The sequence below is a fragment of the Equus przewalskii genome, chromosome 27 (genome assembly GCF_037783145.1).
Source record: "Equus przewalskii isolate Varuska chromosome 27, EquPr2, whole genome shotgun sequence".
NCBI classification, from domain to species: Eukaryota; Metazoa; Chordata; class Mammalia; order Perissodactyla; family Equidae; genus Equus; species Equus przewalskii.
The window spans coordinates 37,499,267-37,641,270 of record NC_091857.1 but is presented as its reverse complement, the minus strand read 5'-3'; the positions used below and the strand labels follow the sequence as shown (position 1 = coordinate 37,641,270).

Here is a 142,004-nt window from a genome sequence, read left to right as displayed (position 1 = left end):
CGTTGTGAGCTGGTTTTAACTCCTCCTGAGCCGCCCAACCGCTTTAGCTAGCGCTCAGTACTTCACTTCAAGGCTGGGGGCAGATATCTCCACAGCCCAGACGATGATGCCACCTGCATTGCTAAGCAGTCAGTGCTCCAGTTCAGTTACAGAGAATTCTTTGCATTTGATGCTGCTGCTTAGCTGCCTCTGTTTCCCCAGTGAGATCCGGAGCAGTCAGGTCCACAAAGACTCTAGCAGCAGGCCCAGGGCTCTAGACCGCTTTCCAGGCTCTAGAGCACAATCCAGAAGTGATCCACACTTCACTCGCAGACTCCACCCACAGTCGCATTTGTTCCCAACACAAACACATCTGCAGCCTCCAGAAACCGTGACGTACCCAGTGGGGCACGCCCAGCAGCTCCTGGATGGTAGCCAAAGTCAGATTCCACCCTGAGTCCTGATCTGTCACCTTTTAAGGTCGCGCATCTTTGAAGGGAGCTTTGGAAGTCCATGTTTTCCTCTTCCTGCCTGTCAAATTTGAATGGGAGGTTGACGGCAAGAGTGAGGACCGAGCGGAGAAGGTACGTATAAAAGGGATCAGGAGGCCGTGTGCACCTCCGGTCGGCCTCCTCGAGCGCATTCCATGTGTGTTCAGTGTTTGCATTTTCAGCCGTCAGTGGGTCAGTCAGTGCGTTGGGTAGTCAGGAAACGAGTGAGTGGCCCAACATATGAACTCCTCTGAGCCCCAGGCACAGTGCTGAGGTTACAGGATGAATAGATATTGTTTCAGCTTTCAAGGACTTTATTGTCTAATGCGAGAGAAAGACAAATAAATAATAACAGCATAAAAAACGCTATAATCACAGGACAAATGATCCACTCTGGAAGCAAGAGGAAGAAGCAGTGCCCTTGTGTGTTATTCTGGCATTTTATGTTCACGATATTTTTATTGGAAAGTTATTTTTCCTTTAAATTGTGATTTTAAAAGACCTGCTTTAAAAAAATGAGGACCACGTGTTGTGGGATTCCTAGCATGTGTACAAGTGAAATGTAGGAAAACAGTATTACAAAGGAAGGGATGGGGAAAACGAAAGTATGCAGTGGCAGCTGCAATGAATGTCTCACTCTCTTAGGTGAGGAGGCGTGAGGTGATGAAGGTAGATTGTGAGGAGTTAGAGATACAACAGTGCATAACACTAAACAACAATGCAGCGACCACAACGCAACAATGAAGTGCGACCGACAAGCCAAAGTGGAGATAAAATGCAATACCAAAAAGTACTCAATTTAAAATGTATCTTATGTAGATTTTACCACAATAAAAAAAATACTCACTGCTCAATTGATTGACATATGGGAGGAAAAAAAGAACAAGATGATAGATTTAAACCCAACTATATCCCAAATTATCTCAAACATAAATGGGCTACGCACTCCAATTAAAAGGCAGAGATTGTCAAAGGGGGCCAGAAAGCAGAATCTGAACAGAGATTGTCTACAAGAAACCTGTTTTAAATACAATGACACAGGTAGATTCAATGGAGAGGGATGGAAAAAGATGTACTGTGCACGTACTAGGCATGAGAATAGCTGGACCAGCCATATTAATGTCAGACAAAGTCGACTTCAGAACAAGGACTATCACCAGGATGGAGAGGAAAATTTCAGAATGATAAAGGAATAAGTTCATCATGAGGCTGTCACAATTCTTAACATAAACGCACCTAATTACAGAGTTTCAAAAATACGTAAAGGAAAAGCTGACAGACTTAAAAGGAGTAATAGACAAATCGAGAATTTTAGTCAGAGATTTAAGTGTTCCTCCCTCAATCATTGCTAGAACAAGTAGATAGAAAACTAGTAACAATATTGCCTTTACTCAGGAGCACAGTATTAACCAACTTGCCTCGTGTACAGTTGCAGACACTCCACCCAACAGCTACAAAGTACATTCTCTTCAAGTCTACATGGAACGCTCACCCAGAGAGGCCATATCCTGGGCCATAAACCAAATCATAATAAGTGCAAGCGGTTCAAATGATGTAATGTCTGTTTTTTGACCATAAAAGAATTAAACTGGAAATCAATAACAGAAAAGTATGTGGAAAATCTCCTAAAGTTTGGAAATTAAATAACATACTTCTAAATAACCCATGGGGCAAAGAAGAAATCACAAAAGAAATTAGAGAATATTTTGGACTGAATGAAAATGAAATCACAAAATATCAAAATTTATGGAATGCAGCTAAAGTAGTGCTTAAAAGGAAATTTGTAGCTTTCAATGCTATAGAAGAAAAGAAAAAGACCTCAAATCAATGATTTAAGTTTACAAGTCAAGAAGCTAGAAAGAGTGAATTAACTCCAAATTAAGAAGGAAGGAAATAACAGGTGGAAATCAATGAAACAGAAAATAGAAAAAGGGTAGAAAATTCAATGAAAGCAAAACCAAGTTCTCTGAAGAGATCAGTACAACTGATAAATCTCTAGCCAGAAAAATCAGAAATTCAAAAATGAAAAAAGACGTAAATCACCAATTTTAGGAATTACAAGGACATCAATATAGATACTATAAACACTAAAAGAATAATAAAGGAATATTATGAACAACTTACACAAATACATTTGACAAGAAATTACCTGAACAAATTTCTTGGAAAACATAAATGACCCAAGCTCACTCAAAAAAATAAATAACCTGAATATCTCTATATCTATTAATGAAATTGAATTTGTAGTTAAAAACATTTTTTAAAGAAAACTCTAATCCCAGATGGCTTCTTTGGTGAATTCTACTGGGAAGAAATAATATTAATTCTGTGTAAATTCTTCCAAAAAATCCTAGCAGTCTTTTTTTGTAGAAATTGACAAGCTGATTATAAAATTTCATAAGGAAATGCAAAGGACCTAGAACAGCCAGAAGTTTTTAGGAAAATGAATAAAATTAGAGGACTTATACTACTTGATTTGAAGACTTACTAAAAAGCTACTGTGATCAAGACATTGTGGTATTGATGTAAAAACAGGCATATAGATTCGTGGCACAGAATGGAGAATCCAGCAATATACCCTCAGATATATGATCAATTAATTTTCAACAAAGATGCCAAGGTAAGTCAATGGGGGAGGGGATAGTCTTTCTAGCGAATGGTGCTGGAACAACAGGATGTCCCTATGAGAAAAAAAATGAGCCTTAAACTTACCTCATGTCGTATTTATTGGGTGTACACTTAAAATGGCTGTATTGTTGGCTAGGGAAATCATACCTCAATAAAGGTAAATTTTTAAACAGCTGTTTATTTTTAACTGATTACATCAGCATCAAAAAACATCCACAATACTGAATCCTCAGTCTTATAATATTCACCCATGAACAAGTAACTATCGTTACACAAATATTTACCTGGCAAAAATTCATCTAATTTTTTACTTGACAAACGAAGATGTATGAAGGTCAAAACGGCACATGAAAAAATGCCCAACATCGTTAGTAGTTGGGAAAATCCAAATAAGTCACAAGATGTCATTGCACACCCACCGGAATGGCTAAAATTAAAAGGAATGACCACACCAATTGTTAGTAAAGACTTGGAACAGCTGGACTGTCAAACATCGGGAGGTAAAATGGTACAACCACTCTGGAAGCATGTCTGACAGTGTCCTACAGAGCTAAACATACATCCACCCATGAGCCAACCTTCCCCTGTTAGCTTTTTACCAAAGAGAAGAGAAAGCATCAGAGGGATTGTTCCAGAAGCTTTATCCATAAAGCCCACATATTGGCATCAGCTTGGGCAGCCATCATCAGGAGACTAAATAAACAAACGGCGGCAGGTTCATACAACGGAATGACGCTCTTCAGTAAGGCGATCTGCACGACCGTTACATCCAGCAGGCGGCTTCTCCAAATATTACGCCAAGCGAAAGCACCCCGACGCACAAGTGCACATGCTGTGCGATTCCATTTATATGAAGGTCCAGACCTGGCAACACTAGTCTATGGTGGGAAAACATCAGAACTCTGGCTGCTTCCGTGGGTGATGGGGCCTGGGAAAGGCCATGGAGGAATTTTATCTTGAAAAATGTTTGGATTAGACTTAAATTTTATGCATTTTGCTGGTAGTAAATTTTACCTTTAAAAAACCCCGTAAACTAAGAATGAACTCTAATTAACGATATGCGTGCTGAAGTATTTAAAGAGTGAAGTGTACTGATGTCTACAACTTTAAAATGCATCCCCAAAAACATGTGGATTAATGGGTGGATGGAGGGATGGACAAACGTGTGACAGAGCAATTGTGGAAAACTGTTAACTTTAGAATCTAGGCAGGGGTCGGTAAACTTTTTCTGTAAAGGGCCAGATAGTAAATAGTTCAGACTTTATGGGCCACAGCGTCTCTGTCCCTTCCGCTCAGCTTGTCCATTCGTGCAAGAAACCAGCCATGGACAATATGTAAATGAATGTGTGAGCCCACATAGCTTTATCTGTGGACGCTGAAATGTGAATGTCACATAATTTTCATGTGCCACAAAATATTTTTGTTCTCTTGATCTTCAACCGTTTAAAAGCATAAAGCCACGATCAGCTTGCAGGCCATGCAGAAACAGGTAATGAGTGAGGGTCAGCTGACCCCTGATCTAGAGGGTGGGTATAGGAATGTTTCATTGTAGAATTCTTTCAACTTCTCTGGGTATTTGAAACTTTTTCATAGTAAAATATTAGGGAAAATACAAAAAACAGTTAACAAATAAACCACGACCATGATTTTCTGAAAAGTCTCCTATTAGTACTGTGATCCCACACATCCTTCATTGTCTCTCCTGTAATTTTCACTCTGCTCGTGTTGAAACAGATCTGGTATGTAAGTATTCATGACTGGGATGTGTTTGTTGTGAATTTCATTCTTTGTTATTCTAAAGAGCCCTTCTTGGTCTTGCTTAGTGCTTTTCTACCTAAAAGTCAGCCTCGCCTGACATTAACCACTGGACCTTTGCGCATCCTTTGGATTTTTAACCTTCCACAGTCCCACCAGTGTAGGATTACCTCCTGGATAGGGTATACAACTGGGCTTCTAACTGTTAAGTTTACAGCGTTTACATTCAATGACCTGACATGCGTTTGATCTTAGCTCTCTCGTATTTGAGTAGATTATGCTTTCTCTGTTTATAAGAAGATGTGGCATGCACACAGCTTCCTAGAGTGTGATTTGCCAGGTAATTCCTCATTTAGTCCCACATGCTCTGCTTCTCAGACCCAGGTCAGGTTTGGGAAAGCTCCCTGTGGCTGCACGTGGACCTCTCCTCCCCTGTCCACTCAAGAGATCGCGCCTTGGCCATGAGTGATCTAACAGCCTTTTCGAACATTTGCAGCTGCACGATCTCTTGCCACTGCTTTGCTATCCCTTCCACCTGTGTTATGGCTTGAAGTCTCACGTGCAGCCTCTTTTCCTTGCAGAGTTCATACTTCTGTCCTCATCCCTCTTGTTCTGTGCAGGTCTTCCTCGGGGAGAAGGAGAATGCTGACTTAGACCACCATTTTGAAACCGGAAGTCTTGCCGTGCATTTTAACAGTGTGTCAGTTCTAATCACTGTTTACATTCTTACCGCATTTTTTTCTACGTAATAAGAAAAACAGGTGTTTTCCTTATTGAAAGAAAATCTAAAACCATTCTTTTATAATGCTGCTTGGGTTGTTAAAACAAGGTCGTTTGTAGGTTAAATATAATAAGGTTGGTGAGTAAATCCAATTTGCTATAATGAACAAAATGTGAGTAAATATAATTTCTCAGCACAAATAAGTAAAACAAACATCACAGTCTCCAGGTTGTGTTACATAAAATGAACTCTCATAGTTTAAATAGAATGTCACCAGAAGCTTCTTGCTAATAGTGACTCCGTTTTATGACAGCAAGACACGGACTCAACGTAGACGCGATTTTAACTATGATCTCCGGGAGCTAGGATTCCTTTTGTTTTTGGATTTGTACATGTTTCCAGCACTCTCTGCTTATCAGTACAACATCAGACAATGTCCATCGTGGGACAGTCTCAAAAACATGTGTGTCCACCCCCTCTTCACCCCAAGGTTCTCATTTGAGCATTGTGGGAGGCTCTGGCCTCTGGTTTCACCTGTAATTCTCCCCGACGCTAAACCGAGGCCTGGGGAGCCAAACTAATCAGTTTCTTTCCCCTTCTTCTGGTCACAGCTCTCTGACTCTGGAGGCCTGCCCTTGACCACTGACCATTTTGTGCAGGATTAGGGGCCTGTCCACTGAGGAGCTCCATCTCCTGGCCAATGGTGGGGACCAGACACAGCTGGGCCAGTGGAACTCTCTGACCCGTGGCCTTGATCAGGGTGATGGAGGGTGGGGGGCAATTCCTCCCTGGACCCCTAAAGCTGCCTGGAAACCGCCCTTTCTGAAGCTTGTTCTTTGGCTGTTCCACCAGGTCTGTGAGTTCCTGTATCCTATCCTCTTGGCTTTGCAGCCACATCCAAACCAAAGACACCTGACCGGCTTGGCTGATTGCTAGCTGCAGCCTAGTACCTGGAGGCCACAGCAAACTAGCATAGGCTGTTAGGGGTCCTCCCAGGGGGTGTGCAGGTAGTAGGCCGGGTTTTCTAGTTGGATGAAAGATGGTGTAGAAGCCAGGAGGGGCCATGTTGGGGAGGTGCTGAGGGAGCCCAAGTACCAATGAGTCTTGGAGTCACGCGAGATGCTAGCACTGGGGGAAAGGGTGGGGTATGTCAGATCTCTCTGAATTATTTCTCAGAATTGCAAGTGCATCCACACTTATTTCAAAATATGAAGTGTTTTTAAATGGTCATCGGCCCCAATCACTAACTGCCCATCATACTGCCAGCCCCCCGCTCTGAGCTCATGGCCTCCCCTCCTACTGCCGTGGGAAGCGAGCCACCAGCACAGGCTCCATACCCAGTCTCCACCCTCCACCTGGCCCCACACTGTCCGCACTGAATCCACATCTTCCCACTCCTTTCTCTTCCTTCTCCTACTTCCTCTCCATTCCAAGGCTGGCAGTGCCCCCTGCTCATGCCGTCCGCCCTGGAATTGCCCACCCTGCCCCATTACTCCAGCAGCCACTCCCTCGGTGCCTCTTGCACCCTCCCCGCCTTCTCACGGGCCTGCAAACCTGCTCCTGCTCCTGCTGAGCAAATCTGCCTTTAAACCAGGAGCATCTTTGGCGACTGGCTTGGCTTTGCCTGTCACTGCCAGGCTCCCTAAGAAGCAGCCCCTCCACCTGGCCCGGTCAGTCCTACCCACCAGCTCGCCTCGTCCAACACCACGTGCAGAAGCCCAGCTGCTCCTCCACTCCCACCTTCCCTGGCGTCTCTGCAGCCTCCCAGTGCCACATCCTGCCCCTGCTCCTCTCCCCTCTGCCCCTGCTCCTCTCCCCTCTCCTCTACCCCTGCTCCTCTCCCCTCCGCCCCTGCTCCTCTTCCCTGCCCTCTCCCCACCCCCCCAGCTCCGCCCCTCCCTCCATCTCTTCTTCTTACCCGTTGCCTCTCAGGGGGTTCCTCCAGCCTATTTCTTCATCTGAAAAATAAACCGGGAATATCAGAGTCTCCCTCAAGAGACTGCTGAAGTGAGGAGATTATAACCGTGAGTACTTTGAAAACTCGCTTGGGTTTGGCAGTCTTAATACAAACAGGAGCCACCTGCACCAGGAGGGCGGCCGCTAAACCACAGCGCCTGCCATGGCCACTGGGGGTGTTTGTGTGCTTGTGTGTGTGTCCACATACCTGTGTGTCTATGTGTCTGTGTGCCTGTGTGAGTGTGCAGGGGTGTCTGTCTGCTTGTGTGTGAGTGTCTCTGTGTGTCTGGGCGTGTGAGAGTCTACGTGTTTGTGCGTCTACGTGTGCCTGCACGTGTGTGTGTTGGTGTGTAACGCTGAGGTAAGATAAACAACCACCCGGGTGACCCTTGCCCGGGAGTCGTTCCCACCTCGAGCCTGTCACTTCTCCGACTGAAGCAATTCTAGGTATGTTTGCAAAGTCACTGCCAGCTCTGGCGATGTTCCCGGCCCAGCTACTCCGAGAACTCTTCTGGCCTTCAGCTGACTGTCCTGAATTCCTTCAGATTCTAAGAGAACGTGGCTCCTTGGGCCACAGTAACCCCACCACACCCAGGAGACGGGTGAAGGAGTGCGGGGGGCTCCTGCAGGCACTCGAGCGGTGGCGCTGGGCCGGCCGAGCCCCCGCTGGCTGTGGCCTGTGACTGGCCTCCAGTCCTTCTGAGCTTGGTCCGTCCCTCTCTATCTCTCCTTCCCATGTCCTAGGCCAGCGAGTTTTCCTGGGTGCTCCTGGCGGTTTCCGCTGACTCTCGACTCCATGTAGAGGCACCAGGATGGGTGGCTGCCCCCGGGGGTCAGAGAGGGCCAGGGGTGGAGCCCCCGGCGAGCGGGGACAGAGGGCACAGGCGCCCCTGTGGGAGCTCCACAGCCTCAAGGAGGGCGAGTGACCTGAAAACAGCACTAAGTGTTTAAGAGCACAGTTGGGGAGAATTCGGTGGTGGTCTCAGAGCCTGGTCTAAGAGGCTGTCCTGGTGTTGACATCCAGAGGTGCCAACCTCAGTCCCCCACCCGTAAAGTGGGGCAATTCTGAGTGGTGCCCACGTGGGCTTGTGTGTAAGGAAAGGGCCCAGCCCAGGCCTCACACTGCAAGGTGCCGGCCAGCGCTGCCACCATCACTGCTGCCCGTCTTGGCACCTCTCCTGGCATCCCATCTCATCTCCCCATCGTCCCACCCACCAGGAGCTGCTCCACAGCGTGAAGCCAGGGAGGCCCGCCTCGCCCCCCATCAGTGCCTCCTGCCTTTGCCGCTGAGCCCTGGTAAGGGTGGAGAAGGGGGGCCCACACGGACAGCAGCCTCCACATCTGTGCCAAGGGCTCCCCCCAGGGCCTTCTCCCTGTTAACCGCATTACCCTCGCTCCTATTTCTCCTCCGAGCACATGTGGTGCAGGATCTCAGCTACTGGGATCCCTCTGGGGGGGACCCTAATCTACCTGGGCTCCCATCCCCAGGGTATCCACAGAAACAAACTCTTTGTCAGGGACGCCAGGTGTTGAGGCAAAAGGCCCCCCCTCCAGACACAGGGGCTGATATGTGACACTCCCCAATCCCCCCACCATGGGGGCCTGGAAGAGCCCACCTGCTGGGAGGCGGCTCTCCTCAGGACTGTGTCGACCCCAGCGCTCTCTTCTCTCCTCTCCTCCTTTGCGTCCCAGGAAAGACAGGTGGAAGGGCCGGACCCAGCCAAGAACAACACCAACTCCCTACGTGAGTATTCTACCCATTCCACCACGTGGAGGTTTGCTGAGCACCGACTTTGGGGGAATTGCACCAGACTCCGTGCACAGCCGGGGCCAGTGGTAAAGCCAGGGAGGCGAGCCTGATTCTGTGCGGTGCACTGTGAGCCGAGATGGCGAGAATGAGGGAGCAATGAGAACCCAACCTGGGCCCAGGCCAGCCTCCCGGGAAGATGGCTCCCGGGCTGTGCCTGAAGGACAGGCAGGATCCGCTGGGTGATGGGACAGGGGTGGAGTGGGGTGGGGTCACGCCATACTGAGCAAACAGCATGTGTACCAGCAGGGAGGATTCTGGAAGATGTGAGTGGTTCAGAGGACGGGAGCACAGAGCACAAGGTGCTGGGAGGTGAGGCTGGGGGAGGGGCAGGCAGTGGTGTGCTGGAGAGCCTTTAACAAGCAGCTTTCTACAAAAAGACGGATGTGTGCACGTCAGTACATCAGCTTATTCTCCATTTTATTGACAGAAAGGGAGGATAGCATGCAGTTTACAAATAACAATAGATGGTACTTTTTATTGTAAATCCCATATAGCCAATCGACTCACCCTGAATGGTTTCATTGCGTTTTGCCAAACTCTTATATTTGTAGCCAACCTACAGTTGCAGTTCAATTATGATCTGACAATTTTCTGTGCTGTTCGGCGATACGAACATGACACACTTTTAGGTTAAGTTGCATTACTAGTGTTTTCCCCGCCACTGAATCTTAAGTCTAAACGACCAATAACAAAAGAAAGCAAGCCCTGATTTGTAGGCACCTGCTGATTCCTGTGATGTAAGCACTCCGCCAAGGACAATTTCAGCCGCCACCAGGACGTTGCTGAACCCAGAGTTGGAAAGACACTTGCTGTGGGCCGTGTTAGGATTTCTGCCATTCGGATTCAAAAGAGGTAAGAAACCACAAGAGTGTAGATGATGGTAACGTGGAGTAAAATAGGTAGAAAGTGGTGAGTTTTGAGCACTTGTTACCTCTGTTTTAATATAATTCATTTAATTGTATGTTTATACAATTTATTACTAACAGCTGTTTAACACTTGGCTCTCAAAAGCCAGTATGAGCTGGCCCCAGCACACCCCTGCAGGTAAAGACTGGACCTCGGAGGGGTGGCCAGTCTGAGTTACGGAGTGAAAACCCGCCACGGGGGGCACAGCTGTGAACGTGCCCCACCGAGCTGAAACCCCGTCCCGGCCCTAATCCTGGAAGCTGTGAATGTATTATCTTACACGGCAAAGGGATTAAGGAAGCAGATGGAATTAAAGTTGTTAACCAGCTGGCCTTAAAATAGGGAGATTATTCTGGATTATCCGGGTGGGCCCAAAGTAATCACCAGATCCTTAAATGTAGCAGAGGGAAGCAGAAGAGAAGCTCAGAGTGATGCAAAGTGAGAAAGACTCGACCCCCACCCCCCGCCTTCTGCCTTTGAAGATGGAGGAAGGACCACGAGCCAAGAAAGGAGGGCGGCCTCTGGAAGCTGGGAAAGGCGAGGAACGGAGTCGGCCCCTGACCCTCCAGGAGGGACAGCCCTGCCCACACCTTGATTTGAGCCCAGTGAGACTCCCGTCAGACTTCCGGCCTCCAGAGGTGTAAGGTGATAAATCTGTGTTGTTTTCAATGATGAAGTTTGTGGTAATTGGTTACAGCAGCCACAGGAAGCCAGCACACGACTTCCATGTCTCCATTTTCTGTTCTGCCACCACTGGGAATGGCCACGTGGGTGCCAGCTGGGTGCCTGGGCTGAGCCAGCCAGGGCCTCAGGCAGTCACTTAGCGTCACTAAAGAGAACTGAGGATGGCAGGATTGATCTCAGCACGTTGTGGTGAGGTTTCAATAGGGTCATGAATGCCAAGGGCTTAATGCAGGTGATGTTCTGCACACGAGAGCCACGATTATCTTTACCACTGCAGAAGACGAGAGGCAGGACAGGGTGCGTCCTTGTGAAACCAGCTTCTCTGGGAAGACTGGGTTCTCTTTTTCCAGAAACGGCAGTTAGTTGAGAGCTTGCCCACGTCCTCAGGACAAGGGCTGCTGTGCATTGTTCCCCAACAGATGCTGCTGCCTAATTCCTGCCCACAGCATGGCCCGGGGCCAGCCAGGCCAGTGGTGTGCTTGTCCATCTTTGTCCTTCAGTGACTTGGGAGAAAGCCATCTCTGGATGGTACGTCCGTCCTTCAAACAGATTAGCAAAGCAGCAAATGCCCCTTTTCTCGGCCACAGCTGGACTGGAAGTGTCAGGCCCCCACCCCCCGCCTTCGGAGTCCACCTCCGGGGCTTCCAGTTGACCGCTCATGGGGAGGCACCTGCTGCCAGCCTGGCGAGGGTTCTCACCTGAGAGAGGGTGGAGGGAGGCAGGCAGGTGTAAGAGCTAAGAGCCGTCAGAGGCTGGCACACCGACAACGACCAGCAATCGCATTCTCACAAACACATCTGCTGAGAGAATCGGGCATACAGATCAGAAAGCAGGACGACCCTTCCCATCTCAGAGGTTCCCCCCGTGCACCCTCAGCAGACATCATCCTTCACCATCCAGCCAAGCTGGACATCGGAAGTCCTTCCAGGTTCATAGGTGTGGGCCTCGGAGTCCGGAAAAATCCACAGAATGGACTTGCTGCCTCAAGGCAGACTGAGGGCAGAGTCGGGAGCTGGGTACCGGGCTCCCCTTCCTGCCTCCTGCCCGCCTCCCCCCTCTGCAGTCTAATCAGCACCCCCCAGAGCCCGGCCGGGAGAGGGGGCGGAGGACAAGCCCACTATCCGAGTATGAGGAGCTGGGAGCTGGGGCTGCCCCGCACCGGCCAGGCTGGGGAACGGTCCTCCCCAGGGAAGTTTAGGCCTCAGGGGAAGATGAGGCGCTATTTGGAGAGGCCAAGGACCGGCCAGCTGCTGGACTGTCTGACGTTTGGACAGGGTTTGAGGTGTGTTCATGGGACCCCATGTACAGTGTCCGTGTCATCGAGAACCACAGGGACCCCGCAGCCTCTCATTTCTTCAGCCTTGTGGAGGGTGCAGGGGCTCGCTGCGGAAGACAAGAGAAGCATCTCCTGGCAGCTCGGCCTCGGGGAAGGTAGCTTTACTGTGTTGTGGGATCCTAATTACAAGGCGGCCAGGAGAGAAACCTCAAACTGCCGTTTCTCAAATTGTCCTGAGAGTGCGTGGGATGTCAGGGGAGAGAGAAAGTTCCGGCTTGAAGAGTCTTGGGTCAGAATTGGGCAGGGAGGGTCTGCCAAGCCGAGGGTCCCCAGCAGGGCCAGGCCCCAGGACACGCGGCCCCTACCTGCTTATGCTGGAGACAGGCTCCAGGGCTCGGCCCCCAGCAGCCCCTGTCCTTGGCAGTTTCCTGTTCTGACCTGAGCTCTGGCTTCTGCTTGCCCATCCTCCCTACTCAGTAATTAATCCTCAGAGGCAAGGCTGTGTCTTATTCCTCGTTCTCTCCCCAGAATGTCTACCTTTGCTTTGCACAGAGCAGGTGCTCAAGTATTTACTTCATCTGCAGCTCCACGATTTGCTCCACGGCGCCCCACAAAGACCAGTCCAAGGATCAGGGCCTCAGGGTGGGACCTCCGATTCCAGTCCTCACCAGCATCTACAACGCATGCCAGCCTGAGCTGCCTGGAGTCATGAGGGTCCGGCTCGCATTTCGAAATCTGCCAAGAAGATTCCAGCCATGCTTGGAGCCCTGTGGGAGGGTCATCTGAAGCTTGGAAAAAATGTGGATTAAAAAATGAGGCTAGGGGCCGGCCTGGTGGCATAGTGGTTAAGTTCACATGGTCTACTTCAGCAGCCCAGGGTTTGCAGATTCAGATCCCGGGCACAGACCTACCACTGCTGTTCTAGCCATGCTATGGCAGTATCCCACATAAAATAGAGGAAGATTGGCACAGATGTTCAGATGTAAGCTCAAGGCCAATCTTCCTCACCAAAAAAAAAAAAAGAGGCTACCTCCAGTTTATTGACTCAGAGTCCTGCAGGTCGGGCCCTGGAATCTGCAATACCCTGTACACGCCGCCCCCCCCCCCCCCGACACACACACACACACACTGGTTCTAATGCTTGTGACAGTTTGCAAAGACCCTTCTTGGATCAAGTCATGCTCCTGCATCATTGCACATTCCAGCCATCTTACAGATGAGGAGGCTTGGCCAGACTCTTGCCCCAGGAGCCCCAGCCCCTCCCCCCAATGCCAGACTCAGACCCACGAAAGACTTCATCCCACCGCGCCTCCAGCAAAGCCAAGCTCCCAGCCCTGCGCCCAGCCTCAAGTTCTCAGGCGGGGAGGGGTACTCAGAGGGGTCCTCAGGACCCCCACACACACTCACCCCTTTCTGGACCACAGTCCTCGTGCAGCAAAGGGTTAACTCAGTGGGGTCGGGGTGTCCAAACCCTGCACCTTCCAAAAAAGGGCGAGTTCTTGCTGCGTCCTGGGAATATCCAATGTGACAAGGTGTCTCCCCACACCTGGGGCTGTGGGCCCCGCCTGACAGTTCATGCTAACGAAGGGATTTCTGGGGAGGCCGTGGGGGGAGCTGGGATCTGGGTAGTTCAGCCTGGTCTGTGTGTGTGTTTTGAAGTGTTTGCAACGTTTAAGAGAAAGAGGCTCCCACAGCATAGCTTTTTCAGCTGGTCCTTCTGAACAGCTGATTCTAGTTTAAAATGTGCCGCTCCTTCTGGGCTGGTGAATCTAAGCTGAAGGCATAAGAGAAACGCACCCGCCAGGGAAACAGAATCGGAACCTCCACGAGGCCCCGAGAGCACCGTGTTTCTGAGTTCAGACATATCAGCTTCACTAGCGTTCTCTAAAGTGCGGGTGACGAGGTTGAAGCCCTTAGGAAGGAATCAAGTAGATTAAATCTGTAAATATTGTTTAACTGCCTGACAGAGCTTAATTAACAGGATTGATCAATTACGAGGGTTTTTGTGACTTGAGTTCACCAAACTTAAAAGGGTCCCTTGAAAGTGACTGTTAGAAGTTCCCAGATGGATGCAAAATAAATACGATTCATAAGTTGAAGTTACTTAAGGAAAATAAATTGTCTTAAAAATAATTAACCTAGGGGCCGGCCTGCTGGTGCGGTGGTTAAGTTTACACGCTCCGCTTCAGCGGCCCAGGGTTCATCGGTTTGCATCCTGGGTGTGGACCTATGCACGACTTGTCAAGCCATGCTGTGACAGTGACCCACATATAAAGTAGAGGAAGATGGGCACGGATGTTAGCTCAGGGCTAGTCTTCCTGCCTCAGCAAAACGAGAGGAGGATTGGTGGCAGGTGTTAGCTCAGGGCTGATTTTCCTCAAAAAAAATTAACCTCTGTAAATTTTATGTTAAATTTCAGGCAGCTGTGAAGGTGTTCTGTGCACAGTAGGCTCCTGGACATCAAAGCCTGATGAGCATGGGTCAGCCCCACGACGGTGCAGGGCCAGCAAACTCCAGGAGCCAGAGCGCAGGGTGGGCAAGCCCAGGGCAGCGACCTCAAGCCTGGGGCTGAGCTGCCTCCTCCCTCAGTCTCCATCTCATCCCCTTCCCACGGGCCTGGCTGTGGTCAGCAGGTAAGGGAGGCACCTGTGGAGAGCGCCCTGCAGGCTCAGAGGCATTGTTGTCTTTTCCCTGCCTCCTTCCAGGTGTGCGGTGGGAAGTGGGTGAGAGCAATTTGTGGACCTGAAAAGCTGGGTCATCTGCCCAGTCATCCGGGCACCTGGGGCTATCCAGAGAGAGTCCCTGGTCCTGCCACCTCGAGGAGGAAACAAGAGGGTCAGCTTCTGTAATGAGCAAGCTGCCAGGAAGGCTCCTGCAGGATGCAGGGGGGTGCTCCCGGAGGATGCAGAGGGCTCCTGCATGTGCGCAGGGAGCATGTGCCAGCCCCTGTGAATCTAAAGGATTCCACAAGCCTTCCTCGGAAAGAGAAGGGGGCTCCTGGTGATCTGATCTCTTGCCATGAGCTGGCCAGGCCCCCAAGAGGATGGAGGGGCCTATGTCAGAGACTGGATTCAGACACAGAGAGGGCTGCTGCAGTCGGGGAGACCGACTGGAGGCCATCGGATGGTCGTGGCTCCAATCAAGCGAGAGGAGGAAAGAAGCAGGAGCGAGGCCTGCCCACGGCAAAGAGCTGACCTGCTCTGAGTAAGGCCGATTGGCTCGTGGGTGCTTGGTGAGCTGAGGGAGGGCCGGCTGGCCAGCCCAGGGGACTGAGGCAGCTCCAGAGCACAGTGGGGGACAGTGGGAGCCAAGGCCACGCCAGCCACCACGGTGATGCAGCTTCATGGACAGTGTGAGCAGCGAGGTGCCCCTCCGTCTTCAGCCAGGGCTCCAGGGCTGGCTTCCTCCCTGGGCGGGCCATCTCCCCAACCAGGGCTCCCCACTGGGGCCAAGTGACTGGGGTCCCAGGAGATGAAGCCCCAGCAGGGGTGGCCCTGACGGTCATCTCAGAGAGATTCCCGGGCATTGTTGTTGGGAGGGTTCCATCCTGCTGTCCCAGGCCCTGTAGGGTGGTAACCCCCTGACACCCCCAGGCCCACCCTGTGGAGGCTGACCTGTATCCAGCCCCTCCTGAGGGACCAGACATCGCACTTGCCCCTGCATTTTGCGTCTTTAATATTCCCCACTGCTGTCCTGCATCAGTGAAACTTCCTTCCAGAGGCAGAGAGTGACGGTCAAGGTTACCACACGGCCAGGCCTGGGCTGGAGGCCGGGTCCACCACGGAGTCAAGCAGCTGAGATGCCACAGCACACCCGGGTAGCCTTGGGTAGTCAGGCTTTCTCACATTTGTTCCAACATAATAAACCCTTTTCTCCCCGAGCAGCCAATAATGCCCATGCGACTCACACTTTGCCCTCCAGGCTTTAGGAAACGGTGCCATGGCCATGGCTGTGGACAGCCCTGGGCTGAGGTCCAGCTCCGGCACTTACTGTTTAAGTGGAGGAAGTTATTAAGGTCTTGGGGGGTCTCTCTTTTTCTCCCGCAGTCTGGGGACACTGACACTTGCCTCCCAAGACGACCACACGGAGAAGTGGGCGTGTGCATCCAGCCCTCGGGGCTCACAGTGAGCCTTCTGCAAGCATCGTCATGGCCCACCTCTGATGAGAGTGCCGGGGCCCCGACCCCAAAGGGTACCCGACTTCCTCTGCGTCTCTCTCAGCCGCCAAAGGCAGAGCTCAAAAGAGAACTCGAGCAGACCGGCCCAGCTCCCCCAGAGCCCCTCGGCACATGCCCCTTAGCCACTGTCAGGACCCCCGCCTTCATCCCTGGGGAGGGCTTCTAAGCGGGAATCAGAGCCCTTCCTGAAGGAACAATCCCATAAGCAGGCACCGCTTGCCCTCTAAGAGCATTCTCGAAGAATTATTTGACAAGCCTGGGTTATTTCTCCCCGGCTCCCAGAAAATGTCCTGGGAGATGGAGCCCATGGACCTGGAGCCGGGCCATCCCCAGAGTGAGGCAGAAAGGCAGACATCAATACACTCTCATTCGGATCATCTCGAGGTCTCTCGTCTCTGCCCAGGACCAGGCCTGGGCAGTGTGAAACAGAAACACAGAGCCGACCCTTTCCTGGGGGCATTGGAGTCCTGTGGCTCCAGCTGCCTGACACCCACCACCATGACGCCATCCCCCTGGATGGAGGAGGCTCCAGGGCAGGCCTCAGCGGTCAGCTCAGGACATCCTCCTAGCCAGAGTGATTGGCTCAGGGCTGGGGACATGACCTAGGACGTTTCAATCAAGAGATGATCCCAGCCCCTTTGATCAATAATTGGGGAAGTCACCTTCTTTCTTCTGCTAGACATGTGTGAAGGAGCACTGAGTCCTGACTACTGCTCACAGTTATTTGGGGACCAAGAGGGGACTTGTGGTTGCAGCTGAGACCATGGAAGGAGAGCAAAAAGATGGACAAAACTTGGGTCCTTGAGAGCTGCAGGAGCGGGCCTTACCTGCAGTCCTCCCTGCCCTGGACTTTTCATTTGCAAGAGGCCATAAATCGTCTTCATCATTAAAGCCTGCTGAAGTCGATGTTTCCATTACTTGTAGCCCAAAGCTCCCCAACCAATGCTACTTGGTCCCCACTTCACAAGTGAGGAAACTGAGGCTCCGAGAATAGAGAATAGACGACATGCCCTGCATAGCAGAGCCGGGCCTTTAACCTCCACACCACCCTGACTCCCGCAATCACACACTACCTTGTGGGTGGGGTGCAAACTCTAGATGTTTCCTGGGTTAAGGAACCCCCAAGCAGAACCCTGACTGTCACTTTCTTTCCATCAGAATCACTTTGGCGTCTGGGGTCTCCCGAATCAAGAATCTGCAATCCCTCGTGATGGGAGTGACCCTTCTCCACCCAACCAAGGCTCCACGTCCGGAGTCCCGGGGCCACCCTGCGGGGCTACGGTTCCCCTTCACGCTCCGCACGCCCCCCTCCCTGCCTGATCATAAAGCTGCCCGAGCACTTAGCCCCGAGAAGACGCGGAAGGATGCACGGGCCGGAAGCACTCCGCTCTGCGCGGTGAACGCTGCCCTCTAGCCGGCCAGCCCTCGAGCTCTGCTCGCGCGGACCACCTGGCTCAGGGAAGCCCGCCCCACTGGCCCGTTCCAGGGGGTCCCACTGCACATGGACGCTGTTTCCTGCTGTGGCTGCCCTTTTCCTCCCAGGAACGGAGGGGGAGGGGAAAGAAGGCGTCTCTTTTCTGGTGGTGGTGGTGAGGGGCGGGGGGACAGCAGACCCCCACCCCAGGGCTTTGCCCACAAGCCTCGCTGGCCAGCACACTAGTAACTCCTTGCTCTGAAGGTGCCGGCCTGTCCACCTTGAAAGCCTGGGGAAGTTTGCCGAGCTGTTTCTAGGGTCCCCAGGTGCCACCCCAGCAGACACCCCCTGAGACCCCAAGCCCCGCGGAAGGATTTCAGATTCCCCCTTTGTCTGCAAGCAAGAGGCTCAGACCCCTCGAAAGAAGCCGGAGAAGCAGGGCCCTGGTTCCGGTGGAAAAAGAGGGACCTCCCGCCGTGGTCTGCGGCGCCATCTAGTGGTGAATTTGGGGAGGTGCAGCCTTGTCCAGAGAGCACAGGTGATGACTCGCCTCCATCAGACCCTGGACCACAGAGAGGACCAGAGCCTGGGATGCCGGGCCAGGAAGACTCGGGGCCCCGGTGGCGTCTGAACGTGAGGACTTCCACTGACCCGGGACCTCAGCTGACCAAGGCCCCCCAGCCTTGGAGAGCGCCCCGGGTGGTCTCGCCCGGTCTCAGAGGTACCCTGAGTTCTGAGGTCCTCAAAGGCCCTCCGTCCCGTTTCCCACCAGGAAACCAACCAGGTCGTCCCCGGAGCAGCAGGAAGAGCCTGAACTGGGAAGGAGGAGATCTGGGTTTCCACTCTGCACCGTTTGGTCCAGTAACTTAAACTTTTGGCCTCAGTTCGTTTATCTGCAAAATGGGATCAGCGATTTCTAACTCCTAGGGTTGTTGCGACAGTGAGGGTTCACGGTCGTGTTCGTTGCCCCACCACAGCCTGCTGCGGGAGGCAGAGCGCGAGCATGGACTTCACCAACAGACAGGCTTGGGTTTAAATTTCCAGCTCCTCCACTTACTGGCTGTTTGACTTTGGGACAGTTACCCAACATCTCCATTTCCTCAGCTGGAAACTGAGAGCGAGCATATGCAGGAGGCTTGGTGTGAGGATTGAGTAAGATAATATCTGCAGGGTGTGTGCATAGCTCGTACACAGTCCCCTCCCCTCCACTCTCAGGGGCACTGAGAGCCCACTGAGTCTGCAAAGGGATCTTCCGGAGGGTTGCCAAGGCCATGGAGTCTGGCCTCACAAGTTGTGCACTGCACACCTCTACTGGTGACATCTGCCTCGGAGAGCAGTGAACAACCTCTACAGATGTCCAGGGCCACCTTGGGTCCCTCTCTTCCTCCTTTTGTTTCAATGTGCTTTGGATTTAATTCCTTGAGCCATGCCAGCAGAAAGAGTCCAGGGTTAGAGAATTTAAACTACAAGCAATGCCCAGACTGAGTATATTCCTACACAGCAGCCTGACACAGCAGCATCCAGAACCCTCCAGGAGCAGTGGTGTGTACATACATGCACATGCAAGCCCACTTGCCCACGTGTGCACTCTTCTGTCTCTCTCCCTCCCCCCTCCCTCCTTAGCCCTCTGACTTCACTGCATGTAGTATGCACAAGGGCTTTTGTCCAGGTGGATTTTTAAATCTTGAGGACAAGAACTCTACTTCATTCTTTCTGTCTTCCTAACACCGCGTAAGAAGTGGACCTCCGTATACATTCCTTGGTTAGATGGATGGATGGTGAATGAATGATTGGGTGGATGGAGAGATGCTTGGGTGGATGGATGGATGGATGGGTGGATGGATGGTTGAGTGGATGGATGGCTGGATGAGTGGATGGATGGATGGATGACTGGCTGGCTGGATGAATGGGTGAGCAGATGGATGGATGGATGGTCGAGTAGATGGGTGGGTGTGTGGAGAGGAGAATGGGTGGATGGTTAGATGAGTGGATGGATGGAACAGGTCAGGAGTACCTCAGAGCACATAGCGCTTGTCCCTCTCAGCACTCATCATGGCCCCCATCATCTATTGATCTGAGTGTCTCTCTGCCCACAAGACCACGTGCTCTACAAGGGCAGGGCTCAGGCTACCTTGCTCCCCATTTCATCAGTGGCACTGAACCCAGGGCCAGGTACATGCTGTGTGCTCAGGAAATATTTGTCACAGAAGAGACAGGGTAGGGGAGGAAGAAGAGGGGAGACCAAATTTTCATTATTACAGAAAACACAAATGAATGGACGCAGTATTCATGGAGGTTACATGAAAACCGTAGATGAGGTTTTAGAGATGACGTTTTAAAATGTATGTCAACTACTTGATCTCAATCCCAAAGAGCCGCACAGTCATGGGGCTCAGAACCTGGGTTTAGTGAGTGGTTATTGTCTCTTCTTCAGGAAAGGTCTTGAGCTGATGTCAGAACAAAGGGACGCAGCTCAAGAAGAGCCAGAGACGCGGTCTTGGTCTGCCCAGGATGCACAGCACAGCACCCCGCCGTCAGTGGATGCTGGGGGCACATGTGATGAGAACTGAACCAAGCAGGGCAGCCAGCACAGTCAAGTTTCAACGTCATATGCAGTTTATTCTACTTGTTCAATCGGTTATCCACAGCACTACATATTGTAATTCTTTACTGACTCTGAGGATATCCAATAAATCAAAATACTCACATTTCCCAAATGCTCTGTATTAGTGGCAATTAACTTTATTCAACAAGCTAATCTTATGAATTAAAAATTAAGACCATATTATAATTCTAAGTTCATTAAGGAAAAAGACTATACTTTCAGGTGTTAGCTGTCAAATGCGATTCAATTTGTTTTAAATAAAGTGAAAAGCATTATCTGTTAGCATGGTGTGATGGAGAAAATTCTAGACTAAAATATTAGGTTCTAGACTAATTTCCTCATTAATTCATTTTGTGACTTTACACAAATAGCTCAGCCATTCCTTCTCTGGTTTCCCATTGTGTAACGGGTAACTAGCACTCTCCCTGGTAAGATTATTTTTTCAATGGCTGTAAAAATGTTTGGAAAAATATAAAATAGTGATTTATATATCTTTCTATATATTATGTTATTTCTACTTTTCATAAAGATTTTCATATTAATCAAGTGCCTTTTGAGTCACTGCTGTGTAAATAAAAACAATATCCTGGTAATGCAGGAGAAAAGTTAAAGAGTATACATGTCTCCTGAAAATAACATTAACAATATATTTAATGACTGACTTACTTTTAAAGGAACTTCATGTGCACTGTCAAATATCTTTGAAAATAGGAAATATTATCTATTTGACAAAGAGTGTCAAATGAATGAATGGATAGATAGATGGGTGGGTGGATGGATGGATGGAGGATGGAAGGATGGAAGGATGGATGGATGGGTGGCTGGGTGCATGGATGGGTAAGTGGGTGGATGGATGGATGAGAAAGGGCCACTTGGACCAGTTAGGATGGCAAAGGGTCTGGGAGCTCTGGGGTGGTGGCAGTGATCTGGGCAATGGCAGAGCCGCATCTGTGCTTGGTTTGAAGATCCCCATGTCTGGAGCTCTGGGCATCCCCAGCACACTGCCCACTTCTCCAACAGCTCCTCTCACCCGCCTGGGGACGTTGCTTCTCTGGGACGTACACAGACGACAGACCTCCTGGGGCCAGGCAGAGGCTGTGTTTCCGCCATCTCTGGGGCTCATCTGAGCTCTGGATGCGGGACAGAGGCAGCTCCCGTCAGTGCTTGATGAATTAAGAACTGAGCTCGATTCATGACTACTTGCATGGGGAAGGCGGTCGTCTGGGTCAGTTTACAAGCAGGAAAGGAGATGTTCATGTGGAAAAACCTGCGGGAGTATGGGTAGTGAAGGGTTACCCCCAACCCTGAGGGCAGCCTTCTACGCTGCTGGATAGTGAGAGATTGTGCCCCAAATTAAAAGGCAGCGTCTCCCAGAGGGCACAGAGGACTGGGAACCACGGTGGGCAGGTGAGGGAACTTCTTAGCAGGTGGGAGGCACAGAGGAGGAAGCAAGAAGCTCAGGGGAGGGTGGAGGTGAGGGGCGGAGCCCAGGATGCCTCCATGCAGCCTGGGGCCCAGATGGGATCTCAGGCTGCTCTGTCACTCCCTGACCCCCTCTGACAGCGTTTGGAGGCAGCAATTACGAAAGCTGCCCCATGTGGCCCATGATCATTTCTTTCCTCCTTCTTTTAAACCTCAAACCTTTACAAAAACAACCATCTTGGCATTTCCCACCGCACTGTCAGGTTTCTATGAGCAACGCTGCACTCTGCACGTCCGTGGTAACCTATGCTCAGGCCCGGGAAGCAGCCCACGTGCCCCTTCAGAGGAATGTCTTTACACTCGAAGGTCGAATATTGAAAATCACAGGCTCTGGGTAGAGCAGGGCGGTGACCTGTGCCCATTACAGTGTCCAGGACACCAGTGATTGGTGGCGGGGGCAGGGGACCCAGAATGATCATGGGGATGATTCCGCACTGAAGGTGCCAGATGCTGTGTCAGGGCCCTCCGTGCGCTTCCTCTCTGTGCGGTGGTCACACACCCCTCTTACAAAGGAAACTGAGGTCCCAGGGGCTCAGGGCCTGCCCAGGACCGCCCACAAGTAGGGGGCAGATCTGGGATGTGAGGGGGGCGCCTGGGCTCTGCTCTCAGCCCTGCTGCACTGCCACTGGTCCCCTGGGGCCCATGGTTGTGTAAATAGAGAGAACCCTGTCACTAACCCACTAATCATCCATGTCCCCTCTCCCATTGCTCCTTGTCTGTCGATTTCCAGGAGGGGAGGATGCATCTCCACCAGGGGGTCCAGAATGCTGACGCCCGCAAATCTGCCCTTTGCCAGAGCCTCAGGCACACTGTGCTGTCACCATCGGTGGCAAAGGTGGGACACGTGCATCAGATGCATCTCGCTCCTCACCCACCTTCAGGGCAGCGGGCCCTCCTATTCAGAGAACACCTGGTAGCTGAAGTTGTCCGACTGGGTCCTGAAGTTGTACTTGCCGGTCATCCTCTGGTAGCGCACGACTAGCAGGGCGGCTGCCCCCGTCACCAAGGCAAAGATGGCCACCACGATGAGGACCAGGTACCCGGCTCCCAGGCCTGGTTCCACACCTGGAGACTCACCTGCAGGGGACGAGACAGGGGCAAGGTGGGAGGTCTGCCCAGACCAGGAGGAACGCGTCTCCGTGGGCCTGGGACGGCCTGTGGTCCCAGCACGGGGACATTGATGTGAGGGCAGAACGGAGGGCTCAGGACAGAGCCTGCTGTACAGCAAGCTCTCCACAGATGGCGGCTCCATAACACTGTTACCTGGATGTGATTGATCCCTGTGGTGAGGCCCCGCAGGTGTGCCTGTGTACCTGTGGGTTCCCGTAGGTGATGAGGCAGCAGCCAGGACAGCTCAGCCTGCCCAGCATTCTGGCCAAGAGAGGGAGGCCGTGTGTGAGCAACAGGCCCTCCGGGGGAGGCGGGGAGCCAGCCGGACTCCCCGCGTGAAGATACGCTGGGCCTGGACGATCTACACCACGGAGGACCCGGGGAGGGCAATAAAAACACAGGACGGTGTGTACCCAAGAGTTGGAAGTATGGACTCAAATAAATACACGTACACCATGTTCATAGCAGTACTATTCACAACAGCCAAAAGATGGAAGGAAGCAACTCGAGAGTGCATCAGCGGATGACGGATAAACAAATGGTGGTTTATCACTACAATGGAGTATTACTCAGCCACAGAAAGGATCGGAGTTCTGATGTACACTATGACACGGAGGAACCTTGAAAACATCATGCTGAGTGAAAGAAGCCAGCACATGGGACCACACATAGCATGATCCTGTTTATAGAACTATCCAGAAAAGGAAAAACCAGAGACAGAAAGCAGACCGACAGTTTCAGGGCTGGGGTGGTTGTACAACATTGTGGACGTGCTAAATGCCACCAAATTGTTTATTTTTAAATAGTGAACTTGTGTTAGGTGAATTTCACCTCAATTTCCCGCAGGCGAAAACCGGGCTGCCTGAGAAAGGAGGCCACCAGTCAGCCCCCATGCCCCAGGAGGGAGACCTGTGCACCCCTGTGAAGAAGGCGGTGCCGCAGAGCACAGCGTGTGTGAGCGTGACACACCGCGGGGCATCTGAGCAGGAGGCGAGGCGCATCCCGCAGCACGCGCGTCTCCCTCCGGTCTCCCTGCAGCTCAGGGTGTCCACCTCCGCTTATCAGGAAGGTCTGGTTAGGACAGAGCCTTCCTGGGCCACAAGGGGCGCTCAAGATCCTGTTTCTCGAGGCAGTTGCACAAAGTAGATGCAGCTCTGGGTCTCCTGGGGCGTGGCAGTCAGCTGAGCGGTCCAGCGAACAGGCCACCGGGGGCTCCCTCCGGGCTGCCTGGACAGTGAGCCGACTAGGACCTGGCAGCCCCTTCCTCCAGAGGGACACACTGGGATGGGGACACTGGAGCAGCCACAGCCTCCCAAGGAACCCGAGGCCCCCAGACTCTGGGCAGCCAGCCTCCCTGACAACTCCTTCACGACTGGCCCCAAACCCAGCCTCCGGGGGGCGCTGTAGCAGCCCGTCCTCTCCTCCTGTGCCTCAGGTGAGCCGACATCTTGTGAGCACAAGCGGGGCTGCCCCCACTGAGGATGCTGAAGCAGAAAGACAGAAGAGTCCGCCCCTCCCCGGCACAGTGCAGCCCACAGCCAGCCGGGGACCGCCAGCTTCTGGGACAAATGAACCCGTTTGGTCGCCGTCTCTCCAGCTGAGTCTCTGTTACCTGCAGCCAACTGCTCCTAACTGACCCACTGTCTCAGGGCTGCCGAGTGGGGTCCACAGGCCAGTGCTGTCCACTGACTGGTTCAGGAACAGTTACCGGTCCTGGTGCCTTAGTCACAAATGGGGACTGAGCGTGGGTCCCCACATGACCCGAACCATCAGTGGGGGTGTCTCCTTGAACAGCAAGCGTATCTACCTGTCCAGGGGAGACCGCTCATGTGGCATGAACTGTGTGCAGGTCATGCACAGTCAGACCACCTGTCAGTCCATGATGGGTCAGAAGTTTAAATGAAAATCAACTGGCCCTCCTCCAGGATAGCTGGAGCAGGCTGTACCCACACGCGGGGCGGTGGCCATGATCACCTGGGGGGACGCACACATAGTCCTTTTGCAAAGATGTTGACATGTCACTGCTTTTGTGAAGGGGACACAGCCTGTGAGATGTGACAGAGGACCTGCTAGTGCGGGTATAACCCAGGAGCAGGGCAATGGCCCCAGCTCAGCTGCCATCTGGGCAACCCCCAGGCTCCTCACTTCTGAGCGGCCCCAATAATTGTTCCAGACCCTTCCTGCCAGGATATTTGAGCATCCCACAGACATTGGCCTCGAACTATCTCTAACTCTTCACACAAGAAACTCTAGTGAGAAATGAGTTATCTAGTAAAGCAAGTGGCCATGGAAGATTTCCAAAAATTAAATGCGAAAATTACGATGCCGATGTACAATTTGTTGGTGGCACAAAGATGCTACCAAATGGATTGATACTAAATTTCCTTAAAATTGCAGATACACAGTGTTATGGGCTGAATTGTGCCCCCCTTCTCCCAAAACGGTATGTTGAAGTCCTCACCTCCAGCACCACAGAATGTGACCTCATTTGGAAATAGGGCCATTGCTCATGTAATTAATTAGATTAAGATGAGGTCATACTGAAGCAGGAGAGGCCCCTAGTCCAATATGACTGGTGTCCTTATAAGAAGACAGCCGTGAGATGACAGGGGCAGAGACCAGAGTGATGCAGCTGCAAACCAAGGACACCAGGGCAGCAGCCACCAGAAGCCGGGAGGGAGAGGATGGGCCAGATACTCCCTGGCAGCCTCAGAAGGAACCAGCCCTGCCGGAGCTCTGATCTTGGACCTCCGGCCTCCAGATAGTGAGGGAATGCATTCTGGTGTCTTAAGCCACCCAGGCTGTGGTACTTAGTTTCCTGTGTCCCCAGCCCCAGAAAACTAACACAGGTGGTGTGAGGGCTGGAGTGGACTGAACCTGAAAACCAAGCGAGTGTAGCCCGTAGAGACACAGGAGGGGGATTAGGGAAAGCCCAGAACTGCTCTGAGAGGCCCGGCCTGTCCAGGTATCAGCTGCAGGAGCTTGGACCATTCCCTGAAATCTCTGAGGGCTCTCGCTCTTCCCTGAAGTGGAGGCGATGTGATGGCAGGGGGCGGAGCGTGGGTGAAAGGTGGGAGGGGGCAGAGCATGCATGAACGGTGGCGGGGGACAGAGTGTGGGTGGACAGTGGCAGAGGGCGGGTCACGGCTGCACCACGGCAGGGGGTGGAGCGTAGATACATTGTGGGAGGAGGCAGAGCGTGGGTGCGCGGTGGGAGGGGGCAGAGACGAGATCCTGAAGGGACTTGTCTGCCAGCCTCTTCCCCCTCTGCAGTCTCCAACAGTATTTCCGTTAATATACACTACTAAAATATAGTCAAGTCCCCAACAACTGGGAGATTCCATGTTTCCAAATGATTTTTCTGTATTTTTGTATGACACATCTATGGAATAAACCAAAGCTAAGAACACAATGAGAGTGAATGATGAACAAAATGAATAATTATAACCCTGTTATCGAGGCCGACCATCCATATCCTTAATATATTTGGTGTTCTCTACAACGGCTCCATTAGCATAGTGCTCTGCCAGTTACAAAGGATAACAGCTAACACATATCCAGTCGTTTCCATGTTCAAGGCACTGTAGGAAGTAGGAATTATTATTATTATTTTGCAGATGAGGGAAATGAGGCACAATGTAGCAGACCCAAAGTCAGAACCAGGTTTTGAATGTAGGCAGCCTAGTTCCAGCATCACAAATCTTAGCCTTGCAAGGATTTTCGTTTACTGTAAACTCATTGGACATTCATGACAACCTTGTAAGGTATGCTGGGCAGTTGTTATAACTCCCATGTTGCAGAGAAAAAGCAGAGTGCTTGACATCGTAGACAGATGAAATAATGAATAAGTGAGTGGGTGGGTGGATGGATGGATGAGTGGGTGGATGGAGGAATGATGGCTGTGTGGATGGATGGATGGATGGATGGGGTGCGGGGTGGAAGAATGGATAGATGAGTGGATGTATGGAGGAATGGTGGATGGATGGATGGATAGGGCTCAGAAGAGTCAGTAAATTTTTCCAAGACCACACAGCTTATAAGGATGAGAGCCTACATTCAAACTCAGGTGTCCTAATTCCGAGTCCAGTGCTTCTTCCACTCTGGTTTGACATTATCTCTAATATCTATGAACAAATAGAAGCTTCCATTTCTATAAATGAGAATGCAATTCACATCTATTCTATTTCATATTAGGGCCCCAGGTCAAGTTCTCCTCAGCAATTTAAGAAAAATGGAGGTGGCAGGGAAAGCGTGTTGTCCTAGGACTGAGGCCAGCAGTCTCCTGAGGACCAGTGCCCACACCAGCACCTAGAACCCAGCTCCAGAGACTCTGAGTCGGTAGGCGTGGCATGGCCTGGGACCTGTGACTTTTTAAATTCCCAAACGTTTGGATGAGAACCGGCAGTTGAAAATCAGTGGCCAAGGAGCCCTTCCCCCTCCTGCTTCCCAGCTTCCTTCCCCAGTCCTGATCCGCACCCACATCCCAGCTCATAGCCTGCATCCCAAACCCAGAAGTTCTTGTACAGGAAAATACAGAGGGCCATCAAAGGTAGGAAGAAAAACATCCAAAAAAGGAAAATCAACTAGGATTAGGTTTAGCTACAAGAAAGAGAAAAACACAAAATAGCAGTGACAAAGAAAATGGGAGTGTCTTTCTTTGTGGCATAAAGAGTGGCAGTCAGAGCCCGGGCCTGGCCCCCCAGCTTTGCTCCACAGTGTCCTCGGAATGGGGCTCCTTCCAGCTCCTGCACCACGGTCCTCAAGGTCCAAGATGGCGGCAGGCTGCAGCCATCTCCCCTGCACGTCAGACAGCAGGACGGGGAGAATGACAAAGAAGAAACAGGCAGAGGATGGGCACCAGACGCCTTTAAGGAGGGCACTGCTTACAAAGTTGCTCCTTGACATTCTCATTTGCATCTCGTTGGCCGGAACTTACTCATACGGCCACACTTAGCTGCCAGGTTTGATGGGAATTAGTTTTTACTCCCAGCGGCCAGGTGCCAGCTCAAAACTGGGGGTTCTATCACTATGGAAGGAGAGGAAGATAGATATTGGGGTACAGCTAGTACTTTCTGTCTTAATACCCAGAAGACACAATTTCCCCAAACCATTGTTTTTACCAAAACAATTGGATAGATTTCAAAGAAAATCAGATGTTTTCCCAGAAAATTGATAGCGAGCTTTGAAAATACATGAAGCGTAATTGGGTGATGGAAGTTTAATACTGAGCGAGAACAGCAACACCATTTTTTGCATCTGCTCATTTAGCCGAGCCCAGAATAAAACTGCTTTCTCGTGTGCGTGCACGCTGGCACATGCATGCACGCTGGCCCACACATGCACACGCGTGCACATACGGTATTTGACCTGGCTAGGGCCTGACTTCCTTCCTTGTAACAACCCACTCAAGGTGTTTATCCAGTGTCAGGAACCTTGACTGGCTTCATATGACGCAGCCCAGGTATTCAGTTATTTAAACATGTGCTGACTTGCTGAAGCCTCGGCCTTTTCATCTGCAACACGGGGATGACCACAGGTCCTACTTCATAGGGCTGCTGGGAGCAGCAAATCACATTCTGTGTGTCAAAAACCTAATGCAATGCTGGAAAGTCGGGGCTCTCAACGAGTGTTAACTGACAATATTTCTACTCCTACGAGTCTCGTAGGAAACTCCTTAGGGTTCTGTGTGGCTTCTGGGTTCACATGCTGGCGAAATGGAATTGGTTGCATCTCTTCCTTAGTTGTCTAAATCACGTCACCAACTCACCTGTAGTACGAATGAGGGGTCCCCAGGACATCAGGTGTGTCCCAGATGACTCAGCACTTCTCAGCGACCGAAAATCGTTGCAAGTCTGTTGTTTTGAAAGGAGAGAAACTTCACATTAGTTGGACAATCTTTATGAGAAATGCGCTCCTATCAGGGATGCTATTCTGAGTCCTACGAGTTATCCAGTTGCATGAGCTCCGACGGGGGGAGAAGGAGAGCTGGAGGGGCAGGACCACAGGGCTCTGCGCAGGCGGGACGGCCCAGGAGGTGGAGGGAGGGCCGGGCGGCAGGAGGGTTGCAGAAAGTGAGGTTCACAAGAGCAGTGAGATGTGGCAGCCCCTTGAGCCATCTCTAGCTGCTGGCTCTGGCCCCGTGGCCATTCAGGTGTCACATCTCAGGCACAGCTCAGAGTCACCTGCGCTCTCCACAGCCCACTGCTGCCGTTTGCTCCTTTCAACCCCTTTGCTTTACAGAAAGGTTCAGGGACATGATGGAATCTGCTTCCTACATACCTGCTCTGGGTTAATTCTGTCCCACCAAAAAGATGGTGAAGGCCCTATGGATGTGACCTTCTCTGGAGATAGGGTCATTGCAGATGATGGAGTTAAGATGAGGTCATTAGGGTGGGTTCTAATCCAGTAGGACTGTGTCCTTTACAAAGGGGACATTTGAACACAGACGCAGACATGCGCAGAGGGAAGATAATGTGAGGACATATAGGGAGAAGATGGCCATCTATGAGCCGAGGAGAGGGGCCTGGAGCAGATTCTCCCTCCCAGCTCTCAGAAGGGGCCAACTCTGCCGACACCCCGATCTTGGACTTCCAGCCTCCAGAACTGAGAGAATAAACTCCTGTTGTGTAAGCCACCTGGTCCGTGGCCCTTTGTTACAGCAGCCCCGGGAAACTGTACGATACCCCTCCTAAAGGAACGTGGAAAGAAACACGCAAAGCCTTGTTGCAAGGAATCGGGGCCTGGCAGCTCCATGCAGAGTTTCTTGTGGCTGTTAACCCTCCTAGCATTTCTGAGGGTCCAATGGGACCAGGTTCAGGCCCACGTGCACACTTAGCCGGCAGTCACTGGGAGTCTGTGGTCCTTTTGTCCCGTTGTTCCAGAAGACCTACTCTTTGAGAAAAAGTGACATCAACAAAATCGGCGGTCGGGGGGCTTCCTCCCCTTTGCTTGTCCTACTGACACTCAGAGGCTGGTCACCAGGAAAACCGAGGAGTCTGGCAGGACAGGAAAAGCCCATCCCCGAAAGGAGAGAGTAATGTGCCGTAGGAACCAGAGGCCAGCAGAGCTCTCGCCAGCGTCCTCGGCCACAGACAACATGTGACGACAGTCACTTCACGTACTTGTCCGTGATTTGAAGAACAGCTTTCAAACCTCAGGACTGCAAAGCACGTTTCAAATTCAAGGTGTAAGGAAATGAGAATGCAAAATTATTCACGATCCCACGATGAAGGACGAACACGGGAAAGAAAAAAAGCTTTGTTAAATATCACAGTGGCCGGGATTCAGCAGTGTTCCATCGATGTTGCTATAATATAATATTAAATTAAAGTAACATTCTTCCACCTAAATATGCGTTAAATCACCTCTTGAGCATCATGGCAAGGCCATGTGACGGCCAGTGGACGGGACAGCCTCAAGAAGGACTTAGGTCAGCCATCCGACTATATCCGTCCTCTGCTCAGGGGCTGTCTGCTGTCGAAACCTCATTCCATGTCTTTTAGGGACCAAGTCTGCAAGGCCAGTGCCTCCTCCCAGAGACTGGGACCCCGAGCGGCCCAAGCTGTGGGCTTCTGATAAAGGAGCAACCGCCCTCTTAGCGACAAGGAACGTGAACCCAGATTGAAGTTTAGAACACCAAACACCTACTATTTAGAACACCAAACACCTACTATTTTGCACGTGGTTCCAGGGGACTCCATGCAAATGCGCAGCTTGCAGTGCAGATAGACGATGGCGTTGTTGACGAAGGAGAAGATTTTCAGCTTAAACTGGGCCTTCGTGGAGTTCCCGTTCTCGATCACGTCCGTGTGCGTATTGGGGATGGGGCAGCTGGGAAGAGAGGGAAGGGGGCTCACCAGCTGTAAACCGGCCTCCCATCCTTCTTCCCGAATGAGTTTCCTGACAATATATCTGACAGCACACGGAGCTCCTTGGGAGGCAAGGAGGCCAGCTCTCCCATTCCCAAAAGGAGAGTCCCCTGGGGGTGTTACCTGAACCCCAGGTCCACATCCATGTGGGTCTGCGAGTCAGAAGCCCAGAGCAGGCTGCCCAGCAAGGGGAGCAGCAGTGCCCAGGGCCCAGCAGAGCCCTTACCTGTTGTTGATGAAGCCAAACATGATGGGGTCCCTGGCGTTGCTGGACGGCGTGGCCCAGCACTCGGTCAGGACCACCTTGAGGTCGCTCTTCTGTTTGTAGAGCCCCACTTCGATCTTGACGTCATCGCTGGCAGACACGCTATAATTTTGAGGGATTGGAGAGTCTCCGATGAACAATTGCATTTCGGTGACAAAGTTTCCAGCTCCGTGGAGGTCCTCGATGATGGTATAAACCCTGCAAGAGGAGCGGGCTGCAGGGAGGTTGCTTCTGTGACCCCTCGTGTTCCTGTTCCTCCCCTCAAAGCAACTCCAAGGCAGTGTGGAAATAAAGGAGGACCCCCTGCCCCACGGGAGAAAGGGCAGAGCTGTTTACTCCCAGCTGGCTGTAGTGGGGGGCAGCCCTGTCGCTTGTGCGCTTGGTGGGGACTCAAAGGCGGGCAGGGGAGGGGGCATCTTCACAGTGGAAAAGGGAGGCTCAGGTGCACCCTGATGGAGGCATCGCCATGGGGACGCCCCCAGCGGCTCGCTAGAAGCGGGGTGTCCTGCGTGATTGGTTAGGGAGCACAGCTGGCTTTCTCTGGTTGGTCCTAAATTAGAAGCAGGGGTGAAAATTAGGGATATTGGCGGTTAATTGAGTCCTTGTCAATTTGTATATTCAGTCTCTCGAAAGTGTCCTTGAGTGATCGAAACCCTAAAGAACCCCCAGAGTGAAGGTTCTAGAGAGGAACCCGAGCTGGAGAGATGGAGAGAGGCTTCTCACTCACCCCCACTCTGGGGTGTAGCCTGATGAGGTCAAGAGGTCATTCTGGAAGGCACAGTGGATGGGGCTCAGGATCTTCAGGTGGTGGATGATGCCCTCTGGGGACAGGTCGTTCCTCAGCGTGGTCCTCACCACCGTATTCGTCATGTTCTGAACACAAATGGGGTGTGAGCAAGCTCCTGGGCCGCAGCAGGCCCCCCGCCATGGCTACGGACCACAGCTCTGAGTGCGGGGGGGGGGTTCTTTTCTAAAGCTTAACCTCCAAAACATAAAAACCCGGGCAATTTTTCCCTAACACAAATTGCCAAAGAGAACCAAGTCCTGACACCTGCTTCAGCGCATTTCTTCTTCTCTTCATCAGAGGAGAACCAGAGACTAACTCCATCAGCCGATACCCAAATTAATGGATCAGCTTCTCCCCTGATAATCCCCAGTGCGTTTCTGAACGTGACTGTGCAGGACCCTCTCTCACCAAAGAAGTCAAGAGCGAAAATGAATTGGTTAAAGTCTGCAACTAAGCAGCCCCACATTCTTTCTAAATTCTGTGGTCTGGGGAAAGTAGCAACATGCCAAGGATCCAGAGGACAACCTCAAGAAAAAGGATGTGATCTTGAACAGGACTTGGGGAGCGTGACAGTGCAAACACAACTAAGGTGGTGGACCTGGGGCTCCAGGGAACTGTGTCGGGCCCGTCAACGTTCATGGAGTTAAGCCCGTAAAGAGGTGTGGAGTAGATTGGTTCTGAGCTGTGGGGAACTGACTCCCAGGTTAGCGGGGATTAGGGACCCGTTGCTCAGAATGTGAAAGTCCAGTAGAAAGAAGGGAGGGTTGTCAGACAGCAGTGTCCCAGAACAGGAAGATGGGCTTTCCCGAGTAGGAGGGACTCCTACTCAGAAAAAGAGATGAAGACCCTGAGATGGGCAATTTCGAGACTTGCTTCAGTGGAGAGGGCTGTAGGGGAAGATAAAAATTTCTGTGAAAATTGCCGTCATCACACTGAAGCCAAATAAAGCCGTTTGTTCGACAAAAGCTCTGAAGTCATCACTATGCGTTTGAAGCGTTTTGGGGGCTGGGGGCCTGGAGTGTGACTGTCACAGTGGTGGACTTGCCAAGATTAACACCCTTTTACTGACATCTCCTAAATTGTCACCAGAACAGAGCGAAGGGCCCGCTGGGGGCAAATATGGACGCCGTGGTTGTGATGCACAGTGGCGTTACAATTGGCAGCGGGCACTGCACCTCTTCCGTTATAATCCCGACCTCAGCAGTTTAGAGCTAGAGAAGGGGAATTGGTGTGAAATAGGTAAGCCAGACCATCGAATAAGAGGAAAATTACGCCAACGAAGAAGGGTCAGTTAGAGTGGGTGGAAATACACAGCCGAGTAAAGTTCTGAACCATAACGAAAAAAGGAGACGCTATTGGACTTCTTATAGGACGAAAGAGCATAGCAGCTTATGAACTATGCGACAAAGTGTCCGATCTGGATAAAGCTGCCAGTACAGCGTTGGCCTAAAATAGAATTTCCGAGACTAACAATACTCACGGGACCCATGGATCTAATGGAAACGAGGACGCCAGTGGCCAAACAGGCATTGACATTAGCGGGTTTGAGAACAAAACGCCACACGCAGGGCAAAGCTTCGGGGGTGTGAGAAGTGCCTGCTTTCTGATGACGCTGAAGGGGAAGTCCCTGAGAAGGACATTCTGAAACCTCTGTCCCCTTCTGCAGCTTCCGCATCGACTCTTTCCTTGCTTCTCTATGAGATGTTATGGAGTGAGCGTATCTTCCTTGTACGTGTATTAAACAGACCTGGACAAACGCTGGTAAAGTGCACTATATCACAGAGTCTTTAGCTACTGGACATCATTGGTCTCTCTAGGTTCTCATATAAATAGTGAAATTTGAACAATTGAAAGCATGTTAATTTTTAGAATTCATTTTCCTTAGCATTAGCTTCTGGGAACAAACTTGTGTAGATTCTTAACTGAATTATCCAAAATGGAAGCATTTCCACGCTTTTGAATTTACACCTCTCTTCTGTGTTTGCTTCTTAAAGTAAAGGGCTTGTATTTGTATGTCCATATTTTGGAGTAATTATCTACACGATGCTTGCAGGTCCTGTGGGTTTTTTTGGCTAAGAAGCAGAATCTCATTCGGTGCCTGAAGTTTCATAACAGGCATGAAGCCAGATCGCTGATGAGGCGTCTTCGAGGCACAAAGTCTAGAACGTGTGTGTTCACAATGGTGTCCATTCTGTGCCTTGAGTCACTTTGAAAATTGTCTCAGAAAAGCTACGCAGTCCCCTCCTACTTTCACAAGAATTTTATACTTATATTTACCCCTGTGAATATTTTGGGGTGTGGACCAGTTTGTATCTGCTCTTAGCATACTCTGCACCATCTCTATCTAGTATATCAAACTATGTGCAGAGGTGTGACCTTAAATTTATATACTAGAGGTGTGACCCTAAATATAACTTTTTTAAAAAAACCAGGAGGTCAATAAAATGTAAACTACTTAACAAAAAAGAAAGAGAGAGGGGCAGAACCTGCCACCTGTACGTAATCTGTTGTATTTGTATAAATAAGTCTTGAGGGGAATCTTAGTTTCTGACAAGTGTCAAAAACCCTAAGGGATCCCGTGGACTCTAGGGCTTGGATGACTCAGAAGAGACGAGTTACCCTTTGCTCTGAACTCGCTCTGAACCCCACTGAATTTAATTGCTAAACCAGGTGTTTGTCGAGCTCAGAAAAACAAAGCGAGAGAGCTGACGTCTGCAACCTCGTCTCTGGGTTCCCTCGCCGGCCCCGTAGGAGACGCTGACTCACCCTCGGGAACAGCCTAGCTGACCACGCCTGAGCACCGCGGCCAGGAGCTGCCGTCTCATTCTTAGCATCTTTCATTTAGGTCCTAGGAGCGCTGCGGCCCGCTAACTTGGACCTGAGGACCACAGGGGTGGAGGTCCAGGCCCCTGAGTCCCTACCAGCGGCACAGCTCCCCTGATGAGGACAGCCTCCCTGCCCCAGTCCACGGCCAGGCCTTCTGCTGAAACCCTCCCCCAGCGCACCCCCTACACTGGACCCTGCCGCTTCCTGCCGCCCTCCCACCCCGGGGCCGCACTGCCCCACCCAGCCAGACCCACTCAGACACCCTCTACCTCGTAACTCCTCCCCCTGGCTTTCTGCTCTCCCTAATCCGGCCACTGCCACATGTCCCCTGGCTACACTCACGGTCCTTCCAGAAAGAAGGCCCCCTCCCGCACAGAGAACCAATAAGTCCTTCCTGGTGAACCCAACTGCCCTTCCTATTTCTCCAGGGGACAACCTCTCCCAGTGCCAGCGCTGGCGGAACTTATGGAAGGTGCTGGTTTTCTCTCCGGCTGCCTGTCTGTCTAGCATGACCCTGAAAACAGAGCCTGGGCCTCCATGGGCCGAGTGTGGGGAGCAGGGAGGAAAGGGGATATGGGAGCAGTAACTGTGACTAGAGACAACCAGTGAAGAAGCAGGACTTGGAGCTGGCTCAGCCCACCCCATGGGGGGATGCTGCAAACTGGAGATGCTCAAGGTGGGCTGGGAGTCGGGGAAAGCGCCAGAGCCCCTCTCTGCATGTGGGATGTGAATGCCTGCAGGCCGGGACAGTCAATCCCCTGACTGGCCTTCCCTCCGTGCCACAGAGGAAAGACCCTGGAATGAAGAGAGTTTTTGAGAGGACCACGATCCCTCTGGCCAGGTACTTCCCATAATGCCACCGCACTTCCCCACCAATGTGCATGCACACTCACATACACACACAACCATTCACACACACAGATTCACACACACACACACACACGCCCATTCATACACACATTCACACGCACACACTCACCTGCATGCACACACACACACACATTCACATGACATACTCGCCTGCACACGTGCACATTCTCGCACACACTCACTGCTGCACATGGGCTCCGGGCTTTCCTGCCCCTTCACCTCTCCCACTGACTCTCATCCTGCATGTACACAGAGTCACTGAGAGGAGTTTTGAGACCCCAACTCTGAGACCTACCCCAGGCCCTTTGCACCAGAATCCCTGCAGGGCGGGGCTCGCAGCTCCCTCCTTGTTCCAGGGTGCAGCCTGGTCCACAGTGAGAACGCGGCTCTATCCTGACCCCTTTGCTGGGTCCCCCATTTAGAGTCTTCCCTGATCCCCTGGGCCAGAGGTGGACCCTCCCATGTGGAGATCCTGACAGCTCTATGCCGCCCGGTGCCCCGTGCGCATTCGGAGCTGGCAGCCCGGCCTTACGCTCTGCACGACGGTCCCGCACTCGCTCCACCCGGCCACGAGGAGCACGTGCGTGCTGTTGCCGTCGCTCACGTTGCAGGACGGGTGTCCCAGGTACAGGGACGACTCCGGGATGGACTCCTGCTGCAGGAAGCGCCTCTGGACGGCAATGGCCACCTTCTCGATCTCGCAGAGCACCCTGACAGCTCCAGTCAGGTTCAGCCGCTGGGGCAGGCCCTGGGGGCTCACGCTGGCGCCAGGCACAGAGGCTGCCCCAGTTCCTGCTGGGGTGGGGGGCTGCTCTGGGCCGGGGACCTGGGTGGTGTTGCCAGGAGGGTCATCTGCAAGGTACGAGGAGACAAAGGCAGAGGTGGGTCTGTGTTTAGGGACCGCCATGAGAGGGCCAGGGGGCCAGGAGCAGACGAGCACAGCTGTGCACCGTGCAGGAGCACACACCTGGGTCACACATTCAAACCACAGCCATGCACACACATGGGCCGCACCTTCCTGCAGCCCAGGCAGCTGGCCTGGCTCGGCTCGTCGTGGGCCCCCATGGGCTGGGGGACACAGAGGCCTCTGCCCTCCCAGCCTCTCCCAGGCCGACACCGGGTGTGTGCAGCCATGGACTTGAGACAAGTCTACCCTGGGGTCCTGAGTCTGTTCTCTGAGATGGGCCAGTGGTGTGTCCTCTCAGAAGCCTTGAGTCCCAGCTCCCGCTCCCGCTGCCTGCTGCCCCTAGAGCAGGCTCAGTTCAACCTCTCAAGGAACAAGGAGGCTCTGTACAACCGCTGCCCGTCTCCCAGGGCTCGCTCCCCAGTCTGCACGAAGCAGACCCCGGGCCTGTCTCAGCCCCTCTCTCGGCCTCCGCTCTACAGCCCAGCTCCATCACCCCCCAACATGGCATCCGCCTTCTGTTCTCTTGAGGTGGGCTTACCCAGGCCCTGCCTCCTCCCCCGGCTCTCCCACTCCAGGATGCAGCCTATCCACATCCCTCCTGTGGTATGCACAGACTTCGCAACCAGCCTCACCCACCTCTCATGGCGGCCTGCCTCCCGCTCTCCCCCACTATCTCCTCCAGGCCCCCACTCTGCAGCCAGCTGAGACTGCACACCTGGACTGTGCCTGCCTTCTACAACTCTATTCTTGCTGTGACACCCACCCCACACCCTGCCCCACCGCAGGCCCCTCTGCACCATTCTGTCTCAGCTGTCCTTTAAGACCAGTTCCAAGGCTCCTCTTCCAGGAGGCCCTCCCTGACCACATTCACAGGGCTGAGACAACACGGTGTCCTCTGGGCCTCCTGCTTCCGCCTCGGCAGAGCACATTCCATTCCTAGTCCTGTGACACTGTGTTTACTGGCATGAACGTCTGTTTCCCTCCACTTGACCGAAGATCCCTCGCTGGCAGGGTCATCTCAGGGTCAATGCTGAATCCACTAAGGGCCCACTGAACGGGAAAGTGCTGAGTGGCAAGAGGGGCCATGTAGAAACGTTTCCCCCTTGTTGCCTGTCACACGGGCTGCATGTTCTCTAAGCCTGTCTTTTGGCATCTGAGAGTGCACAGCTGGGTGTTTTCTCATCTTGGGCATCGGAAGATGCACTTGGAGATACGAGGCCCCACCAGAAGGCTGGAGACCCGTGGAAGAATGTGAAGGGACATGCACACACGAGCACACACTCGAGCATGTATGCACATACACACGTACGCACACACATACAAGTGCACACACACGTGCACACACACACATTAGGAAACCCAGGACATAAAAATATGCTGACCTCATGAAACACTTTGTGAATGAACGTCCTTAAAAGAACAGTATTCCAGAAAAGGGCCTAGGAGAAGATTACCTTCACAAGGTCTTCCAGAATATTCCACAGGGAAGTCGGGAGCACCTCCCGAGCAGCTGCAGGTGAAAGACCCGAGGGTGTTGCGACAGGACGTGCCCGGTACACAGTCGTCCTCCCCCGCGTCACACTCATCGTAATCTGCACAACATGGAGAACAGAACGGGAGAAGGTCGCCGTGGGCTACAGGCTGTGGGCTCTGGGGGACAGAGGCGCAGCGGGCGGCTGTCGGCGGACAGCCTGTGGGGAAGCGTCCGGGGAGGCAGAGCTGAAAATCATCGAATGACAACAGAGACTGGCAGCACTGGAGAGCTCAGGAGGCAGCACAGCGTCCCAACGGACGGGACAGGGTGAAGCTGGTGTCTACATGGAGGAGGCCTCACCAGAAACCGAGTTGGCTAGCACCTTGATCTCAGACTTCAGCCTCCAGAGCAGAGAGAGCTAAATGTCTGTTGCTGAACCCCCCTAGGCTACGGTGTTCAGTTATGGCAGCCTGAGCTGACTCAGACAATAGGAGAAAACAGTCTAAATTGCCTTTTCTCTCTCTTTGTCAATTATTTGTACCGGGATCTCCTTGGAAACTGAGCTTGGGAGGAAGTCTGGCTGCAGAGAGGAACATATCTGTCCCCAAACCATCGAAACGGGCAGCAAAGGAGGGGCGGGGTAGGACACGGCCCCAGAAAACGGAGGAGCACCCCTGGGAATCTTGCAGCTTCACTGGAAGATGTTTTCATCCTATAAACCTTGAAAAACCCATAGCAGCGACAAGAGAGATGAGGGTCTCCTCTGTTCCACAATTTCATCCCCCGCAGGGGCAGCCCTTAGGAGGAGGCACATGGAAGGAGACAGAAGGCAGGAGCTGAGTTCTGGCTGCCTCTTGTCCTGAAACACCGTGAGTCTCCCTCGGGGCTGGGCCCCCGCCTACCCCATATGAAGGTGTCCCCTCTGACCACCTCCAGCACAGAGGCGTTCTGAAAGGCGGTGAGGAACGCAGCAGACACCTCCCGGACGTCCACGTCTGCGAGGAGCAGCAGATTGAACTCCACCACGACGCTGCCATTGGTGATGCTGGTCACTTCCACCTGCACCCCACCAGAGTCCAGATGCCTGCGCATGGTGGCCGGCAAGGAGCTCCGCACCTTTAGAGAAACCGAGCACATGAGAGGAGCCGGCCGCCGAGAGAGGAAACAGGGGATCAGTGCCCTAAGGGGGCTCCGCCGGGATTCCGGCCAGCAACAAGGCTAGCCTGGGCAAAAAGGTCAAAGCCACAGGTCAGCTCTGGGCCCGTTCCCGTCTGCCAAGTCCCCCAGCCTGTGCAAATGCCCGTGGGCTCTGAGATCTGAGAACCCAGTTCCCCTGTGAACCAGCCTGTCTGTATGGGGCTGGGGGCTTATAACTTGGCAGGGGGCTCATAACAACATTTACAATCTGCCACACTCAGCTCAGAGCCCAGGAGGGCGGGGGCTGAACGAGTGGTCATGGAGAGGGACACCACCTCCTCTGCTTCATTTTTTCTAGAACAATCCTTCTGCTCCTGATACTGCAGAACTTTCCCCTGCATTCTCCCGCCCCGCCTTTCTGAAAACTGCTTCCCCATGAGCATCCCCAGTGGGACAGGAAATTCCTGCCTATAAATGTCTTGTTTTTCATCCTATCACTTTGGACAGAATCCTGTATTGCACGTTATGTTCTTCTATTCTGGCTTATCATGGCCAAAATGCCTGGAAAGACATTCTATCTTATAATGAGCTTTAAGTCCATATAACGCAAATCTCCTATGGAAAAGTGTGCCTCCAGGGGTTGCCCTCACGGAGAAAACCTCATCCTCATCTGAACTGCGTGAAGTGTGGTGGCCCAAGGCACAGGCTCACGGCTTCACTTCCCTGCTTTGGGACAGCCAACAGGACCCAATCTCTTGGTACCCATCAGAGGCCGCAGACGCCCAGAGACCCCCGAGCTGCCTGCTGTCACATGGCTGACATCATTGCCGTTTTAACAGTTGGGTCCTTTCTTTCTGCCTTTCTCTCTGGCTCTGCTTCTCTCTGGCACTTCCAGAGAGGGATCCACCACAGTCTTGTATTAAAGTCACTTTGGGTTGCATTTCAAACCAACCACAAAGCAAAGTGCCGGGCTCCTCGGTAGAGAGCGACAAGGAACAAGGTGCCACATTAACCCTCTACCGCCCCAAGTTTGTCTTACAGTCCTACGCATGTGATAGATTGCACAATTATTTGCTGTTCTGAATTCTAGGCAAACAAACAAACAAAAACTGTCCCCAAAAAGAGGCAAAAGAGGAAAAGGTTTGAAGAGGAAAGATTAATCAGGAAACTTGGGGTGGAAATGGAGCTGCCTCATGTGGCCACTACAGCTATGTGGACTGATTGCTTAATATGATGGCTAACATTTCACCTAAAGAAGATGGTGATACACACGTCAATCAAACCACCAACAACTCTTGAATCCACGCACTGGGTGGGGAGCCCGGGACCCTGGAATAAATAAGGCAGGAGCCCAGATCCCGAGGAGCCCCAGTGGGACAGTCCCTGGAGGCAGCATGGTCGCTTTCGTCCATGAGCAATGCTGATAGGGTTCAACAGATCGTTATCACTCCACCTCTAGGTGGCACTGCCAAACTCTCTCTATCCTGTGTCTTAAACTCCCAGAATAAGGAAAAAAAGCTAAAATGTATGATATATCCACTATGCAAACAAGATCACTCAATTATGACAAGTTCATTCTCCATTCATCAAAGGGTAATATAACCTTCATCAAAAAGAATATTGATATTGACGCCCTTGCTAAATCATAACAATATACCATCCCAAAGAATGCTAATGGGATGGCAGAGGGAAGCACAGGAAAGAATAGGAAAAATAATTTTTTGAGGCTGGGATCCTAGCAGCATTATTCACAATAGCCAAAAGGTGGAAGCAATCCAAATGCCTATCGATGAATAAATGGATAAACAAAACGTGACCTATCAATACAGTGGACTATTATCGAGCCATCAAAAGGAATGAGGTACTGACACGTGCTACAACCTGGATGAGCCTTGAAGACGTTATGCTCAGTGAAATGAGCCAGACACAGAAAGCTGCATACTGTAGGATTTCACTTCTATGAAATCTCCAGAACGGGCAAATCCATGGAGACAGAAAGCACATTAGAGGTCACCAGGGCTGCCGGGGGTGGAGGAATAGAGAGCGACTACTAATGGGTAAGGGGTTGCTCTTTGAGGCGATGAAAATGTTCTAGAATTAAATGGTGGTTACACTTGCCCAATTTTGCGAACACAGTCTAAACAACTGAATTGTGCACTTTAAAAGTGTGAGTTTTGCCGCATGTGAAATAGATCTCAATTTTTTGTTAAAGTTTTCTTTTTAAGGCAGCTGAGGGGCTTTCTGCTCCACAGGGTCCCACATCGATAAAAAAGTTTCACTGAACTGGAAACAGCCTGAAGCAAGGATGCCACAGAGAAGACGTGCCTCCCACCGACCGGTGTGTCTATCTGATGGCAGATCCGGGCACACACAGGCACGATGCCGGAGCTGGAAGGCTCGGCTTCCTCAGCAATGAGGAGCCCATAGCATCTTCAGGGCAAAGTCCCTGTTGGCTGCGACGAGGATACTCCCCTCCTCCCTCCTTCACATCCCAGAAGGAAACGAGGACTGAGTTCATCACTTACCGTCCTGAAGAAGAGCTCCAGGAAGTCTTGATACTCCCGGCTGCTTACGTTGCGGAAGGATTCCACATACTCCACATTGGCTATCCTGACCGTCCCGCTGAGTTTCTGGGCCGCTGCGGGATGGAGAACGAACATGCTGGGAATGGGAATGTACCAGGTGACAGACGACCATCTCTATCTTAATAGCAGTGTGTTCACGTCGACCAGCAATAACATCACCCCGAGGCTGACATGCACTCCAGAAGGAAGGAGCAGCACCCAGCACACACAGCCCACCGACTCCAGAGGACGCCAGGACACAGCCTGGGCACAGAGCGAGAACTTTCCGGAGGCCATGGAACCAGCTCAGCGCCTGCACCTCTCCACCCCTCCCTGTGCCATTGTCTGTGCCCAGGGTGTCCCGGTAACTGCCAGCAAGCCGGGACAACTTTGAGAGTTAAAGGAGGTGGTACTCGTTAATCTTCCAGGGCCACAGGTGAACACGAGGCTTTCCCAGTGAAACCAGGACACAGGGTCACCGCGCCTCTCTTGGAGCCCACGGCCCATGACAGTGTCCAGAAGCCCTAATACACTCGGCTCTTCTTCCCCCACAGCCCGGCCTCTCCACAGGTCAAGGGAAGTCCCTGCTTTTGCACCAGTCTGTTCCATCTAAATCTTTCCCCTCCGTGTTTTAGGGCTTCCGGGAGCACATGGTGCAAGAATGTGGTCCAGGAATATCACCCGGCCACATTGGGGCTTCCAGCATGGCAGCCATCTCAGATCTCCCTAGGTCCTTCACCAGATGGTTGTGAAACACCTGCCACCTGCTGGCATTCTAGGCAACAAGGGAAAGAGAAGGACAAGGTTGTCCTCTTGGGGACTGAGGGTCCTGCTCCCAGGAGCTTGTTGCCAAGGTGCAAGACAAACCACGAGGCCGTCCCACTATGCATGCCTGGATGGACCCCAAACCCGTGTCCTCGAGATCATTGCTCTTGCTGCCTCAAGGCCATAGGTCCAGACTCCCAACAACTGGAGCATGCAGCCCGATCTCAAAGCCGTCAGGAGCAGGATGGGGGCACAGGTGAGAGGAGAAGTGGAGCCCCCTGGGACATGAGGTCACAAGCCCACAGGCAGCTCCTCCCTCCAGGAGTGGGTGAGGCCTTCAGAGGCCAGACTGACGCCAAAAGCCCAGCACCGGCTCTCAGACTCAGGGCCGACCAGCCGACAGCCGCCTCCCTTTCTCTAGCTCGCCGTGAACTTGCACGGTAGCATCATCGCATGCCATCTCCTCCCTAATTTCCCAGTCTCCAGCTCATCACTACTTTAAAGTATGTAAACAGAAGTTGTACACTTTTCTGACAGCCACCCTAAAAGGCATCCGCCAAGGGGCGTGCACCCCAGCTTGGGGACCACCGCTATCAGCTCTTGCACAGATGCCCGAGATCTGAGGACTTATCTGCAACCTCAGGTCCACCCCCGGCTGTGCGGGTCAGTTAGACATCCAGGAAAACATCCGGCTGACAAGTGCTAGTGCGGAGGGAAGGGGAATTTTATCTGACGATGTGAGTGTCGATGAGGGTTGGCTCCGCCTCACCGAAGTCTACGTTTGAATCCTCAGCTCTATCGTCATCCCTTTTTCTCTGCGGCCCCAGGCCCTAGGGGCCATTCACACATCGGCATCTGACTGTACGACTGTCCGGCTGTCTATTGTGGACCTCCCTGGAGCCAAACACGGGTTCACTGAGAGTGAGAACAATCAGAGGGAATGGATGACGCCCCGTGGGCCAGCACACACACACCTTTCCCTGCCGTGTGCCCACGGGGACACAGGTGAGTGAGTGTCTGCAGCCCCTCTGGGCAGAGTCTGGAGCACTTGGCCCCACTGCCTCTTTGCCCACCGTCTGCCCAACACCTTTCCCTGCAATGAGCCCCCTCCTGTCCAGCCTCTGTGTGCCAGCCGAGTATGGAACGGAGAGAGCCAGGCGTTCCTACACGGAGAAGAAGATGAAAAACCCAGTGCCTGCAAGTACACCCGGCTCTTTTAAACTTAACCCACCAAACAATCTTTTTTCTACTTTTTCTTCCATTTAAGAGCAAACCATGGTAAGCGTTAAACCCTTTACCTGTCCTCACTTTGAGGCGAGCTCTGGCACTTTCTGTCTCACATGCTTTGGCCACAATCTCGACCAGGTGCAAGACGCCGGGCTCCAGCCCCGACAGCGTCAGACTTGCGTCGCGGGTCTCCAGGTGCACTGTGGGGCTCCGCGTGGAAGTCAGGGTGAGCTGGAAAGCGGGGTGCAGGGCGAGATCTGCCGCCCACGCCAGATGGAAGCCGGTGCTGGTCACGTTGGAGACCGTGACCCCTCTGATGGGGACGGGAACTGGAAAGTGGACGTAAATGCTGAGATTAAAATCAATCAAGCTGCTCCGAGGAGAGAGAACAGGAGAAGCCTCACCAAATGCTAAAATCAAATACGCCACGGGGGCACACGACACATCCTCAGGAGACGCCAGCCCAGGGAAGTCCTACAAAGTCCCCTTGCTGTAAGCAGCACACATGAGTATGGAGTCCCTGGATGGCCCTCCTGAGCCCTGGTCCCTGGACTGCAACCCTGGCCCTTCTGGTTTAGTTTTTGTTCTGCCCCTGAGGTCCCTGGACTTCCTGAAATGAAGGCCCTTTGAACAGGTTCTGTGTGGACTCCCCGAAAGGTCAACACGGGTGGCCATTCCTGGCTACAGAGCTGTTGTTACAGGTGACCCCGGGCTCACGTGGCCTTAAGACTTTAGTCTTGGAAGCTGCACCGTCCAGCAGAGCAAATGCATCGATGGAGCTGCATTTGACAGCTCATTTGATTTGCATGCAATCCAGGGTTGGGCCAGCTCTCAGAGATGCTGGTGTGGCCTCCCTCTGTGGGAGCCGCACGGCCAGGCCCGTTTCCTGCATAGGACTGCCACCTGTCTCCCGAGGCGTCACCCAGGGACTTTGGCAATAGGTAAACCCCTATGCGTATTATGTGATGTGGAACTGCTGGGGGGCAGGGCTCGGGCTTGGGGCCTGCCCAGGCTGGGGGTACTACACTGCTGGAGAGGTGCAGAAATGCTAGGGTGCCCAACAGTGCTGGGGCATGCGCCCCAGACCTCCATGTAATGTGTGCACCCCAAAGGCCCCTCCCGAGTACCCGACTTCCTGCTCCAGCTGTTGGCAGGCAGAGATGCTCAGGAAGGAGGGGAAGATAGGACTGGAGAGAAAGCACAGAGACTAGTTCTCGTCCTAACAAGACCTGAAGCCAGCCGCCAACAGAGCTGCTCTGCGCCCAGGTTTGTCCAGCCATGAAATGAGAAATCCGCCCAAGTGTGTCTAAAAGGCCTTTGACTCAACAACCGTATGAGCCTTTGACTCCTGGACCTCACACGGACCATGTGGCTCCCAGTGTTCTTGGGCCTCAGGACACATGTCCCCCAAGATGCCCCATTCCAGGCACTCACCACAGGCCGGGGTCTTCAGAGATGTGGGGCTGGGAGCCAAGGGCAGGTCTGGGGATCCAGAGGGTCCAGGGTCCGAGTTCTGTGGCTGAGTGGGGTCCAGAGGTGCTGGTGATGTGTCCCGAGTGGGGAGGCTGGTGTCCCACACGACATGTCCAGTGGGACCCTCGGTAGGAGTGGCCCAGAAGGATGACTCCATGGTCGAGTTTCTCCATAACCACCCAGAGGGGTCCTGCAGGCTGTCCGTGGCCCCCGGAAGGGAGGTGTGTGTTGGCCCGGGAGCCCTGCTGGCTGTCCACTGGCCCTTCCCCAGGCCGGTGGACACACTGGACACCTCCTCCATGCCTTGCCCTGTGCTGTTCCTGTCCTGCTCGACCACACTGCTGCCCGCTCTTGTGGGTGGGGTCCCTGGAGTCTGGGCCTGGCTCGCTGCAGGGGTGCCCCACGGGTGCCTGGGGCTGGGTGACAAGGTGGGGGTCTCCAGACCAAGGGCTGTTGTTTCTGTGCCGAGAGCTGGGGCTGTTACCCCTGTCGCTGGAGACAGCGTGCCCCCCGTGGGGCTCACCACGTCACCTGCAGAGACACGTCCACTCTCAGATGGGGCGTCTGGTCCAGAATTGCCTGAGCAAAGCCCACCAGGTGCCACCCACAAGCAAGAGCCCCCCCAGGTGGCCCCCAAGTAGCGAGCCTGGCTGTCTCTGTGGGTGAATATGAATGTTTAGCCAGGCCCAGGTTGGCAGTCTCCCAGGCACACTCGTGGGGGGCGGGGTGGGGGCGGGGCGAGGCGGGCCCTCTCCATCAGATAAATGAGGACGCTGGACCCCGAGAGTGGGGCTCTACCTGGGGGGCTGCAGAACCAGGGCATTAATGGGGAAAACGGGGCAATTTCCCCAAATTTGAGCTCAGTATGGGGCTTGGTGCTGGTCGCTATCATCAGCCTGCTGGACATCGCATGAATAAGGAAAAGAACGGGAGAGGAGAAGCTGAGTGGACATCAGGAAGCAGGACAATGTGGTTAAAGAGAAGAGGTCCCCCCAGGAATAATTCTCTGCTGCTGCTTCCAGCCCAAAGGCCATAGCTGTTATGGAAACAGGTGGCTGAGTGTCTCCACGGCCCACCGTGCGTTCAGGGTGGACACCGCTAGTCAGTCACAGGATTCGAAGTCTGTATATTACCTCCTCCTGCTTCTCAGCTCAGCCCTCCAGGCAGCCCCAACCAACCGATCAGAACTGGCCCCCCAAAAACTTGGGCCAGAGACGTGCCAGGACTGGGGCCCAGAGGCCCCACATCAGGCCTTCTCTCCTGGATTTCCCACACTCTTGGGCTCCAGGCCACCTGCGGAAGGGACCCTCTCCTGGGGCTGCATCCTGACTTATGGGGAACCCCCTCAACCATAAAAAATGAAAACTTGTATTTTAAAACTGCCCTCGTGTAAAGGCTGGATTCATTATTATATACTCATTGTTATTAATTTCTTTCTTTTGATTTTAAAAGAAATTAAAACATTTTCATGGGCCCCTAAGAGAGTCTCCATCATGGCTGATGGAGAAGTCAGCCCCACCCCAGGTCCCCAGGGAGAAGGCGCGGCCCGGAGTTGGGGTGGGGGAGGGGGGACGCACCCTCACAGGCCCGGCCCGCTCGGGAGGGGTTGGCGTCCCTGGCCGTCCGGCACCGGCAGGTGTAGGAGCCCTCGAGGTTGATGCACTGGGCAGCCGGCGAGCAGTCGTGCTCCAGGCTGTCGGCACACTCATCCCAATCTGCCGGGTGGGAGAGACGGGGCAGAAGCCAGTGAGAAAACGGCCAGAGGCTGCTCGGCACACAGAGCAGCACCAGAGCCGACAGCTTCCTGGCCCCATGTTGCAGCAACCGGCTGGAGGTCGAGGCCAGGAGTCAGAGAAGTACCCCAAGTCCAGCAGCCCGGAGGAGGCCCTGCACGCAGCTCAGACCAGAAGCCTCTAGCTGAACCAAGGAAACAAGCTACGACCTGCCTGCACCGACCTTCACCATTGGCTGCCTGATTTGGGGTCAAAATTAGGGAATGTTGGTCCTTTTGGGGGTATTAGCACACACAAGGGTGAATATATTCCTCTCTGTTTATTCTTTGTTCCAAGACCCCAAAATCAGGATGCCTTTCCTTGTCTCTGCTGTGCCAACATCCCCAAATATTCAGCTTTTCAACAAAGAAAAATAACGGAGCCAGGAGGCGTTGGGGTAAGTACGACACGCGCTTTCACAGTCCTCTTTGAGTGTCCGGGTGTTCGGACACGGACAGGAATGGCCCCTGAGCCCGTCCTCCCCGAGTCCAGAAGAGTGTTGTAAGCCCCTCACCCCTGTGAATCTCCCCAAGACCCTGGTCCTTGCTCACCCGCCCACACCCGATACAGCCCCCCAACTTCCAATCAGCGGGCAGCCAGGCCTAGCATCAGGCCAAACTGGAAACCAAAGTCATCAGGACACTGCTCCTTTCTCTTTCTCCAGCCCTGTCCTCTCCCCTCTCCTGGTCCCCCTGGTGACGGCCACCCCCACTCCTGTACCTCCTCCAAGAAAAAAATCTGACCGTCTCGTGCATCATGACACATGACTGATCGATAAAGTGCTACCCGCAGCAAGCATGACAAACCTTAAGGTATAAACGTCCTGAGCTGTATTTCAGGCTGGGAGGAGCTGGGGTGGGGGCAGGGTTCCCATGCCCCTAGAACTCCATCCTCCAGCCCAGACCAAGCTCTGCAGGTCACCACCTGCCCCACCCCACCCCAGGGGAGCAGGTGGCTCTGCACAGACTCGCCTCTGCTCGGGGGGAAGGTGGGGTGCCGAGAAGGGGGCTCGATTCCCCGAGTGGGGTGGGCTGCGAGGCTTGGTCACAAGGTCCTGCAGCTTATGCCTCCCAGAGCTGCAGGTGGAACTGCCCGATCAACGCCCTGTGGGCCAGCGGAGCCGGACTTGGCCGGGATGTAAGTCAAAATGAGGGCCAAGTTCAGCTTCATGCAGAGACAGCTCCGTAGCCGAGGGCTCCAGGCTTGTTTTGTGGTTTTCAGTCTTGCTTCATGTGCCCTTTGCAGGAGCAGCTCCCCCAGACCAGCAGGCTGATCAGCTGATGCAAGTTACACCCCACTTCCCGGACCCACCTCCACCCCCACCCTGCGCGAGGCTCCTTCACAGACAGGGCCCTGCTGGTCTGGCCCCAGATCTTCCAGGAGCCCTGCCCACCTCCAGCCTGCAGGCAGCTGAAGGGGTGCTGGGGGGCTGGAGGCCGGGATGGAGCCCAGGCTGGCCGGGCAGCAGGGCCCTGAGGAGAGGGGAGGTCCCGGCTGAGACCTGGGTTCAAAACGCTGAGCACCTGGTGGCTATTTTTACTTGCAGTGACTCACCTAGCCCTGGCTCCCCCCAGCACACACTGTATTAAAGCCAGGGGCCAGAGGGTCTCCAGTTCAGAGGGAGGAGGCGGGTCTGTGAGTAGCGAGGGCTGCCAGGTGGCCTCCGCACCTCCCGGGCTGGCCAGACGAGGATGCAGGCCAGAGCCCCATGCACACTGCTTGCGCTCTGCTCCTGCTGGCCCTGCAGCTGGGACAAGTGTGCCGCCCACCTCCCAGAGGAGGGGGACAGTGCCGCAGAGCTGTGACTCCTGGCACGGGTGCCCCACACCTGAGTTGGCCTTAGGAACCAGTCAGGGAGGCCCAAGAACAGGCCGCCAGGTCCCAGCAAGGGGCACCTCCTCAGGAGGCCCCAAGCTGACTGTGGGGCCTCGGGTGCCCTTCGGAAGTGAAGCCCTGGCCTCTCCTAGAGCATGGCAGAGTCACCCTGGACGGGAAAGGCAGGCACAGAGAACCTGCTTCTAACGGCACCACAGACAGAAGCTGGACAAAGGGCAGTGACATTGAATCTAAAAATGAAAGCCAGTGCAGTGTATTAGCCCAGCCAGCAGGCCAAGTGGTTGGTGACAGTCCCACGGCCAGGCTCCCTCTGCTCACGTCCCTTTTCCCACCGCCTGCAGAGGGGACAGAGAGGGCAAGCATGGCTGTGATGCCGTCGGCAGCATGTGGCTGACTAGTAATTTGGGCAGCCTGGTTAGGCCTGAAGCACGGCAGGAGGCGGCTGCCAGCTGGCACTGTGGTGACCCCAGGGCTGCCAGTAGACCCGAGAGGACCCCTCCCACAGACCAGTGCCGTGCTCAGAGCCTGGTTTGACTGACATCTGCACAGACCACTGATGCCCGGAGGCTCCATGGACGCTGGAGAGCAAATGAGCAGGACAGTCCTTCCCGAGAGCAAATCTTAAGGAAGAAGGGAGGCGGGGGCAGGAGAGGAAGGGGACGGTGGGAAGGGCGCAGGATAGAAGGCCCTGTGAGGAGGACCAGTGGGGGCCCCGGGGACACTGGAGGACCTTCCCAGCCTGAGAACTCATCCGAGATCTGAAAGCTGAGCCTGGAAAGGGTTAACTGGAAATGTGGGAGGTGCTGTCAGGTGTGTGCCAGGCACAGTGCTAAATCCCACAGCTGCAACCACATCCCTTCGCTTACTCAACCGCCTCAAGGGTGGGACGTTGTTATGATCTTCCCATTTCCCAGATGAGCATACGGAGGCCCAGGGAGGTGAAGTGACTTATACAGTGCCCCACGGCAAGTGAGTGTCAGAGCTGAGATGTCAGGCTGTCCCCGCTCACCGGAGCTGTGAACTACCCGCCACGTCACACCTCCTCCTGCGGGGCAAGCTGAGCCGGACCCATGAGGACGCAGCTCATAGGCCCACAGTGCAGCTTAGCATGCGGCCTCCCAGTGCATGGGGCGTACCCTCCTGAAGGAAGACCCAGGACACGTGGCCACCCAGTGACCCACGACGGACGGGCCTCAGGGAGAAGATGATTCATGACGCGACCTTCCCCCCCCCCCCGCCGCCATGCTGTTGGGACATGTTGACTGACGGGCAGCAAGCGCTCCCAGATACCCAGGAATGCTGGGAGGATGCCAACCATATCATTTCTGCATGAGCCACAAAGAAAATGAGCTCTCTGCATGCCACGCTGCATTGATTTTGCAGGAAGGCGAGAACGTGCTTCTCTGGCTCCCTGGCCCACGGGGCCAGGGGCTCTCGGGGAGGAGAAACCTCCTTCCCTACACACAACTCGGGCATGTGCTGCCTCCCCACGTGGGGGCTGTGGCCCAGGGGCCGTCCTGCAGCTCTGGTGTCAGAAGCCGGTGGTACCTGGGTCACAAGACTCTGTAGGGGACAGGGCCACGTCCCCCGTCAATTAACAGCCCGAGGCCTCCTCATCACTGGGTCCCCAGTGCAGCGGGGCCTTCCCACAGTCGCCCCTCAGCTCCAAAGTGTTGAGCAAACAGTCCCACTGTCTGTCGGGGACACTGCAGAGCCCTTAACTTCTGATGGGGCTTCTGGAACTTCACGGGGATGCTTAACAAGAATTCGTTGAGAACTCTGGGAAGCTAGCAGCACCAGGTGCCTCCTCCTCCTCGGTGTGAGTTCTCTGAGGCTGCCACAACGTTACTACAAGCTTTCAAGCTGGTTCCAAACAACAGACGTCGTTCTCTCACAGTTCTAGAAGTTAGAGTCCAAAATCAAGGCATTGAAAGGCCCACACTCCCTCTGGGGGTCTGGAGAAGAACATTTCCTTCCTCTTCCAGCTTCTGGGGGCTCCAGGTGTTGCCTGGTTTGTGGCTGCGTCACTCCAGTCTCTGCCGCCATCTGCACGTGGCCTTCCGCCCCGTGTCTCCGCGTCATCTCCTTTTCTGTCTCTTCTTAGGATGCTCATTGTTGGATGTAGGGCCCACTCTGATCCAGGATGATCTCACATCTTTACCTTAATTTCATCTACAGAGACCCTTCTTCCAAATAAGGTCATATTCTGAAGTTCTGGGAGGACATATCTTTTGGGGGCTACCATTCAACACATGGCACCATTTGACAAAGATCTGGAATATTCTAATTCCTGGTGCACAGGGCCGTGGCTGGGAAGCCGTGCAGAAGGGCTGGCTGGACCACCTGAAGACTGTCAGATTTGGTCTCAGGTGGGCCCTGGGGGTGCACGCTGAGGACCCACCCACATGGCACCCGGTGCCTGCCTGGCACTTAGCCCCTGAGCCCAGGCAGGTGGGGCCTTCCAGGTGCAGAGGGCCACTGCCATCTCCATCCCTGAGTAGGCAAGTGACGGGGTGACCCCCAGGCTAGGCAAGCAGATGTTTTCCAAGTGTGACTCCACGTGTGACACCCCCAGGGGCTTCCCTGAATTCTCGGGTGGGGGTAGGCTGGGACAGCAAACCAACGCTCGACTGAGCTCAAAGGAGATGACAGAGCTCACCCTCGGACCCAGCTCCCCTGGGGGTCAGAGGGACGCCCGTGCCACAGATGGAGCCCCAAGTCTCATTGATGCAGAGCCTGCAGGGGCCCTCAACTCGCGAGGGAACTTAATCCCTTCCTTCCACGTCAGCCCCCTCTGTCTCTGTCTCTGTCTCTGTCTCTGTCTCTCTCTCTCTCAGTTCCCTCTCCCTCCCACATCTCTCTCTCCGTCTCTCGTGTCTCTATCTCTGTCTCGATGTCTCTCTCCCTTTCTTTATCTCTGCCTCTCTTTATCTCTGTCTCTCTCACCTTCCCGTCTTCTCCCCATATGCCCCATCTCTCTTTCTCTGTCTCCTCCCCCCACCCCCACCCCTGCCCCGGATCTGTGACTTCCTGCCTTAAAGTAACACCAACTAAAATTACATAATATTTGGGCTAATGAAGCAGGTCCACGTGTTAGCGAGTCACACAGTGGCCGGGCGGTGCCTGGGCCCTGACACAGAGAGTAAGCTCCCAGCCCTATTCCCCCTCCGGATCCTCCAGCCTGCTTCCACCCTGAGCTCTGGGCCTGGGGCAGCGAGAAACACCATCCAAAGGAATAGGCCCCCCCTGGGGCCCGGTGGTCCATGTGGAATCAGGAGGTGTGGGATGCGGGGGGCTCAGCCCTAGGCCCCCGGTCTCCATGGAGGAACACAGAATAAGGATTTGAATTTCATTTACTTTTTCTGTCTTTTGGAATAAAGTAAATGTTGACCCTAAAAAGCGTTGCCTGGACTTTGCAGGGCGTCACTGCGGCAACTCGGGCCGAGGGGAGGACCTACCTTGCACTAGCGTCCCCTGCTGGTCAATCTGGAACACCGTGCTCGCCAACAGGGGCGGGAGCATGGTGGCCAGCGTGGAGACGCCCACTGGGAACTCGGGGTCCTGCACCGTCAGCCTGAGCTTCACAACCACGCTTCCAGCCTGGAGAGACACGATCTGCACCCTCAGCTTCCCACTTCTGTGCAAGTCAGACACCGCCGGTGGAAAGGAGTTTTCAACCTAGCCGGGGAGAGGCGACAGCCGCTCAGGTAGAGCAGGGCTTTCCATCAACTTCTTCAAAACTGTTAAGTGGGGCCCTGGGTGTGACTGATGAGTGAGACACAGAATCCATGTGTCCCCGCCATGACCAAGAGGAGGTGCCCAGCAACCAACCGTTCACGGCAGCCAGAGACACCCTCCAGCTCACTGCACCCCACCTGGGCCTCCCCTGGGACAGCTGGGCGGGGCCTGGTCAGTCTTTGTGAGAACTCCCAGTGATCACTGTAATCAGGCTCCCGGTCAGCAGGCATTAGATGCACTGCCTACTCTCGGTGCCCTGAACATCGGTGTGAAGGTGATTTGTGTGAGAGAGTGTGAGAGAGACAGACAGACTATTGGATTGACAGATGGATCAATTGATTAACCAAGAGGGGCCACGGAAGAACAATCCCATGGCTGTTTGGAGCTGTACCCCCCTTACTGGGCTTTATCCCCCAGGAAACCCACAGGCAGAGCCAGGTGCTCAGGAACGCCCACGCCCCAGCAAGGGAGACATGAGCCCCGCCTTCCCGCCACTCCATTCCTGCGCACACAAGTAAAATACCACGGAAAGGAGAGGGAATTCTCTAAGAAATTTCAAAAACTGATTCTTCCTGCAGGTGGACGCTGAGAGGCAACCCACCTTCGATCTCTCATGTCTACACCTCTTGCAAGTAGAAGGACTAACTACCCTTTTGTTCCAGAATATCTTTCCAAGATGTTTGTATGATGAACAGCCTTAGGAGAGAGAAAGATAGTGGCCCCCTCCGGAGCAAAGGGCAGACTGGTTCACGTCCGATATAATAAAGATAATGTCTCTTTCTGGGGCAAGCTTTCGGCAGGTTTGTTTGCAGTCTGTTACAAAACACTCAGGTTCCCTAAGCTTGGGGTTCCTCCCACCCATGACTTGCATATCACCCACCCAGGCCATTCCACATCACCCCCGTGGGACTCGGAGACCAGAGGGAAACTGGCACAAAAGTGATGCTCATGCCACCTGCTGTGCTGTGGGTAACAAAGTCCTTTGTCGCTGATCCAGGCGGCTCGTGTCGTCTGCCTGCACCCCTGGAACAGGAACAGGCTAACTTATTAGTTTGCAACAGGGGCAAAATCTTAGACCCTTGACAGTTCTGGATGGTTTAGCAGGTCACTTTTTTCTGCAATTCATCATCCAAGGATAGATAGTATTTGTCACTGACCTGGTTCTCCCAGGTTTCGTGCTGCTGTCTCCCTCCAGCCACATGGAGGAAAGGATGCCCTGATCACTGGCCAATGCTTCCTCAATTTGAAGCTGCTCCAAAGTAGGAAGACAGAACCCCCCCAAATCCCCCCAATCCCCCAGGTGGAAGGTTAAACAGAAAACCCAGCTGTACCATCAAGTGGTACAGCCCATCTGAATCAAAGGCACGTATTTCAAAGATGTTTTGGCCCCAAATCTAGATTGAGCACCCCCTAAAAGGAGGAGAAAACATTTGAGCAATTACTGCGGGATCTGGGCTGGCCCCCGAAGCCTGTGGTACCATGCCCTTGTGCCACAGCCGCGGAGCGGAGCTCAGCAGGAGAGGCCGGCTGCTGTGGGTTTCTAGCTGAGGACGCCCAAGAAAAGTTCCCTGTGTCTGTGCTCTGGCTTTACCTCGTGGAGCAGTTGTCGAGAAAAGTCCTGGTACTCGGGGCTGCCGCGGTCCAGCAGCTTCTCCGTCACGTTGCGGTCTAGGATCCTTACCGTGACTTGGAATACCTGGGCATCTGGGACAGACCATAACTTGTGAACTTATTATTCAAGCTATCCTGGTGGGTTTGCTTGAAGTCCATTACAGAAGATTTGGATTCTCTAAGCTTGGGGCTCCTCAGACCCATGATGTGAGCATCACCCACCCAGGCCATGCCACATCACCCCCAGGGGAATTGGAAGCCAAGTTCACTGAACTTCGGTGATCGAAAGCCACATGCTTTTCTGTCAATGTTTCCATGAAGCCTGTTGTTTGTAGGGGAAATATTTTAAAAGATAGTTTGAGGCATGAGTCTCAGATTGGGGTAGCCAAATGGGGGAAATCAACTACCTCTGCGCCAGGGGAAAGGAAACTCTTGACACAGACACACCCTTTGGCAGTCAGGGTAGGGACATCCATGGAACCAGGTACAAATGTCACACATGGTCCACACCGCAGGACTGGGATTCAACCAGCACGATCCAGCAATCCCTCACACAGTGTGGCCACTGGTTCCTCTGCCCTGTTCACAGCCATGGCCCAGCCAGGTCCTCACGCTGGCCCCACCCAGGCCCCCAACCCTCGAGTGACCCTCTCATCCCGATTTGCCCAGACTTTTGGGGTTTTCACACCGAAAAGACCCTCTGTCCCAGGCCAACAGGTAGAGCTGGTTATCCTATAAAGGAGGCGGCCTTTTCTTTGGGCATAAGCGAAGCTGGAAAGACTGAAGCTGGGACCTGGGAACATACATCCTTCATTACAGGGAATAAAACTAACATCCTGCAGTGACCTGACATTTCTGAACAAATCAGATCATAAAGGGTAGAGACCGTGTCATTGAAGGCCTGTTCATTCCATCCCTCACGAGAGAGACCCCCAGAGGGTCTTTCACACAGCAATTTCTGCACGCTCTGAACCCCCAGACTGGGGACCCAACCTGCTCTGGTCCCTGGACCAGAATGTCTTGGAGCTCCACCGCCCTCCACCGACACTTCCACATCCATCCAGAGGCCAGTCCAGGAGAGAACTCCCACCATCTGTGCCCGACCTGACCGACGTCTACACCATCCAGGTACCGCCGTGACCAGGCAGAGGGGAGGCTGAATCATGGCGCAGGACCAAAGTTGGCCCACGTGGCAGAGTCACAGGGGACATGCCAGCGCTGCCTTCTGGACGCTGGAATTCCCAGTTCATGCCGGAGTCTTGTTTGTTTTGGGAAAAAAAGGTCCTTCGTGGCGCCCTTACAGCGGGCATTGCATTAGCTTTTCAAGTGTACCGTATGGGAAATGAGGCACGCTTCGTGAAGATTTTATGTGATGCTGGGGTCTTTGGTTTGGGGAAGCTATACAGACTCCGCCCTGTGGAATTAAGTGTGGCAAAGGTCTTCCAATGTATGCAAATCGCTGCCCTTTTCTGCTTTGTTACACTTTTTGCCTCCCTCTGTTTGACTGCTCTGTGAGTCCTTCACGCTACAGAAAGACGGGATGCCACAGAGCCCTCATCAGCTCAGGGGTCAGAGGAAGCCCCCAACAGGAGGGGATGTTGGTGGCAGGGGGGCCCGTGAGGGCCACGACCGCCGTGGTCCTGCTCCCACGGCCCCTGGGGAAGGGTGGGCCCAGGTCAATGACTACCCCTGCCCTGATTACGGGAAGAACAGTGGTTGGAATCACTGGGGCCAACGGAAATGGGACAGAAAGACAAACTCACAGGTAACGTGTGGATTTTGGGTGAGGGGGCTTACCGGTTCTGACAGTCAGCGCTGCGGTGACATGGGCCCCACACCTCTGGTAGCTGGTCTTCACCCTATAAAGCACCCCGGCCTCCAGCCCGGCCACCTCCAGGGTCGTGCCCCGGGTCCTGGCGCTCCTGAGTAGCTCCTCCCCCTTGTAAACCTGCACGTGGAAGGTGTGGCTCTGGGGGGAGCTTAAACTCCAAGATACATGAAAGCTGCTGCTGGTGACGTTGAGGGTCATGTGGTCTCTGATGGGAGGGCAATCTGTGAGGGCACAGAGTGAGGAAGATGCAGGAAAGGTCAGAGAGAAGCAACAAAAGCACAAATCAACAGGGGGAACTACACAAATTCAAACGCTTCTGCACAGCAAAGGAAACCATCTACAAGATGAAAAGGCAACCCCCCAAGTGGGAGGAAACATCTGCAAATCCCAGATCTGATAAGGAGCTACTAGGCAAAAGATATACGGAACGAGCACAACTCAGGAGCAAAAAACCAAATAATCCGACTCAAAAATGGGAGAAGAACTTGAATAGATGTTTCTTGAGAGAAGACGTACAAACGGCCAACAGGCACATGAAAAGGTGCTCTAACACCACTAATCATCAGGGAAATGCAAATCAAAACCACAGGGAGATTCTAACACCTGTTACAATGGCTGCTATCAAAAAGACAAGAGATAGCAAGTGTTGGCGAGGATGCGGAGAGATGGGAACCCTTGTGCACTGTGGGAGGGAGTGCAAACTGGTGCAGCCACCAGAGAAAATAGTCCAGAGGTTCCTCAAAAAATTAAAAACAGAACTACCATATGATCTGGGAATTCCTCTTCTGGGTTGATATCCAGAGGAAACGAAATCACTCTTTCAAAGAGACTTGTGCACTCCCAGGTTCATTGCGGCGTTATTTACAATAGTCAAGATATGGAAACAACCTGAGTTGTTTTGCAGCTGTGGCCATTGCGATGTGTTATGGGCTGAACTGTGTTCCCCCAAAATTCGTACGTCGGAGTCCTAACCCCAGCCCCTGAGAGTGTGTCTGCATTTGCAGGTGGGTCTTTAAAGAAGTAATTACATTAAGGTGAACTCCACAGGTGGGCAGTCAGCCCATCTGCCTGGTGTCCTTGTAAGAAGAGGAGACGAGGACACGGACACACGCAGAGGGACGGCCGTGTGAGGATACAGGGAGAAGATGCCATCTACACCTTCTACACCCCAAGGGGTGAGGCCTCTGGGGACCCAGCCCCGCCCACACTTGGCTCTCAGACTTGCAGCCTCCAGAGCTGCCAGAAGATAACTTTCTGGTGTTTAAGCGTCCAGCCGGTGCTACTCTGTTGTGGCAGCCTGAGCAGATTAACACGTGGTGTGGTGTTTCTGTGCTGCGTTTATAAATATTGCCTCGACGCGATGTCAGAGGGCCCGGGCTGTCCTGCTTCACTTGATCTTCCCTACAAGCACTTCTCCTGTCGGCTAATTCATCACTCGGAAACAATGGCTCCCTCGGGGAAGCAGGGCCAGGAGTCAGGCTGAGGCTGTTTATGTTTTCACATTGAAATCTATGCCTCAGGGAGCAGGACTCTAGCATAACAACCAATATATATTCTAATACTTGAATAGAATTAAATCTCTTTTTTGGGAGAAAAATTCTGGCTCACAGCAGGCACCTGGGCAACACGAATTACATAAAAAAGTAGAGTGGCCCTCCATCCCGGCACCATAATTTTTCCATCAGAATTTGAGTTGTATAAGAAACAAGCCATGAGATTTTTTTTTTTTTTTTTTTTTTTTAAAGATTTTATTTTAGTTTTTCTCCCCAAAGCCCCCAAATACACAGTTGTATATTCTTCGCTGTGGGTCCTTATAGTTGTGGCATGTGGGACGCTGCCTCAGCGTGGCCTAGATGAGCAGTGCCATGTCCGCGCCCAGGACTCGAACTGACGAAACACTGAGCTCCTGCAGCGGAGCGCGCAAACTTAACCACTCGGCCACGGGGCCAGCCCCCGCCATGAGATTTTTTTTAATCTTCTGCAAAGCCATAGTAAAGAAAAAAGAATTAAAAAATGTCTGAGGTTTCCCAAAGCCCCTCATGTAAGGATTCATAGGATATATGCTTTCTAGTATCGTGAAAAAAATTCTGTCTTTCCAGGCAAATGTGTATGCTTTCTTCCAGTAAAACATAAAAACCGATACAATTCAACCCATTTCCCTTTTTGCCTTGGCCGCAAGAGGCTCCTAATTCCTGGAATTTGTAAATGTGAAATTATTTGGAAAAACGGTCTTTGTAGGTATGATGAAGTTAAGGATCTCGAGATGAGAATATTGTGGATTATCCAGGTTAGGCCTAAACGGAATCACAAATATCCTTATAAGAGAGACTCAGAAGATTTGACACACACGCATACACGGAGGAGAAGGCAAAGGGAAGACAGAGCAGAGAGAGAACTGAAGATGTTGTCCTTGAAGATGCAGATGATGCGGCCACAAACCAAGGAATGCATGCAGCCACTGGAAAGCAGGAGAGGCAAGCACACATTCTCCTCCTGAGGCTCGGAAGGAACGGGGCCCTGCCGACACCTGGATTGGGGCCCAGCGATAACAAGTTCGAACTTCGGCCCTCCAGGACTGGGAGAGAATAGATTTCTGCTCTTTTAAACCAAGTTTGTGCTGTTTGTTACAGCAGCCCTAGGAAATGGCTCGACCTTACTACTCCCCTTCAACTAGATTTCAAGGCGGCTGCTGGCTGAACAGCACAATTGGTCGTAAAGTCGTCTGGGCTGCTGCAAAGCCAGCCGGCTTCTAACACAGGACAGCTAATCCCTCTTCTGCAGGGCAGAGCTGGAGACATTTGAAACTGCAAACTGACTCTCTGTCTTCCTCCTAACCTGGATTTTAGCTCTTCGTCAGCCAGGACACCTTCTTCTGCTTGCCCTTCAGCTTCTCAACATTCCTCTTAAAGTGGCCCTAGAAAGTAACACTCAATTCTGGACTCTCTGTGTGACCCGCGGCCACTGCTCCTCTGGGGCCCTCTCCATCCCGCAGCATGAGCTAAATCCAGGACGTGACTTTTATCTCATTGAAGCACCTGGGACTCCCAGTGTCTGTGAGTCTGGGCCCCAGGTTCTCGGGCAGCCCTGACCCCACACTGGTGGAGCAGGAAGGCTGTGCTCCCCCACGAGCTCTTCAGGCCAGGCGCTGCTCCTTTTCTCCCCTCGGGCTCGTCAGCCTGACACCTGACCCTTGTAAAGGGAGAAGTGCTGAGGATTCGAGCCAAGATTCTGAGCATTCAGTTGTTGAAAATCTGATTGGAGATGAGGAATGAACTTGAGCGGCTACTTCCTGCCGGCCCTGCCCTCGCCGAGCCACAAGTTCAGGAGATGTTTCTTTATGGGGCTGAAGAGCTATTAGGTTCCAGCCAGGAAGGGGACCGTGTTGAAGAGAGTTAGGATGACCCCTGAAGACACTTCCACTCCATCCTAAAAGCAGAGTGTGTTCCTGGAACTTTAAGAGTGAACCGTGCAATATTTCTTACTGGTTTTGTTTTGTGCGAGAATCCAGCTGCCCTGTGTGTCATTAACTGGGTGACTAATTTCACAAGAAAAGCCTCTGAAATTTGGGCTGTATTTTCCACCGTCTTCTAGCTCTCTGCTATTCCAGCAGATGCTCATTTATATTAGCTTCTAAATTTAAAACACATGCTGTTTCCCTTAGCACGATGCCATGGAATTCACTCTCAATTTCTAGTCTGGAAACACTGATTTATCTTTCCTGCCCTATTAGAAGTGACATCAGGGTGGCACAGCTTTCCCGAGGATGTTTAGCTGTCCGGCCACCCTTTATCTTGAAGGAATCTTGCAACTCCTCGTGGCAGAGTGGGCTGACAACATTCCTAACTGTAAATAGGGTTGAATGTGTTTTCAGATTACGGACCAGCGTATTTTCCACAACCGTATTCCAACTTTCTATTCTCATTGATGGGCCTGGACCCTCCCCCTGAAGGCCCCCGTCCAGGAGACCTGGGATGGTTGTCAGGGGCTTCTGTGCAAAGCTTGTGGGCGCCTGTTCACTTGGAGGATGGCGCATACTTCTATCAGACTCTCAAAGTCATGAGGCCAGTAGAGGAGCGTTTTGTTGCCAGAGGTGGGGCTGGTAGGCTCATTTTTTTTAAACATCCAGAGACCCTAGGAATAGCCACCACTGAAACTTCCCTTTTCATTGACCGATAACAAATATTTGTTCAGTGCTGACCATTTGCCAAGATCAATGACTCATTGGCAGTGCCCAGGGGACAAGGCCTGTCCCTCATGCTTCATCCTGGGGGAGGCAGAACATTCCAGTGGGCGATGACTGCCCCTGGGCCCTTCCGGGTCCTCCAGTGGTGCTGGGAACCAGCCCTCCACCCGTCGCCCGCAGTAGTGAGAAGAGTCAGTAAATAAGAACCTGAGACTTATTACCCTGGTTGGGTGCTGGATCACCAGAGAAAAAGTTCCACTGCTCCAGAAATCTAATCAACTCTTGATTCTATGCACAGCTGAAGGAGGATGGGGCGTGACCCCTGGGCCGCACAGCCCCGTGACAGATGGCAGCCTCTGGAGGATGCAGCGTGATGGCTGAGGAATGGGAATAGATCGCCCAAAGTCGCAGTGGTGCCCCCAGCCACGAGCTGCTGGGGAAGGTGGCTCAGGCCAAGGGTCAGGGCGGGTAACTAACAGCCTGGACCCAGTTCATCTATACAGAACCAGCTTTGGGACCCTGTGCACCTATATTATCTTCCTTTGCCTCCACTTTCTCTTCTGAAAAATGAGCACAATAAGGGCAGCTGCCTCCTGGGTGGCTCTAAGGATTAAATGAGGTGGTACCATAAAGTGTTTAGAACCGAGCCTGGTGAGGTAAGTGCTAATAAGTTTTTGGCTGTTTTATTATTGTGAACTCATGGAGGGCCGTCACTGTTATGTTCCTTTAGAGGGGCAAGGACACGTGCATTAAATTAGTAGTTCAAACTCGGTTAGAACAATATTCTCCATAACACTTCGCAACGTTAGTGAAAGTTCCGGTTTTCACAGCACAATTGTTGGACGCGACCTAAACGCCCCCCAGGAGGGAAAGAGCTGAGAGCATTACGTCATTGCTGCAGAATACCGTTATTACTCAACCATTGAAAGTCCTAATTATGAAGACCAGGTTGCTTCTTGGAAACCTTTATATGACATAATGGTGAGCAAAGAGGGCAGAGGACAAAATTGCATGTATAGCAGGATTTAAATCGGGTAAAAACCTGGACGGGAACAAGGAAAAATAAAACAATTTGCTGGGGTACTGAGATCGGGGGTGGCTTATCCTCCCGCTGTCGTTTGTGGTCTCAGTGATAAAGCGGATTCTGGAATAACCAGAGAACGTGTTCGCGGCCGAATGGAATAGGCTGTATCTGCGTCTCAGCTGAGCTGCATGACAGAACGTGCTGAGTCCGGCAGACTCCTGTCTGCCTCCTCCTCTCCTGCCAGCCCCTGCCTGTAGTCTGCAAGCAGTTGTCCTGGGGGGCCTGGTGTCTGCCTGTCAGATGCAGCATCCCCACCATGCCCACCATCCCGCCACCCCTGCCTGCTCCCAGAGACCTGCCTGAACAGTTGTCTCCCTGTGCCTGTCTTGCCCAAAGTCAGTTAGCTTGGGATCAGCTGCTACACATCATAGGCAAGCCCACACAACCGGCTCCACCCCGTCAGGTGTGCCCCTCATGTAGAGAATGTCTGTGGTACCTCAGGCCCAGGCTCCTTCACCATCTTTGCTCCTCCACCCTAGTGTCTGCGCCTAATCCTCAAGATCATCACAAGGCTCAGACGGCCAATGGAGCCTCAACCATCACAGGCCCGTGCCCAGCCTGGTCTCAGCAGGGCCTGTAACCCTTAAGCAGTCGTCCCGACTCTCGTGGAAACTTCTGCTGTATCTCATTGGCTAAGGTGAGTCACAGGACCATCCTACCTGCAAGGCAGGTGGTAAAAGGTAATCTTTTCAGCTGGGCACATTTCCACACAAAACTCAATCCAGGTCTGTCACTGAGGAAGGAGTCTGCCTCGACTCCTCTCATCTACTCTCCACCCAGCAGCAGAGTGCCCCTGGCACAGGGGCGTCAGCTCACACCGCCTACTGCCGGGGGCCGTCCAGAGCTCCCGGGTCACTCACAGCACCATCCCCCAAACGTCCTCACTGCTCACCACCTGCTGCTGAGGCCACGAACAGAGGGCAACACGCCTCGTGGAGGAGCAGAACGCCACTCATGCAGTAGGAAGGAGGTTTGGGGAAGAAAGCAGTCAAATCTGAATCTGAATCTGTGGGTGCCTGTACGTTAGGGGTTCTTCATCTGGATAGGGGACGGAGCAGACGTCAGGGGTCCAAAACTTGAGATGAGAAAAACGATCTTTATTTTCACTGACCTCTAAGTAAAATGTAGCCTTTCCTTTGGTTGTGACTTTGGTACCCACAGAAGGTCTCGTATCACAGCACAACGTGGCGCATCTCAAAGTGTCATCTGTGCTCATCACTCCCATTGCTAAATGCTGTGATTTGATAAATGAATGAAGGTGCATGTGGATTACAAGTCTGGGTTCTCCCAGAAGCAGGTTCTGAGATGAGGGTTCCAAAGCAGGCGGCTTGTTTGGGAAATGTGGGCAGAAGAGGGTGACACAGGGAGAGGAAGGTGACACTGAGGGGTATGCTATTCAGATGGTGCCAGAGTGGGCGACTGGAGCTGGACCCCTCAGAAAACTTTGGGATGTGATGCCTCACACATCTCCCCTTCCCCAACAGGCGAGGGAGTGAGGGCTGGGGGGCACAGAGCTGCCAGCTCCAGTGATGGGCAGTTGACCAGAGAGGGTGGGAGGAGACAGTGTGGCTACCGATGGCTGTGTCACCCATTGGGGGTTGTAAGGTTTTGATGACTGAATCTCAGTCTGGCGATTTGCTCTGTTGTCCTGTGTGTTCTGTGCTCTTGGCAACATTCCATGGGGAGACCCATTGGCTTCACCAGATACTCAAGGGATCGGGCACCATTAAAGGGACGGGCCTGCCCCCGAGCCAACTGTGGTTCACAGACAACCCAGAAGAGGGGACATTGCAATGGGGACCACCGGATGCTAATCAGCAGATCCAGCTCGTGGGAAAGTCTGCTGAGCAAAGGGGAGCCAGACCCTCCAAGAACTATAGGAGGAAACGGAGAGATGGAGGCGGAACCTCCAGATTCCAAAATTAAGTAACTTAAGTGACATCCTCACGACTTGTTGGATGTGACGTAAATTGCGAGTCAAACAAACGTTAAAAATCTATGATAATGATGTGACAACTAGAAATTTCAACAGACTGGATGTTTGAGGACATGGAGGAACTATGGTTTTGGTTTTTTAAGGATGATATGATATGGTGTTGTGGGTTTTTTAAAACATCGCTTTCTTATTATCTCTTAGAGGTGCATTCTGGAATACTGACTGATGAAGGGATATGATGAAGGGGATCTCAAAATAACGGTGCCGGGGGAGGGGAGAGCGGCGGGGACGGCGATAAAGCCAGGCGGGCCGGAGGGATCTTCCTATTACTCATTACGCTCTTCTCTCTGTGTTCATATTTGTCTGCAATTTTCTAGAGTAGAAAGTTAAAAATCCCCGTGGCCTTACCACGTCTGCACATGTGGGCCCTGCCTGTTGGCCCCTCGTCTCTGACCCCCTCCTCTCTGCTCCATCCCCCCCAGCCTCCCTGTTCGCGCCACCGAGGGGGTCTTGACCTGACTCTTTATACTAGATGCCTGTGGCTGCTGTAACCAATTATCACAAATTTAGTGGCTTAAAACAGGAGAAATTTACTCTCACGGTTCTGGTGGCCAGAAGTCTAAAACCAAGGTGTTGGCAGGACTGCATTCCTTCTGGAGGGTCCAGGGGAGAACCCATTTCCTTCCTTTTCTAGTCTCTAGAGCGCCTGTCTTCCCTGGCTGGCGGTTCCTTCTCCACCTTCTCAGATGGTGGTGTGGCATCTTCTTCCGTGTCTGCTTCCCCGGTCACATCTTCTCTCTCTGACTCTGACCCTCCCGCCTCCCTCTTTGAAGGACCCTTGTGATGACTTTGAGCCCACCTGCATTACCCAGGATCATCTCCCATCTCTAGATCTTTAGCCTAACTCCATCTGCAGAGTCCCTTTAGCTGTGTAAAGAATCCCGGTTACAGCAATACCTGGAGCATAGGAGGTGCTCGTTAAAATGTGTCGCATGAGTGAATGAATGAATGAATGAACCCTACCCTGACCCTCACCGCCCCATCCATGCAAGCTGAAGGTTCCACCTGCTCCTTCCTCTTCTGCTCCCCGTCCCAGCTGCCAGCCAGGAGCCTGCACCTGCGGCCCCACCCGCCTGGAGACAGCCCTGCAGGCTGCAGGCACCGTGCCTTCCCTGAGCCACTCTCGGGCCACGGGAGCAGCTGCAGATGGCCATGACCATCATCTCCAGCTGGGGAAGCCCTGCAGGGCGGGGGAGAAGAGATGCCCAAGGGCAGCTTCCCAGGGGAGAGAAGGCTTGAACTGGGTCCCAGAGCTGCAGAAATTAGCCAGGATCTCTCCCATCGCACACAAATATGCTTTGACATCACCCGTCTTTTAAAAAGAGCCACCTGGGCATCCACACCTCCTCCAGGTTCTGCTTGACTTCTCTGAGCCTCTTCGTAGTAACCGTCTGTACAGGATTGCCTGTTCTTGACTCCTGGCTGCTGTCTTTCCTGCTCTCCTTCCTGCCTCACTCTGTCTCCTTTGCAATCCCCTCCTCCTGTACTGATTCTAAATATTGGGGTTCCTCGGCCCTGGGCCCTTCTCTCAGCCTTGCCCGTAGTTTAAATGTCACCTGGACACTGACAACTCCTGATTTACGTAGGCAACCCAGCCCCTGAGTTCCAGCACCAAATACCCGACTGAGTCAGCATCCTGGCGTCTCCACTCAACTTCAACTCCGTCTCAGTTTAAACCACTATTGTCAAAAATAGTAAAAACAGGGCCAGCCCCATGGCCGAATGGTTAAGTTTACACGCTCTACTTTGGCGGCCCGGGGTTTCACTGGTTCGGATCCTGGGTGCAGACCTAGTACCACTCATCAGGCCATGCTGGGGCAGCGTCCCACATGGCACAACCAGAGGGAGCTTCAGCTAGAACATACAACTATATGCTGGGGGGCTTTGGGAGAAGAGGAAGAAGAAGGAAAACAAAGACGCTTGGCAACAGATGTTAGCTCAGGTGCCAATCTTTAAAAATAACAATAATAATAATCCTGGGCTCCCCCAAGTCATTCAGGAATCACTGTCTAGTCAACTGTCCAACCAACACACGTGCACACTGCCATATGTCCCCCTTCCTCTCCTGCGTCTAATTAACTGGTAACCCCAGGGACAGTCCAGGGTACTCCTGTGGCCCCAGTGTTAGCATTAGTCACCTCCGTTTCACTCTCGAAGGGGTCCAGATTTAGACAATAAATTATTCAGGCATCCCCCTTACACACCATGCCTGACAGGCATCTGGCGTGTTCTCTACCGAGTTTCCAAGAGCAAAGGTACCATCTATTCATATGTGTTTCCATTACCAGCATCCAGCACAGTGAATGGCACAGAAATCAACATCGGTTAAATCAAAAAATGAATGCAGGGGTCAGCCCAGTGGCCGAGTGGTTAAGTTCACATACTCCACTTTGGTGGCCCTGGCGTTCACTGGTTTGGATCCTGGGCACAGACCTAGCACACCGCTCATCAAGCCGTGCTACGGTGGCATCCCACATAGAAGAAGCAGAAGGACTTACAACCAGGATACACAACTATGCACTGGGGCTTTGGACAGGGGGGAAAAAAGGAAAGAAAAAAGAGGAAGATGGGCAACAGATTTTAGCTCAGGGCCAATCTTCCTCAAAAAAGAAAAAACAAAGCTTGTGAGTTCAGAGATAAAGGCAAGTGAAGTGCATTTAAAAAAAATACAGGAATAGCATGCCTTGAGATCAAGGATGCTCAAAAGAACTAAATGACTCTTGTCTGCCCATGAGCCAGTGGTACCCTCTTTGCAAGAAGAGAGGATCTCTGTGGACCCTCTGGCCTGGGAAGTTCCTTAAGCCATTCCTATGCCATCTGGGAGAGCCCACTCGCTTACCTTCACACGTGTGGTTCAGCCTCTGGGGAGACGAGGTCGGTGACTCCGGGTGACAGAGGCACTGGTATGAGCCCTCCACGTTTAAACACAGCTCCCTTCCAGAGCAGGCATTGAGTTCGTCGTAGAAACATTCATTTGTGTCTATTGAAAAGGAGAAGAGTTGAGTCGTAACCTCTTGGTCATTCTCATTAACCTCCAAACGTGTGTCACATGAGCTGAGGACTGGGCAGTGGTCCTCAGGGCCCTCTTGAAGCCCTGTCTTAGAGAGCCTGCAGACACACTGGCCTCCTTCCTTTGAGCAGCCGGCCCCCGTTCCAGGGCGTGTGGCACCCTCGCTAGCAGCCGTCATGAGTACTTGGGCAGCTGCTATTGCCAGAGCAAACTGCTTTGGGGCTGCACTGAGTCCGAAGGGTCATGAAACGATGGAGTCCAAACATCCCACTCAAGAATTCATCTTGAGGATGGGCAGTTTTCCGGACTGAGAAAGAGAACAGGGCAGCCCCGATGTCAGAAGTGGCCTGACGTTCCTAGCGGGGCCCTGTTACTCTCCCATCAGACACAAACAAGCTCAAAGAATGCCACTCAGGCCAGGCTCCTCCAAGACCAGGAGAAAGTGAGACAAAGCAAAGCCACTTCATGTTTTTATCTAAGCCAGACGGAAAAAAGACCACCATGTCACCCACAAAATACTACTCCCCTCTCTTGGCCGAAATGAGTGACTATTAGATCTCTGCCACTTATAGCTTATCTTCATGCTAGTGTCCCCTCCCTCTAGATAAAATTCATTGAGATACCCAATCACAGAATTGCGCTTGCTTTCTGACAGCATCCAATCTGGAACAAAGCCCACTTCCTTAGACCCTCCCCCAAACCGCCCCCTCAAGGCCTCGTCCCCCAACAGATTCTCTCCAGCGCCCTCCCACTGAGCCGACCCGCCTTCCTGAGTGTGCCTTCCCCCGCTGTGTTCAGTCATACACCCAACGTGTTCCCCTCGGGGCAAGCTCCTGTGCTCTCTGGACAAACGGCCTTGGCAGAACAGACAAGGCACGCTCTGCGCCTGCTGCCACCACGCAGTTTGGTCTTCAAGCCCATTTGTGGATTTTGCAGGGAATTAAATGCAGTCACTAGAGCTTTCACGGGCTCCAGACCCCGACATCACTGTGTGTGACCTTCAGTGTCATAGGAGGAGTTTCCCCAGCAAAGCAGCCATCCCCCTCCCTGCCCAGGGAGCAGCTGCCTCCAGCTGTGGGAAAGAAAGTTCTCCTGGGGGCCAGCCCTCTGCTCACACACTGTCCACAGCCGCTCTTGTACCACATGGCAGAGCCGAGCAGCTGAGACAGAGGCCGTGCGGCCCACAGCCAAAAGTGTTTACTGCCTGGCCCTTTTCAGAAGAAGTTTGCTGACACCTGACATGGACAAAAAAGAAGAAGAAGAAGAAAGAGAAGAAGGAGGAAGAGGAGGAGGAGGGGGAGGAGGAGAAGAATAAGAAGAAAGACCAGGTAATTTCCTCTAGAAACAAGGCCACATCTGTGTGCTTTACGAAGTTCAACTTGGTACAGTTCTGCTGACAGAGCTGTCTAGGTACAAGAATGTTCTTGGAGAGGGTGGGAAAGAGGCAAGAGGGAAATTTGGGAACCCAAGGGTTGGAGAAACAAGGCCTTGAGTTGCTCTGGGCTCCATTCTCCAGCGCCTGCCTGGATGGCAGGGACAGGAGACGGCGTGGAGGAGACCCAGGAGGGAGGTGGGGGGGATGGTGAAGTTAGAGCAAAATCACTTCTCAAAATCTTTGCTTCAGAACTTGGAGTTTCAACCCGGTTTGAGCCAGAATGAGCTGTAGATGGGGCAGTCCACCCCTCGCCTGCTGGATTGTCGCCCTACTCCTGCAGCCCCCACCCCAAGGGGAGAACCCAGGAGAAGCACTACCTTGCACCTGGATGCTGATCACTTCGTAGAGCCGCTTCACGATGCCGTCCAACATGGCGGACACATTGGCCACCGGCACCGGCCGCGGCAGGCCCAGCAGCAGCCAAGACACTGTGGTCGAGGTGTCCCCACCAGCCGACCGCAGGTGGTGGACAGCAGAGTCCATCGGCCACAGGGCGCTGGTGACCTGTGAAGCCAGAGTCAGAGGGTCATGCAATGTGAGGGCGTCCCCATGGGACAGACGGGGAAACTGAGGCCCGGAGAAGTTAAAACCAATTACACACACACACACACCACTCTGCTCTGCAGAAAAGAACTGCTACAATATTTTCACGTCTGTCGTCATCCCAATAGTCCTGCAGACCAGATTATAAATACTTCTGCAACACCGGGTGTCATGAATTGAATTGTCTCCCCACCCCGCCAAAAAAAATTCCTGTGTTGAAGTCCTCACCCCCAGTAGCTCAGAATGTGCCCTTATCTGGAAATAGGGTCATTGCAGATGTAATTCGCCAAGATGAGGTCATCAGGGTGGGCCTTTGTCCAGGATGACTGGTGTCCTTGCACAGAGAAGAAATTTGGGTACAAGAGACAGACAGTGATAGAAGGAAATGATGCGAGGACACGGGGAGAAGACAGACGCCTATGAGCCAAAGAGAGAGGCTTGGAACAGACCCTTCACTCACTGCCCTGGGAGAACCAGCCCTGCCCACACCTTGACCGCAGACGGTCAGCGGTCAGCAGACTCCAGAACTAAAGACAATAAACATCTGTCGTGAAGAGCCCCGGCCTGTGGTGCTTTGTTACAGAGGCCCAGGAAAAGTCACTGGTCAACCCCAGGGTCCCCCCGTCCCCACCCTCACAGCTGACGCAGAGAATTAGATCTGGAATTAGAGAAACAGACGGTGAAGCCACGGTCTCACGTTGTACACATCTGGTTCTTTTTTGAGGTTTAATGATCCCTTCTCTCATTTCGTATGCATTCTTTTTGCTCCAGCTGAATATCTCGAAGTCTCAAGATATCATTTGCCTGGAGCAGCCAGGCAGGTCTACTTGACCGCCTGGGCAGAAGAGCATCCCAGAGCAGGCTTGGCTGGCAAACCCCAAGTCTCCATGGGGAACCAGAAAGGGGGTTTGCAGGGGTCCTCCTCGGCAGACGCGAACCCCTTCACAGGAGGAGAAACAGGTCGTCCGTAATTCAGGAGGAGGACAGAGACCAACCCCAGCCTCACGGAATCCCTGAGTCCAGGAGCCCAGCTGTGGGCAGGCCCCTCCTGCTGGGAAGGAACTGTCTGCCTTCTGGAGAAACAAAACCCAGACACTCATGAAGAGACAACGGCAGACACGAGACAATAATAATATTTCAAATACCAACAACCACAGCAACTCGGAACCTACCCAGGTCAGCACCATTTTAAGCTCTTTTCATGTACTATTTAAACCTCACGGCCACCGACTCAGGTAGGATTCTGATTATTCCTATATAACGGAGGAGGTCTCTAAGGCACAGAAAGGTTATGTAACTTGCCCAAAGCCACACAGCTGATGAGTGGCAGCCCTGGGATTTGAATCTGGGCAGTCTGGCTCCATAGCTTTGTTCTTACCGGCCAGTTGGACAACCTGAGTCCCCCAACAAGCTAAGACAAAAGTCACTTCCAGCCAGGGCAGCTAAGGAGGCTTCTGAGTGAAGATGACATTTCAGAATTCTTCTCTAGCCGCTTTACTGGATGGCCCAGAGCAAGGTGAGCGTGTGTGCCGTCTGTTCTGGGCATGCCCCAGCCGGCAGGCCTAAACACGAAGGAGGGCCCAGCTCTGGGTCCGGCACCACGGTGGGAAACATCTATGCGTCTGAGGGTCAGGCAGGAGCAGCTGGCACAGCATGCGGGGCCCAGTGCAGAAGGAAAATGTGGGACCCCTGATTCAAAAAGCATTAAGCCTTTCGAGAGGCAACCGCAGAGCATTCAGCCAAGTGTGGGGCCCTTCTGAGCATGGGGTGACTGCATGGGGCCCTCGCCTGTGGCCAGCCCTGAGGTCAGCCCACCGCCTGGGAAAGCCGCCGTATGGTGACGAGCAATGCCCTGTCCGCCGCTGGGCTCCCCAGCATGTGGGGACAAGCTGGTGGGAAGGGCCCACTGAGGTGTCAGAAAGGGTGAGTTGTGTCCACAGCAGAGGCTTCCACTAGGGGTGGTGTTGCCCTCAGGGGACATGTGGCCATTTTTGGTTGTCCAGCTGAGCATGTTTCTGGCTTCCTATGCGCAGAGGCTGGGAATGCTGGGCAAATCCTCTGATGACAGGCGGGGCACAGCAAAGAGCCAGGCAACCGCAAACACCCACAGGGCCGAGGCAGAGGACCCCCATCCAGAGGTCCCCCCCCAGCCCCTCCTGGGGCGCCTGCCGAATTCCGCAGAGCGGGAGCTAGAGCCTTGGGGATCGGCGAGCGAGGTTAGTGAGGGCGCAGCGCTGCGGCCGAGGCCATCTACACAGGGGCACCATTTGGATTAAGCAACAAGCTGTTAAAAGGTTGGGGGTCCTGTGCTCTCTATGTGGCTTACAACGCTATGCACCTCAAAACGCATCACACCGCACACTTCCACGGGTGCGTTTTGTTGCTCGTAAATCATACCTCTTTAACATTGTCTTTTTTTTAAATTAAGAATTCATGTTGGGTTCAGAGTCATCATTTTGGGGTCACTCGTGGAACTCCTCCCAGGCTCCCAGTTCCCAGCCTGTGTCAGCCTGGGCAGCCCACAGGCACGCTGTCCTCCTCACCTACCATGGAGTGCAGAAGGCGCATGTGGTTCAGGAGCCTGGGGTCCACCTGCTGGAGCTCCTCGAAGTCCATTTTCACCAGGACGCTCACGTTGTACCAGAAGCTGGCCGGGCTCCTCTCCGCAGCTGCAGGAGGGTGCACGCTCATGAGTGACAGGCCCGGGACAGGGTGGGCCAACCGAGGCCTGATAAAGAAATCTGCCACCACCTCCTGCCCCTTGTTCCTCTTATATAGATTCCTATATATAATGTATGTTATTGTATATAATGTAAACCAGACAATACTGTGTATAATACATGATATGTAATGTATATACTGTAATGCATACAGCATAACAGTATAATTAATATATAATGTATACAATACCTTTATACTTATTATATATTAATATATGTTATTAATGATCACTTATACTATTACTTTATACTAAACTAATAGAGCATATGCAACCCCTGTAATATATATTGCATATGGCATATATGTCTTTCCCTAGCTCTGAACCTTGACCAACCCGTTCTCCTGGGGGCAGCCCACGGTCAAGAGCAGAACTTTCCAGACCAGACAGGCGTGCACTGAGGGCCAGGCCCCGGACCTGGCCCACAGGTGCTATGAGAGGGATTTTGAGTCCCTGTGGGGCTTCTGGCCTCCCAGTACGACACAGTTCAGGTTCCAGCCAGCTCCGCCCGGAGTGCCCAGGCCCCAGGAGACAAACGTGGGAGATTTGGGTCATTGCTACACCAGGATGTCTTCCCTCTTCAGAGCACCTGTGAACACTCTTCTCTCCCTGAGGTTTCTGTGATTGGATTTTGAGGAAGACATCACCCAGGCGTGGAATCTGCCCGTGCACACGGCTCCCTGTGAAGCCAGCTGACCCACTCCTCCCCGACCTCCAGCCGCTCAGGGCCGGGCCCCGTCCCATGCTCAGCTGGCTAACTGGATATCTCCTTTGCTGCAGGTCTCAGGCAAGAGAGGCCCTCAGCCCTACCTGGAGGCATGGGAGACACGCAGTGGTGGCCCCTCGATGAGGGGCAGCACTTCTGAAGTCCGGGACAGTCGGCGTCCAGGGTGCACAGCGAGCTAGGCGCTTCCAGTCCCACTGTTGGGCAGACCCCGGGTCTCGATGCAAACTCCCGGGACCGATTCAGGGCTGGGGGAAAATTGAGCAGCAGTTAATGATGTTGGCAGTAAAAACCTCGGTGAGATATGCAGGCGCGGCCTCCGGCTGCCTCCTGGTCCTGAATCATGCCTGCAGCCGGGAGGCGCACGGTGTGGCTGCCCGAGGGCCGTGTCCAGGCCTGGGTGGTGCCTCACAGGTCCTGCAAAGCAGCCCCCCAGGGCATTTGCTTTGACTTTCATATAGTCTGACCATCTTTTCTCGAAGGAGGAAAGCTTCTGCTGGGGTCCTGGGTGTCCCCTTTCCTCCAGGCCTTAGGAGTCCAGGTACAGGGGCTCCACCAGCCCTTAGAGTGCCCCTTGATGCTCAGTGTCCTGATAGCTCACTCACTCACCAACTCACTCACTCATTCATTCATTCATTCAGTATTTACTGAGTACTGGATATGGATGAGACATGGCACTAGGTGCTTGGGACTCAGCAGTGGACCAGAGGCAAAGTCCCTGCCTACAGGACACTTAGATTCCAGTAGACAGAGGCCATGTGCAAGTAGACCTACAGGTCAGACAGGATGAGAGCCACAGGGAGGAAAGCAGGGCCCAGGGTGGGGAGGCAGGGAAGGCCGCCCTGGAGAGGCGAGTCTGTGGCCCTGGGGGTAGAGGGCAGCCCTGCAGACACTGTCATATCATCACGAGGCAGGAGGGTGCCCACCCTCCAATGGAGAGGAGGGGCCCTGTGGCCTGGGTGGGCGAAGTGGGTGAGCTGGTGGATGGGGCAGCAGAGAAACCCAGACTGTGTCCAGGTGGGAGTCCTGGGGGTTTCGGGCAGTCTGGTGGTGAAGGGGTGCCCTGCCCAGACCCTCAGATTACTCTGAGTAGCTCTGCGTCCCCATCTCTCTTGACCCTCAGGCGCCCCGTCGGGGCTGGAGCTGTCTCACCCTGTACGAAAGACCCCAGGTGCCTGGAGTTTTGCAAACCCCTTTCCCTCCCCACGGCCGGCCAATGCCTCTTCCTCCGCTCCTTCCCGTCTCCTGTCCTGCTTCCCTAGGGCATTCACGGCATGCTCTGGCTGCTGGAGAGGGTGGGTGCCCAGCTGAGAGCTGACTGTGATGGTCCAGGTGAGAGATGGTGGAGGCTGGACCAGAGTGATGGGTGGAGGCGCGGGAAGCCTCAGATCCTGGGTGTATTTAGCTGGAAGCTTCAGGATGTGCTGACAGATGGGATGGGCATGTAAAAGAGGGAGAAGCTTCAAGAAGCCTCCGAGGCTTCCGCCTGGGCATCCGTTGGCAGCGTTCCTGAGCTGGGGAAAGCTGCAGAAAAACGGCCTCGGGTGGAGCAGAGTTTAGCCATGCAAATGTGGCATTTGGCCCACCTATTGGACACACTCTTGGAGAGGCCAGCAGCGTGGCCCTGACCCCTCCCTGGTCAACTGGGGGCAGGTCCACTGAGGTCAGTCAGCAGGGCTACGGGCTGCGCAGCTCCAGGGGGCACCATTCACAACGAGCTCCGTGTGACACGGCTCCCGGAGGACATGCAGAAATGCAGGCGAGCTCCTACGGGAGGGAAGATGATGAGGAACGAGCAGCCAGGCGTGGTTGGACGCACCACGCGAGACACGGTGTCCTGGTGCCCTGAACTTCAGCCAGGGAGCTGGGGGAGGCATGGGTTCGCTTCTGAAGAAAAGAGAGATCCAAGAAAGGGCCGAAACTATCTGAGACTCCGTGGGCCCCAAACGGACGGGCCAGGAGTCCAGGTGCTGGTATTCAGGGCCATAGAAGAGCGCCAGAAGAAGAGAAAAAACTGAACCCGGGAAAGCCGGGTTGCGCTGCTCCCTGGGGAGACACTGCTCAAGAGGCGGCTGGAGCGTGGGCCACTGCTGCCCGGACACTCTGGCAGCAGAGCATGGCAGGCTGCAGGGCTGGGGGAGCCCGCAAGTCTGTGCACACCCAGGGGTGGAGCTGGGCTGGGGGCAGCAACGGCCGGAAGGAAGCCGAGAAGCCAGGAGCTCGGGGAGACTGAGGGCAGCAGGGGGAGAGGCAGAGGAAGGCGAGACCCCAGGGACAGCCTGTGAGGAAGGGGCTGGGTGAGCTCGCAGCCTTCCTGCCAATCGCCCCGGATGAGGGCACCGTGCTCCCTGGGGTGGCACTCAAACCCATCTGGCTTGTGTCCAGATTCATTTAAATCTTTGTGCCCTGTAAGATGTTCAGAAGTGCAGTTCCAGGCCCCTGAAACTCCAGGAAAGTCAGACGAGGCCAGCTGATAACCAAGCTCTGGAAACATCCCCCCGAAGCTGGGGAAGATTAGCCCTTTGGGTGGACTCGTGGGGTCGCCAAGTGGAAGGGAAGCCCCGAGGGGCTGCAGTCCTGGGGACTGCCCTCTGGGGTCCCCCATGTCTCCTCAGAATGCTCCCCAGCCAGAAGGAAGGTGGTGGCCCCTCCTTGTGCTGGGAACACATCACAAGGGCGGGAGCGTCAGCCAAGGAAGAGAAGAGAAAGCCAAAACTGCCAAAGAAGAAACGGGCAGAGTCTGCATTAGCAATTTCATCACGGAAGCCGCCCGCCGTCTTGTCTGATTCACACCGCTGAGCCTGGACTGGAAGTTCAGGCTCCATAACTTTCTCCTTTCCGTGCAATCCTTGGCTCCCTCTTCATTTCCCAGTCATCCAGGTGGCTACTCCAATTATCTAAAGTCCTGGGGCAGTTGCCACACGGGGACCGGCTTTGAGGGCATGAAAAATGGCCATGCAGTGCAGCCCGGGAGAGTCACGCTGGGACGGAAATGCCAGCTTCCCTGTAGGGACACCCATCAAGGAAGGAAAGGTCTTTGCTTTCTCTCGCATCGTAAAAACCAGTGGCCTCAAGACTAAGGAAACATGGAACTAAATGTAAGGTGGGCTCTGAGGGCAGAAAACTGACATTAGGGGAAAAAAAGTCAAATCCAAAGAGAGTGGGGAGTCAAATTAATAGTAGCGCACCAACGCTGGGTACTGAGCTGGGACACGCGCACCCTGTGGGATGCTGACATTAGGGGAAGCCTGTAAGGGTGTACAGAAATTACAGCTTGTCTGTAAATCTCAAACGAATCTAAACGAAAAGGTTTATTGAAATGAAAAGAAAATGTAGGCCACCAGGAAGAATTGGCTTCCAAAAACGGTTTCCTGATCACCACAGAAGTGCTTTCAAGTTCAAGTTCATCTTGATTCAGATGCTGCTGGGAATCCCCTGCCTGCCTCGGAGCTGGCCGGCTTGCCGAGAGCCCCAGAGAACAGTCAACAATTCCAGCTTGGTAGAAAGTCAAGAGTCTGCTTCTCCTTCCACTAACTCAACACAAACAATGAAACAAGCCTGCCCAGTGCCTGGCAACCCAGGGTTAGTCACGGATCAGTGAGACAATGCCGAGGGAGGGAGCGCTGTCTGAGCAACGGCCCCGGGGTCTCCCTGGGCCTGAGGAGTCTGATCTGCTCTGGAATAACCATTCCAGCCCCCGCCTCCTCCCTCAGAGGCGCCCTCCTTCCCCAAGGGGGCCCTGATCGTTAGCAGGGGGAGACGGGAAGTTTGGGGCTGTCTCCTGGTCGTGGGGGGGCCCTGGGCTTGCTCGAGAGAGAGCTTGCCAAGATGATGAGTGTGCGAAGAAGACAGGGAGGGCAGAAAACAGGGTGTCAGTTGGTGAGCATCAGCTGAGACACTCACTCGGCTCCGCTCCTAGGAATTCATCCCGAGGGAATAATATCGAGCTTGTGTGTTGCAGTGTTTGTATCATATGATGTTCATCACAGCATTATTTATGACAATGAAAAACTGGAAACCACTAAGTGGTCGGGGATTGCTTAATGCCGATACATCCACATGAGGTAATGCCATGTGGCTGTTAAACCCTGCTGTAGAATAATATTTATTGACATGAAAGATGTTCCAGATAAATGGCTAAGTGGTAAAAGCGTGCCTCAAAAAAATCTCCAAGAGGGTAATCACGCTTTTGCAAACAGCTGCCCTGAATGAAGACTAGAAGAAAACGTGAACCGCGGTTATTCTTGGGCGGCAGGCATGTGGGTGATTTCGCTTTGTTCTTTGCTGTTTCCAAGTTTTCTGCACAGTTCATGGATCCAATTTTTGCAATTCTATTTTTAAAAAATACATTTAAATAAAATAATCTCTGACTTATCATTGCATTCCAAATGTTGGACTTAAAAAAAATTGAGAAAGTCATCTAGACGGAAAGAAATACCACATGTGCTCTTGTAACTCTCTTCCCTTTTTAGATACTTGGTCGCTGAGTGGGAGGAGAAAGAAGGAAGCGAGTCAGAGGTTTCACTGCTCTGGGGATGAGACCTCTGAACTTAGAGCCCTGGGTTGTCACCCCAGCCTTGGGCCACCCCGAGGTCCTGCCCTGGAGGAAAGAGGACCTTCCATCCTCCTCTCCTCCCCAAATTCGCAGGCTGCTCCCTGGGGCTACCACATCAGGCTTGGGGCCGGCCTCATTCTGTGTGATTCAGCCCTTGGGTGTCAGCAGATCACTCACAGAGACCTCTCACTTCCTGTCCCAAAGAGCCAGCCTGTCACGAGGCATCTTGCATCTCGGAACAAGCTTTGATCAAAGGACCCAGGCAAGTGTGGAAAAGGTCATGCTGCCAATCCCCTCGGGGTAAACACTTCCACCACGGGCTGTTTCCAGCCACCAACGTGATGTCTGAACACGGAGGGGGGACGAGGTGTTCACCCACAGCCCCCACAGGCCGGGAGGAGAGCTGTTGCCCCACTGGGGGTGCCACGAGGCCCCCGCAGCGGCCACAGTGCCACGCCCGGCCCTGGCACCAAGCAGGAGCATTCCCGGGGGAGAGGCCAGCGTGCTCAGTGCCGTAACCTTCTTTATCCCCATTCCTCCCCTATCCCACCAAGGCCACCTTCCCCAGATGCCGCAAACTGAATCTGATGGGGGCCGGCGAGACCCAGGCCCGAGTCTGTGCGATCTCAAAGTCACCTGGCCACTTCTGTGTCCCGGTCTGCAGGTGGGGGGGTTCTCCTGTCCACTGGTGATAGGAATCTCCTGAGCTGGCCCGTCACAAAGGACGACCCCACCAAGGCCCCTTTTCCTCCCTCCCCTTTCCTCTGGGCTCCTGTTGGCCTCCTCTGCACACTGCTGCAAGAGTGACCCTTCTCAGGCCCAGGGGACCGTGGACCCTTGACCCCAACTCAGCCGACTCGAGGGGCCTCCAGGCCTTCACGGTGAGGCCTCCTTCTCCCGCTCCCAGCAAGGTCCCCATGACATCCTCACCCTCCCTCACCAGCCACACCCCTACCTGCAGTCTCCAGGGCAGCCCTGCCCACAGAACTCTCTGACTAGAATGTTCTGGCCCTCTCCCAACTGGTGAGCTCCTAATTAAAGGCACCAAGACTCTCATAGTGGGGCTGATGTCTCATGAGGGGTACTTCTTGCAGCTGGTTTGTTGAGGAGAAGAAAGATAAGCAGGTGTCGGAGAGGGGCTGCCAGCCCTCCCATCCTCCCTCTGGTGGGAATTAACTTGTTTGTCACAGCAGGGTGGCAGCCCTTACAGAGAGGAGACCAGTCAGCGTGGGTGGGGCTGGTGGGGCTCAGCCTCTCTTGGGGGCCTCCTTTGGCACCCTGGACACAAGACCTCACTAATCCCCCCGACAGCCAGCAGGCCTCCACAGGTGAAGATAGACAGGGCAGGTGGCCCCCTCTTTCCACCACTGGGTTCTGACATGCCATGGGCCCCAAGGCCCCCACAGCAATGGGACCCCAGCTCCCTGGAAGGGAGGTGCTCCAGGCCAGGGACAGCAGCTCAGCTGGTCGTCCCCTCGTGCATGCGGCCCGGGGAGATGGAGAAAGCAGACAGGAGCAGGTGTCAGCACCAGAAGGGGCTCCTTAGACCCAGCAGGGCCTGGGCAGGACCGCCAGGGACAGCCCCTCCCTGCAAGTGCCCCTTTAGGGGACCAGCGGGAGTTCACTGGGCACGGAGCCCCAGGGCCTAAGGTCAGCTGGCCAATCTGGTTTTCATTGGTGGTAGTAGTGGTGTCATTTCAACACTCCCAGAAGAGGTGTACTCCCGTGAACTGCTCGCCCCTGAGCCGTGAGGACGTCTCTGCGCCTGACCCTCTGAAGGGGGCCAGAGCAAAGTGTCAGCCATGCCTGTCCTCTGTGAGATGGCTTTGAGGGGCCTGAAGGGAGAGGCTCTGGATCTGCACAGACCATCCAAGACTACATCCTGGAGCCCCTGGTGTGGGCAGAGGGCAGGCTGCCCGTGTGCAGTGTCCACAGCGTAGCCTGCTGCTGTCTGAGCCTTGGGATCCAGGCACGGGTCACATGGGAACGCCTCCCGGCACCCTGGAGTGGGTGCTGTCTGCACCCTGGGGGCAACAGCCCTCACACCTTTCCCACTTCCCCTCCACCACGGGGGGTGGGGGCAGGGGGACCTTCTGACTGTTCCAAAACTCATTTTGGATCTGGTATTGACTCAGATTTAACAATCACCACCACCCACACACACTCACAGACGCATACCCGCCTGTGACTTTCCCCTGGAAGAAATCTTCTGGAAAGTTCCCTTCTTGTCAAAAGGCTGAGCCTTGAGGCCCCGTACAGCCCAGCCCACCTGGCCTCAGACACTGGCCAGCCCTGGTAACTGCCCCCAGCATCTTCCAAACCTCACCGGGAAAGTGACAGGACTCGGGGGCCCTGGGCAGTTAGGAGAAAGCGAAGGGACCCCTTCCATCTCTTTCACATACTAGAGTTCAGCTTAGGATTTTGGTTAAAGAAAGCATTCCACTACAGCTTTCAGAAAGAAAAGATTGGCTGCCAACATAGAAGAGAAGGCAATGCTGGTTCTCAAACTCAGCCATATATTAGAATCCCTCAGGGAGCTCTAAAATACTCCCAATGCCCAAGCTATGCCCCACACCAATCCCACCCCAATTTTTAAAGCTGCCCAGGGGCCTTCGATATGCAGCCAGGTCTGAAAGCCACTGCTCCAATACAGAGGTTCTCAAAATGGGGCCCCCGGGCCAGCAGCATCAGCACCATCTGTGAACTTGAACTTCACCCCTGACCCACTGGATCTGAAATCTGGAGGTGGGGTCAGGGATCTGTGCTGGGACGAGCCCTCCAGACCATCCTAATACACGCTCATGGTTGAGAGCCAGTGTTTCAGCAAGATCCAGTAAGTTCAGGGCTAATGGCCGTGAACAGTGACTGTCCCGAGACTCATCAGGAATCCCAAGGAGAGGGGACGAGGGAGGGAGCCCCCAGCCCGCCCGGCCGCCCTGGACTCACGCAGGACGCAGTAGAGGCCCAGTTGCTCGTAGCCCTTGCAGCAGTCGGTCACGTTCCTTGGCTCGGGGACCTCCACCGCCAGGTAGCGGGTCCTGTAAACAGTCTTGGGGCACCGCCTCCACGGGATCCACCCGCCGCAGGGGACGTAGGTCAGGTGGGACGTCTGCACGGCCTCCACTTTCTGGACATTTTGGGTCACGCTGTAGTTGCACAGCTGGTAGCTCAGCAAGGAGAGGCCTTTTTCTACGAGGGAGGGAGGAAAGATGCAGGAACCCAAGAAAGGACAAGTGCCAGAATCAGATCCATACAAGGGGTTCTCTACAAGCCCTCCACATCTGCAAGAGTGTGGAAGGAGCCCTCTCGCCCTTGGGCAGACCCCTCAGCATCTGTCCACCAGCCCATCTCTGAGAAGTTCATGCAGCGGCATAAACTCGAAGGGATGACCTGTAGACAGGGACCTGCATGCTAAGACATCTTCCGCTACAGGCCGTGGAGATGCCCCTTGGCCCGACCCATGCTCCCCCAGCCCGGGGGTCTGACAGTACACTGAGGGAAGACACGGAGGCTCGTGTCCCTGCTTCCTGCTCCGTGCTCTCTGATTCTGCGGCTGGAGGACCTTGTGCACACCTCCTAGTCCCCGTGAGCCTCGGGTTTGTTGCGGTGAAATGAATATGCAGCAATTCCCTCGGTAAATATATACTGAAGGCCTACTACTTGCTGGGCACAGATAGCAATGACTCCCTTTTTTGGAACAGGATGGAAGATAAATAGCAATTATCTCAAGCACACATGAGAAGTTCATAGACGGTAAAGTTCAGCCCCACTGTTGCTGTCCTCGGGAGACGAGGGCACAGTGCCTCGCTGGAGGACAACAGCCAGCTGGTCCCATCAGGCCCTACGCATCTCTCAGCTGGAGCCTGGTTCCTGTGCAGAGACACCCACAGCCCCTTCATCGGCAGGATCTCTCAGTTCTCGGGACCCCATAGCACCCGTTACCTTCACCAGCCCTGTGTCTCTTTGTCCTGGACCACCCCCTTGTGGTCCTGGGGTGTCCCGTCTACCCAGAGAGCCTCTGTTGCCTCGCGAAGCAGGGACTGCTATGGGCTGAACTGTGTCCACACCCTCCCACCCAAAATTCACGTGGTGGGGTCCTAACCTCCAGGACCTCAGAAAGTGACCTTATTTGCAAATAGCGTTTTTGCAGATGTAATCAGTTAAGATGAGGTTATAGCGGGGCGGGGTAGCCCCTAATCTGACGTGACCAGTGCCCTTACAAAAGGGCAACTTTGGACACAGAGACAGGATGCACACAAGGCGAAGGCCACGTGAAGACGGAGGCAGAGATGGGGAGATGCTTCTACAAGCCAAGGAGCGCCAAGATTGCCAGCAAACCACCAGAAACTGGGACAGAGGACGGAACAGATTCTCCGGCACAGCACACAGAAGGAACCAGCCCTGCCCACACCTTGATCTTGGATTTCTGCCCTCCAGACTTAGAGACAATAAATCTTTACTGTTTAAGCCCCACAGTCTGTAGTACTTTGTATGGCAGCCTTGGGGACTAACACAGGGGCCATGTGGTGGCCCCCAATGTTAGCACCCAGCTTGGGGCTCTCTGCACTCATGGGCCCTCAGTGTAGCATGAGTGAATTGTTCGAATACACTTTACATCTTCAGAGACTCACCTCTGCGTTCTAAGCTTTATCAGACTATGGGTAGAGGATCAATATTACAGTGTATACCCCACAATGAGGAGCTGGACTTCTGGGGAGGACCTCAGAGATGGCAGCAGAAATAATCTTCATCCCCAACACCAGGACAGCATCCCTGAAGATTCTCTCCTTTGGCCTCACAGCAACCCACAAGTGTGCAGAAAGTGAGACTCAGGGGGCTGGGAACCCTCCGGCCACCCAGGAAGAAACAGGGCAGAGCCAGCCCTCAAGCCCTGGCTGACGGGAGATCCTGCGGCCTTACTCTGGGTGGGACACGGTGCTGAATCCCACCGCCCCAGAGTGAGCCCGCTCGTAAGCCACAAGAATGCCTGGCCGCCTCCCCATCACCATTGCGGGGCAGCAGGGCCTCTGGGGGGTGGGGGACAACCTGTGGCCCATCTTCACCAAAGTGGTAGGTTACATAAGCCTCAGAAAGGAATGGGAGGCCCCTGGTTATGTGGGCCGGGGCAGGTTTCTGAGGCCAGGGTAACCTGCCCCAGACCTTAAAGGTGACTTGGATGAGAGGCCAGAGAAAATGGCCACAGTGAATGTGGTCCCTAGTGGAGGGATCTAGACCAGCCCAAGGACCGCCCACACTGAGAATTTGGAGCAGTGGGTCCAGGTTTCGTTTCTCTCTTTAACCTAAGATGAGATGCGAGCCATGTTAATGAAGGTCGTGACTTCCCTGTCTCTGGAGAGGCCCCGGGCCCCATCTGATCGAGACAAGTCCCACTGATCATTAGCAGAACCCGCCTGCACACACACCACACACGCTCGCATCTCCCCTGAAGCTGCTCTTGGGATTTGCTTGTTCGGTTTTGTTTTCCACGTTCTCCTGGAGGCCGCTGGCTGATCTCCCAGCCTGGCTTCTTGGCAGAGCCCAGAGAGAAAGCTTTGAGCAGATCCTGCCATTCCACAAACGCTTTCAGGAGCCGTCAGCATGGCCATCGGGGGTCCTGAGCTCCAGTCCCAGAGATGGGCAAACTTAAGGCCCTGGAGGGAGCGTGGGTCCTGGGTCAGACAGACCCGTTCCCACCAGCTTCACAAACGCCAGCTGTGTGACTCTGAGCACGTTTCCCGCCCCTCAGTGCTGCAGTCCTGTCATCTATAAAATGGTAGCTGTGCCCTGGGCTTGTGGAGGATTCAGTGAAATCGTGCCTGTCAGGACCGTCCCTGGCACATGAGAACAGGGAGGTGTGCAACCCTGGCGCGTGGCTGAGATTCTGTTCCCCGTGGCCTCGTGTGTGCGATGCATGAGCAGGCTCGTCAAATCCCTCCTGTGCTCTCCTCCAGCCTCGCAATATTCCCGTTCGTTCTGGGACTGAGTTGTGTGGTTTGTGCATGACCCGTTCCAAAGGAAAAACCAAGTAAAAAGAAATCACAGTTACACCAAAATCCTGCTGATGGGCAAAAAAACGTGAAACTAGTACAAAACTGAGGTTGACTGGAGGAACAGAAGGGATCTGTTTAAATTCCCAATGGAATGAGGCAGATTTTAAGAGGGAAATGATTAAAAAGATTTGCCATTTCGATTCTCTGAAATTCTTCAGAAATCATGTGCCTCTTGAAGGCTTTGACAGGTTGTCCTTGCTCAGCTCCTCACTCCTCTGTCGGCCACTTTCATCCTCATTTACCAAAGAGGAAACCGGGCCCCTGGGTGAGGGGAAGCTGCCGCCCCATCAGGGCCAACAAAAGGGAGCGCCCTGGTGGTATTTCTGCCCTTGGCCTGCTGTGTGGCCTTGGGTGAGTGCCTGACTGCTCTGGGCCTCCACCTCCTTATCTGTAAGTTGAAAACTCTAATATGCCAAGGTTCGGGCAGCGCTCTGCTCTCAGCGTGGCCTGTGGATCTGCAGCGTCCACACTGGCAGCAGAAATGCAGAGTTCCAGGCCCCACGCCAGACCCGCTGACTCAGAATCTGCATTTGAACCCCATCTACCCCCAGGGGATCAGAGGCACACCACCTCTTTTGTGGTTTATGGAAAAGTTTGGCCAAGGAGGAACACGTTGCCACCTCTCAAAGCAGGTGTGTCTTTGTCTGCCGGGGTCTCGGCAGGGCTGCTCTCCTCACAAGACCTGCTCCCAGGGAGCCCCCCGCTCCTCCAGCATCCCCCATGCCAAGCCCGGACCCCTTACCTGTGAAGCCGCTGGCCTGGCTCGGGCCCACGGCACTGACCAGAGCCAGCAGGGCCAGCCCAAGGGTCCTGAGCATGGTCGGGTGGTGCGGATGCAGCCCTGGGCCTCTCCTGAGCAGCAGCACAAGGGAGCCTGGGCCCGGAGAAAGGGCCCTTCTGTTCCCCGTGCCGCCGATGGTGGCAGTGGCTTCAGAGGGAGCGCTGGCTGGGAGCGGTCCCTTATGCCTGCTTGTTAACGCCCGTCATTGCCATGGTGGCATCCCTCGGGGCAGCTGCATGTCACAGCCCATTCTCGCTCCAAGCAGATGGCATCTTTCAGGAAAGGTGAGCATCCAACGGCCGGGCCACATCGCCGGCTTCCATCTCGTTGTTACGCAAGAAACACATTTCAGACGGCAATCTGACTCCTTCCGTCAAGTCCAGCGTATTCTCTCACCTTATCGTCCCGAACTGTCGGGCGAGGACAGCGGCAAGTCAAAGAGGCACGGCGGGTTCAGAAAAGCATCCTGCACACTATTGGACAATACAGATCAAGAGCTGCAAAAACGTTCAGACATCTTGACCAGCGACCCCCCCACCCACCCCGCATCATTGGTCCGAGGGCCGGGAAGCCACAGTCTCAGAGGTGTTCATTACCTGTCAAGATTGAAAATGGAAAAGCATCGAAGTGAGCCATCACGGGAGAATGGGAAATAAATTATTCAGAGCATCTGGATGGAACATCGCACAGATGTTGACATGCTCGCCATGAAGAGTTTTAGGAACGTGAAAACAATACTTCACAATGCGAAGTCACAACCTCCCTCACGGAGTTCCATCGCCATAAAGACAAGGACGGTGTTCAACGACATAAAAGTGGGCCCGATCCAGACAGGGCCACAGGAATAGCAGACGAGACTGTGGGACGTGACAGTGAGAGCTGGTTTATGTTTATTTCAGCCACCGTCATGTTGCCTGTAAAATGGACTTTTAAATTTCGTATCAAACACTTTCTAGTTGACGATGCCTTCTTAGGCATCTGTCTTTTTTTAACATGACAATTTTTAACATTAGATGAAGCTCTCATTGGTTTGACTGAGAAAACTTTCACATAGGGTAACAAAGTTCCTCCCTGGCTGTATGTTCAGAAGTACAATTCCCTGGTGTTCAAAATACCAGATAATTCTCCCAGAAGGGACCTTCCAGCCTAACGCCCCCAACAACGTTGCGGCATCTTTTATTCTTGGTAGATTACCTCTAAAATGATTCACTGCTGCATTCGCATGGCTAATGACTAAACGGCAGATGCCAGGACAAGAATACAGAAAAAGGAGCTGGAAATAATCGCACCGTTAAGGGGCTCGGCACGAGCCTGCTGGAAGACAGCGCCCTTTATAGAAAATCGATAGTGCAGGATTGAGTCATCAACTGTGCTGGAATCGAGGGGGAAAAAGTTTCAATAGGAAAGAATACGTTTCAAAGCTATGATGTGATATTCAAGAAAACAAAATTTAATTAGCACAAACAGGATACAAAAAGTGTTATAATTTAGGTAAATCTGAACATTTAAAAATGCAAGATGAATCTGTATTATGATTTTCTATTGTATCATCTCTTAGAACTTTTGCTATCACAACGTATGAATGTTTCTATAGAATATGAAAGTGAAATCAAGGATAGTACTACATTTTAAAACTTGAAATTGGAATCGCCCATAAAAGATTGTTATAACATGCTTTCTCTTTTAATATTAAAACTCATATGATTTTTAAAAACCCTCAAAGTTGACAGTCCTCTCTGACCCTCCCTTTCATGCAGGCACAAGAAGAACCACCATGTGTGTTTGTTCAGTTTAATCCACTGAGGTCTTTTCTGCCTGGTGTTATTTATGCATATTTTTCTGCGTGACGGCCATAGGGATTTTCCGCATTTACTTCTCCATGCAAACACTTTGAGGGGAAAATAACCATGCACTGTACCCCAGCAGGGAGAGAGACGTCCCCCCAGCCATGTGTCCGTCACTTCCAGGGAGTGTCCAGCCACAGGTCCATCCAGCAATGAGCCCTGGGTCTGCTCTCCTAGGAGGAGGACAGGGCTTGGCAGAAAATCCAGCATCTTGCCCAAAACGGTGTCCAAACTGGGGACACAGGAGAAGCCACCAGGGTTCAGTGCCCGCTTTAAGGGTACACAGACACACACTCATTCTCACATGCACACTCACGTATGCATGCACACACTCACATAGGGATACACACATACAGGCACATTCTCACACACTCACACATGTCCACACTCACACACATATGTTCTCACTCACACACATACGCTGACATATGCACACTCATTCACACCTATATGTGCTGACATGCACATAAACTTGCACACCCCCACTCCTGCATGTGCACATGTAGATGCAGAACACACTCCTGCACACTCACACACATGCACAAACACACAGGTGAGGATGTGTCCCTGTCCGTGGAACCAGTGTCTCCGAGGACGTGAACTGTGATCTCTGCTTTCGGTGCCCGTGTCCGAGCTGAGCTCTGCCCGTTGTCCCCATCTGCACAAGGAGGGGTTGAATTAGATGGCCGCTAAGGGGGCTTTCTCAGCTCAGGTGCCGAGTCCTGTGAACAGAGTTCAACAGAGTCCACTACAAAATGGCATCTGTCGTTACCCTATGGGTCAAAACGTATGTGTCCCCTGTGCTGTCCTGGGACGTGGTGATCATGTCCCAAGGCATAGTGTTGCAGGGCTCACAACAGAGGTCTAGGGCAGTGATGACATGTGGCCTTGCTCATTGCTCACAGCCTCCTTCCTGGAATCCTGCTCAACACGCAGCCCCGCCAGTGACCACCTGTCAGGGGGAGCCGGCTGGGAGGGGCCGTGCGCTCTCCTGCCTAACCTGACCTCAGGTCGGGGGGGGCGGATAGCACAGGAAGAGGCATGGGTGACAGAAACACACATCCGAGAGCTGTCCTGGGGGAGTGGGGACCCATGGTGAGACCTCCACCTATGGTCCTGGCTGTGGGGGCATGTGGGGGCTGGGGGGCCCTGGACAGGGCAGCGTGGGGTCTGATGACTGCTCTGTTCATCACCAGCTGGTGAGGATGCTGCTGGAGATGAATGGGGAAGTGTCTATCTCTAAGGGGCCAGCGGGGCCGGGGTTATTCCCATGGAACACTGGCTGTGATGAAGGTCATGACAAAGAGCTGGAAGGGAGCTTCATAATGCTATAAAAGTGTTAGATTTGGAGAACACCCTAAATAACCCAGTCCAGCTTCTGAGCCAATCCAGGCTGCTCTCCCACAGCTGCAGTTACCCGAACCAGTGCTTCTCAAGGACCACCCACATCGGAATCTTTGGGGAGGGGGCTTCTTGGAAATGCAGGGACCTCACCCCAAACTTCTCAGGCTGCTAGAGGATGGCCCCCGGGGATTCGGGTCGCTTGGATGCACACAGAAGCTTGAGGACACTGATGACATCCTTCTGAACACCGCAGGACGCGATCTCGTGTGAAGCAGCCCCCACCGCGGTGCACAGCTCTGCCTGAAAATTCCTCCTGACAGAGAATGCCAGTCGATCTCCCGGCTGGAGACACCACGTCGTGGGTCCCGGTCCTCCCTCGAACTAGACAACAAAATCACGTCGCTCTTCCACGTGCCAGCCCCCACGCTCCTGCGGACGGTCCTCAGGGGCTCCTTTTTCTTTGGTGTGGTTGTTCTTCATCACCCCTCCCCACACCCATCCCTCCCCCACCACACACTCTTTTCATCCTTGTCTTTTCTTCGTTTTATGTGTAGCTCTGCAAATCCTCAATGTTATAAAGTCACAGCATAGATGATTTTCTCCACCCTTCTGTCACATTCCACTGTGGAAACTTGTCCTCTGAGCGAAGGTGGATGGAAAGAGAGGGCACAGTGCACTCTCAGGACGTCGTCTCCAAGCCTCGAGGAGCGTGCCGGACACTCTGCGTCCTTGCATTCGAGCCACAGCAGGCTGGACAGTGAGGAGAAGCGGGACCTTCCTGCACAGGTGCCCCAGGCATCCGGAGGAGCACCAGCATCCATGGCGGGGGGGGGGGGGGGGGGGGGGCGCGGCGGGGCTGCAGAGGCCCAGACCTCTGCTGTGTCACAGGTGCATCAAAGACTGGGAAGGCAGATGACCATGCACATCCCAGCTCCTTCTTATAGCCTGAGTCACTCTCGATGGATTTCTGAGAAGAGCCTGGTCTCGGAGCCAGATGGCCTGGGTCCCTCCTCGTTTTGCCAACAACCAGATGGGCTACCATGGGCAGCACTGCGCCTCTCTGAACCTCAGTTTCCCAATCTACAGAACGGGAATCATTGTGCCTTCTAATTTAGTAGTGTGTTAATGTCTCCTGGTTTTGTGAGAACCAAATAAAACAACATGTGGAAAAGCCTTCTGGAACTATAGAGCGCTTCTAAGGTATCCATCTTCTATTGTCATTAAATGTAGAAAAGGCCTTACTGGGAAAATTTAATGAAACACAAAATCTGCTCCCACCCCAGAAAAGCCTCTCCACAAAGGTAGAAGAGAAAGAAGACACTTTTATTCTTGAGTGAGCGTCACACCAGAACGTGATGTGCGCCACAGGCAATCCTCAGAGAGATTAGAGAGAGAAACAGACAGAAATCGTACCTTTTCTATGACCGAGCAGACACGCCCACTCCGTACAGGTTCTCGAGACAAAAGATAGCCAGTCTCCACGTGACAGGATCTGCTAGCACCATTGGTCACACACAGTTCATCGTACGCTACCCTGTATTCGGGTGACCACATGGGTCGGTTTATGGGCTTTTCCACAGGAAAAATAAACTTCTCATTTCTTTATGACACAATACAGTTTTGCAAATTAGAGCAAAGTGTCCCCCTAAGGTAGACTCCCACCCTCCCACAGAAACTGGGAGGGGGGGCCCTCTCCTTTGGTGTCTGCATTGCAAAGAGATGCCCCCAGGCCTTGAGAAAGACATTCTTGGGTCATAAAGCAGACGAAATGCCAATCTGGTCTTCAAAAGGATTTCTATACATTTCAAAGAGAGGAGAAAGCAGTTACAATTGCAAGTTTTCTAAAGCTTGTGTTCAAAAAAAGGAGGAGAGGAGAGTCTCTTCCCTGATTTTCCACAGGGAGAATTATATCTCTTATTTCTAATGTGTATTTGTCTTTGCGGTAGAAATGGCGTGCAGCAGTCTGCGGGGGGCTTGTCCGGATAAGATTGGACCGGATGCCTTCCGAGGCCTCTTCCAGCTCCGGGCATCTGAGCACTACAGAGGAGCTGTACAATCTATTACTCAGAGCACGAAGACGATGATCAAGCGTGATGTCGGTCCTAAGAAACAATGTTGTGATAAAGAGTTAGTGGTTCTCATAGAGAAGCTAACACAAGCGCAGAAACAAAAATGCATCCAAGTGAGGGTCTTTAGAACCCGGCAGTGGAGGGCAGCGTGGACCAGCAAGCAGGTGCTAGGCTGAGATGGGACATCCCAGGTTCTAGACGGGACTCTGCCCGTGTGTGTGAGTTGGGCCACCCTCAGTCCTCTGGACTTTAGTCCCTGGACTCCGCACCGTGGGAAGATGACGAGCCTGGTTCCCCACCAGCACCAACATCTCATGACTGGATGGTCTCTCTCAGGACAGGCTGAAACACAGCACTTCCAGAGCCACAGGACTCTTCAATAATGGATGTCATCGGGTGGATTTGAAATAATGAAGCCACAGCAACATAATCTGAACCAAATCACAGTAAGCACAACAACAAACACGTCTACAGTGTGACCCATTAGCAACCTTTCTGCGGGAGCATTCTGAATCAGTTACGCCTAAGGCAGACGAGGTTCTTGCAGGCGCATCCCATCATCCCCTCTGGTCAGCTGCATTAACACCATTGCTCCTGGAAGACATGGTGACCCCAGGGCAGGGCGTCTTCCCACCGAGGTCTGGGGTTGGAGTCGACAGCAAACCACTAAAGTTACTTACTACTAACCTGAGTCAGGCTTTTATTTATTTATTTATTTATTTAGATTGGCACCTGGGCTAACAACTGATGCCAATCTTTTTTTTTTTCTGCTTTATCTCCCCAAACCCCTGCCCCCCCATACACAGTTGTATATCTTAGTTGCAGGTCCTTCTAGTTGTAGGATGTGGGACGCCACCTCAACATAGCCTGATGAGCGGTGCCATATCCGCGCCCAGGATCCGAACCCTGGACCGCTGCAGCGGAGCATGCGAACTTAACCACTCGGCCACGGAGCCGGCCCCCAGGCTTTTTATTTTTAAGAGGAAAAGAGAAAATACATGCAGCCCCTCCCCACCAAGGATTTTAGCAATTAAGAATAGGAAACAGTCAGTCCAATAAACACAATAAGTAATTTTTAAATTCTCAGACATATACTATATGCATCAGGGTTCTCAAGAGAAACAGAGGCAACAGGAGATATACAGACACACAGATATACAGGAAGGATTTATTATGAGGAACTGGTTCACACAATTGTGGGAGCCAACGAGTCCCAAGATCTTCGAGGGGCGTCAGCAAGCTGGAGACGGAGGACAGCGATGGCGTGGCTCCAGCAGGAGAGTCGATGGTGAAGTTCCCGTCTGAAGGCCTGCAGGCTCCAGACCCAGGAAGAGCTGATGCTTCAGTTTGAGTCCAAAGGCAGGAAAAAGCTCGTGTCTCAGCCCAAAGGCAGTCAGGTAGGAGGAATTCTCTCTTACTCAGGGAAGGCCAGCCTTTGTTCTGCCCAAGTCTTCAACTGATTGGTCAAGGCCCACCCCCATTGGGGAGAGCAGTCTGCTTTACTCAGTCCTCCAATTCAAATGTTAGTCTTCTCTGAAAACACCCTCACAGACGCACCCAGAATAGCATTTGACCAAATGTCTGGGTGCCCCATTGCCCAGTCAAGGTAAACATGACATTAACCATCACCTGCACCCATTTGCATTTCCTAATTTTAGCTTTGAGGGGTCAGTAGGATCTTTCAGAAAACATGCTGAAGACTAAACCAAATGAAAACCAACATGAGTACGGCTCATGGTTCTTTTCCGAACCAAGACTTGTTCAAGAGTCATTGATGAGCACAAATGCCCTCAGAAGGACCATAGAGCATAGATGTCTAGAATGTCCCGGGAGAATGTCTGCCCCTGCATGGCTGCTGCATCCAATGGGACAGGGGTCCCAGCCCCACCCACGCCCGCCGGCTTCTTCTCCTTGGCTGGCAGCCTTGCACTGGAGCTGCTTATGGGGATGGCAAAAGCGTGGAATCACAGTTCTATCCCTTAAATCTGGTCCTCACATAGAATCAACATCATCGCTGACCCAGGCTCTGAAATTAGAGGCTGGGGAATGGAGGTGTGCCGTGTTCTCTTTCTTATGGATGTGGCCATGAGCCTGATTTTTCACCGATTCTGTGTGTGCCGAGTTTTGTGAGCGATGTTTGTCTCGGAGCAGGGATGATGGTCAGTTTGGAATAGAGTGAATCATAAGGGAAGAAATTGTGAGGGAGACGAATAAGCGAGGGCTGGCCTGGAGGAGGTGCCTCCCTCCCCAGACCCGACACCCCCACACACTTACATCCTGCGAAATAGAAGGAAGGAAGACGGAACGAAGACCCACATCACTCTGTCTCCAGGGAGAAGCAAATGATCCCCAAAGCTCGAATCCCGTTGCCGGGGACGCGCTTTCTTTTCAGGCCCTGAATCGAGTCACACGGTCCTTACAGTGCCCTTGGGAAGGTCCCAGGCCCTGGAGAATGAGGCTGCCCTATGCACCTGCAGTGCTGCAGGGGGCACCTGGGAGGGTGGCCTGGACCCCATTTCCGTAGCAGTTACACACAGTGACCCCATCTGCAAAAAGGGCCAGCCTTCACGCCCCCTGTGGTAACGCTCCAGAGGGCTCTTAGGTGGTTCGTTCTTGCAGTTTGCAGTCCCCCTTTTGTGCAATAGTCTGCCCTTCCCTTTCCTTGTCCTCCTCTGGGGCCCGGGCACTAGGAATTGGGGTCCAGAAACCATGACTTCAGCCAATGTGATGGAGCTCATCGCTGAGCCTGGCCTGACAGGCTGTGGCTGGCGGCTGCCCTTGGCTGTGCCCTCAAGATGCTGTGGAACATTCTGAGCCACCCTTGGACCCCATCAGGGATGTGGGGTACAGAGGAAGGGGCCCAGAAACTCGAGGAGAAGAGGAATGCAGGAGCAAAGGCTGCCTGGTGTCCTATGCCGGGTGTATGTCCTGCTCCACGCCAGGCTGCTCTGAAAGGACGTCTGGCTTCAGTTATAGAGCCAAGAGGAGGGCTGTGCACACACTCTCTGTTTTGGGCAAAGCCACCACGAGGGGCAGAGGGGAGGAGCAAGCAAGTGGGAGCTTGGGGTGACGTTCATGGTGGCTCCCTCTGTGCCCCTACCCAGGAGCCTCAGAGGCAGAGGGGCCCCTCCAGGGGGGTGGAGTCCGTGGCTTTGCCCGCTGCCTGCCCCACGGAGAGAGGGACCAACCCAGTTTTCCCAGGACAGAGGCATTTCTCCAGATGTGGGACTTTCACTACCAGCACTCGGAAAGTCCCACGAAAACCAGGATGAGTGTGTCAACTTTTGGGAAGCACTTTAAGAAATCCCAGTGCCCACCTCCAGCCCCGGAAAGGGCCTGAGGACCTCTGGAGGAGGGTCAGGAACCCCTTTCTTTCAGGGACCTGGGGGAATTTCAAGGGGCCATAAGGTTGAAACCCCTGACTCAGTCTAGACCCCAGGCAGTTCGCCAATGAGGAAATGGAAAATAAGGTGCCCTTGACTGAGGTCATCCATGTAAAGGGTTCAGTGGTGCCCCCCAAAAAGATATGGCCATGCCCTAACCCCTGGTACCCGTGAATGCGACCTTACTTGGATATAGTCTTGACAGATGTAATTAACATAAGGATCTTGGGTTGAGGTCGTCCAGATTTAGACTGGTCCTACTTCCAGTGACGGGTGTCCTTGTAAGAGGTGAGAGAGGAAAATTGGAGACGCACAGAGGGAAAGGCCGTGGGAAAACAGAGGCAGAGACTGGAGTGATGCATCTACCAGCCAAGGAGCACTGAGGACTGGCGGCAGCACCGGAAATTGGACGAGGCAAGGAAGGATTCTCCCTCTGCACCTCCAGAAGGAACCAACCCTGCCGCCATCTTGCTTTCTGGTCTCCAGAACTGTGAGAGAATGTGCTTCACTTGTTGTTAGCCACGCCGTCTGTGGGGCGCTATTATGTAGCCCCAGGACACTCACACATCCTGTGGGTCAGAGACAGAGACTCACTTCCCTTTCATTGGACCCCCAGTGGCGCTCTTCCCAAGACCCCCTTTGTCCTCTGCCCCTCCCCCCTCTTCTCCCACAAGCCCCCCAAGTTCTGGCAGAGTTTGTTTGGGGTCATCAATGAGAGGTCCTTGGTACATGTGGGATCTGTGGGTGGACACGTACATTGGTCCTTTCAGGACGTGCACCTATCAGTCTAAAGTAACACGGCCAGGTTTCCATGCCTTCCAGGCTGGGGGTTTCTGCAGTTTGCAGAGCCCCAGGAAGGCCTTCGAGAAATTCTGCAAAGGTGATCGATAAATCAGATCCCTTGGAAGTTCTGTTGACAGCTCAGCCCACATCCTTTCTCTGCCGGCAGCCCTAGGAAGGTCCCTCCCTTTGATCTTATGGGTCTAAAATGCCTTCATCCCACCGAAAAAGTACCTTTGCCTCCTCTGGTAGGAGGGAGTGGTGCTTGGGGTTTGGCTGTATGACCTCAGCCACCTCTGAGTGGTTCCCCTGCAGGGGCGGCTCACAGGGTGTCACGCTCACTGGCCCTGCACAGCCGTCTCTCGCTTTTTTGCAAAGCTTCCCACTTTCACTTAGAAATTCTCCCACAATCTCTGTTTCTTGTCCCATCCACAGCGAGTGGTTATCAGAGAGCGCTGTTTTTGTCCTGAGGACTTTATCCAGGCTGGATCGTCCTGGGGTTCAGCTCGGCACCCTCAGCAGGGCCGAGGGGGGAAGTGCCAGAACATCCAGCACCCAGCATCGGGGTGTCCAGGGCCCCAACCCACACTCGGCCTCTCTGCCTGTCACGGCCACAGCTGGTTGTACACAGAAGCATTTCTTTTTGTGCTTCACGTGGGAAAAGAAGATTTATCCTGAAAAATCTAGTATGTATGTTATGGACTGAATGTTCGGGTCCTCTCAAAATTTACAGGTTGAAGGCCTCACCCCAGCGTGGCTGTATTTGGAATAAGGAAGTGATCACGATTAAATGAGGTCACAGGGGTGGGGTCCTAATCTGATCAGATTAGTGTCCTTCTAAGGGGCATGAGAGCTCCCTCCCTCTCCCTCTTTCTCCGCCGTGTGAGGACACAGCGAGAAGGGGCCGTCTGCAAGCTCAGAAGAGTCTTCAGCAAAAACCGACCCTGCTGGACCTGGATTTGGACTTCCAGCCTCAAGAACTATGAGAAAAGAAACGGCTGTTGTTTAAGTCCACAGTCTGTGACATTTTGTGACGTCAGCCCCCGCTGACCGGGACAGGGTAATTCAAGGACCAGCAACGACCTTGATGACAGCACCCACACGGCATTATCAATCTTGCTGGTTTTCTGAGACAGGGTCAGACATGAGCTCAGAGCCTCTTGGGCGGAGGAGAAAGTCCCCAAGATCAGAGGCAGGGCCGGCCTCTTGAGGTGTCACTGTGTAGGATTTTGCCCTGTAGACAAGTAGAAACGAAATGAGACATGAGCCGAAGCTGCCACACCTCTGAGGGAGCAAGGTGGCTCTGCAGGACATCCATGAGCTCTCCTGCCAGCAGTTTTCAAGGGCCCACATCCCCAGCAGCCCCTGGGTGACACAGGAAGCTGCTGGGGTCGTGTGTGGGGTCAGAGCACAGGAGACGGCAACGTCGCTGCTTCTCGCTCGGGGAGCAGTGTGCTTTCTCTGGCGGGCATGTCCAACCCTGGCGGTTTCAGCTTCTGAAACAGCTCAGAGGAGAGGCAGGAAACAGGAAGCAAGCGTGGAGGAGGGGAGGAGATGGCGGTACAGAGAACTCACGTTTGAGAAGAACCAAATGTACCAGAAAGGAGAGGAAGGGAGAGAGAAATCGTAGGCACCAATCCGACTTTCCTGGGACACCCAGCTCTTCTCATTTACAACCTCTTTGCTGGGTCAGCTCTCTGCTTGTCCATTTGTTCATCCCACAGACATGCCTTCCGAGGCCACACTGGGGACCCAACCGTGGACAGGGCGGACCCAACCGTGGACAGGTCTGACCCAGAAAGCCTTCGAGTCTATTGTGGGTTAAGTTGTGTCCGCCTACAAAGGTATGCTCAAGACCTACCCCCTGTACATGTGGAATAAAATCTTTGCAGATGTAATTTAGTTAAGATGAGGTTATGCTGGCTTAGGGTGGACCCTAATCCAACAGGACTGGTGTCCCCATAGAGGGAAATCTGGATAAAGACACAGAGGGAGAAAGCCATGTGATGATGGAGGCAGAGACTGGAGTGATGACAGCTGCCAGCCAGGGGATGCTACGCATCGCGGCCACCACAAAAGGATCGGCCCTGCTGACACCTTGATTTTGGACGTCTGGCCTGCAGAACTGTGAGAGAACAAATTTCTGTTGTTTGAAGCCCCCGGTTTGTGGTTCTTTGTTACGGCCGCCCCGAAATCTAACAGAGAGTGCAGTGGAAAAGATTGACATTAAATATAATTTCATGGCTAATTATATCATGACAACAGGGTCCATGGGTGAAAGCGGGACCTCGAGGGAGAGGGCACAGCCTGCAAAGGCTCTGGGGCCAGAAGCTTGGTTCCTCCAGGGAACTGGTGGAGGGGAGAGACCCTGAGGCTCAGAGAGAGCAAGATGCCGCGCCACCCCGTCGTGTCCCTCCATCCTTCCCGCCGTGGTCCAGGACAGCGTGGCATCCGAGGGCCGCACCTCTCCTGAAGTGGGCATCCAGGCAGAGCGCCAGTGAAAGGGGGCCTCAGGTCACCTCCTGCACCTGCGCACAAGGTGCTGACCCCCTCGGGGGTGTGTGACAGGGTCTCCGTATCATTCAGAGCCAGGTCTAAAGATGTCGGCTTCAATTTCAGCAGGAGGTATTTGGGTCAGATAATGGGGGCTGTTAAGCCCTGGAACGCCTTATCTGGAGGGCTGTGACGAGGAAAAGCTGGCCCTGGGTGAACCCGCCAGAGGAGGGGGGGCTGCCCCACCCACACCCCATCTACACCACACCCACACCCACCAGGGCCACACCCACGGAGCCCCATGTCTACACCTCTAGCCTCTGTGTCTGACATTACAGCTTCGGAGCATGGCTCCCTTCCTGAGGGGGTGGCTTCAGCACAGGGGTGAAGAGGGGAATAGGATATAGCGTGAGAGGGATCCACCAACCCCCAGAAGAAGGGGAGGAAAAACCTCCCATGAGCCTGCGGGCCTCGTGGATGCGGCTCCCACCCTACATCGGCACTGGCTTTCTGAGCAGCCTTGGAAGGCCCTGAGCTGTGTCCTCATCTGCAAACAGGGAGCACTGCCCCTCCGCACAGTGGCCCTGGGAGCCAGCTCGCTCAGAGACCCTACGCGTGATCTCCGCTTCATCGAGGTTGGTGTCCTCGCTTCCTCTTTAGGAAGATCAAATGCGAGAGTGACCACAAGATGACCTCGTGTGCTAGAAAGGGCTATCAACTACAGTCACCATCCATGCTTGGGACCCGCTAGCCAAAAAGACTCCTTGCCCCTGGTCGTCTGGGGACAGACAGTCAGGCAGCGAGGGCCTGGGCTAGAGGTGGACCCACACTGGACCCACATGGAAGCTGGCTGGTGCTGGGACAGCTGTCCCCACTCGTGGTAGACGGGATGCTCATCTTGGGCCAAGTTAGGCCTTCCAAGGGGGTCCAGCTGTAGCCAGTCCAGGTTGAGTCAAGCAGGTGACAATGTGGTGGCCAGGACAGCATGGATCATAAGCACACGGACACCACAGACAGGGAGCCCGGGCAGGGGGTCAGGTGGCCGGCCTCAGAGAGGTCCACCAGGGGTGGCAGGGCTGGCCCTGGGCCCAGAATCTCCTGACCCTAGAAGAGAAATGCCAGGGGCCATCGAGGGCCAGGGTGAGCCGACCACCACACCAGACCATAAACGGAGGCAGAGCTCAGTGGCAGGAACTGGTCCAAGGTCCAAGCCAGCCTCAGGTCAGAGGACAAGGTCAGTTGGGCCCAGCCTGGAGAGTTGGTGCTTGGGAAGGACCCCAGGGCCATCAGGTAAGGGCTGGACCAGCAAGGAAACAAAGATTGATCGAATTGGCACTAATTCCTCCCCGTGCCTTCCTGCCCGCCCTGCCCCTGCCCTCTGCCCTCTGGCGTTTCCAGCCCCTTCCTCCCTTACATCCGTGTGAGTAAAGGTCCCTCTGCCTTGACAGACAGTGGGTAACGCAACAGGAGAAATCACATCTGAGACTACCTCCTCCTGGTACCCAGCCCACACAGTGGGTGCTCAATAAGTGCTTGTTGACCAGACGGCCTTGGGTCAGCCAGTAGGCATATTAAGCGATCCCGGAGACCAGCCCGCAGAAGAGAGGTCCCCACTGCAGGCCTTCCCCCACCCTCTGCCCCAAGGGCATCTTACTTTCAGGTAAAGAGACGGCCTGACAGAACCACAGCCACACTTCCCAGGATAGACACGACCTCTCCGGTGTTCGGACCCTCAGGAAAACGCTTCACTCTGGACTTCAAGGCTCAGGCTGGTTGCATCCCCGTCCCCATGGAGGTCACAAATGGGGAAAGCGACTTTCTGGGCATCCTTCTTCACCTGCTTCCTGGAGAGGGAATCCAAGAGTGGGACGAAGTTGTTTCCAGATGAGAAACTGATGCCCGGTGGTGCACTGGGCCTTAGAAATATATTTCAGTGGACTATTATTACGTGTTTCAAATTCTTACAGAGGCGGCGGTTCCCTCTAAATCAGACCGCTTTCCAAATCACTGACCGGGAGGACTGAGCGTTGCACCCCAGGACAAAAAGGGCTCAGAGTCAGCACGGCTGTTCTGATTCTCAGGGCGCGCAGACGGGCCAGCGTGGAGAGACCCCTGACACACGTGGGCACTACACGGGGCCGTTTCCAGCCCTCAAGAGACCCGTTAGACCGAGGTGGCTGGCATTTAAACCTGTAACAGCAACATGACATAAGCAGAAATCTCTGCTGGAGACTCAGCGCCGGGCGGGCGACGCCTTCCTAGGGGCTGGAAACGAGGCGACCACAGGCACCCGGAGGCCGTGATGGGGTCTGACAACTGGGCACTTCCTTCCAGATGAGTAAGTTCTATTTTCCGAAGGTTGGGAGGTTTGTGTTAAGAAACACGTTGGAAGTGACACTAGGAAAAACATACCCTTTCAGAAAACCTCAAAGTACGTGAAGAAAGTTTACCAGTGTTTCCAGCACTTTCCTGAGGCTTTTTTTGGGAAGGGAGGGCCTGGAATTCCAATCCCAACTTTTGCAGAGGAAATGAATGAGTGTTTACCAAGCAATGTTCAGTGGTTTGGGGCTTGTATAAATAAAAGATAGACGGATGAGAAAGCCCAAATGGAAAGACCGGCTTGGAATGTCTCCCTGGCTGGAGGAGCCACGGAGAACGTTTTTCCATCCCCAGAAGGAAAAAGACAATGCAGCGTTTCCAGCCTGACTTCCAGGGAATGTGCTGAACGAGTTAGGGAGAAATGATATATGCGGCGTCTGGGGGCGACTCCTCATGTAAGCGTCTCAACAGAGGGTCTGAGGAGAAAAGAAACTGGAGGCGCTCTGAGAAGGAAGAGATGACAGCCAAGGATAGTAGTTGTCATGGGTGGAATAGCATCCCCCCAAAATTCATGTCCACTCAGAACCTCCGAATGTGACTCTCTTTGGAAGCAGGGTCCTTGCAGATGTAGTTAAGGCAAGGGTGGACCCTGGATCCAGAGACAGAAGGGGACACACAGAGGAGGCAGAGTTGGACAGATGCAGCCACAAGCCAAAAAACATCAAGGATGCTACCCTGGAGCCTTCAGAGGGAGCAGGGGCCCTGCGGACATCTTGACTTCAGACTTCAGGCTGCCGGACTGTGAGACAATACATTTCTCTTGTTTTAAGCCACAAGTCGTGTGGTGATTTTGTGCAGCAGCCACAGGACACTGTGACAAATGGAAAGGAGAGAAATCCTCAGGTAGGGCTGTCGCCTGAGTCTCTGCTGGTTCTGCGTCGGCGGGCACCTTAATGCAGATGCTGGGTTTAATACTCACGCAGAGGCGAACCACAAAGAAGGGAGCTCTTCTCCTGCTGAGGTCGTTTGCTCACAAAAGATGAAGCCTCTGGATGCGAGAACTGGTATAAAATTTTTACATGACTTGCCCTCAAGATTTCCCAAAAGATTTTGAGAAAATCAGATGAGGAAACTGCTGAGCAGGCCGATGGTGGGAGAAGAGGTTAGGGCGAGGCAGCGGGAACTCAGGCTCTGCCTCTGCTTGCAGCCTGCGGTGTCTGCTCTCCCTCTGGCCTAGCTTCCCCTGGGGCCATGAGCCAAATGGGAAGAGCAGCACGTCGTCCATAGGCACCGGGAGAAAGGCAGCACGGCCCAGGGATGGGACCAACCTGGGCGGGCCGGGTCTGGCCACAACCTGAAGGGCCTCAGACCAATGACAGAACCACACAGGATCTGCATGTCCACCTGCCGACCGATGGATTCAGACACACCCTTCAGGACCTTCCAGAGCTGGACCCAGTGATGTACAATAATCTCAAATTCTTCTTTTTTCAATTTTTATCAAATGGGAATAAAATGCCTTTGATCATCCAATTTATCCTCTTGGAAATACCGTTTCTTAGAAGAACGGAAGGAAAGAAAGAAGAGAGGGAAAGGGGGAGGAGGAGGGGAGGGGAGGGAGAGAGTGAGAAAGGGTGGGTACGGAGCAGAGGGAGGGAGGAAGGAAAGAAGGGAGCGGCTTGGTGACCTGGCCTCAGTTTCCTCCTCTGTCTAATGGAGAATTAATGGAATTCTGACTAACGCACCTCCTGAGAGAAGTGAGCCAACGGCTAACTCATTCACACCGAGATGTGAACCACTGACCCCTGACCCTTTCCTCGAAACAGCGGGAGAGACGACAAGCTGAAACCCATGCCTGAAAGCAGAGAAGTGCCAGCCTGGGGATCTCAGCAGCAGCAAAGATCAATTTTAGATTCTACATGATTTTGGAGAACTGCCTTGGTTCTACTGTCTTGGATAAACTTTAACAGGCCTCCAAAGATGGATGGAAACAAAGCAGAATACAACGTTGGGTTTTTTGAGAGGTTATTGAAGTTGCCCTCCAGAGTGGCTAACGTTTAAACAGACAACACCAAATGCTGACAGGCATGTGGAGCTCACAAACACTATTGGTGGAAGTGTGGAAGGGTGAAATGCTAGGCAAAGGGCCTGGGAGATTTTTATAAAACTAAACACACACCTACCGTAGACCCAACAGTTCCAATCCTAGATATTTACCCAAGATAAATGAAAACATACGTCCACAAAATGCATTCTTGAATGTTCATTGCAGCTGTATTCATAATAGCCAAAACCCAGAAACAATCCAAGGGTCCATTCACGGGAGCGTGGATAAGTAAATTGTAGTGCATTCTTAAAATGGAATACTACTCAGTGATGAAAAGTAATGAGCCATTGAGGAATCACAGGCAACATGGATGTGTCACACAAGCATCCTGCTGATGGAAGAGCCAGATAGTCCACACTATATGATTCCATTCATATAAAGTTCTAGGACGGGCTAAACAAACCTATGGAGAAAAAAATCAGAGCGTGGTTGCTTCTGAAGGGCCAGCATGGGCTCTGCTTGGGAAGAAGCCTGAGGGAATTTTCTCTGGAGTTTCGCTGGCTTTCTGTACCTCGATGGAGGTTTGATCACCCATCAAAACTCAGTGAACGTATGCTCAACATCTGTGCATTTCAGCGCATGTAAATTTTACCCCCAAACACAAAAGAACTGTGAACAGCTCTCAAACAACTCTGCCAGAAACTGTCGCACCCTAATGACACGCCCCGTGGGTCTTGAGCGTGAAATGCGTGGAGGTCAGTAAGTGGCTTTGAGATGCCTCGGAAACCGGGTACACGGTGGACAGACGTGGTGGACAGATGGGTGGACATGTGAGACAGCGAGCACAGTGAATGTCACTTGTAGGATCGATTGCGATTGGTTTCAGCTTTTCTGTGTTTGAAAATTTTCTTAATAAAACGTTGAGGATAAACACGTTGGCTCCTGGGAGCCGTCGCTCCCTGGACCCATGACAAGGAGCCCTTCGCCCGGGCGGTTCTGTAGCCTACGAAAGGCTCCGCTTTCCTCTGAGATGTGACTGTATCAGGGTTCCTGGACAACGTGATTGCTGCTTTTACATGTGTGACTTCACGTGTTCCGGAAACAATTGTATGAGTGGAGAGGCAAAGCCGTTATTGTACTCGTTTCCTGATGGGAAAGGATAATCAAACTCAGATCGTCTGATTCCAGCCCCCAGCCTGCCTCAACAGGGAATCGGGTGCTTTTCACAGAAAAATGGACTCAAGGAGATGTCCTCTTGGGAGGTGCCAGCTGTCACTCAACAAAGGGACCAGAGCGGGATGACCCGGAAGATCAGGGTTGATGTGGTGGTCGCCCTGTGCAGAAGGCTGTGTGGACGCTCACCCCAGCTGCCCCAGAGCTCCTGCTAGGAACTGATTCCTGGTCCACACAGCACCCGGGCTGCCCTCCATAACCAGTCGGACCGTGGTGACCTCTGAGCTGGTGACCTCTGAGGTGATAACCTCCGGAGTAGCAACCTCTAAGGTGGTAATCTCTGGGCTGATGGCCTCTGAGCTGGTGACCTCTGGGCTGGTGACCTCTGAGGTGATGACCTCTCAGGTACTGACCTCTGAACTGGTGATCTCTGAATTACTGGCCTCTGAAACAGCCTGGCGCTGCCCCTTACCAACCGGGTCACTGCAGACAAACTTCCTCCACACTGAGAGCTTTATCTTCCTCTCCTGCCAGCGAGGAGAGGTGTTGTAGAAATGTTTGCTTGTATCGCCGCTACGAAAGCACATTTAGGAAGGCGAGGCCGCCTCCAACATCTGTGTCAAAAGTCAAATGCGTGACCCGAGCAGCTTTGGTTAACTTGAAAGTACCTCTCAGTCACCCGTAAGGCATCCTGGACATTTTGCCACTAGGCAAAACATGTAACAAACCTTAAAAAGATTTTTAGATAAAAGTCAGGCTAAAAACATGTCCTCGTTTTGCCTGTGGGCCTTAGCAAGTCTCACCTGCTGCAGGCTGGGGCGTGGGAGGTCTCGGCCTGAGGCTGGTCAGGAGGGTCTGGTCTGAACCTTGCCCTGGTTTGGGCCCTAAAGAGTGTGGCCAAGAACAATCGCATCCTCATCTCTGATGCCTGTTATCTGCACCACTCAGGCCCTCAGAGATAAGGCCACCCTCAAAGGGGCTTTGAGGTTGGGGGTGACCAACATCGCTCTGGACAAAGACTTATTTATTCGCTTTGGGACAGCAGGCCAATCCAGCTGAAACCTGGCAACGCCCGGCTTGAAGTGAGCTGGGAAGTTGTCATTCCTTCAGGGCCGGGGCAAAATTTGTAATTAAATTCACAGTTGAAGAGCATGGGTGGAAACGCTAAAACTCAGAAACGTTAAAACCGTCTTTTAACACAAGAGCAGGGTGTCGCACCAGAGTCAAGAGTGGACAACCAGGGGCCGCCATCTGAATAACGGACTCAGGACAGGCCGGGGTCAGGACGGTGGTGCATCATAGGCTCTGTACCCCTGGAAACGGCCCTTGTACCCACCGCTCCCCAGAGGGCAGCCCGGGAGATTTGCCCAGGTCGATTGTTTTAGGATTTTGTTTGCTGATGGAAAGGATTTGTGGATTCCAAGTCTTTAAATGACAGCAATGTTTATGCCATTGCTTCTAATTTTGTACCTTCCTTTACTAAAGACAGTGAAAATCATCCTTTCCCTCTATCATTATGATCATGACAACTAAACGCAACGTGTGATACTGGGGGGGATCCTGGACCGGGAAAAAAGTAATGGTAAAGGGCATTATATATTTTATAAACTACAAAAAAGTCTAGCTCATTTGTGGGGTTTTACTTTTACTCATCATCGGTGGCTACACCTTCCCCAAAAAAGTGTTCCTTTGTTTCCCAAAGGAAGTAATCTCTGGGCAAGCAATTATCTGAAAGTTTGCCAGACCGTCCAGACCTTTCAATGGCATAGACGGGGCAAAGAGAGCCTCCCCATTTGTCCTGGGGAAGGACCTCATGAGGACGATGACAATGGACCAACCAGCAGCGCTGATCCACCCGGAGGAGGTGGCAACACGGCCGTCCCACTCATGTCATCCTGTTCTCGGGAAAACCTACCAATAGTCCTATCTGCTCAAAAGTATTGAGGGTGGGAGTGGCAACCGAACAGTATCAGACATTCACGCTAGATGGTAGCCAGATCTACATGCTTTTAACTGAAAAAAAAGGCATTATATCTGAGTGTGGACAGTGGATCAGAGACTAGGATGGAGTAATGTTAAGTCTGCTGATTTTGATAAATGTACTCTGGTGATGTAAGAGAATGTCCGACATATATGTGAAAATGTAGATACATAGACAGAGAATATTATATACATAAAAAGATGTATACATAGAAAGAGATTATATATATATATATATGTATATATATGAAAAGGTGTGTATGTATAGACAGACTGCATTGGCCCATTCAGGCTGCTGTGACAGAACACCAAGAACTGGCCTATAAACAACAGAAATTCGGTTGGGAGCCCAGTAGAATTCAACCCCCAAAGCCGTGGTGGGTTCCCCCAGATTCCACGGCTGATAGCCCCCTGCATCAAGCCCCCAAGACTTCTCCTCCAGAGACCCGTTCTCTGAGCCCCATCTTCCACACTCCTTCTCCCCAGCAGTGTCCTACAATTACCCCGCTCGGGACCGAAGTCCAGCATGACGAAAGTCAATGGTGAGGCTCCCCTCTAAACACAGACACCCACTCGCCTCCCAACTGGTCTGACCCACCTTCACGCGCTGAACAGGACTGCTTATTTCACAGTCCTGCCCTATTCCCACTCCATTCTTCACCAGCCTCATCCCAGGCCGCAGAGGACAGCGGTGACCCTTCAAATTGAGACTCCTTGGGTCTCCAAGGAAGCAGGGTTGTCTCGGCCTGGTTCTCAGGACCCGGCCTTGAGTCTGTCCAGGACCACGCAGCTCCCCTAAGCCGCCCTTCACTCTTCTTTTTCAGGCTGGACACTGCTGTCCTCCCCCCTCCATGCACAGAGCTCCTCAGTCTGTCTTCTGAGTCCAGTTTCTCTCCATGGCTTTCTTGTCGCCCGGATCTCACCACCCCTTATCCACACCTTCCTGGCTGATGAGTGAGTCAGTCTTTCCTCTGCTTCTTGCAAATAGGAGCTCACGGTCCATCCATGTTCATACCACTACATGGGTGAGGGATGTTATGTCTATGTGCTGACCTATCATGATTGTGGACAAGTGTTTCCCAGCTCCCAATGTGGGTGCAGCACAGTGCTATGAAGGAGACAGTTCTAGAAGTCTCCCGGAGTCAAAGGGAGCTTAGGGCCTGGCTACACAAAATCTGGTCCCCGGACCAGCAGCCACAGTATCACGGGAAGTTTGTTATTTACACTGACCCCTGGACTGGCCCCAGACCTAGTGAATCAGACTCTGTGGTCTTACAAGACTTCTGGGTCATGTGTGCACGTGAACGTTTGAGAAGCAATGTGTTTAGGGCATGCTTGCTATGGAAAAAGGGGAAAGAAAGAAAAAGGTGACAAAAGTTTTAACCAAGGACATCAGCCCGGCAGCAATGAGGTCAGCCGCGGGTCTGAATGCAGAGCTGCCCTCCGCCTCTGCCGTCTGTCGCTGACGTCTGACAAGCAGCGAACAGAAGAGGTCAGTCGGATCAATCTGACCTTGCCATTGTTACCGTGGAAGAAAGGAAAGAATTCGATCGCTTCCCTGAACTCCGCAGGACACAGCGGCCGCCCTCTCCCTGTGCATTTGTACAGCTCTGTTCTGACCCTTACCCACTCACGGCCCAGCGCCTTGGATGCTAAAAAGTACCATCTCAGGATCAATAAGCATAACGGTGCAGCCGGGGTGGCGGATCTGCCACTAAGTGTCCACTGCGTGGCTACAATGCTGCCCTTGGCAGCAGCCAGCCAGCGACCTTGCACCTGGCTCTCGTCTGGGCTTCACGGTAATGACTTAACCCTGGAGTGAGGACTTTCTGTCTCTCAGACGGGGCACATTGCTCAGAAAATAAAGAATGGTGGTAATGACTTCAAGATCTTAAAATAAATTCCATTCAACCACAATAAATTTCCTAAGATCTAACAGGGTATCTTGACATTGCTTACTTACCTTCTAAATTCTAAGATGCACAGTAGGTATCTTTCCTATGGATGAGAAATGGTGTGAATTTCTCCCCCAACGTAGAAAGTATCTTGCTGCACGGTCACGCTGGATTTAACACGATGAGCTCATCCCGTTCCCCGACGGCCATGGAAACCAGTGGCTCCCCAACTGTTTGGACTAGAGATGCTGAAACCCAGTTTTGGTTTCCCAGAATTCTTCCTCATCCAACACAGCCTCTGGTAAACCAAATATTTTTTTTCGCCGCGACAGGTTTTGAATAAATACTGCCATTAAAGCTTCCAACTGCTTTAAATAAACACGGAATAGTCAATTGCCAATTTCTAAATCCTGCCGTATTGTTTTAAAAACAAATTTTAAAGGCTATGACCCGCCCTCACCCCGGTCCATCCCGGAATCTGCCTGTCATTTTCCTTTGGACTTTGGGACACAGAGAGGGGACGAGTCATCGATGAGGATCTTTGTCTGAAAATGATGCTGAATTAAGGAAGCAGATGTTTCTTCTGGAGCCATCCAACCTGTCCCTGGCAGGGAGATGCAGTGGATGCTGAGCAGAGGTCAGCCTCAGTTCTAGAAGGATGAACAGGGAGCTCACAAGATAACACTTGCAGACTTGCTGGGAAGCCGGCCTTCCTGCGGTTTAGGCAAAGTTGGACCCAGAGACTGCAGTCATGTGCAGATAAAAGGGGCCCCACACCTGCTAAAGTCACCTGACCCATCTGGTGACCGCGATGATGGAACCACCACCTCACCTCTGAAGGCTTTGAGAATCTGGGGCAGGAATGGGGAATGTTACCTAAATAACAGCAAGTTCTGCACAGAAAGCAAACGTCTCCAACCAACCCAATCTTTTTAGCTCACTTATCCATTAGCATCCCTACATTCCTGTGCAGAGGGCTCCTTCGGATCCTTCTGGAAACTGGTGCCATTGTACTTGCTCATTCATAACCCTGTGGCAGGTAACTCTCCCCCACCCGCTGCCAAACCAGCTTATGCTGCCCTGTGTCTCCGTGTCATGCCTCCCTCTCAGTGTGTTCTGGGAGGACAAACAGGGGCCATCCCAGCCTCGGTCAGGTGTGGCTAGCAATGTAGAGCCACTGGGGAGAGACTGCACTCACACACGAATTGGTGTCACACCCGGGCCGCACCCTTTCCACGAGTCCCAACCATGGAGAAGAGCTGCCTGCATTTGAAGGCCGTTTTCAGCGCTAACAAAGCTGATTTTGAATTCTCAGGCCTTCCATCTCCTGAGGCCCGTGCTCCTGCAAGGCCCCGGAGGATCATTCTGCACCTTGACAGAACCAGCTCTCGCTGGCAGACTCCAGGGACCACGGGCAGTCAATTGTTCTGAAATAGACGGCAGGGACAGGGGCTTTCCCCTGAGGGGTGGGGGGCCTGGGGGTCAGGCGAGGGAGATGGTAGTAAAAGCAGGAACTCCTGGGATCCACGGATTTTGAAAGTCTTAAGGTGGGAAAATTCATAGTAATGCCACGCACATGCACACACACACATACACACACGCACATACACACATGCACATATACATATATACATACACACATACATGCACACATATATATAAACGTACATATAGAAACATGTACACACACTTACATACGTATGAATACAGGTATACACATAGGCACATATACACATCCATGTACGTGCATACACACACATATGGGGATGCATTTACGCATACATGTACATATACACTCATGCATTTATGCACACACATATACATACACACACACATCATTTAGGGATAGCCTCCCTCACCAGAGGCAAAAGGGACTCAAGGTCATTGATGTGTGTCCAGGTGGCTGGTCCCGGGTCCCAGACGACTGACAGGTCAAGGGAGAGACTTCTTCCCGGCATTTCCTTCACTCCACCCACACCCCATCCCACCGCCCCACCCAGCCAGCCCCGTCGGAGGCCTCTTCACGCACAAACCCTGAAACCGGCAGGATCAAGACCCAGAGGGCCAGGGCAGCATGGAGACGGCCCAAGGTGGACAGGAGAGGGGTCTGCGTGGCTCAGCCCCCACCCTCCCGTGGTCACCCGGCTGAGGGAGGCAGAGACATGAGTAGGGATGAGGCCGGGACAATGGCTCACAGGGCAAATGAACACAGTGGTTGAGCCAGAGAAAGGCTGGGTTCGGACGTGTATACTTAAATTTCAGGCCTCGTAACCAAGAAGGGCCCCTTAAAGTTAGAGAGAGGAAATCAAAAAAATAGCACTTTTTTATGCAACGGATTATCAACTTGTGAAATCAATTCTTTCTTCTCCTTCCCACCAAGAATGGCCCAGGCTGAAAATATAAACAAGCACATCTTAGCCTGCTTGGGCTGCTGTAACAAAATACCAGAGATGGGGCAGCTTATAAACAACGGACATTTGCTCCTCACAGTTCTGGAGGCTGGAATTCCAAAATCAAGGCGCCAGCAGATTCGGCGTCTGGTGAAGGCCCTGGTTCATAGACGGCGTCTTCTCACCGTGTCCTCACGTGGTGGAAGGGCCCAGGGAGCTCTGTGGGGTCTCTTTTACGAGGGCACTGATCCCATTCACGAAGGCTCTGCTCTGGTGACCTCATCAGCCCCCAAAGGTCCTGCCCCCTAGTGCCTTCACATCAGGCATTAGGATTTCAATATGTCAATTCTGGGGAGACACAGACATTCAGACCATAGCAGGTGGGCAGAATCCGTGTGCTGACAGAGTCTGGGGGTCCAGTTCTTTGCGATCTCCTCCATTGCCAGGGACTGCCAGCTCTTGAAGAAGCCTATTCTGAGGATCGAAGCCACAGCACAGGGGGTGCCCATGGTGAGCTAAGGCTGGAATGAGATGCCCAGAAGACCCCAAGCGGAGGCAGACTGGGTGGGGAAGAGAATGAAACAGGATACAAAAGGTGGGCCGGATGTCAAGTTACAAGGGGCTCGTACTTTTGAGCCTTGAACAAAATGGCAGTGGGATCCCAAGGCCACACGAGGTCCTTGTCAGCCATTGGACAAATGACGCCCTTGGTTCTTAGGAAACAGACAGAACCGGGGCCGGCCTGCATGCCTACCTTCCCGTGCATCCACAACGGCCCTGAGAAGAGGCACTGTCATGAAACCCAGCCAGAGGCAGGCCTTGACGCTGGAAGGCCCGATGGGTCCCAGCTTCATCATTTACCACCTAGTTGGCTGCACCTAACTTCCCTGGGTCTCCACTTCCTCTTGGGCAAAATGAGCGTAAAGAAAAATACCCAGCCCCTACGTCCTTGCCAGGACCAAACGAAACCACAGATGCAAGAAGACAAGGTCATTGTTAATGTTGTTGGAAATACTAATGAAGGTATGAAAGTAGTTACCATGGTGACAACCCATAGCTGGGAGGTTAGAACACCACATGTGCCTCCATCATCATGGTCGGGGGGTGTCCTGTGGCTCACACATTTCCCTAAGAGACTACGCAGCCCATGGTTTCCAGCACAGGGCAGTTTTGACCCTGCTCTTCCGGGTCCTTAGATCACAGCAAGTCAGGAGCTCCTGAGGGAGGGCTCTGTCTTGGAAGGGGTAGGGGTTGAAGACAATCGTTCCCTAACAAAAGGGCAAACAGGTGCTCTGAAATGTCGTACCGCTTTGAAGAATCTGTAGCCCCCTGACCCCACCACCACCCATGCAGCCCACCTGGGACTCCTCATGGGATGAGCTCCTGCCTCGTGCTCAGGCATCACAGGTGAGCACGGAGGGGCCAGCAGGGACCCACCTGCCACCCACCAAGCCGGCCAGGCAAGCTGGCACCAATCAATAAATGCACCAGGCAAAGCACATAATGAATTAAGGCACGTCCGGCTCCTTATTGTTAATTCTGCCTCGGCTGCAATTACATCACAACCTGGAGTGTTGGAAGGAAGGTGGACTGCGAACAGAATCTCTGCCCGTCCTTGGCTCCGAGTCACATTGCAGCAAAGTATCTACCATCTTGATTCACCACTGCTGTCGATTAAAAAGACTGAGGCTCATCACGTCTGGATTCCCAGCGGCAGGCTCGAGAGTAGGATGCTCACACATCTACTTTGTGACATGGCAGCTCCCAGTGTGTTTTTATCCGTTTTGGATCTCACCCCGCACGAGAGGTCAGCTGGACGTAAAGGAGGGGAAAGTCTTGTTGACGGCGGGAAGATCAGAGCCGACTTCTGGAGCAGGCACGGCCATCCCGACGGTGCCTGCACTGCACGGTGATTGAAGACCCATTAGGAAGGTCACCTCGCCCCAGATGCATCCCCACTGGGTTGATCCCCTCCTCCCCCCTCACACTTAATCAGAGTCAGATGGCAAGAGGCAGTTACGCATCAATTTTGCAGGGCAAATTAATTTAGAAACAGGTTTTTAAATGTCAGAAAAACCTAGCCCCAGATGTTTTATCATCCTAAGATCACGATGAATAAATTGGACGCTTTATGACGGGATGAAATGTATCACAGAGCATTACTCCTAGGGTAATATGTTCTCAATCTGAAATCATGTGCCATTATTAACTTTTTAATTAAATGGATATAATGCACCCTTACCAATTTTCCAAGGAAACAGACATAATTGACCATAGGATACAAGGAGAACTTTCATTAATGCCTGAGTTTCGCTCCCTCATAGTTCCCTAAGACAAGGATTTGCATGCAAACACTGGTTTGCGGGGTGGTCCCAAGAAGCACGGGGAGGAGGGAGGAAAGAGACTTTAACAAGGGTCAGTCCCTCTGGGGCTCTGCTGCGGGACCAGGCAGAACACACCACAGAATGGCCCCAACAAGGCAAGAGGGAGCTGAGGCATTTCTGCAACTCCTGTCCCCGTCGGTTAGCAGCCACTCCCAGGACCTCACATCACCGTTCTTCAGCCCGTCCCATGAGCAGGACAGGCTCACCCCCGAGGCCAGAGAACATCCTTGTCCTTGGGAGACAGACGCAGGCAGAAACCCCTTTGGTGTGCGCCATGGTTCCCACCGAGCAGCCAGGGATTTCTGGGGGAGGGGACGCCGGGAACATGGCTGGGGTGCTGACAGCCTCCAACGGGAGGAACAATATTCGGGTCCGTGCTCTGCAAACTGTAGAGCTTTCATGTGTGCATAGGTTTAAAGGACTCTGTTGCTGCACAACAGCCCCACCAGGGTCTCCAGAAATGCTTGCCTTCTCTCTGTGGCATTCCCTCCCCTCCCACCCTCATCCTACCTCCGGGGCCCGTGCCTGGGACAGGGGTGCGTGTGTCCAAAGTGGAACCACGGTTCCCTCCTCCCCACAACTTGCCTCTGCTCTGCACCACTCCCCTCCTTAGAGGACCCCACAATCCACCGGTTGTTCATGCCGGAGACAGTGGGGGGCAGTCACCATGACCCTCCAGGTGGCCTCATCCCTCATTTTCCACGAGCCTCCATCCAGTCCAGGGAAATTCCGCCTCCTGAATCCTCTCCTGAATGGGCCTTTGCTCTCCCTGACATTGCTCTGGCCCCAGCTACCACCTGCCCTCCACTCTGGATATGACGGCCACTTGCCAGTGTCCACTGCCTTCATGGTCCATGCTGCGCACAGCTGCCCCATGCACCCAACGCTCTGTCCTCTGGCCTGGCGTCCAGATGCTCCGTAAGTAGTTCCCAAGTGAATAAATGAATGAGTGAACAAATGCTGTTCCTTTCAAATATATTTGGAATCCACTGCATTACACACACACAAAGACACAAACACACACACACACACACACACACACACTCCCCTTCACTGCCACTCAACTTTCAACTCTTAGCCTAAATATCACTTACTCCCAGATGCTTTCTCTGGCTCTGAGGCCGGATGAGGTCCAGTTGTAACAACCTGGACTTTCTCATCACACCCCTATCACAACGGAATCAAGGATCTGCATAATATCATATTTGGTAGTCGTCTTTCTCCACGAGACTGGAAACTCCCTAAAGGTCAGAACGACCAAGACTCCCCGCCCCTGGTCCCAAGCAGGCAGTCAACAAAATGTCTGATGAATGGCACAAGAACGAGTCAAACTGGATGTGAGGCAGTGGATGCTTCTAATCCTCTGAGCCGAGAGGGCTTCATCCTGCACTCACCAGACTGGGGTGTCCAATGACCAGAGCAGCTGTGAAGTGGGAACAAGAACTCAGACATGTCGGCTTTGAAGCAAGAAGGGGCAGGAGTCTGCTGGGACGGCTGGAGGGAGCCTTAAGGCAGCTTGTCTCCTGCTCCATCACCCACAGGCCAGGGAGAGGCTTTGCCAGGACATGAGCTTAGGATGCAGAGGGCAGAGCTGAGCCTCAGCTAAGGCAGCAGTCAGCCTCCTTAGCCAGCTGATGTGCAAACTCCAGGCACACGAGAGCATGCAGAGGGAGCGACCCTCTCCAAGGCCAGAGCCACAGGTAACACAGCCACCTGAAATCAACGGAGGACGCCCGGGGCTGCCTAGAAAACCCGGAAGGCCAGGCAGGCCTCCAGGGGCTGGAGCCATGACATCCTAGAAAGGTGTGGGGGAACCAGAGTCTCAGGACGGGCCTGGGAGTGTCACCCTCAGGACGGGTAATGACCAGCCTGAGCAACCCCCCCAGAAGAGGTGGTGAGGCCACCCAATCCAGGCTGTACTGCGGTCAATCCAGGTGGTCTGGCCCAAGCTCCGACCCGGCCAGGGTTGGGCAAGACTGACCGCTCTGCAGGCATGGGGAAACTCCTTGAACTGGCTTTAACAGAAGTCAGAGAAGAAGCCGTGGAAAACAGACCTGGGCCTGTGCATACTTTGGAAGGCCAGTGTCTGCTGGAACAAGTAACTTTTAGGATTTCTTGCAACTCCCTTTTTCCTTCAGTCTTGCCTGTTTCCCTGCCTTGGCCAATAGTAAAACTGATGAATCTGTTTCCTGCCACTGCTGTAGCAATTACCACAAACTCAGTGTTTTAAAACAACACAAATTTGTTACCTTAAAGTTCTGGTGGTCAGAAGTTTAAAATCAAGGTGTTGGTGGGACTGCATTCCTCCCAGAAGCTCTAGGAGAGACTTCCCTTCCTTGCGTTTTCCCACCTCCAGAGACTGCCTGCATTCTTCGGCTCGTGGCCACTTCCTCCATCTTCAAGGCCAGCAGCATCTTCTCTCTGATCTCTGCTTTCATCACCACATCTCCTTCTCCGACCCTTCTGCCTCCGTCTTTCTTAAGGGCCCTTGCGACCACATTTAGGGCGCCCTTGGATGATGCAAGATAATCTTTTCCTCTGGAGAGCCTTAACTTAATCACACCTGCAAAGTCCCTTTTGCCATGTAAGGGAACATATGCATGGATTCTGGGGATGAGGATGTGAGCCTCTGTTGGGGCACCATTATTCTATCCACTGCAGCCCTTAAGAACAAAAAGTCATGTGTGTCCTTGTTCTCAAGAGAGCAGAGTAGAGAAAGCAGTGGGAAGCTTGCGTCCAGCTCTGATACTGGGGGCCTGAGAGGAGGAATGACAGGTGGACCCAAGGGGAGGCAAGTGATCACAGAGCAGAGCCTCAAAGAGGAGGAAGCCCCAGACCAGAGGGAAGGAAGAGGACAGCCGGTGGGGAACCGTGCAGAACTGAGAATCAGCTCCACGGTTTAGCCAGCAAGTAGCCTGGGTTTTCCAGCGTGGATAGAGGTAGGATTTTGGAGACAAATTCTAGAAGGTCACCGCAACCTCTCAGGCCATCATGTCTCCAAATATCACTGTGAAAGGACTAATATCCCATGTGAAGAGGACTCTAGAATCCTAACAGCATTTAGAGCGATCATGCCTGTTTCCATTCTCTGAGATCCAGAATATGTGGCAGAATGAGATTCACGCCAAGAATGGCAGTGATTGACAAAGCTTAACGTCAGTTCAAGACGAAACTTGCTGGCGTGCAGATTCTCATTCCTAACGAACCTTGACGCTGAACTGCCGCATCTGTTTATATTCCCATCACTCATTTATTCAGTTGTGCAACACTCAAGTACCTGGCAGCGACTCTGTTCACAGACCTTTGATCTGCTCCCAGTGACGCGGGGCCTCTTTTTCCACCATTTCTACCAGGAAGGGCCATTGCAATAGGGCACCATGGCCGACTCTCTCAAGACTGAGCAACAGCACAAAAATTTAACTGGTAGGGCCGACGTGTTCTAAAATAGAACAGACGTGGAGAGGGAGGGCCGTGGTGGCAGGTCCAGGAGGCAGGTGGGCTCCAAAGTCAGCTTTGGTGGCACCTGGACAGTCCACCTGAGCAGGCCCACTTCTATTTCATTTTTGTTGTTGTTTCAGATTTATTGGAATATAACACACATGCCATACAATTCACCCATTTAAAATGTAAAGTCCCATCATTTTCAGTGTATTCACAGAGTTGGGCAACCATCACCACAATCATTTTTAAATCAATCATCTCCACCATGCCCCTAAAAAACCCTGTACCCTTTAGCTATCACCTCCCCAATCCTCCTGGCCTCCCCCCACCCCCTCCAGCCCTGGCAGCCACTAATCTGCTTTCTCTCTCGGTGGATTTTCCTATTCTGGACATTTCACATAAATGGGATCATCCAGTACGTGGCCTTCTGTGTCTGGCTCCTTTCACTGAGCAGAACATCCATGGTGTTGCAGGTCCCGGTGCTTCATCCCTTTGAATGGCGGACAGTATTCCACTGCACAGACGGAGCATGTCGTGTTTTCCCTTTTGTCTGTTGACAGACATGTGGGTTGTTTCTAACTCTTGGAAAGAGGACTGCAGCCCCAATTTCTCGAGTCCTGCTTTCTCTCGGATGGGCCATAAGTGCCTTCTTCCCTGTCTCCCTAGGCAGGAGCTGCAGCAAGCACCCGAGTTCCCACAAAGCACCCCGAATCTTTCATCTCTTGGAAATTACGGGCAGCACTGACCGGCTTCGTCTATGTTCTGAGAACACGTTGGGCCTCGAGAGCAGGGAGGCTGGGCCCAGTTCCTGCTACCGAGAGCCTGTGTGTCAAATCCTGGGTAAGGGTTTCAGCAGATCCACTCTTCCTAGGGGGTCAAACTGTGAACCTTGTCTCGCCGGCCCTGAGGACCCTGGAGGGAGTCCATCCAGCCCACCGCACGGCTAACCACCAGCCTGGGGCTGCAGGGGGTTCAGGGGGAGGACAGGGGCCACTGCAGGCCTCCACGGCGCCGTGACTCTTAACTTGTGCCACGAAGGTGAGGCTCTCACTGCATCGCGCCATGGCATCTGGCCATTCAGCAATGCCAACATCTATAAACTCAAGAACCAGTTTTCATAACCCCTGATTCAAACATCATGATTTACGTTGCTGGGCGTCATGCCCACACCCAAACACTGTCATTATAAAATTCTTGGATACAAATCTTTCCCTGCAGAGTTATGTGAAATTCTCACTCGTGATTTCTTGGACCAAATCCCGCCGAAATCCATGTATTCCTTCTTCTGTTCTCTCGCTGGGAGATGGGTGGGCATCTCACCTAAAACTGTGCCATGCTCGGCCCACCAGGAATGAAACACGGGCAGGCGAAAGGGAAGAAGCAACTCACTATGTGCAAATGACACACACGTGCACACACGTGCACACAGACATGCCCACACACGCATGGCATTGACTGTCTGTCTGGCCTCCGATGGTCCCCTGGGGTTACGAAGAAAGGAAGGGACAGCGAGCAGTGGGTCCTGAGGACCGTTCAGTGAACTGCCCCAAACAGGTCACGGCCCATGCAGGGTATTTTAGTGCCCCCGACAGAACCCTGTGGGGGAGCACCAAAGTCAGATCAGGCAGAGGTTTGGAACTGGGGGAAGAAAGTTCCAGGGACTAGAAACACCCTGGGAAAAAGCAGGGTAATTAAAACGAACCAGCAACTTCACCTGGACAAGAACCAGACTGGGGGTAAGGCCTCAAAGAAAGCAGAAAACCCAAGTTCAGGAGATGGGAAAGGTCAGGTGGGGGGGGGTGCGGGAGCAGAGAAAGGAGAGAGCCGAGGACAAGGGCTATTCCATCTCCAGGATTGAGCTGGGAAGGTGGGGAATTTATGGGGCAAGGCGACAAGGGCCTGAATAAAGTGACCTGGAGAGAGAAAATATTGAGCATCCTTTGAAGAAAATAAAAGTGCTTCAGGAAGCCGGAGTCTATGAAAAGATTAGAAGGTGAAGGGGGGGGGGTGTCACTCTCCCCAGCAGCAGAGCAGGCTCATCCTTGAAGCAGCCTCTGCACAGCATCTGCACGTCCCCCTAGCTCTTCTCACATTCCGTCTTCGCAGTAAGCCTGCAAGGGGCTCCTGTCCTCCGGGGCACAGGTGAGGACCCCACTCAGAACAAGCCCTTGCCCGAGCTTGCTCATCAGCGAAGACCCCAGATGGGCCCAGGTGTCCTGGCTGCAGACCCCGGCCACAGGCTGGGCTCTTCGAAAGGCGGGCTTTGCGAGCTGCCAGCCGGGAGCTGCTCCGATGCCCACCCGCCCATGGCTGTGCCAGGAGAGACCCCCAGTGGGGAGGTCGCTGGGAGCTGCGCCCCACGGTGAAGCTCGGCCCGGGGTGCGGCCTGGGCATCGGGCTTATGGAAAGCTCCGCGGGCCATTCTAACCACTGCCGAGACAGGCTGAGAGCTGCTGCGGGAGGGACCGCTGCCCTCGCCACAGGGCAGGGGCGTCCTGGGCTCCATCCTCGTTCTGGAGGCTGCTCAGCAGGCCGCTGATGAGCTGTGCACACATTCAAAAAAAACTTTTAAACTCTGCAAACCGGTGCTATCTGGTCACTCACGGGACTCTGTGTTTTAAAAGGAGCTTCAAACCGAGGGCCCAGGTGGTGAGTCTGAAGCCGTGTCGGTGCGCACACAGGAGCGAGGAAGAGGCTGGGGAAGGGGGGTTCCACCCCGCCCCCCCGCCCTCCTGGAGACGAAGGCAGCTCAGGGTGGGCCACTACCCCAAAGGCAGAGCACCTGTCTTTCAGGTTACGCCAGTCCTGGGAACATCCGCGCCAAGAGCTTCTCGCCTGGATCAGCACTGGGCAAGCTGCGGAGTCAGATTTGTCCCGGGTGGGATGGGAGGGGAGATGGAGCCAGGCCCCCAGCGCTGAGCCTCAGCCAGGACATGGACACCCAGACGGAAGCCTGCGGCGGAAGACTACCTTCCAGGACCAGGCCTCTTAAATCCCCGCCCCTGGGGCGTGGCCAGACCAGAGCAGCCCCGGGGACTTCCGCCTCCGGGTGCTGGCAGCACGTGTAAGCGTTCCAGCCTCTCAGAGAGGGAAGGAGAGCGTCCTGGAGGATGCCACGCCCAGCTGCGCATGCGCAGGTTGCTACTTTGAAACAGGTCGTCGGGTTCAACCGCAGACACCTTCAGTGGATCAGCAACACTCAGCGAGAGCCCGCTGGGCTCATGGCTCCTGCGTGGCTGACCCTCCGGGATGCCCTCGGGGTCTCTTCCACGCCCCCACCCCACCCCGGGCTGACCCGCAGGCCATGCTGAGGCCGTGGATCCCGGACCCCTGCCCAGGTCTAGTCTCACCCGGGTCTCACCCCTTCCTTCACCCCACATATTTTTCCGATTTGCAAAGCTCCAACCGACTTCCAGAGCCACTCGTTTTACAGAGCAAACACGTGGAAATGCTAACGTGGATTAAGATCGAGCCAAAGCCGGGAAAAGAAAACACAGAAGAAGGGAATTAAGCTGCTCACCACGTTCCCGACAGGGCTCTCCTCACCACTTCCAAGGTCCGCGGCCGCCTGGGTTCCAGGAGGGCCCTCTCTGGGTGATTAGCCGGGCACCGAGCTCCAGAGCCGCTGACAGAGGAGCTCACTCAGGGCTTTTGTTTCCATCCTGGACAGGAAGGAAGTCAAGTCGTAAACGTGGGAACAAGGAGGATGCCCTGTTTATCTGAGTTCACCAGTCCCATTTAGCTCTATGGTTGTCAGACCCCACAGGGCTAGCAGAAAAGAAGGTGGTATTTTTATTCACCAAATGTATGCTCATGAACTTTTTTAAAACCTCTTTGTACAAATGTGTCTTCATTTGATGTTGATCCATGGAAAATATTAGGATCAGGTTCAGCTGACTATAGCAAAGATCTGACTACAGTGGCTTAAACACAGAAAGGTTTAATGCTCACACAGAGAAGCTGTCTGAAAGCAAGCATTCCAGGGCACACATGGCAGCTTCATGAAGTCATCAGACCCCCATGCTTCTATTTTTCTGTTCTGTCACATGTGGCTTCTCTTCTCAGAGTCAACTCATGGAACAAGATGGCTGCTGAACCTCCAGCCGTGGCATCCACATTCCAGGCCATGGAAAGAAAGAAGCAGAAGGATGTGAGAGAAGTGTCTCCTCCCTTTGAAGGAGACTTCCCAGAATCCCCACAACACATCCCCATGGACATCTCTCCGGCAGAACATCACATGAGGGCCACGAGGGCCAAGAGACGGGAAAAGGCAGTCCTTTAGCTGGGCATATGTCCACCCTGAATAAAATTGGAGTTCTGTTCCTCAGAAGAAAGGGAGGGTGGATGTTGGGGGTGGGGAAGGTGCCAGCAATCTCTCCCGGGTACTTGTGGTCCGGTGGAAGGAGTGTTTGCAGACGAGCATCATGGCAGTTCTCTTCCTTTGTGTCCACAGTTCACGTGGGAAGAGAGTTGGGCCGCAGTTGCCGATGAGAGTGGTTTCCTAGGTGTAGGAGGGGTTGATAAGAGCAAGGCATGTGGTGGGGCACTGCGAGGTGGCCCTTGTCTTTTTTTGGCAGTGATGCAGTTTCTGTATCCACAGCCCCAACTGTTGGCCGATCATAGTGCCCACGTGTTCATCAGCACTCTCTTTGTGCCTGTCCCCCTGGGCCTGGAGCTGGCAGCATCTGTAGGGCTTTAAATTGAAGTCATGCTGCTTCCGACTGCCTTACCCCCATCATAGTCAGCTCAGGTCCCGCAACAAAGTACCACACACTGCGCAGCTTGAAGAGCAGACATTTATCTCCTCACAGTTCTGGAGGCTGGGAGCCCCGGATCCAGGTGGGGACAGGGCTGGTTCCTCTGAGGTCTCCCTCCTTGGCCTGTAGATGGTCGTTTTCTCCCGCGTCCTCACACGACCATCCCTCCGTGTGTCTGTGTCCTGATCTCCTCTTCTCATAAGGACACAGTCAGATTGGAGTGGGGCCCACCCTAATGATGTCATTTTAACTTACTCGCCTCTATAAAGAATTCTTCTACAAATAACCACACAGTCCGGGATGCTGGGGGTTAGGACCTCAACGTGTGAATTTGGGCGGAGGACATAATTCAGCCTGCAACATCCCCCAAAACCTCGCTACTGTCACCATCTCTAAGATGATGCTAATAATTTAATGGGACTACGCTTCAATATTTTTGCAAACATTTCCTCTGCTCATCTCTGTTTCAGTAGAACAGAGGTCCACTGACATCCGTTTCAAAGGCTTGGTCCTGGAAGTTGGCATAAGCAGAGCTTCACTGCCTCGGAAGGTGATTGGGTTCCGCTACGGGGCTTTTGGTGTTCCTAGAAAAACAAAGGGATTCCTTTTAGGGAATCTGTCATTTTCTAGATGAGTGCAGGAGCTCCCACTTTGGACCATTGATCCTGATGTACATTTACTGCTCATCTTGAGTTTCAGCTTCCTCGTAAAGACTTTCACATCAGCCACAGCCAGCGGTCTACAGCAGTTTGCATCGTGTCCGCTTTCTTACGCAAAGCCAGCCCAGGAGGCGGACCCCCAAGTTTGCAGGAATAGGGACCCAGCTCACCTGTGCAGGCCCTGGAGCCCTGAAATCAAAGTTTGCAATGTGGAATCACGCTACCTTTCTCTGCATTGCAAATATTCAGAAGGAAATGGATGGAAGCCGTATCGTAGGTCAGGAAGAATGTTCTACACTCCATGACTTTAGGGCCAGGTGGCTCCGGGACCAGTGTCTGCAAAGACATCCAGAGCTGGGGAAGGAAAAGGCAGCTGCAGGACAAGGTCGGCCCACTCCCGGAGCCCTGGCACCTTGGCGTCCTACATCCAAGTTCACCTTCCCAGGAGGAGGTCACTGACTGTTTCATCAGGACAGAAGGGGACGTTCCCTGGAAGATGGGAGACAGGCAGGGGGCTCTCTCCAACCTTTCCTACCCTAGCAGCTAGGAGCCCTGGAGTCAAAGGTCTGTGTTCTGATTCTGGCGCTGCCCCCAGGCTGTGTGCCCTGGGATCACCATCTGAACCATGAGCAAACTGAGCTAGAAGACCTCCACGTCCTTTCCATCTCCCAAGTCCTGTGAATTTCTCTTGGGAACCAAGAGGAACTGACGGGCTGACCAGCCTCGTGGGGTGCCACTGTGCCCTTCTGATCCAGGAGTCCTGACCGGCTGTGTTCCATCCAGGGCCCCATCCCCGCCCTGCCCAGAGGGAAGGCCCAGACGCAGCTCTAGTCTCCACTTAGCCAGACACAGCTCGTCTCCCATTGTCCTCAGCCATCTGCAAACTGTTTTTTGTTAAATATGAGTTATAATGGGAATATTAGAAGACAGCTTCCTCCTTTCCTCTTCTTAGAATATATATAAATTTATATGTGCTTTTTAAAAAATCTTCCTCTCTCTCAGTTTGGAAGAGATTAAGAAATACGTGTGTCTTGCGCTTTCTGGTTGATTACAGAACAGCTTGACCCGATAAATGGAAATTTTAAGGCGCTTACAGGGCCTGGAAAGAAACGCCAAAGCCAATTTGAGCACAGAACAAAAATACCATCTGGGTTTCGGTGACAATGAGTAACACCACTGGCTCTTCTGAGCTCAGACAATTATTCTATAAAAAAACATTTTTTAAGGCTGCATGGTTAAAATGGCAAAAGATGTTTAAGGATGAATAAAGAGACAGAAATAATCCCACAGTCGTGCATTCGCACAGCCTGGTGCATCATGTCTGGAAACAGAGGTTGAGCATCAAGAATGTCATCAAGGACATCGTCAACCTGTAAAGGTCATCCTCCGTGTGATCAGAGTTTATGGCCGCCCCACGTACCCAGGAACTGAAGAAGCGATGGCGGAGGATGGAGATGGAGGAAGTCCATGAGCCAGTACCCTGGGCGCTTCCTCAGAATACTTGAGCTCTTACTCAAACCGTCATGCATCAATGGGGGTGCCAGAGTCTCTTGTGCCCCACATCTTAGTCTTCCCAGGAGAGTCCTTCCTGTCCTTAAACCACGTGGACTAGAATTCGCTGCCACCATACAGCGTCTCAGCCTGCCTGTCAGTCAGCATCCACCTCTGCCAGTTCTGGGACCTCTGCCTCCCCCAGTCCCTACCCAGGCCAGCCCTGGAAGAACAGAGGTTTCTCTCTTCAAAGCTAGAAGCCATGGCCTATGGCTGTGGGCTGAAGGAAAGAGCAGGAGACAGGCGTGTTGAAGAAGGAAGGCACAGGCCTTCTGGTTCTCTGTGGCGTGTGAGCAAGACGGGAGACACGCACGTCCCTGCTCGTGGGGTTACCATGACAGCTGACGTGGATGGAGCCTTCAGATGTACCCAGCACAGCCCCGAGCGCTTTCTCATGTGCTGTTTCGTTTAAAAATAATCACCCACCGGTTAGACTCTTTCCCACGCATAGAACCACGAAACCCGTGCACTTCACATACTGGCTGGACACAGTCCTGGTTTCTCTGTTTCCCAGACCTGCCCAACACACACGCACACACGCACACACACACATTTTGCTGCCCTAATTCCTTTCCTCCCATTCTTGAACCAAATTGAATGAGGCTGTCACCTCCATCGCTCCCCCAAAACAAATCTCAAGATCACTAATGATGCCCCTGTTGCTTTACACAGTGCTCTATTCTCAGTCGGCCTCTTTCTTGGCTCTGCAGCACTGGACACCATGACTCACTCCTACCTTCTAGAATGCTTTGGTTTATCGACCACTCCTGGCCGATATGATGCCTTTGTGTGAACTAGGAAAAGCTGCTGCTCTGGGCACGTGCAGCTCCATGAGCATCCAGCCCACAAGCAGAGCTAGAGCAGCCCCCTTCAGTCAGAACCTTTATGCAGTGCACACACTGCACAACAGTACAGGGCAGTTCTGCAGGGCTACAGGCTGAGGATGGGCCATCTGATAGGGAAGAGTCCAGAGGCACAGAACAGGGAACTCTGGCAGACTCCAGAAAAGGTAGGTGCTCCCTGTTCTGAGGGCTCCGTGTTGAACGGTGACTCCCAACAGAGGCAGTTTCCTAACTTTATATTTCAAGGTATATAAATATCATCGCATTGGTCAAAGTTTTGACTCTTCACTTCAAAAATATTCACCAAAACTAGTGACTGATTTCACCATTCACATTTCTGCTTATAGAAATAGTCCAAAGAAAACAAGTCTTCACAAGCAATGCTTGCCAAAAATATTGTTTCCTAATACCCTTGTTTACAGAAAAATAAAGTGTCTGTACTAAACTTCCAGCAAATTGTTGGAGGGCTGATCCTCGCAGAAAGGACGCCAGCAGTCACAGCAACTTCATTACCTCTTAGTTTTAAAGAGATCATGTCGGTCACACCTCAAACTTAAAACCCAGAAACAAAGATTCAGGCGGGATTGCTCTGAATTTCTCCCTCCTTTCGGCTTTCAGGGGAGCGCGGAGAGATTCCAGAAGACTCCAGGACTGTGGCCACCTGAGCGTTCAGACCTTCTGGAGGAGACCTTGTTTTGCTCTCCTTTTTGATTTTCTCTTTAAGTCTGGTTTATGGAGGCAAAATTCATCCGTTTTAGGTGTACAGCTCCGTAAGGGTTGACAACGCAGCCAGCCATATTGTCACCATCAGCACCCAGACAGAGAACATACCCGTCACGCCAAAGAGGTCTCTCATGTCCCTTTGCTGTCAATCCCCTCCTGCAGCCTCAGGACCCCTGATTTATGGCCTATAGTTTTGCCTTTACCAGAATGTCTGTAAGTAGAGTTATACAGCATGTCGCTTTTAGCGTCTGACTTCTTTAACTTGGCATGTTGCTCCTGAGCTCCTCCACGTTCTTGTGTCAGGAATTGTTTACTGCACAGTAGTATTCCCTTGTGTGGACGTGGCACTTTCATCCAAGCACCAGGTGATGGCCATTTGAGTTGTTCCCAGTTTGGGTGATAAAGCTGCCAGATGTTTTCTTTTCTCTTAGGTAAATACCTAGGGGTGACCTTGCGGGGTCATGGAGGAAAGATATGTGTGAGAAACCGCCCAGTTGTCTGCCAAAGTGTTTGCACCATTTTCCATTCCCACCAGCGATGGGTGAGAATTCCAGTTGCTCCGAATCCTTGCTGACATTTGGTGTTGTCAATATTTTTTTGTATGTGTGTGAGGAAGACTGGCCCTGAGCCAGCATCAGTGCCCATCTTCCTCTATTTTGTATGTGGAATTCCACCACAGCGTGGCTTGATGAGCGATGTATAGGTCCATGCCTGGAATCAGAACCTGTGAACCCTGGGCTGCCAAAGCAGCGCACGGGAACTTAACCACTATGCCACGGGGCTGGCCCCTGTTGTATTTTTAATTTTAGCCATTCTCCTAAGTGTGTAGTGACATCTCATTATCATTTTAATTTTCATTTCCCCAGTGGCTAATGATGTGGAGCATCTTTTCGTGCTTATTTGGGGCCTGTATCTCTTCTTTGGTGAAGTGTCTGCTCAGCCCATTTTCAGAAATGGAGGTGCTGCTCTTTCTTATCCCAGCTGCTGATGAGTCGGGGGATGGGGCATACGTGGGCAGCATCTCAACATGTGGGTTCTAACCCTTTTCCTTCATGTCACCTCTGATGATGCCCTGGGGGAGCCCTGAGCTTCTGTAGGACACACGTGCCTCCCCGCCCCCCAAGAAGCCTTCTTTGGGTAAAAGACCCCAGTGCTGTGGGCGCGTGGATCCGTTGTCAGGTATGTGAAGTCCTCTCATCAATGCTGTTGCAGGATCCAGTAATTCTCCAGTCCTGAATCCACACGCTTTCCCGAGTTGGTGAGGTGACCGTGCAGCGGGCACATTTAGAAATTCCCGGACCCAAAGCCTCCCTGGTGCTGGGCCCTCAGCAGGAGCTGGGTTTTGGCTGGTCCTAACCGAGTTCTTATGGTGGTGACGGCAGGTGGGCCCTTGAGGCAAAGCCACCCTTAGGGGCTGGACGAGAAGGGCAGGGCTGGGCCCAGACGGGCAGCAGCAGACCTTGGGCAGCGTGTGCAGGGTCCCAGCATGAAAGCCACCTTCCCCATCCCCAGTCCACACTGGCTATGGCGGCTACCCTCTGCCAGGGTCGCTCTCTTCTCTGTGCACAGTCTGTGCAGCCTCCTAGCTTCAGCCTGGTGCAACTCCCAGCCTCCTCCCACACCCTGTGAAGCCTGGCTCCTGATGCCCACGCCCCACGCTCTGGGTCAGTGCTTCTCAGCAGGGGGCCACTTTGTGGCCGCCACTGCCAGGGGACATTGGGCAATGTCTGGAAATGTTTTTGGTTGTCACAACTGGGGGGGGGGGGTGTTGCTACTGACATCTAGTGGGTCCAGAGCCAGGGGTGGTGTTCAACATCCCACAGTGCACATGACAGCCCCCTGACACACATACCGAGGGGTGATCCAGCCCCCAGGGCCGACTGCACCAAGCGTTTTCTGATTCGGGTCTGCCAGGCGTCCGGCTCAGTGACAGACATGCCCAGTGCACCAGGATGTCATTAACCCTTGTGGCACTTTAGGCCATTGCTGTGCTTATGAACCGCGATGCTATCATTAATCCCATTTTATTTTTATCCTCATCAGGGAAAAAAAATAATAAGGAAAAACGCAAAGATAAATGAAGAAGGCATGCCCTTGGTGACAACACAGGTTTACAGCAGCCGCAGCAAAGGCTGGGAGCCCCTTGCACGGTGCATGGTTGCCACATCTTAAAGTCTGAGAAACCCACGTATCATCGTCTTTAATGGTAATGTTTATTTATTCACATTCTCAAATTGTTCATTTTTATTTGGAGGCTTACAAAAACTTAACTGGTTTTTAAAAAGGAAAGTAAATTGAAAACTAGACCAGCCATACGTGATGGTTAATTTTATGTCTCAACTTGGCTAGGCTACGGTGCCCAGATATTCGGCCAAACGTTATTGTAGATGTTTCTCTGAAGGCATTTTTTAGCTGAGATTAATGATTAATCAGTGGACTCTGAGTAAAGCAGATGGCCCTCCATAACGTAGGTGGGTCTCATCCAGTCACTTGAAGGTCTTAAGGAAAACAGATTGACTTCCCCCGAGGAAGAAGGAATTCTGCCAAAAGACAGACTTTGGGCTCAAACTGCAGCTCTTCCCTGGGTTCCCAGCCTGCCAGCCCACCCTGCAGATTTTGGGTTCAGCAGCCCCCATAAGGTAATTCCTTAAAATCAATCTCTCTCGCCACATATATACACACACACACATATCCTGTTGGTTCTATTTCTCTGGACATTTTCTTATAAAATGGCACTCATTTGAGATTTTTGAATGAGTGACACTTTATTATTCACAGGACATTTGCTATTTTTCCATTCACGAAGATTCTGAATTCCGTAGATACCTGGGTCGCCTGTGGGCATGAGGGGCTTGTGTAAGTACCATCGGTGAGCATGTCCAAGGAAGAATGTTGAGGACGGCTGTCCCATCCACGCAGAGTGGGGATCGACCACCATGGAGGTTTCGCCAGGTCCAGGCACAAGCAAAACACAGACAGAAGCTCGAATCCTGTGGGTCTCCCTTGTGGGTATGGGGAGAAGGGTGCAGGAAGCCACCTGATTTGAAGCAGAAAATGGGAGGTTTAGGAGGAGAAAGAAACTCAGCAGGCGTTCAAGCCAGAGCTGAAGCTGGACCAGAGAGAGATGGAAAGTGTGGGGGCGGCTCAGGGAAACGGCATCCCATAGTGGACCAGCGATGCCAAGGGGATGATGGCAGAGTGAGGACCAGGTCCTTACATCCCACTTCCTCTCTCATGGACCCTAGAAGGCAATAAATATTTGTCGAATGAACAAATGAATGGGTGAATGCCATAAAGTCAAAACATAGGAGGTTTCTGTACATATACACATGGCTTTAATTCTTCACCCTCTGGAAACGTTAATGAGACCTCACGCAGTCGCGGCCGACACTCGGCACTTATTTTAACACGTGCTTCAGTTGTTACCCAACGCTTATTTGTGAAATACATTTTTTAAAAATCTGTTATTTCAAGGGCCTGAAAGGAAAATAACCCCCTATGATTTTTAGAAGTTTTCGTGGGAAATATTGTTGTGGGTTGGACTACGTTCCCTAAAAAGATATGTCGAAGTCCTAACCCTCAACGCCCGTGAATGTGACCTTATTTGGAAACAGGGTCTTTGCAGATGTCATCAAGTTACGAGAAGGCCATGTGACGACGGGGCAGAGACTGGACAGATGCAGCCACAAGCCAAGGGTTGCCAGAACCCACAGAAGCTGGAAGAGGCAGGAAGGACCCTCCCCTGGAGCCTTCAGAGGGAACACGGCCCTGCTGACACCTTGATTTTGGACGTCTGGCCTCCAGAATGGTGAGCGAACAAAGTCCTATCGTTTAAGCTGCCCGGTCTGTGATGCTATAGAAATAAATGCAGGTAAAATAGCATAGAAAAAGTCTACGCCCTAAGAGCAGGGACTAGTGCTGAACAGGAATCTTAAATTCTGAAACACGACACCTTTCACACACAACTAGTGCTTGTAGGGTGCTGCTACCTGTGGGCCTCGGAGCGGACCTGGAGAGACAGGGCTGAGCCAGGCCTTGTGTGCCTTGCCACAGTCAGAGAGACGATAGGACAGTCCCAACTCCCGCTGTCGAAATTCCACCCCCACTTTCAGTTCTATTCCAAGCCTGCTTGTTCCTGATTTTCTATTCCCCCACCTTCCCCACCTCCTCTGAGCCCAGAGAGCCAAGGGCTCGAGGCTGCTCTGCTGGCATCAGCCTCCCAGAGTCCTCCTGGGGTTACTCACATTGGACCGTGATCTTAGGCCCACTGTGGGAGTCCCACGCAGTGCTGGACCCCAAGCATGTGTCAGTGTACAAGAAGCCAGCTTGGGGATGGCAGGCTGGGGGACACAGGGACCAGGTGCCTGGCCACAACACCCCACCTGCCCCACCCCCAGCCAGACTGGTGGTGCCTATTGTGACACAGCCTTTCCTCCAACTTCCTGCAGGGCGGCTGCACCTCGATGCCAGCTTGGGGGCTTCACTCTGCGCTGTCCTTGGACCCCCCCCTTCCCCAGAGGCTGATGACCATGGAGGGTCTTCTCCACCCCTAGATGAGCCAGCTCCCAATCCCAGAGCTCCAGGACCTGACTCCTGCTGGCTTATCCGCCGCCCCACCAAGGCCCTAGATGCCACCCGCCCAGGCCCCTCTCTGCTGCCCCCCTTTTGCAGGCTTCGACTTTGGCTCTCTTGTCCTCTGACCATGTCTTGCCTCAAACCCAAGGCCTTCCCCACACCCAGGTGCATCCACTGATGGCGACGGGTGAATGCCTAAGTCCACCACACGTCCCCAATCTCCCAGGACACTCACGACTTCACGTAGTCTCCTCCATTTTCACAAGTCACATGTCCCAAGAATTGCTGGTTTCAGCATTCGAAGCGCCCCTCCTGGACTTCTGCCTGCTCTGGAGCGCTGCCCACGCAGACCGTGGCAGGACTCGGAACGGGTTTAGAGAGCACCATAGGCAGACGGATTACCCCTCCTTCGTGTGTGTCTAATGTTCTTGAGTCCCTCCCCATCTGAGACAAAAGCTGTTTACTGGAGGGACTATGCCGGGCCTGTCTGGGACTGTCCATTCCAGGACAGCTTAACGCAGCTGAGCGAAGAGTCGACAGGCAGGGATGGTGGGCTCACGGCACGGTGTTCCGCATGGAGCTAGCAGCATGCACAAGGGCATACAGAGGAAAGTGGAAGCTGAGGGAGCAATGACCTGGGGCTGGGCCCTGGGGTACACCTGCTGCCCAGGCCTGAAACTGGGGGTCAGCCCAGGCTCCCCCTCCCTCTCCAACCCGCCCATCCAATGAGTCACAGGGTTCTAGAACCTCCCTCTCAGATATCTGCGTCGATTACCAATATCACTGTCTTATTTCAGGCTTCTTTCATTTCTCATTACACACACTGTGGAAGACACCTGGCTGCTAATCTCTTCCTTCTCCTCCGATCCTCCACAGCACACCCAGCCTCACAAGCTGAACGTTCTCTCCTGATGGTGAAACCTCACACGATGCCCTTGTCATCCAAGGGAAGTCCAGGCCTGGGCACATTCAGAGCCCCCACCTCAGCCCTCACCAGTCCTGGGCTCCAGCTGGGCCCCCAACCCTCTAGTTGCAGGGTGTACTCTGACCCTCGTGTCTTTGCACACGCCATTCCTTATATCCAGAACTCCCTTCCCAACCCCAGTTATTCGGCTCGTATTCACTGAGCACCTGTTACGTCCAGGCACCATTCTATGCACCAGGGATACGGTGTGGAACTTGAATTTTGGTGGGGTAACTGACAGTAAGCAACTCAGAGTGCGCCAGGTGTTGGCGAGCACTACGATGAGGAGAATGCTGGAGAACGGGAACACACCTGGGCAGGGTGAGGACCGAGGGCAAGGAGGAGTCAGCCATAAGGAGACTAAAGAGGAAAGACGTTCCAGGTGGAGGAAAGAGCCCACGCCGAGGCCCCTAAGCAGGAGAGAAAAAGAAGGCCAGTGAAAGGAGAGCGTGGCCAGGGGCTGACAGCCAGGCTTCCTGAGCCGGGCTCCCAGGTTGGGTCCTCTGGCGGGCAGACACTTCCTGCGGGAGGTATGGTAGGGCTTGCTCCTGGGCCCCACCCTGCAGAAGGGAAGGGAAGGGAAGGGAGCAGGGTCAGGTGGACGGAGAAGTCAAGCTGAGAGGCAGCCTCAGTGGGAGGCTCAGCCAGCCCCACAGCGGTTCTGAAGACAAGGAGAACCTTCAGGGCCGTCCTGGGTTGGGGAGAGAGCTGGGCCATCACACCCCACAGTAATCAGTCATCAGATGCCGCTGCTCTGGGACGAATCACGACCTTGGGTGAGGGGAGGTCTTCAGCAGTCTCCGGGGGCCTGGGGTCTGCCAGCCACCACCCCAGCAGCTGGGGCACCAGCCTCCATCCCTGAAGCCGGATCTGGATGGTGTATCTCAGCGTCCACACAGCAGGGTGGGGGTTTGGGTTTTGCTCTGAGTGTGATTAACAGCTTCTCCCTTTAAGAAGGGCAGTGACATGATCTTACAATTTGAAAAGATCACTTTTCGAGTATACTGTAGGAGGGTAAGAGAAGAAGCTGCTTCGACACTTGGCGTTGCAGACTCGGTGGATGGTGGTGGAGACGGGAAGATACGCAGAATGTGTTCTGGAGGCAGAAGTGATGAGACTCGCTGCCAAACTGGATAAGAAGATGAAGAAAGGGATCCAGAAGGACTTCAGGTTTGGTGCTGGGGCAACTGAGAGGATGGTGGTGGTTCCGTTGCCGGAGGAGAGGGGTGCATTTGGGGGCAGGGGGAGAGTGCAGGGTGGGAATTCCTCTTGGGAATGTCAAGTGTAAGACGCCTTCCGGACATCCCAACCGAAATGCCAAGGAGCTGGATGAACTAATCCGGAATTCAGGCGTGAGGTCGGCACTGGAGCCGAATTTGAATCGGAGGCAGATATATAGTATTTAAAAGCAAGGGATGGAGGGAATATGGATGGAGCTGAGAAGAGGGTCCCAAGACCACATCCTGGGGAACGGCAGCACAGGGAGGCAGAGGAGGAGGCTGAGCCAGAGGGGAGAGAGTGGGGCATCCCTCGGGAAAGGAGGCACCCCTGGAACGTAGGACGAAAGATGCGAGCGGGGCTTCTACAGGAGACGGCCAGCTGGGTCACAGGCCAGAGTCAAACGGGTCTATTTCACACAAGGCTGGCGAAGCTAAGGCAGGTCTGCTCACACGTGCCCATACGCCCACCTTGCTCAGAGCACGGTCCTCACAACGGCCCGCAGGCCCCGCCTGACCTGACTCCCCAGTGCCCCTCTCCTGTTCACTCTCTGCCGCTTCAAGTCTTTGCTGGACTCTTCCTCCTCATGGGGCCTGCCCTGACCACCCAATTAGAAGTGCAATCCTGCCGGGACACCTGCTGACCCCACGGCACCTTTTCTCATTCTTATAGCACCTGTCACCTTCTGTGGCATGACATTCATTTGCATTTACTACAAACTGTCTCCCTCCACTAGAGCGCAGACCCACGAGGGCAGGGAGCTGTGTTTTACTTATGGATGCATCTGGAGGCTAGAACAGTGCCTGGCATGTGGTAGGTGCAGATGGACGAATGAATGAATGAATGAACACAGATGAGTGACCACCGGATTTGGTCGCGTGGAGGTTACCAGTGACCTTGACAAGTGGCAGAGACTCAGGAAGACTGGAGTGGATTGAGGACCACATAGGGGAGGGGGCGAAAGAGAAACTGGGACACAGACAACCTTTCAAGGTGCTTATCACAGTGTATTTACGTTGATGCCCTTGAATGAGTGCCAGTCACCAGCCGAGCTCCTTCAGGGCAGGGCCTGAGCCCTGTGCATCTCCGCACCCCACTGGCAGCACAGTGTGCCCCACCACTGGGCGCATGCTCAGTAATGGCTCATGGAACACCTGAACAAAGCTGTTGAACAATCAGGAGGTGACAAAGGTCGCTTTTGCTCATAACCCATCAGCCACAGCTGGTCACATGGTTCTACTTAATGGCAGGGGGCAGGACATGGAATTATCATCAGTGCCCTGGGGTGGAGGAGGAGTCTGAGAAAGAAGCACAGGAAGTCTCTGATACTCTGCTACTCTGTCAGAGGGGCGTCCCATTTGATCCACAAATAGCAAGGGAGCCCTGAGCTGGCCAAGAGCCCACCTGCCTTGTATCTTCAAGCCTAGAAATGAGGGAGACGTGGGCTCTGCCCTTGCAGAGCTCACAGCCTCAGAGTGGAGACAGGCACGTAAACATTCCAACACAAGGAGGCGTGTCCCAGGCCGCGGCGGGGCGGGGGGAGGGTGTCCGTTGGAAGGATCCGAGAAGCAACCAGGGCCTTTGAAAGACAGACTAGCGTTTTCCAGCTCACTTGCTCTGGAGAAAGGCAGGGCTTGCTCACGCATCAGTGCCCCCAACAAAGTACGGGTAGGTCAGTCTCGGGCCTGTAAGGTCCTTCACGGAGTTCTAGTTCTCTGTGAAAAATCCTTTGGGTCATTAGTGTATTGCAAAACCCTGAAAGTTAATTTAGAATTTCCCAATTATCAGTGAATCTGTATTTACCCCACAGTCGATTTTACAATTCCTGTAATTCAGTGATGATTTTCACTACTAAAAGTAATTCTAAGAGCGTCAGGTGAGTATCAGGGTTAACTCGGTAAAAGATGAGAGGAGCATTTCGTCTCAGTCTTGCTGGTTGCACCCACTGCACCTGCTGCGGAGGAGCTCTGCTCCAAGATGCCACGGTGAGGCAAGCGGCACAGTCTTCCCCACGGCTGGGACTACGCTGGGAACCTCCTGTTCAGATTCTGCAGCCAGCGTCCCTAATACACCTTTGCTCAAACACATTGTGGAATCTTCCACCTTGCCCAAATTGAATATCGCTTTAATTGTCAACCTTCGCTGATGTCCCATTTTTAAACCATTATACATTTGTATGGAAATTCTTTGCATTTTCCTGTAAGCACCAATTTTCACTTTCCTTGGCTTTTCTATTGTCATAATTATTGTCAAATCTGAAAATATGAGATTTCGAGCAAATTATTTCTGTCAATTTATCATCCGTTAATTTATCATCATGTAGATCATATCATGTGAGAGGTTTGGTCTTTCTTTTATGACCTTTTTTGTGTATCTTCATCATCACTGTTTAATCTCACATCCAGTACCGTCCCAGACAGCATTTCCCAGACAGATTCCCTTTCACCCTGTGCGTCCTGCTGGTCACTTGAGCGATCAGCTCCAGGACCACGTCCATCTGTGCTTACTCCAGATCTGACGATTTTTCTCGGAAATGGCTTTCGATCTCAAAGTAGTGCTTTATGAAGGGAGTCAACATAACAACAATAATATCTGATTCTCGTTGGATGCCTACGAGATGCCAGGCAGTGCTAAGCGATAACCTTCATTATCTCCTGCAACCCTCCTACAGATCTGAGGAGCTGCAGGCTGCCCACGCTCCTATTTGATGGACAGGAAACTGCAGGGTGCAGAGGATATGCAACTTACCCCAGGTCACCCAGTCATTAAGTTGAAGAGCTGGCTCTTGAACCCAGGACTGGTAATCCACGCCACCATGCACCATGCACCATGCACACACCATGCACCAATGCACCAGCATTGTGTGTTCCATCTCCTGGTGCCACTTTTACAAAATTTAAAAACAAACACCACGTGTATTTTTGTGGCTGTCTCTCAGCCAGACCAGTCGGGCCAAGCAACATCACTAAGGCTCCCATCTTCATTGGCTGCGACCAGTGGCACTTCCTTTGTTCATCCTTCCTGATTCCAGAATTAGACCAGGGTTTCTCAGCCACCGAGTGGAGCTTCTTCATTCATCCTACAATTAATATCAATGCTCAGACTTGAAGGCATTTCCATTTCAATTAATATTCTATGCAATAGCTCAACTTTGTGACATTTTGTCTTTTATAATATATTTGGGGATGAATCACTGGTATAATTTCGCTTATGGACTCTTTACATTTTTGTACACATTTGGCCCCATTTAAAACAGTATCTGAGCGGTGCTGTCCTCAAGGTTAGTTTGTACCTGCTAAAACAACTGATGGTTTCACTGTAGCATAACTGGGTTGATGGCCTCTTAGATTTTTTTGGCACCTGAGCCCAAGGTAGGCCACTCACTCTACTAGCTGGTAACAGATAGGGAGAGCCCCCTTCATGGAGCACTAGGAAGGGATTTTAGTTTAGTTTAGTTTTTTTTTTTTGAGGAAGATTAGCCCTGAGCTAACTACTGCCAATCCTCCTCTTTTTGCTGAGGAAGACTGGCCCTGAGCTAACATCCATGCCCATCTTCCTCTGGGATTTTAGTTTTAATACAGAATTCTGAAGAGCTAACTTCAATCCCAGGAGAAAGCGCACAGGGCTTAATTTGAGACTAATTATTACACTGCTGATAATATAGCAGTAATATGATCTTGATAAGCATGCCATCAAGATGAAATCAGCCACTCCAGCTCATTGATTGTGAGGGGAGAACTAAATCGGAAAAGGACACCGGATTTCAGAGGGATGCCCAAACATTTTTTCTCCCTTACCTCCTTATCACATACTCCCAACATCTTATTTTTAACATTTAGCTGATTTTTATAAGTCAAAAATTGGGGGGACTATTTCCAAGCATTATTTGAAAATTCTAGACTTATAGCCAACGACACGTCAAATGAATTAAACATGCAGACTTAGGTTAAACCTCAGATGACATCATTGTGGTTCTTGGTCATTGGTCAGCACTACCTTTCTATTTCCACAGCATTGGAACATTGACAATAATTCTACCTTAGAAAGAAAGAACGCATAAAAGGACCGGGGCATCTATTTTTAGCAGCAGTAATTTCACAGGTATCAGGGAACCAGACAGTGAACCGAATCAACTGAGTCACCTTTCGGGGTGAGTCTGCTCCCTAATGGAGAAAACATTAAATCATTTGACCCAGTTTTTATGACAGTGCTTCGTAAGCAAACTTCAAGTGCTATAACGTTTTAGCAAGTCTAGTTCTAAAGTTGATAATTTAATGTAGATTTGGGGGAAAATATTTATTAAGACACTTGAGTGTGTCAAATTGATAGCATGAAACATGTCAAATATCAAAATGAATCTCGGAAATGACTAGGTACAGTTGAGTACTTTTAGAATCACGTTTAAATGCACGTCCCTATTTCTGTTTTCAACAGGGTGACTCATGTTCTGGATCAAGGTCAACAAGGTTGACTCTCACTAAAAGAGAAGTAAAGCTCTAAAGTCTCCAGGATTTTTTTTAAATTTTTTTTTTTTTTTGAGGAAGATTAGCCCTGAGCTGTTGCCAATCCGCCTCTTTTTGCTGAGGAAGACTGGCCCTGAGCTAACATCTGTGCCCATCTTCCTCTACTTATAGCTGAGACACCTACCACAGCATGGCTGGCCAAGTGGTGCCATGTCTGCACCTGGGATCTGAACTGGGGAACCCCGGGCCACCGAAGTGGAACGTGTGCACTTAACTGCTGCACCACTGGGCTCACCCCCCAGGATTTTTTGGTTTTTTTAAGGAAAAAGAAACAAACGAACAAAAAACAGTCACATCTCTGGTCTTTTAAAAATAGCTTCAGGGTCAGATAGATGCAGTCAGCATTTCTAACCATCCATTTGTCACGTGCACATGAATCTTCAGGTCTCAGTCAGACAGAGGTGCTCAGCTGTTTTGAAATGAGGTGGTAAGAAACACCACCATTCCGCTTGTAGACACACAGCGTAAGCCGCTGTTTGCAAAGGGCCACCCAGACCAACGCCCTTCAGTAAGTTTCTCCCACAGTCTCGTGTCTCCGTCTAGAAATCCAGAACGACGGCTGTCGGCTCCCTCTCGCCTGTCCCGGAATGAGCACAGCTCCCGTCAGAGACGAAGCTAGATCCCCTTGATGTGTGGCCCCTGCACGGGAAGGAGGATACTGACTGCTTCCAGAGTCCATCTTCCTTGTGCTGAGAGGACAGGGGCTGATGCGGCCGCTGCGCGCCTGGGGCCCACCCTGTGTCTGGGTCCCTGGGAGAGGCAGAGACGCTTGCCCTCGTGCCTCACAGTCCTGAGCACACATGAGTCTCAGAGCATTTGCCACTTGGGTTGATGGTTCACGTCTATTTCCCCAAAGAGGGAGCCAGTTCCTCGAGGGCAGGGACCATGTGGTATTCATCTGTGCAGTCCCAAAGCCTGGGCATGACCGGCACGTACGTCATATGCTGACGGCAGGGAGGGAAAAAAAGGCGAGACAGCCAAGAGATGGACCTGACCCATAGGCCCACATACCTCACTCTTTATAGACTAAGCTGCTCATCAACTGATTCACTCACTCGTCCAGCACAGGCTGCGGAGCATCACTCCTCTGCTTCCTGTTCCCTTTCAGCTCATCCCCCCTGCACACACTTGTCTCCCTTCCCAAACCTTCTAACCGAAGCTCCGTGCTCTGGCTTAACCCCTCCCCATTAGGAGAAAAAGCAGATAAAGGGCTGACCCTTAACAAACTCCACCCTACACACCCGAAACACTCCCAGAGCAGCTCGTTTGCAAGGTCACGGACTTTGCTGTCAGATCTGGTTCCAACACCCACTCCCCCAGCTCCTAGCCTTTATGACCTCACAGACGGGATGGATAATTCCTAAAAAGCAGGGTGGCCGTGCGGATCAGACCACAGCTGAGGGCAGACACTTGCCCAATCCCAGCTGTCCTCCTTCACCCCAGTGCACGGCCTTGGGGAGCTGGGGGCCATCTTTCTCTACCAAAGCGATGCCACGGTGCAGATTTTAAAGGAACCGCACCCCTCATCTCCTTTCATAATGGCAACTTGCAGGACAGCACACAAGAAATCCCATCGAAATCCACTTTCTTACTGTACCCAGTTCATAATCAAACACCCAGAATTACAACTGCCGTTACAAATACACACAGAGTCTGCTCCCAATCTTCTTTAAGGCAAACGGGTTGCTAGGACCTGGTATGGAGGTGTTGACACAATCCAGTTACCATCAGCGTCCGCTGTCTGCCAAACTGGAGGGTCTTGAGGCGTCTTTGGTCTCCTAGGACCAGAAAGGGGAGCACACGAAGACTGATGCTTCTGGCTGGGGTCGTATTTCAGCTTCATACCCAGCTTTTCTCACAATAATGTTTGAAGACAAGACTTCCCAACGGTGAGAACCCAGTGGGATGGATACTTCTCCTGAGCCAACGTCAACCCCGCTGGACAGCGAGCTCTGGCCCAGGCCAGCCTGAGCCTCCCTGAGCCTCTGGCGCGGCATGCCCACTGAGGGGGCTGTCCCGATCCATTTACGCGGCAACCTAGCGCTGCGCCACTGCCCGCTCCCATTCCTCTCTTCTCTTTTTTCCGTACCACGTGCTTTTCACAGACCTTCCCACACTGCTATCAGGCATACAGGAGCACGGGCTGCATCCGCAGAAGGTGGAAGAGCAGCCTCCCCAGGCAGCAGGTCCTACTCCCTGGAGCCCGTAACGTGACGTCATATGTAAAAGGGCCTTTGCAGACGTGACTAAGTTAAAGATCCCGAGATGGGGAGGTTATCCTGATTACACAGGAGGCCCTAAATGCCTTCCCAAGTGTCCTTGGAGAGGCAGAGGGGACCTGACATACAGACACAAGGCCACATGACCACGGAAGGGAGTGGAGGCCACAAACCAAGGGATGCCAGCAGCAGCCAGAAGCTGAAGGGGTGAAGAATGGCTTCTCCCCTAGAGCCTCCAGAGGGAGCACAGTGCTGCTGACACCTTGGTTTCAGCCCAGTGATACTGATGTTGGACTACGGGCCTCCAGAACTGGGAAAGAATCCATTTTTGCTGTTGTAAGCCACCGAGATTGTGGTAATTTGTTATGTTACAGCAGCCACAGGAAACAAATATATCACCCTCTACCCCAACTTGATTTTTTTTTTTTTTTTTTTTTGGTGAGGAAGATTGGCCCTGAGCTAACATCTGTTGCCAATCTTCCTCTTTTTGCTTGGGGATGATTGTCGCTGAGCTAACATCTGTGCCCATCTTCCTCTGTCTTATGTGGGACGCCACCACAGCCTAGCTTGAGGAGCAGTGCTACGTCTGCATCTGGGATCCGAACCTGCCAACCGCACGCCACCTAAGCGGAGTGTGAGAACTTAACCACTATGCCACCAAGCCAGCCCGCCCAACCTGATTTTTTAAAAGGACAACCTCCCAACCTACAGGTTGGGCAAATTTGGACATCTAGATGCACGGCAAAACGAAATGGATGGTTAAGAGAATCAGAGGTGATTAAAACTTCCCACTTCCAAATCTGTAGAGGCTTATGGTTTTAAACCCATATAGACCTCCTCCCCCAATTTATGAAAGGGATGTGTGTTTGGTACAAGAAATGCAAATAAACCAAGTTATAGAATTCCTAGTTCAGCCATGAGCTGCATAACACTTCAGTCAATGACAAACCGCACGTACGACAGTGGTCCCGTAAGGTCAGTACCATGTACCACGGTGTGGAGCAGGCTGTACCATCCAGGTTAAGTCACTCTATGATGTTCACGCGATGATGACATCACCTGACCACACGTTTCTCAGAACATCCCCCTCATTAAGGGACACAGGCTGCATCACAGAATTGGACACCACTGTAACACAGTTTCTGAGGGAAAACTGACCATCGGCGGGCAGATGGCCCAGGATGCAGCCCTAACGACAGGCCAAAGCTCTGGGAACACACAGGTTAACAGACACGGTCTCTGCACCAAAGGAGCCCACAAGCTGGTGGAGAAGCCGGCCTGCGGGCAGCCCGTACGTAACAGGAATAGATGTTAGAGCGGAGCAGCCGAAGCACAGAGCCAGCAGGGCTTCATCCGACGCCTGGAAGAGAACCGGGATGTGCCAGCAGACTGAACGGGCAAAGGGCACCCAGTCAGTGCCTGTCCCAGCTCCGGGCATGGCCAGAGCAGCTGGTGAGGGGGGTGGGGGGGTTGGGAGCAGAGAGCAAGCCACCCTGAAAGCACTTCGTAGGCCTGAGGCTGCAGACAACATCAGACCTGCATTTGGAGAGAGAAATTCGACTGAAAGTGGACCGAACTGGGAAGGAGAAGAGCAAAAGTGAAGCAGGACCTTGGCGGAGTCGCTACGATGATTGGCTGTGAGACCCTGGAGGCCGGGAAGGGCAGACGGAGGGCTCGTGAGGACAGATGTAGGGTCAATGGAGAGGGAGACCGACAGGACTGAGCGACAGCTGAACGCAGAGATGGAGCGAGGAGGCTAAAGCAGCCATTAAGTTTCCGGCTTGGGTGACAGGGCCGAGGGCAGCCCCATTAATTGAGTAGGACAGAGACAGGGAAGGAAGAACAGGTTTAAGGGACGAGAAACAGCAGACAGCAAGTTCAGCCAGGAGCTTGCTGAGTGCATAGCTGTAGGTTACCCAGATTCAGATGCCTAATAAGAAGCTGGCTACAAAACGATGTGAATTGTGTATAAATAAATATACACATCTTCGGTGCTGGAGAGCCTGTTGCGATGCATCAGGGTATGGATAATATGCAATAAATATATGTTGCACTCCTACTAGAGGCTGGGCACAGCGCCAGGCACTGGGCAGGCAGAGGTGAACGAGAAGCCCCCTGCGGGATGAGAGGGGACTGCAGGCAAACCCAACAGCATATGCACAGGGGTTCTAAGAAGCTAGATGAGGTGCCACGGGAGCTCAGAGGGGGAGCACCAAACCCAGGAGGAGGCTGGGGAGGTGGTGATGGGGGAGGGCGTTGGCGGAAGCCTGGAGGAAGTAACATGAGCCAGCAAGATGAATTCATCAAGGCAAAACGGTGGTGTGGTGGTGTGTTGCATGGTGGTGGTGGTGGTGGTATGGGCGGGGAGACACAGCTCACGGGGAGAGGACAGCACACAAGACGCCCAGAGGTGAGAGACAGAGCATGACTGTGTAGAGAAGGTGTGTCTGTGTGGGTGTCGGGGGAGAGACGGGATGACAGGGGGCCAAGTCATCACTCTGGTCAATCACATTATGGAGACTGAATGTTATCCTTAGAGCAACTGAGAGCCATCAAAAATGTTAGCAAGGGAGTGGCATGACCCCTTTTGCTTTTTAAAAAGATCACTTTGACTGCAATATGAGGGTGGATTAAAAGGGAAAATCCCTGGAGGCTGGGGCAGCAGTTAGGAGGCTGTTGGGGCGGAAAGTGGTTACATTATCAGAGATACATCCAGGAGGCAGATGGAGTGGACTTGGTGACAGGCTGGATACTGATGACAAAAGAGGGGCAGAGGTGGTGCCCAGGTCCTGGCTCGGGCAGCCGGGCTGATGTCCCAGTGATGGCGGAGACTGCACTAGGTGAGTGTAACAGGAGGGCCAAGTTCAGAACCCCGGGAACCCAAAGCGAGAGGACAGGATGGGCGGGGGCAGACAGAGGAGCCCAAGCAGGAGGCCGAACCAGAGGTCAGAGAAGATGGAGAAAATCAGGGGGAATGAGGTATTGCTGAAGCAAGTGGGTGTGAAGCAGGAATTGGTAAAGGGTAACAAATCAGAGGTCGACAGAAAGAGCGGAAGGCTTCCGCGGGATTGAGCAGTCAGTGAAATGGCGAGGGCAAAACCTGACCACGGGGCTTAAAGGGGAGACAGCGACGTGTACCCCCCGGAGGCAGCTAGAAAGGAACACTGGTGGAAGGAGATGGCTCTGGCACACAGCATAGCACGCACTCTGAGAACCAGGAAACCTGGCTTCTGGCTCTGGCTCTCGACACACACCTTGGCAACGGTTTTCTCAGGTGTAACATGAGGATGACAACGTGCTCCCGGAGCCCGATAGCAGGGGACCCTAAAACTCAAGGCCCTTGAACAGACTCACAGTCACGGTGGCATTGTGCCTTCTTTTATGTACAAAGCCACTTTTTTGCTCTACGGCCACTCAGTTCAAAATACAGATGCTTTTTAAACTTTTAAATAGTCGTCGGAGAAAATTTCTAGGTGCAAGGTTCTTCCTTCGAGACTAGGAGTCCTCTTAAAATTAAGGAAACCAAAACAACTGACAGAGCTGTGAATTTAGGAACAAGTAGTTAATTTCTATCAACCAAATGCAAGATTATTTCTTATGCATACTCCCCAAACATCTCACAAATTATTTTACCTGGGATCCTGTGCATAAACCCAACTTAAAAAAAATTAAACATATTTGAAAGATATTAAACGAGACGGATCTAAAATCCAGGAATTTAAGTGTCTGTCCTGCTATTATTGATTTAGAAGGCACCTCCTCCTCCTTTCGATCTGATCTCATCTGGCTTCGGGGAACACATCAAGATGTCCTATTTAGCTGGCTAACAAAACCTTTCCTTTAGTGTCAGTGTTTACAGTCTGGCATTCCTGCTAATTTTCTGGCTTTGATTGAAAGGGAAATGAGTTTTCTAATTAATGCACTTGCAATGTTCATGCAAGGAGACAATCCAAGACATAACCAGACGAGAATGGATATTAGAGAAAATCACCGCCGAATGATCACCTAACTCGATGTCCACCCAAGCGGAGGACTCGGCCTGTGACCACACAGTTGACAAGCAGGTGCCCCGTGAGGCCGACGATCGCAGCCACCCCCACCTGTTGGAGCAGAAGGACCCCGGGGGCCCTGACCGTTCCCTCCGGTCACTACCGAGCGGTCCTCCGGGATGGGGGAAGGCGCGCGCTCAGGGTCCACTCTCGGCAGACGCGCGCAGCGGGCCAGCCCGCGAGGTCACCGCGCGCGCGCGCGCGCCCGGGCGCCGGTGCCCACGACCGCCGGTGGGTCCCAGCACGACCCCGGGGCGCACGTCGGAGGGAGCGTGTCCTCGGGGCCACCGCGATGCCCACCTCCCGCCGCCACCTCCTCCCTCCGGGCCGCCCGCGGGACACCGGCGACCGCCCCCGGCCGGGCGGAAGCGGCGCGGGGAAGACGCGGGGCGCCGGGAGCACGCGGGCGGCGGCGGTTGGCGGCGCCCCGAGCGGAAGCGGCGCGGGGAGGACGCGGCGGCGGCGGCGCTCCCGTCAGGCCCGCCCTCGCCCGGCCCCCCGCGCCGCGCACCTCCCTCGCCCCGCCCCCTGGCGCCCGGCGGCCAATCACAGCGCCGCGCACGTGACGAGCGCTGCCTGCGATGACCTCATCCCTGGTGTGGGATGACGTCAAATTCAAGATGGATGGAATCACAGCGGCAGCGGCGGCTGCGGCGCGCGCGAGCCGAGTGTGAGCGGAAAGGGGCCCGGCGTCTGCCTCGCGGCTGAAGACCGGTGAGTAACTGTCACGCCCCTCGCCCTAGGAGAACGGCGGGGCCCGGTGGGAGGCCACAGCCTCCCCGCAAAACGCGGCCTTTCCTGACGTAACTCTGAGGTGATTTCTCTCTTTTTTCTCTCCACCAGCGGCTTGCGGGCTCCGAGCGCTTCTGCGCGTGCGCCGGGCGCGGCGCTCACCGAGCATGCCCCGGGCCCCCACGTAGCCGATTGTGCCTTCACAGTGCGCATGCCCCGTGCCCGCACTTTGCCTCGCCCTCGCCACTGCGCACGCTCCGTCCCTCACTGGGCTTCCCTCGCCGGGCCAGGTGGCCTTGGGGTGGACGCCGCCGGCCGGGCTTGGCGCGCGCCGCTGCGCGAACAGTCGGGATGCCTTCCGGCCGGGGCGCGTGCTCGCGTCCCGGGCAGGCGTGGCGGCCGGCGGGTGTGCGCGGGAGCGGCGGGGCGCTGGGACCCGGCACCTGCTGCCCCCCGGCCCCGCCTGGCGGCCGCCGGCGCCACCACCGAGTTGACTTTGCTTTCCCGTCCCGCCCCCTGGCGGGCCCTCCGCCGGACCCGAGCGCGCCCCTTTCCCTCCGGGAGCCCTGGGTTGCTTGCTCCTCCGAGTCCACGCCCGCCGGCAGCAGCGCAGCCCCTCCGCCGGACACAGCTTCCCCGCCGGGCTCTGGGTGGTTCCCCACTTGGGAAAGTCCGCGATCTGCGGCCGGAGGCGGAGAGGAGGGCGGTCCCGGCCCCGAGACCCCCGTGGTGCTGTCGGGGCTGCTCACCGCCCAGACCACCACGAGGATCGTGCCTTGACCCGCGGGGGAGCCCTCGGCCCTGGCCCTCCGCGCCGGCTGCTTGCACTCCCGCCGCAGGGCTGCGTAGCTCTGGAGAGGGCCGCCCCGCAGCACGTGTGGAGTGGGGTGATCGTAGAGACGCGGCCTCCGCGGGCTGGCCCGACAGCGGGGATGGAGGAGACGGTCCCAGACCCCGCTCGGCGCAGCAGCCCGGGGCGTCTGAGTGCAAGAGCGCACAGCGCTGCTCCCCTCCAGCATCCGAGGGCATCAGCGCATTACAGCCTTGGCCGGCGGTTGTTCATAAGGATGACCCTGAGTCATCAATAAGGAGCCTGCGTTAGGTTCTGCGTACCTGTTTAAGAAGGCAAGGAAGTGGGTTAATCCATTTTAGGAAGATTTCTCGTTGTCAGTTATATTTAAAAATTTTCTTCCCTCTGATGCTCGGAGTAAATCCCTCATCTACCTCTGGTGACTGACAGTCGTTACATTTACATTTAAATGCCCCCAACTAGTGATGTTAAAAAGAAAGTAGGAATTTGGGGCTTTGGTTTACTTAAAAGTGGCCTTATGTTTAATTCATTCTTCCTTTTAGCGCTGTGTATTGAAGGTACAGTGTGCTTCCTTTGGTGGGTGTAAAAGTTGAGGAGGAGGCAACCCCTGCCCTGGAGGACCTTACAGGCGGTTCATGGGGGGGGGGGGGTTCAGGGGTAACAAGACGGGGGCTCCATGCTTGAGGGAGTCTGGGTGAGCAGGAGGTGACTGAAGGGACAGTTTTAATTGGCCCCACAGCCAGTGGGGATGTAGAGAGCAGATCCTGGAGCTGTTTGTGAACAAGCTGTGACGGGTCGTGGTGACTGGCTAGAGACGAAAGAGAAGAGGCTTCTGGTTTTCTAGACTGCTGGTTGGCCACACACCAAACTAATCAGGGAACATGTAAGGACAGGCAGATGTGGGGGTCCGGCGGTGGGGGTGGGTCATAATACCATCCCGGACAGATAGATATCCTGTGATGGGAGTGTTCGGTGGGTACCTGAGAGGCTGGAGTCCCAGGGAGATGCAGATTTGGGAATCCTCATGCAAAAGTGGTTAAAGCCACGAGAGCTCATACAGAAAGCCAAGAAGGCTGCCACCTGCTGAGCTCTGTCCCAGACACTGGAGCCAGAAAGGTGGGCAAGTCCAGGTCTCGATACTTTCTCTCTGCACCCAGTAGATAGCTGCCATCCTGTGCTAAGCATTAGGGAGACACAGGTGGAAACAAGGGTTCTTCCTTTTAAGGACTCTGATGAGGGAGACAGACAGAGAAGCAGATCACTCAGCATAGCCCCGGTGATCTTGCTGAAGAGGCCAAGGACTGTGGTAGTTAGATGACTGAGCGACTGGCTGGGAGCAGGTCACGAGGGTTTTGTAAGACACTGATGTTTGAGCCGGGTCTTTCTGGAGAAGTTGGCCACATACAGCAACAGTAACAAAGATATTTTAGGTGGTTGGAATCGGGTGTGCAAGTTTGTAAGTTGGATGGTAAGGAGTGTCTAGTAAGGGTGGAGAGAAGAAATGGTCTTGTATGCCAGTCTGTAGAGTTCAGATTTCATCGGGAGTAATAGAAAAATCAGTATGGTATTCTAAGGACAGTGATGGGACGAGCTTTACTTTAGGAAAACAAATAAAAGGCATGTTTTCCAGACCTGCATTTAGAGTGCAAGATGCCGTTGAGCATTGTGAAGAGTATCAAAAGATGTTAAGCAGAGTTTTAGTCCTTTGGTAGCTAACGGTTCTGCTGGGGAGACGAGCAGCTGAGAATACATGGCACTGAACGAGCACCATGTAAATGCCGCCACTCAGTGTAGCACAGGATTTGAAAGGTGTT

At 53.0% G+C, this 142,004-nt stretch overlaps 2 protein-coding genes, 2 long non-coding RNA genes and 1 pseudogene across 6 annotated transcripts in view; 2 read left to right on the top strand and 3 right to left on the bottom strand.

Annotated features, from left to right (window-relative positions):
• Nucleotides 1–7,844, bottom strand: part of LOC139079830 (uncharacterized) — an 8,194-nt gene extending 350 nt beyond the window's left edge. Inside the window, exons 1-2 of the long non-coding RNA XR_011533772.1 lie at nt 7,493–7,844; nt 1–791 (exon numbers count right to left, since the gene is read on the bottom strand). The exon at nt 1–791 is cut by the window's left edge and continues 350 nt beyond it. This is a non-coding gene — a long non-coding RNA (uncharacterized lncRNA). The remainder of the gene's footprint in view (nt 792–7,492) is intronic.
• Nucleotides 7,845–20,395: 12,551 nt separating this feature from the next.
• On the bottom strand, nt 20,396–83,062 carry UMODL1 (uromodulin like 1). Its single transcript, XM_070597250.1, has 22 exons — nt 82,987–83,062; nt 79,141–79,383; nt 71,726–71,887; nt 70,744–70,865; nt 67,971–68,157; nt 66,048–66,188; nt 55,912–56,166; nt 54,095–54,207; nt 52,224–52,443; nt 46,735–46,872; nt 45,119–45,688; nt 43,756–44,013; nt 41,654–41,766; nt 38,894–39,107; nt 37,972–38,109; nt 36,143–36,462; nt 31,855–32,000; nt 31,089–31,325; nt 30,665–30,824; nt 28,762–28,846; nt 22,760–22,961; nt 20,396–21,669 (listed from the first exon to the last, which is right to left on the bottom strand). The coding sequence occupies exons 1-21, from the start codon at nt 83,060–83,062 to the stop codon at nt 22,780–22,782; spliced, it is 4,080 nt and encodes a 1,359-aa protein (XP_070453351.1). The 3' UTR covers nt 20,396–21,669; nt 22,760–22,779.
• LOC139079803 (ubiquitin carboxyl-terminal hydrolase 1 pseudogene) lies at nt 32,054–33,559 on the top strand (annotated as a pseudogene).
• Nucleotides 83,063–112,686: 29,624 nt separating the features above from the next.
• LOC139079918 (uncharacterized) lies at nt 112,687–125,503 on the bottom strand. 2 transcript variants are annotated; one of them, XR_011533959.1, is made up of 4 exons: nt 125,344–125,481; nt 123,926–124,136; nt 116,088–116,229; nt 112,687–115,746 (listed from the first exon to the last, which is right to left on the bottom strand). It is a non-coding gene; the product is annotated as an uncharacterized lncRNA (long non-coding RNA). The 2 variants fall into 2 exon arrangements; XR_011533958.1 differs by lacking the exons at nt 112,687–115,746; nt 116,088–116,229 and having other exon boundaries at nt 123,846–124,136; nt 125,344–125,503.
• A 13,599-nt stretch (nt 125,504–139,102) lies between these two features.
• ZBTB21 (zinc finger and BTB domain containing 21) overlaps nt 139,103–142,004 on the top strand; it is a 19,038-nt gene continuing 16,136 nt past the window's right edge. Inside the window, exon 1 of one of the 2 annotated variants that reach the window (XM_070597684.1) lies at nt 139,103–139,361. The gene's annotated coding sequence lies outside the window, so the exon portion shown is untranslated. The remainder of the gene's footprint in view (nt 139,362–142,004) is intronic. The other variant, XM_070597683.1, reaches the window with a different exon arrangement.

Bases quoted from the DNA above. Each gene is read 5' to 3' on its own strand.
- UMODL1 (XM_070597250.1), bottom strand. From the start codon at position 83,062: ATGCTCAGGACCCTTGGGCTGGCCCTGCTGGCTCTGGTCAGTGCCGTG. The intron at 70,866-71,725 runs GTAGGGCTGAGG...ACCCTCCTGCAG, and splicing joins CGTGTCTCCCATGCCTCCAG to CTGCGGAGAGGAGCCCGGCC. The intron at 52,444-54,094 runs GTAAAGCCAGAG...CTCCCCGGCTAG, and splicing joins CTCGACAACTGCTCCACGAG to GTTGAAAACTCCTTTCCACC.